General features: G+C 37.8%; 2 protein-coding genes and 1 non-coding gene across 53 annotated transcripts; 1 reads left to right on the plus strand and 2 right to left on the minus strand.

The window, feature by feature from the left end:
* Positions 1–2,386: 2,386 nt before the first annotated feature.
* On the minus strand, positions 2,387–26,644 carry THAP9 (THAP domain containing 9). 2 transcript variants are annotated; one of them, XM_014865213.3, is made up of 5 exons: positions 26,507–26,639; positions 22,181–22,376; positions 20,448–20,751; positions 19,120–19,270; positions 2,387–6,184 (listed from the first exon to the last, which is right to left on the minus strand). In XM_014865213.3, the coding sequence occupies exons 1-5, from the start codon at positions 26,584–26,586 to the stop codon at positions 4,207–4,209; spliced, it is 2,709 nt and encodes a 902-aa protein (XP_014720699.1). In that variant the 5' UTR covers positions 26,587–26,639; the 3' UTR covers positions 2,387–4,206. The 2 variants fall into 2 exon arrangements, with proteins under 2 accessions (XP_014720699.1, XP_044622164.1); XM_044766229.2 differs by lacking the exon at positions 22,181–22,376 and having other exon boundaries at positions 2,393–6,184; positions 26,507–26,644.
* SEC31A (SEC31 homolog A, COPII coat complex component) lies at positions 26,520–114,737 on the plus strand. 50 transcript variants are annotated; one of them, XM_070505476.1, is made up of 33 exons: positions 26,520–26,659; positions 27,175–27,334; positions 27,668–27,764; positions 31,057–31,096; positions 31,465–31,547; positions 46,748–46,830; positions 47,786–47,909; positions 49,240–49,438; positions 50,563–50,658; positions 51,576–51,716; positions 53,229–53,371; positions 63,520–63,619; positions 65,167–65,328; positions 65,512–65,664; positions 70,947–71,183; positions 72,100–72,174; positions 73,886–73,924; positions 74,413–74,490; positions 77,743–77,818; positions 78,239–78,417; positions 79,555–79,681; positions 80,928–81,073; positions 82,327–82,500; positions 90,628–90,801; positions 93,362–93,454; positions 94,145–94,271; positions 95,954–96,295; positions 103,942–103,980; positions 105,759–105,817; positions 107,027–107,290; positions 109,932–110,051; positions 112,744–112,815; positions 114,148–114,737. In XM_070505476.1, the coding sequence occupies exons 6-33, from the start codon at positions 46,752–46,754 to the stop codon at positions 114,325–114,327; spliced, it is 3,798 nt and encodes a 1,265-aa protein (XP_070361577.1). In that variant the 5' UTR covers positions 26,520–26,659; positions 27,175–27,334; positions 27,668–27,764; positions 31,057–31,096; positions 31,465–31,547; positions 46,748–46,751; the 3' UTR covers positions 114,328–114,737. The 50 variants fall into 50 exon arrangements, with proteins under 50 accessions (XP_070361577.1, XP_070361579.1, XP_014720686.2 ...); XM_070505478.1 differs by lacking the exon at positions 26,520–26,659 and adding an exon at positions 26,828–27,019; XM_070505477.1 differs by lacking the exon at positions 26,520–26,659 and adding an exon at positions 26,842–27,045.
* On the minus strand, positions 31,990–32,121 carry LOC123284891 (small nucleolar RNA SNORA31). The gene has a single exon (XR_006526331.1). It is a non-coding gene; the product is annotated as a small nucleolar RNA SNORA31 (small nucleolar RNA).
* Positions 114,738–127,767: the final 13,030 nt, after the last annotated feature.

Raw genomic sequence — 127,767 nt, forward strand, 5'->3', positions numbered from 1 at the left:
GGATTGGAACATTCGATATTAAGATGTCATTTCTCCCTGAATTGATCCACAGGTTCAACATCACTCCAGTCAAATCCCAGCAGGAATAGTTGTCAAAGGCAACAGGCCGATTATACAATTTGTAAGGAAAGGTACAACTAGAATCGCCAAACATTTTTGAAAAAAGTTGGAGGACTCCCACTTGACTTCAAGACATACAAAGCTGATGAAGATAAGGTGGTACTGGTGAAAGACCCATGGATCAATGGAACAGAATAGAGAGCTCAGAAATAGACTCAGATATATGTGGTCAATTTTTTTTACAAAGGTTCAAAGGTGAAGTGTCACTGGAGAAAGAATAGTCTTTTTAACAAACAGTGCTGGGATATCCATATGTAAAAATATCAACCTCAACTTATACCACACAGGAACATTAAGTGAAAATGGGTCATAACCTAAATGCAAAACCCAAAACTACAAACTACCTGTAAGAAAACATAAGAAGAAAAATCCCTGTAGCCTTGGGTTAGGTAAAGATTTCTTAGATAGGAAAATAGGTATGATCCCGAAAAGAGAAAAATTGATAAATTGGACTTATTAAAATTAATAATGTCTGCTCTTCAAAACACAAGAAAATGAAAAGCCACAGCCTAGGAGAAAATATTTGCAAAACACATCTGATAATGCACTTATATCCAGAACATATAACTAACGCTCAATCTTAAAACAACCAATCTTCCAAAATGTGGGCAAAAGACTTGAACAGACATTTCACCAAAGAGGATTATGTGGATGGCAAATAAGCCTACGAAAATGCTCAGCATCATAGCCATTAAGAAAATGGAAATAAAAGCTACAGTGAAATATCACTGCATACCTATCAGAATGGCTAATTCAAAACAAATACCAAGGACCTGGAAGGAAGCAGAGCAACTGGAACTTTCTTACATTTCTGGTTGGAACACAGAGTGATAAGAGTCACTTCCCAAAAAGTCCTGGCTGTTTGTTACAAAGTAAAACACTTACTATACAACCCATTGTATGGATACAGCACATTATTTATTTATACATTCATCAGTTGGACATTTAGGCTTTTTCACTTTTTAGCTATTAGAATGCTGCTATGAAATTTGTGTACAAGTTTTTACATGGTCATGTTTTCATTTCTCTTGGGCATACATGTCTGTCAGTGGAACTGCTGGGTCATTTGGTAACTCTACGTTTAATCTTTTGAAGAACTGCCACTGTTTTTTCCCAAAGCATCTGCATCCCCACCCAACAGGGTATGAGGGCTTCAATTTCTCCACGTTCTTGCCGACACTTGTTATTATCTACCTTTTTTATTATAGCCATCCTAGTGGGTGTGAAGTGATACCTCATTGTGATTTTGATTTGCATTTCCCGGATGGCTAATGATGTTGAGCATATTTTCATGTTTATAGGCCATTTGTATATCTTCTTTGAAGAATGTATATTCATATTCTTTACTTATTTTTAAAATTGGGTTATTTGTCCTTTATTACTGACTTAAAGGAATTCTTTGTATATTCTAAATACAAGTCCTTATCAGATCTATGATTTGCAAAAATTTTCTCATCCTGTGGGTTGTCTTTTCACTTTCTTGATAGTGTCCTTTGAAGCACAAATTTTTAATTTTGGTGAAGTCCAATTTATTTTTCATTGCTTGTGCTTTTGGTGTTATAACTAAGAAACTATCACCTAATCCAAGTCTCAAAGATTTACTCTATTTTCTTCTCAGAGTTTTATAGTTTTATTTCTTACATTTAGGTCTTTCATCTACTTAGAGTTAATACTTTTGCATGTGGATATCCAGTTGTTCCAGTAATATTTGTTGAAAAGTAGGAAGGATAAATTTCTGAAGGTAATGTTTGTTTTCTCCGAAGAAAAAAAGGACAAAGGTGTTGAGTAGAAATTATAAACTAAACTACCCTAATCAAATAAGGTGAGTATTTAAAAAATTTCACTGTAGGGGCTGGCCCGGTGGTGCAGCAGTTAAGTGCGCATGTTCTGCTTTGGTGGCCTGGGGTTCACTGGTTCAGATCCTGGGTGTGGACACGGCACCACTTGTCAAGCCATGCTGTGGCAGGTGTCCCACATAGAAAGTAGAGGAAGATGGGCATGAATGTTAGCTCAGGGCCAGTCTTCCTCAGCAAAAAGAGGAGGATTGGCAGCAGATGTTAGCTCAGGGCTAATCTTCCTCAAACAAAACAAAACACAAAACATTTCACTGTAAAGCATATATCAAGTAAATCTGATATCAGACTTGGAACCCTTTGACTAGGGCAAGAGCAATTAACTGTCCTAAAGGTAGCAACAGAAATTTTCTTATCTTCAATGTTTGTCCAATTTATCCAGTACTTAAAATAACGCAAAACACTAATTTCTTACCATACAGAATATATTAGTACATTAGTCAAATGTAACAGTAAAGAGCGTAAGATACTACAGATAGGAACCCAGTTCTAAATAAAATCAGGCACAAAACTTGGATTTATATAAGCAAAAGTTAAAGGTGGTGATTCACAAAGAGGCTTCCTTTAAATAAGATTTATCTTGGTGCATCTAAACTCATTCTATTGCAAACAAAACTAAACCCCCAATATTCAGACTTCTCAGCAAAAGCTCTTGTATAAACTGTAGTACAATTCTGGTTACATTTCAAAACTTAAGCCTTTGTTTGAGGTAGAACAAACAAATACATCAAAATATACTATTTAGGGCAATTTCAATTAATCAAACTCAACTTTTACCTAGTCATTAAACTCTTGCAATTTTAAGTTTTCACATTAACTGTACTTTGTGAACACTCACTCAATGACAAAAAGAGATGTTGCACATACACAGGTGATAATGTACCTGTTGCTTCTTTATCCAGTAATATACTCCTATTTGTGAAAATACATATACCTATATGTTTTTCTGTTTATCTTTTCAAATCTTGGTGTGAGAGAATGGGGAAAACTGTCCTTAGTATGTTTCCATCTTCAGAATATTTAAGCTTCTCCTAAATTCCTGAAACAATTCATAATTAAGACAAACACTTTCATACCCGTTGTCTCAATCGACCATCTTTTTCCAATTTATTATGTGCTATGAAATTCCATTATTCATTCAACACTGAAAATGTTTCATTATTTTAGCCTTAAACACAAGTAGACTTCAGAAGTTGAAATAAAGGCTTCTCATTCTCTGATGAGCATTGGGCTCTTCCAATAAGAATCAAGTAAACATCCACTCTATTATTCAAAAGTAATATTTTGAAGTCCAGGGACAATGGATTGTGAAAATGATACCACCGACATACTTGCCAGATTACATTCCCCAGCTTGGTTGCTGCACAAGGAACCATCTCATGGCTCATGTGTTTACCTTCTGCCTGCTAAAGCCTAAGTATTAGCATTTTAGGGTACCTGGGTAAAGGGATTTTTGTGGTATGTGATCTTTTATTTTAACCTAATTTTCAAACCCATCTTAATTTTCATATGTAAGCAAAAACTATATTCAAGGTTTTTTAGGTGTTCTGTCAACATTTTTTTTTAGGAAGATTAGCTCTGAGATAACATCTGCTGCCAATCTTCCTCTTTTTTCTTTTTGCTGAGGAAGACTGGCCCCAAGCTAACATCCATGCCCATCCTCCTCTATTTTATATGTGGGACGCCTCCCACAGCACGGCTCGACAAGCAGTAAGTAGGTCCGTGCCTGGGAATTGAACCAGTAAAACCTTTGCCACTCAAGTGGAGTGTGTGAACTCAACTGCTGCGCCACCGGGCAGGCCCTGTCAACATTCTCATGAGCTGTAAACCAAAGCTCTTTTAGGGAATGTAGTCTGTTTATAAAAGGAGTCAAGGTTTTGATGACTCTTAGTTGTCTTTATTCTCTCGTTTTTAAAGCAGACTGAACAATTAAAAGTTCTGTCGGGTCACATTACTCAGTCTTACAGTACTAAATTCAAAGGCAGCACCTGTTGGCTAGTCTGCTCCTACTGACTTATTGCTTTCTCCATTTTGGGTAACTCTGAAATGCTGCAGGGCACACCAGAGTATGAGCAGATTTTATAAAATGCATTATTAGAAATTCTTGTAAGTCAGAACTGCACACTTGTCCACTGTGCAGAATAGTCAATTTATAAAATATGGTAAGTTGAACTTTAAAATAAATGTTGACCAATTATTAATAAAATAAAAATTTTAATATATTTTAGGTCCCTCATTTGAATGGATAGCCGTCATTACTTAGCAAATGCCTGAATTTACTGATATTAGCAAAACGTGAAATTCTGTAATCCTGTAAAGATGACCAGTGTTTTCTTAAAAAAGTTTTCATTTCAGTTCTTTCTGAATGGTGTTTCAAAGGATACTGAGCTACATCTTTAGCTCTGATCTTTAAGAAACAGACTATTATATCCTTTAGTAACTTGATAAAGTGATTGATGGCACACACTTCGCCATCAAAGAGATGCTCATCTAAATCTACAAAAAGATAAATATGCCCAGAAAGCTCACAGAATATTTTCTGTTGAAGATACAATTCCTTCTGTTTAGGAAGTAATTCACAAACTGACATTCTTGAGTGGGTTCTTACAACTCGCTCACAAATATTTATGACTCGACATAGACTTTCTGAAGGGAAATGCAAACCATTCTTCTTTTTAATACACAAGAGTGACCCAATTTTAGAAGCTCGGAGATCCGACGCATACAGGGCACTGATGCAGTCCTCGCAGGTTAAAAGAGCCGATAACTTATTTGCAACATAACCAGCACAACAGGTGAGATTTCGCCTATGCTCTGACAGGTCTACGAGTGCCTCACTTAGTGAACAATCAGACCAGTCTTGGCAAATATCCTCTTTGTGAAAAGGAGTCTTTGTAACGCTGACACCATACTGATGCTGAATGGTCCAAAGGGCCAAATCTGTCCTTTGAGCAAGTGAAATGTCAAGGATGCTTACTTCACTTAGAAAAACTTCATCTTGCGATCTGTATCTGGTTTCCAAATTATGGTAAGCTTTCTGGAATGCCATGCAGGTAGGGTGAGAACTGGTCACTAATAGCTTTCTGAGCATCTTTAGAAATAACTCCAAATGATCTTGACTGAATTTGTAAGTCAGAAGATATGGAAAAGGCATGACCTTTGGGAAAACATAATTTTGGTAGAGCCATTGTAAGCTCTCAGCGTTAAGCAAAAATCCCAGGAATCCTAGTTTCCGCTTACCTTTAATTATTTGATTATTGCTAGTGTCAGACAATGTAACAAAAATAGTCTTGGCTTCAATTAACACATGATTAATTTTACTATAAGTTTCAGGCCAAAGAGGACCTTTAAGTCCCTTTCCATAACAGTTCCTACTATTAAAAATGTCAAACAGATTGTTAACTAAGCGTACAAAATGGATGGTACCAATACAGTTTTGAAAACGAGGCAGGCCTAACGACAGCAGGCATTCTAACGCACTGGCCACACTCTCACTGAAGAGCTGGGCGGCACAATTCATTTTCAGTACATGGTTTTTCAAATTTGCAAGTTTTCCTGGGATTCTTTCCATATTTGATAATTCCTGTTCTTCTAGTGCTACTAACTCCACAAGGTGCTGCCAATGTGCCGTGCCATTAATAAACTGAATGCTTTGAAAATTCTGAAAGGCATTTCTTATTAATCTGAGCAAGTGGCAAGAATCAAAGAAGTATGCAATCTGTTGACTAGAAGATGAAGGATGCTGAAACGTACACTTCATGTTGTCTCCATCAATAAGTATCCCCAATGCTTTTGCCATCTGAACACTATGGGCTGTAACATCAGACGTAACAGCCAGAACTGTGATCCCTATGTCACTCAGTTTGCCAATAGTCAGACGAAGCAGCTGAGCTTGCAAATATCCAGAGGCCTTGTTTACAAAAAAATAACCAAGAGGTGTTCTCCAATGACCAGAAATACCCACTGCCATTAACAAAATGGTTTCTGAGGCGAGTGGCGTTTCATCAGCATCAAGTTTGCCGAGACCAAAGTCCATAAACCCTTGCAAATGGTGACTGCTGGGGTCCCACTGAAGTTGTTGTTTGAGAGATATACCTTTTATTATCAGCGAACAATATTGATAGAGCTGGTCTCCATTCTCTACTCTTTGTTGAAGAAAAGAAAAAACGTTGCTGTTGAAACCTGGACTGGGTTTGCATTTGGATAACCATCTAAAAAATATAAAAAATGAAATATATAAAATTCAAAAGACAAAATAAAAAAGAGAAAATGCCTTCAATGGTACTAAAGTAGTGTCAAATCCCCATAGAAATAAAGCCCAAATATAAGTAGCTAAATTCTACATTTTCAAGCATGTATTCACATAGTAACCATAAAATAGTAAGACAATAGAGAGACTTAGAAACACATAGTATATTAAGGTATGAACATACCACAAAATAATTTTTAATTTCTCATTTACTTCTTTAAAAAGTATACAAATCAATTACCCAGTCTCGTCTAGTTGCTGTGTTTATAATTTAGATCATAAACCAGTCTTACCTGTAAATTCAATGAAAGGAGAAAACTGTTGAAGGGCAAGGAAACTTTGAGAAGATCTGGTACATCCACCTCATTTTATAGATTAGGAAACTGGGAGAGAGGGAGAAGTTAACCACTTTGCCCTTATTGTGCTGCTAGTTATGCAGAAATGTGAAACCCAGCACCCCCGCTGTCCTGGTAGGTGCCTTCCTCACTGCCCCTTGCGGCCTCAAAATCCTGCCCTAGGGTCAATTCATGCGTCTGCGTCTGTTTGCCCCTATACACAGTGCCTACACTCCTACCTTAGGTGCTCCCTCATAGTACCCCTGCCCTTCCCGGACTGCTGACTGTTCTTTCCTATTACTGTTAGTGTCTCTCTGCAGAATCCTCTTCACTCAGTTCTAACTCTAATTGTTGTAGATCAGGAAAGGAAACAGCCAAGTTTAATAATTGTCTAAAACAAGACTGAATTTAGGATTTTGAGGTAGAGACTGAGGTGTTCATCATAACTGAAGTTTACTTTTGTAACTCAAATGACTTTTTAGGGGTTAAAATTCTGATTTAGGGGCTATATTCTACACTGCCAAGGTTTCTTCCTGGACAAGTGACCTATTTAATTAAGATTTTTAATGTACTTCCCTAAGTATTTCAGGACAGGGCTATCCAAATATTTTGCTGCACCTAGAAGTTTCATAAACAGAATTTACCCTTAATACATGCCACACACTTTTATATGTACACACACACACACACACACACGTATGTGTATATACAGTCATGTATCCGCTGATGGGGATACATTCTGAGAAACACATCATTAGGCAATTTCGTCATCATGCAAACATCACAGAGTTTACTTACACAAACCCAGATGGTACAAGCCTACTACACACTTAGGCTATATGGTACCAACCTTATGGGACCACTGTCATACATGCAGTCCATCCTTGACCAAAACGTCGTTATGCAGTGCATTACCATATATAATTTAATGCCAACTATCACCCACTAAATTGATTTCAAGATTCACTAATGGGTTTGCAATTACAGCATGCAAAAGACAAATTGTGACTATAAGTAGCTTATAATCTATTTAGGAGACAAAAGTATTAATCAGTTTATATTTTAAAATAGGACAAAATAGTAAGAAAATGAGAAAACAGTATAGTGGCTCTCCACCAGGGTGCTACGGCCTACGAGTATGTTGAAAATTCTTTGCAAATGTGTTACCAAATTTTAATTAATTGTTTAAAATTTATTCTTTTACATTAGGATTCTCAAGTGAACACCAAAGATGCTAACTGTATTGCACATGCATTAAGCATGCAATGAAGTTACTTAACACCTCTAAGATGTAAAAATTTTATTATAAATAGGTTAGAAAAACTTATGTTCTGGTGAGCTTGATTTTTAAATGGAAATCTAAATCGTATCTTAATGTCCAGAGCTACTAGAATGATGTCTTGAACATCAGGGAGAAAAATATGTAGACTTGTTGGTTTATTTTTTTAAGTTTTTGTAACTGACAATAGAAATACCCAAACCAAGTCTGTGAGTTAGAACTGTAGGGAAGTGATTGATTTCTGTCTTAAACCTTTTACCACTTCAAAATGAAAAAAATTTTTTTCTGATTGTAAAAAAACAACACATTCTTTTTTTTTAAGTGAAACAATACAGAAAAGTTCAAAAAAGGAAGTAAAAATCACTGTGAATATCTCAGGGACATTCTTCCAGATATCTTTATGTATATATACCTAGATATAATTTTCAAAAATTATACTGAATCTGGTTTTTTTACTTAATAGTAATGTTAAAGACATATTTTTACACGTCCCTAACTATTGACCTACAAATATTTTGTGTGTGTGTGTGAGAAAGATTGGCCCTGAGCTAACATCTTGCTAATCTTCCTTTTTTCACTTGAGGAAGATTGTTGCTGAGCTAAATCTGTGCCAATCATCCTCAATTTTATGTGGGATGCCACCGCAGCATGGCTTGATGAGTGGTGGGTAGGTCTGCGCCTGGGATCCAAACCTGTGAACCCTGGGCCACCAAAGCAGAGCACATGAACTTAACCACTACACCAACAGGCCAGCTGGAGACCTACAACATTTTAAATACATAGTATACCACAGTATCATTAAACCATAAATAATTTAACCAATCTGAATTGAAAGACATTTGGGGCATTTCCATTTTTTAGACAATATAAACAGCACCACGACATAGGTCCATATACATATTTATGTCATTTATGCAATTCCTAGGAGTAGGATGCAGAGAAGAATTTATGTATGCATGTATTGGAATAAATGGACTCAACATTCATAAGAAATTAATTATATAATATACATTCTCATCAACATGATATTTTAAATTAAAGAACAGCTTAGTTAAGGGAATGATTATATGGAGTCAGCTGGGTGGCTTGAAACTGCCTGGGAAGAATACAGCGCTTAAGAGCCATCATGCCGATGGCTCTGTCATTGTCTGTGTCCCTCCATCATCCTGGAGAGAAAAAAAAAATATTCACATTTTCTCCTTTCTCCCCAAACTGCTAATGACTCTCCTTCCCTACCTCTCAGCCCTTAACTTTATATCACTGAGAAAACAGAAGCAATCACATAAAAACTCATTTTCCTATCCCCAAATCTGTTAACCTATGGAATCTGTATCTCTGCCTTTCTTCCTGTTTCAATGAATGAACTGTCCCTGCTCTTAATTAAGGCCAGACCTCTCTCCACAGCGGTGCTAGATGATAACCTCCTGCAATTATCCTTTCTCTTGTGCATCAGCAATTTTCTGCTCTCTACTACATCATTCCCATGAGCATGCAAACATGCTGGGACATCTGCCATCGCAACAAACACTGCCCCCTCCATCTATGTTCCCGTCTACATTCACACCTATTTTTCTGCTCTCTTCAGAGCAAAACTCCTTGAACGAGTCCATAATCACTGTCTCTACTTCCTTGCCTTCCAGTCTCTCTTAATCCCACTTCAGCCAGGCTTACTTCTCCACTACTGCACTGCAACTGCTTCTGTCAAGTTTGTCAATGACCTCCATCTTGCAAAAGTCCAATGTCCTCATCTTTCTTGATCTCCCAGCAGCATCTGACATAGTGAACTAATATCTCCTTGAAATACTTTCTACACTTGGCTTCCAAGCCTCATAGTCTCCCGGTTTTCCTCCTGCCTCACTGGCTACTCCTGATCAATAAATATTTATTGAATAAGTGAATATTAAATATAATAATGTAGAGATCCAAACTTAAGCAGAGATGTACTAAAAATAAATATAACATTTTAAATGGGAAAATTAATGGAAATGTAATCAAATACAAATATCTTTGACGGTTAGGACTTTTTAGGATAAAATCCAGGTACTTACAATATATTGGAATAACAGATGGCCATTAAAACAAAATTTTGTTGATAAATAGATTTTTTTTTAAAGTCTGGGAGAATAGATATCTAACTGCTAACAGTGGTTATTTTGTGAGATTAGGGGAACCGAAGTATAAATATTTCTCACTTTCGGTATTTATATACTTACATATTGTTTGAATGTTTTATAACAAGCATGCATTACTATCACAGTAAATAGGTACCTTAGTTTCAGATGAAGTACCCAAAGAAACAACTTTTTGAGTACTAAGATTGTATATCTAAATAGATAATGTCATAGCAAAGGTTACAAGATGCAAAATGACACAAAGAGAGAAAAGATCAGTGTGAGCTGGAAGTGTCAGGGACGATTTAATCCAGGAGTTGATGCAGAACTATAGGAAATGAAGAAAACCATGAAAAAAAAGAAACAGATGAGAAGTCATATGAAATGTCTCATAAACCACAGTGTAAAACAAGTAAGTAATGCTTTAAAACCAGTGCAGAGGAGAAAACTTGACTAAAACAGGTGTAGGAGGAAATAACTGTCTACAAAAATGTCTCTTAGCAGAAAGTAGACATTTATAACTAAGTATAATATCTAGTCTAAATGGTTAAGTCACATCAGAGCAAATAAGCCTATAGACAAATGTTCCTCTCAATATATGAAATAGCAGTTACAACTAAAAATAGAAACAATAGAAATGTCTAATAGTTGGAGAATGTCCAAGTGAAGTAGGGTATGACTACCTGATATTATCCAGCTAGTAAAGATCATGACTATGTAAAAAACTAGTAAATCTAAGCACAGAAAAAAGACTGGAAGGAAATTCCATAAATATTAATAAAAATTATTTACACATAACGTAGAGGAACAATTAATGAATTTTCCTTCCTTTTCTCTCATTTCTAAATTTTTCATTAGTAGTATTATTTTAATAGCGTGTGTGGAGGAAAATTCTCATTCATTTTTTTAAAAAGGGGATGTAATGTGCAGTACAGTGACTATACTTAACAATACCATATTGCATATTTGAAAGTTGCAAGAGAGTTGATCTTAAAAGTTCTAATCACAAGAAAAAGGGAATTATAACTGTGTGTGTGATGGATGTTAACTAGATTTATTGTGGTGATCATACTGCAATATATACAAAAAAAAATTTTGTTGCACACCTGAAACTAATATAATGTTATATGTCAACTACATCTCAATTTAAACAAAAAAAAGATGTTTCCCACAAAATGGAAAAAAACAATGTCATGATAATTGAGGTCCTTCCTCCCACCAGGCCTCAATTTCACTTTTTTTAAATGAGGGAGTTGGAGTACTTGATCTCTAAGAGTTTCTTCAGCTTAGCGAGCCCCTATGAGTCTATTTTAAAGTTGAGGCAATAAGAAACCAAGAGTCACCCTCTAGGAGAGAAGGCTCCTGCCATTCCTGGCTCGTCTCTGCCCCATCCACAGTGAATTAAATGGAGTGCTGCTCTTTCTACAGCGACTTGAGGTCCACCACTCAGGCATTCTCTCATTCACAAATATTTATCAAGGGACCACTGTGTTCCAGGCACCACAGCAGGGGGTGGTGCTATAACAAAGAAGTAGATGCAGACCTCATGTTGGGCAGCTCACAGTTCAGTGGGGAAGACACTGTTAAGTATACTAAGATTCAGTTCTGTATTGTGTGTCTGAAAGGGGCACCTAATCCAGAACTGGTGGAAGAACAGCAGGCCAGGCTTCTGAAACAACGTGCTACTAATTTGAGCCTGAAGAGTGAGGACTAATCACCAGGACTGACAGACAGACAGGGAGAACGGGCATTTCAGACAGAAGGGATAGTAAGTCCCTAAGGTGAGAAGAAGCAAGGAATGCCTTACAACTGGAGCAGGGAATACAAGAGGGCAGGGAAGGAGGCAAGGGATGAGCTGGAGAGCCCAGCAGAAGCCACATCACAGGAAGCGCAGTAAGCCACAGAGAGGAGTTGGCCTTTAGTGTGATGGTAACTGGGAGGCTTATGCAGCAGGAAAGTGACTTGTATGGGTTTAATTTTGTCCATCAAAAAAGATACATTACAGTCCTAATCCTCAATACCACCGAATGTGACCTTATTTGGAGATAGGGCTTTACAGAGGTAATCAAGTTAAAACGAGGTCATTAGGGTGAATCCTAATCCTCCATGACTGTGGTCATAAAAAGAGGAAATTTGGACACAGAAACACACATGCATAATGGAAGATGATGTAAAGAGACACTGGAAGGAGAACCACCATTTACAAGCCAAGGAGTGAGGCATGGAACAGACCATTTCCTCAGAACCCTCAAAGGAACTAACCTTGATTTTGGACTTCCAGCCTCCAGAACTGTGACACAATAAATTTCTGTTGTTTAAGCAAATAAATAAATAAAAACGAAAAGCAGTATGTAAAACCAGAGATAAAAAACAGTAAAACTGCCAAGCTGTGATGTCAACATCATGGAGGAATGAGTTGTTCCTTAGTCTCTCCTTGCTAAGTTACAACCAAACGGACATGTGTTAACCAACAGAAGATTCCTTACAAAGCACAACAGCACATCTGAAAGATCCACACAGCCATACATCTCAAGGTGGGGGTATGGATCCCTGGGAAGCAGTGGAAGAAGGTGAGTGGATCCCCTCCCCCTCCCCAGTGGCAGTGATCTAGGTCACAGGTCTTCACAGAGTAGCTGCACATGACTTTAAAAGGAGGTGTGGGGCTGGCAGGACTGTGCACAAATGCTTTTGGAGTTGCAGCCAGAGTGCAGGAATGCTCCACACTGAGTGGCTTGGCTTAGCCACCAGGTGGGTGCCTCCACCAAGCAGAGCAGCCCAGATAACTGCCATGTACACAAAGCGGGCCTGTACATGAAAAAGAAAGCGCCCCTCCCTTCCTGCCTACTGCACCAGATCAGCTGTTGCCTGGCCTAGGCAGTGGTTCCACAGCAGAGCACCTGCATGTGTGTGTGTGACATGCCAAGCAGCTGCAGCCAGCAGGCAAAAGTAGACGAGCGCTACTGAGACAACTTCCACCAGACGTGGCAGGCTCAGAAAACACAGCTCTTGCCCACCCTCCAAGAGGCAGCGACCTGATACTACTACCACGACCTGGCAAAGGATCAGTTCATCAAACACCATGAAAAATGACAGTAACACTTCAGAGCAGGAGGAAAATGACAAGTCTCCAGAAACCAACCTGGAAGTCACAGAAATTTACAATCTAAATGACAGAGAATTCAAAATAGTTGTCATAAAGAAACTCAACAAGTTACAAGAAAACTCAGAAAGACAGTTCAATGAGCTCAGAAATAAAATTAATGAGCATAAGGACTACTTCACCAAAGAGACTGAAACTCTAAAAAAAACAAAAACAACAATAAATTCTGAAGATAAAGAACACATGAATGAGATAAAAAACAATTTAGAAATGAAAAGAAAAACAGAGCTGATATTATGGAGGACAGAGTTAGTGATTTAGAGGACAGAAATATAGAAATATTTCAGATAGAGTAGGAGAGAAAACTAGGACTTAAAAAAAAATGAAGAAATTCTATGAGAAATAATCAACTCAACTGGGAAATGCAACATAAGGATTATATTTATCCCAGAGGGAGAAAGGAGCAGAGAGTTTGTTCAAAGAAATAACAGCTGAGAACTTCCCAAAGTTGGTGAAGGAACTGGACTTAAAAGTATATGACGCTAATAAAACTTCTAATTACACCAATGCAAAAATACCTTCTCCAAGGCATATAATAATAAAACTGGCAAAAATCAATGACAAAGAAAAAATACTAAGGGCAGCAAGGCAGAAGAGAGTAATCTACAAGGGAACCCCTATCAGGCTTTCAGCAGAGTTCTCAGAGGAGACCTTACAGGCTAGGAGAGATTGGAAAGATATATTCAAAATACTGAAAGACAGAAACTTTCAGCCAAGAATATTCTATCCAGCAAAATTATCCTTCAAATACAATGGAGAAATAAAAGCTTTCTCAGATAAAAAAAGCTGAGAGAGTTCATCATCACTAGACCTCCCTTACAAGAAATGATTAAGGATGCCCTCATACCTGAAACAAAAAGGCAAAGGTTTGCCAAGCCTTCAGCAAGGAGATAAATAGACAAAATCAGAAAATGGCAGCTCTCTATCAGAACAGGTTAGCAAACACTTAATTATAACATAAAAGATAAATGGAAGGAAAGCATCAAAAATAACTATAAACACTTCAATCTAGTCACAACCTCACAACACAAAACAGAATAATTTGTGACAATAATAACTAACTTAGAATGGGAGGAGGAAAGGGAAAGAACCTGCTTAGGCTAATAGAGATAAGAGGCTATCAGAAAACAGACTCTCATCCACAAGATCTTTTTCTTTTTGCTGAGGTTACTTGTGAGCTAACATCTGTTGCCAATCTCCTCTACTGCCTTGAGGAAGATTAGCCCTAAGCTAACATATGCGCCAATCTTCCTATATTTTATATGTGGGATGCCACCACAGCATGGCTTGATGAGTGGTGTGTAGGTCTGTGCTGGGATCCGAACCCAGGAACCCCAGGCTGCCGAAGCAGAGGGCACAAACTTACCCACTATGCCACTAGGCTGGCCCCCTTCCTCCACATTTTATATGTGGGTCACTGCCACAGCATGGCTAATGAGTGGTATAGGTCCACGCCAAGGATCCAAATCCATTAACCTGGGCCACCAAAGAAGAGCATACCAATCTTAACCATTATGCCATGGGCCAGTCCCAATGCTAGACCTCTTATGCAAACCTCATGGTAACCACTAAACAAAAGATCAGAGCAGAGACACATTTCATAAATAAAGAAAAAAACATTACAGAAAACCACCAAACTGAAATGGCAGTCAGAAATACAACGGAAAAGAAACATTGGAAATACAGAACAACCAGAAAACAAGTGATAAATCGGTAGTATTAAGCCCTCATATATCAATAATCACTCTAAATGTAAATGGATTGAATTCTCCAATCAAAAGACACAGAGTGGCAGGATGGATTAAAAATCAAGACGCAACACTATGCTGTCTCCAGGAAACACATCCCAGCTCTAAAGACAAACACAGGCTCAGAGTGAAAGGATGGAACATGATACTCCAAGCTAATGGCAAACAAAAGAAAGCAGGTGTTGCTAGACTTAGCGCAGACAAAAAAGGCAATGAGACACAAAGAGGGGAAGTACATAATGATAAAAGGGACATTCCACTAAGGGACATAACACTTATGAAAATATATGCACCTAGGGGCTGGCCCGGTGGCGCAGCAGTTAAGTGCGCATGTTCCGCTTCTCGGCAGTCTGGGGTTCGCCGGTTCAGATCCTGGGTGCAGACATGGCACCACTTGGCACGCCATGCTGTGGTAGGCGTCCTACATATAAAGTAGAGGAAGATGGGCACGGATGTCAGCTCAGGGCCAGTCTTCCTCGGCAAAAAGAGGAGGACTGGCAGTAGTTAGCTCAGGGCTAATCTTCCTCAAAAAAAAAAAAAAGAAAAGAAAATATATGCACCTAACACAGGAGCACCAAAGTATATAAAACAATTATTAACAGACCTAAAAGGAGAAATTAACAGCAACAGAATAATCGTGGAGGACCTCAACACCCCACTTACATTAATGGACAGATCACCCAGACAGAAAATCAATATGGAAATAGTGGACTTAAATGAAAAACAAGACCAGATGGACTTAACAGATATGTATAGAACACTCCATCTAAAAAGAGCAGAATATGCTTTCTTTTCAAGTGCACATGGAACATTCTCAAGGATAGACCATATGCTGGGAAACAAGGCAAGCCTCAATAAATTTAAGAAGATTGCAATTGTATCAAGCAGCTTTTGTGAGCACAATGTTATGAAACTAGAAATCAACTACAAGAAAAAAGCTAGAAAAGTCACAAATATGTGGAGAGTAAACAACCACTGGATTACTGAAGAACAAATAATAAAAGAGGAGAAATTACAATGGATAGCACAAAAATACTCAGGATTATAAGAGAATACTATGAAAAACTATATTCCAACAAATTGGATAACCTAGAAGAAAGAGATCAATTCTCAGACTCATACATCCTCCCAAAAGTGAATAATCAAAAAGAAATAGAGAACCTGAATAGATCAATCACAAGAGACTGAAAGAGTAAGCAAAAACATCCCCAAAAGAAAAGTCCAGGACCAGATGGCTTCTCTGGAGAATTCTACTACACATTCAAAGAAGATTTAATACCTACCTATCCTTCTCAAACTATTCCAAAAAATTGAAGAAGACAGAATGCTTTCTAACTCATTCTATGAGGCCAATGTCATTCTGATGCCAAAACCAGACAAGGACACCAGGAAGAAGGAAAATTATAGGCCAATATTGCTGGTGAGCATAGAGGCAAAAATTCTCAACAAAATATTGGCAAACCAAATACAGCAACACATTAAAAGGATCATACACTATGACCAAGTGGGAATTATATCAGGGAGGCAGGGTTGGTTCAACATCTGCAAATCAATCAATGTGTTACACTACACTAACAAAATGAAGAATAAAAATCACATAATCATCTGGATAGATGCAGAGAAAGCATTTGACAAGATCCAAATCCATTTATGATAAAAACTCTCAATAAAATGGGTATAGAAGGAAAGTACTTCAACATAATAAAGGCCATATATGACAAATCCAAAGCCAACATCATATTCAACAGTGAAAAACTGAGAGCCATCCCTCTGAGAAAAGGAATAAGACAAGGGTGCCCACTCTCACCACTCCTATTCAACATAGTACTGGAGGTTTTGGCCAGAGTAATTAGGCAAGAAAAAGAAATAAAAGGTATCCAAATTGGAAAGGAAGAAGTAAAACTTGCTGTTTGCAGATGACACGATCCTATACATAGAAAACCCTAAAAAAATCCATTGGAAAACTATTAGAAATAACCAACAACTACAGCAAAGTTGCAGGGTACAAAATAAACATACAAAGTACAGTTGCATTTCTGTTCTCTCATTTTGAACTAACAGAAAGAGAACTCAAGAATACAATCCCATTTAGACTCGCAACAGAAAGAATAAAATATCTAGGAATAAATTTAACCAAGGAGGTGAAAGACCTATACAATGAAAACTATAAAACATTGTTGAAAGAAATCAAAAATGACATAAAGAAATGGAAAGATATTCCATCCTCACGGATTGGAAGAATAAACATAGTTAAAATGTCTATACTACCCAAAGCAATCTCCAGATTCAAAGCAATCCCAATCTCAATGACATTCTTCATGGAAATAGAACAAAGAAGCCTAAAATTTATATGAAACAACAAAAGACCCTAAATAGCTAACGCACTCCTGAGAAAAAAGAACAAAGCTGGAGCCATCACAATCCTTGACTTCAAAATATACTACAAAGCTATAGTAATCAAAACAGAATGGTACTCACACAAAAACAGGCACACAGATCAATGGAACAGAATTGAAAGCAAGAAATAAAACCACAAATGTACAAATTGCTAATCTTCGCCAAAGGAGCTAAGAACACATGATGTAAAAAGGAAAGTCTTTTCAATAAATGGTGTTGGGAAAACTGGACAGTCATATGCCAAAGAATGAAAGTAGACCGTTATCTTACACCATACACAAAAATTAACTCAAAATGAATTAAAGACTTGAAGGTAAGACCTGAAACCATAAAAGTCCTAGAAGAAAATATAGGCAGTACACTCTTTGACATGAGTCTTGCAAGCATCTTTTCAAATACCATCTTTACTCAGGCATGGGAAACAAAAGAAAAAATAAACAAATGAGACTACATCAGACTAAAGAGCTTCTGCAAGGCAAAGGAAACCATGAACAAAACGAAAATACAACCAACTTGGAGAAAATATTTGCATACCACATATCCGAGAAGGTGTTAATCTCCAAAATATATAAAGAACTCATGCATCTCAACAAGAACAAAACAAACAACCTGATCAAAAAATGGGTAGAGGATATGAACTGCCATTTCTCCAAAGAAGATATACAGATGGCCAATAGGCACATGAAAAGATGTTCAACATCACTAATTATCTGGGAAATGCAAATCAAAGCTACAATAAGATATCATCTTACATCCATCAGAATGGCTATAATTACCAAGACAAAAAACAACAAATGTTGGAGAGGATGTAGAGAAAAGGAAAGCTTTATGCACTGCTGGAGGGAGTGCAAACTGGTGCAGCCATTATGGAAAACAGTATGGAAATTTCTCAAAAAATTAAAAATAGAAATATGACATGATCCAGCTATCCCACTACTGGGTATTTATCCAAAGAACTCGAAATCAACAATTCAAAGAGACTTACGCACCCCCATGTTCACTGCAGCACTATTCACAATAGCTAAGATGTGGAAGCAACCCAAGTGCCCACTGACTGATGAGTGGATAAAGAAGATGTGATGTGTGTATATATGTACAATGAAATACTACTCGGCCATAAAAAAGACAAAATCGTCCCACTTGCAATAACATGGATGGCCCTTAAGGGTATTATGTTAAGTGAAATAAGCCAGACAGAGAAAGACAAACACTGCATGATTTCACTCATATGTGGAAGATAAACAGACACATGGATAAAGAGAAGAGATTAGTGGTTAAAGAGGGGAAGGGGTTAGGCAGTGGGTGAAAGGGTCACATATAAATGGTGATGGATAAAAATTACACTATTGGTAGACAGCACGATGCAGTCTATACAGAAACTGATAAATAATATTTGCCTGAAAGTACATGTTATAAACCATTATGACCTCAACAAAATAAGTGAAAAAGAAAACTGGTCCCTGAACAACCTGCATTGGCATCAACTACAGTGCTTCCGGAACACGCAGATTTTTGTGCTTTGCCTCAACCCAATGGTATCAATCTATAACTCTTCTAGATTTTCTAGGATAGTCAGATACTAAAACTAATGAAGTGTACTAGAAATTCAAATATTTCAAGATTTTAATTTCATCATCCAGAGTGTCTCCACCATCTAGAAGATGAAAAAAATTTATCAGACTATACATCTTCATTTTTTTTGGTGAAAATATCACTGTTGTGATAATATGCAAATACAAGGTAGAAGTTTTTAAAAAAGAGAAAATGGACAATTAAATAAGATGAATACTAATGGCCTTAATGTATAAAATGCAATAAAAGAACAAAATATTTGTTTTATTTAACCTCTAAAAAGTAACTCACTTACGTTCTGAGGATGGAAGAATGAGGGAGCTTAAGAATCTTCCTTACATAATCATAGACTTTGCTACTGCACAAGTAGAGTGTACACGCAAATTGTTTCATTTCTGTGGAGTACTCAGCTGTTTCTCTCCAGTTATACAACTCCCACTTAAAATCTGTGAAAACAAATTTATTTATTCTCTGTGATGAAGAATGTGTACAGTAATATTTTCAGGTACAGATTATAGCATTCGGATATAAAATTCACTGGGCATCAAAATTCAAATATAAATACAATCACATTTTAACTGAGTTTGCTCAGAGGTCAATATCCAATCTTAGGGCCTCTTGACCAATTTATCTTGTTCACCTTGAATCATTTCATCAGAAAGAGGGAAGAAGAAAGTTTCTACTTGAACCACTATTTACTGGCAGCCTGAGTGGAGATTTTTAGAGACATAGGAAAGAAAATGAAATAACTGGACAAAATTAAGTCTCTGGATTATGAGGACATTCATTTGTTTTATTTTGTTCCCTGGTTACCATTTATCTGAGGATGACAATTAGACACAAGCAACATTTCTGGGAATAGGGTGTTATTCAGATTGAACAGACTGCCTACCATTGAGAGAAAAAAATATCCTCTGTTCCTGGTGGGGACTCCTATTTACCACCTCTATGCCCGTCGTGGAAAAACAAAATATTCTCCTCCTTTGGAGATACCTACTCTTTTCTAGAAACAGGACCTAATTCTTTTCACCAGAATGTAAATCCAAAATCTCTGCTCCTTTCATCAAAGAGTAAGTTGGCAATTCTTATTTTGCCCCTCTTCAAATATCCTGGTTCACAAGGAAGACTAAGTAGTCTTTCAATGAAATATATATATATACCCTATAGAATATTTTAGAAAAAGATTTGGAGACCCAATTTTCAAGCTCAAAGGGATTTTGCAAATTATCTAATTCAACTCCACTGCGAAAAGACTTTAGTGATCAATTATGTAGCAGTTACAATTGTTTATAAAGAATTTGCAGTAAAATGGGTGCTATTATAAAAAACAAAAAGTACAGTACATGGTATATACCACATGATCTTATCTCTGGGTAGTAGGATTATGTGTTATTTTCATCATTTATATATTTCTTTGCTTTTTCTATAATGAATATATTACTTTTAAAATTATAAAATCATAAAAGGATTTTGGCAATTACTTTTCATTCTTCTTGCTGACACTGAGACTTTTCACTTGTCAGCTAAAAGCACATTTTCATAGGCAATAGCAGAGTAAATACTTAGAAATATTCAGAAAAATTGAGCTATTTTGTAACTATTACAGGTCATTGGGGAACAAACCTGAAAACTGTGCTCGTAGCAGACATTCTGTTTCTTCAGAAAGTAGTTTCTCTTCTACAAGGGCATCAATTAATCGTAAACCCTTTCTCTTCTTGATCATCCTGTAGTTTTTTACAGAAACAAGTCTTTTTTTGGACATCTGTAGCATCTGTTGCACCTCAGCCAGTTTCTCTGCACCCACTGTCAAAGGCCTCTTTAAACTGTAGTTGTGGTCCTCAGTAGCAACCTCTTGAGAATTATCAGGAAGTGGCTGTTTTAGGATTTTCTGTCTTGCTTTACCTTTAAGGTGTACCCCTTGAAGAACCTATGATAGAAATATAAAACTAGGGTTATTTTAGAAATTATCACACAGAAACTTATCTATAAAAATACCACTGAAAGCAAAGCACTCACCTGGTTGATGTGGAGAGTTAGTTATAAAAAAAAAAGGTCATAACCTTTGAGCTTTTTCAAATGTATAGTCCACAAGACAATGTAAACAGGATTTTTTTTGCATCTCTACAGAAATCGTAACATGATGCTAAAAATTTCTGAAATTAACTAGAGAAAGGTGGTAATTGGCGAAGGCTTTATGGAAGTGAGTTTTGAGTAGTTCTTTGAAACAGCAGCAACGTGGTTTAATGGAGGGGACAGGGAAGTTATTCATGCAAAAAGGAAGGCATAGTGGACAGAGCATGGGCTTTGGAATTAAGACTGACCAGGGTTCGAATCCCGGCTCCCTCACTTGTTAGCTGTCACTTAACCTCTACAATCCGTCATCTCCTCATTTGTAAAATGTGGATAATAATACAGAGTTATTTTGAGGTACAATAAGTTAATTTATGTAAATCTCCTACTACAATGCCAGGACCATTGTAGGCCTCAATAAACAATAACTATTATTGATTTTACACAAAAACATGAGAGCAAGTCAATTTATCACATAAACAGTGGTTTTAAGTATATGTGGTTCAAAAAGAGAATTCAGAGCAGTTAGAAATGCACAAATCAATTAACGGAAAGCTCTTGGAATTCATGAATTTGGATTTGACACTAACATATTCTTCTCAATAAAGGGATGAGATAAAACAATACCAAGAGAGGGAGACTCCAATGAGTGAGGAAGGGTAGTGTCAGCATAGAACAGTTAGACGCCTATCACAGACTGCGCAGACAGCGATTAGCCATGTACAAGAGTGTGGCTAAGGCGGAAAAGGATAAAATAAAAACAATCAAAAGAAACATAAGAGTGTAACACCAATACTGGTGACTGACTCACAGAAAATTTTCTATTTTCTGTATATATGTCTTTCTACATCAATGCTAATGATTAGGTACATTTTTGGTCAAAGATCAGTAACATTGTTGGGAAGAGCCAAAAAAGGGTTGATAATTTCTCACTACATATTATGAAAACTGTCTCATACTTAAACAAAAATCTGAATTCTAAGGCTGTTTACATCCACAAGTTGATTTTTGTGATCAGTTTAGTAACCTTTATTTATGTCTAGACATGATTTGCATTTATACCCTTATTTTTAAAAAAGCTCCAAAGCAGAATTACTATTATTACATATAGATTTTAAAAAGACAAAAACTAATTTTCTAAGCACTTAAAATCCATTATTGGATTTATTTTAGTCCTAAGGTTGTTGTTCTTTTTTTTAAATCTCTGTAAATTCTAGCCATGTGAGCTATCTTGATTTTTAAAGGCTTGGTAAAATTTAGTTTTGTTTACACCTGGATTTAAGTACCTTGTATAGAGAAACAGAAGGCACAGCTCCTTTTTTCAGCTTTCTTCTTATGCCATATGACTCAAAGTCACTTTCTTGAAAATGTTTGGAACATAGTATAGCACCTGGTCCTGGGATCCAAATCTTTTTGCTTCTGGGGTCCACACGATTAACAGCCCTGATCCATTTTGAGCGCTGTATGGTATCAGTTGGAAATCTATAGCAATCATATTAAAGTTCCATTAACATGAAAATATTTTATTAATACTACAGTAGTATTTATTACATGAATCCATTTATTATTTAACTGCTTCATATAAACATTAAGTCCAGTTAAAGTTTAATTTACTTAATGTGATTTTATTTCTCAGAGTTCTTTGATCTTTTTGAATCCAAAAGTTCAGTTTCTAAGTGATTTTGTTCTTTGCAATTTGTATGGTGGCAATTCTCATATTAAATATCCCACATTTTGTCTTCACTGCCTACGCTTAACAGAATCTGGTCAAATTTAAAAGGTGTTTCTTTTCCTTCCCTGTGACAATTTTAAACTATGCCCACAAATTCTTTGGTACTTCTCATTTCAAGGTGTGGAACCTAATTTCCTTCCACTTGAGTGTGGGCTGGAGTTAGTGATTTGCCTGCAGAATATAAACAAAGCAGAAGTGACAGTGGGCAATGAAACTAGATCATAAAAGGCACTGAGGCTTCCTCCTTGCTCTCTCTCAGGAGTGATTTTTCTCTGGGGGAAGTTAGCTGCCTGTCATAAGCAGCCCTATGGAGACGTCCACCTGGCAAGAAACTGAGGCCTCCAGCCAAAGGCCATGTGAGCCTTTTTGAAAGTAGATTTTTCAGCCTCAGTCAAGCCTTCAGATGACCACAGTCTTGGCTAACATTTTGACTGCATTCTTACGAAACATCCTGTAACACCCTGCTACTCCACCCTTGAATTCCTGACCCTTAGAAATTACATGAGATAATAAATGTTTTCACCCAATTTTGAGGAAACTTGTTACTCAGCAGCAGAAAACAAGTACACTTCCTATACTCCATTTTCCTATTTTGCTTTGAAAGGCACCACTTTTTCCTAGCCTTGAATGTATGTTGTATACGGGGTCTGTCATTGACTGAAACATTCTTGCACAGTGCATGACTGTACACAATGGAGAACTGGTTTATGCTGTAATACAGAATTCATTTTCTTTCTCCTGTTGACTATGCCTTTTTACACTACCGACAGAAATTTACCTTTGGCTCCCTGAATATAAAATACTTTCCATAGAATTAGCTAACAAAACCCCTTCGTCAGTGGTTACCTGAAGAAAAGGGACAGAAAGGACTGAAGGGTAAGGCTTTAACTATACCTATAACTTAATTCTCTTCTAAAGAAAACAAAAATCTGAAACAAGGCAAAATGTTAACATCTGCTTAATCCTAGTGATAGGTACACAGGTGTTTGTTATATGTATAATTTTTTGCCTGCTAGTGTGTTTGAAATGTTTCATAATTAAAAGTTTAAAAATAGAAAATATTACAACAATTCGGGCAAAAACTCTTCCAAATTATCATACATATATTTCTTTGGTTATGAAATAAACTGTTTCTTACTCCCCTTACACCAACAAAAAGAGAACGCATCAAGGGGTCACTTTAATTTTTCTTGCCAGTCCCACTTCGAATTTAGCCATTTATGTGTTTGACAGAGCACCAATATTCTTGTAATAAAAGTTTCCACAATTTTGAGTCATTTTGACTCAGGCTTTTCAGTTAGAGCCCCTTGCCTGTGTCCTTACAACTTCTTCCACAGCTCTGGTGATGGTGCTGGGGGATGTTGAGGAGGCCTTCAGAGGAGATAATATCGGAGCTCAAGTTGAAGAGTTTGCCACGCAGACAGTGGCCCCTCCAAACAGATACAAAAACACAGAGATATAAAATAACTAGTGGGATCTTAGCGGCTGATAAAGCATTGAAAAATAAGTTAATTTCAGAGCTTGAGAGGGTTGAGAGCGGAGTGATTACAGAGGGGCTGGAGAGGTAGCTAGATGCCAGATCACAGAGTCTTGTATGCTAGTAAGTTTTGGATCCATTCTTTAGGTTAGCGGCCAGCACAGGAGTCTGTACTCATTTATTGAGATCTGACGAAAATACTAGAATTTATTCTTATAATTTTTTTGCTCCATCCTTTAATTTTTGTATTTGATAATAAGTACTAGTGCATCACTTCATATATGTAATCTATACATCACTATGCATATTTCAGGGGCACGTACTCAACTTTTTTACGGACAGAGCTCCATGATTAAAAAGTTTGAAGATGGCAGCTTTATACAATGGCAAACTGACGAATTCTCTCCTTCCCACATTACCTTTTTGCTGAGCCGTTACTTCAGATGGATACTACCTTGTTGCTAGGACTAACACCATGGTATTCTAACTCCTTTTCCTGTCTCTATTCTCTCCTGCTTTTCTTACAACTCTCTACATGCCAGGAAGACAAAAATGATTCCTTCCCATTCATACATAGATATGTGTTTGTTTAATTCAGCACACATGTACAATAATAGAAATACAGAGGGAACGGAATTCAGGTGGAAGACAGGTGGATGACGAAAGGCTTCACAGCGGAGCTTGGCATTAAGAGCCCAAGGGATCAAAATCCTGCCTGCAGGGAACCAGCATGACAACATTTGCATTTTTAGAAAAACAATTTCCCAGAATCTGGAAAATGGAATGAAGGAGGAAGAAATCAGGCTGGAAGAATCACAGGAGACTACTGTAATAACTGCATCACTTTTTTTTTCTTTTAAATTAAGCAAGTCTTACTTTGGTCCTCAATATATAAAACAAAAGCAACAAATAAGTTCTTTCCTATTTAAGAAAACTAGGAAGAAAACACAGGAAAAGCAGGGCAGCAAAAAACTGCGGAAGAAATTAGAGAAAAGGGAGAGAACTAGTGAGAGAATGTGTCCATAAAGCCAAGGGAGGTGAGAGTTTCGAGGAGTGGTTAATATGATTAAAAGTTAAAAACAGGTGAAGAGGACTTCGAAGTGCTCATTTAGATTTGGCAAGATTACTGGTGACCCTTGCTCATGCTTTTTTTTGAGCAGTGGTGACAGGTATCCGGCTACAGCAGATTGAGAAGTCAACGCGGATTTAGGGAAGTAGGTGTATGCTCCCGGTTTGAGGAGCCTGGTTACGGAGGGAAGGAGAGTAGTAGTGTAGCGGTGCACAGAGGCTCGAGTTTTTGCGTGTGTTTAAAAATGGAAGTAATATGAGCATGCTCACTGAATTTAGGGAAGTAATCAGTAGAGACAGCAATTCAAAACAACAAGAACAGGAACTAATTGCCAGGAAAAAATCCCCGAGGAGAAAGAAAGGATACAATGATAACAGCTTAGGTGGAGGAACCAGCCCTATTTAAAAAACAAAACGCCTACCAGACATAGATCAAATTCCTTAACCTGACATTTTTTAAAATAATTTGTCTCTAAGCTGCTTTTCCCACTCCTCTACATTATACCTGCACTTTCCATCCCTTTACGTTTTCCCATGCTATCCTCCTCCCACCTGCTTTCCACAATCTAGGTGAGGTTCAAGGCCCAATTCAAATACCACCTGTCCCACAAGGCTGTTTTTGATCTCATAAAAGGGCTTTGTCAGTGGGTTAAATCTACGTCTCATATTACCTTAATGGGCTATGTCTTTCTGACGTACATTTCTTTTAGTCTGTGAGGGTCTGTTTTACCCACTTTTCTACTTCCCATTGTGCCTTGGACATTAATTTGAATGACCTATTTACCAGTCTAGATCATAGACGTGAGTTCAAATTAGATTAGTTTGAAAATCTGCCTCACTCTTGAGCCAAATGAAACTTCCTTGCCATGACCAGATCCAGCCAGAATCGGACTGGCCTTGCAGGGCACGGCTAACACCACTGAACAACTTGCAATGACAGGCAGTACTCGTGAAAACTGATCTGTACCCATGCTCACAAGCCACAGACCCTAATGGAAATGCACGCCGTCCGCAGTTCTCCTGAACTGCCCTCCCTTGCCGTCTCCTCACGCTAAATAATAAAAAGGCCCAAAGGAAGCAGGACTCCTTCCGAGTAACTCGCTAAAAGCCATTAGGCAAGCGGGACGCCAGGAGAAACAACCAGCAACTTGGAGCTAAACACTGATCAGGAACAGCATTGACTCTCAAACTTCCCCGGTCCCCTTCCCCCGCCCACGCTACGCACGTCACGCCACGTCACGTCGACGGCACGACGCCCGACCCCGCCCGGCCCTGGCCTACTGCCCGCCTGGCCGTGCTGGGAGTTAAGAGAGCTCGGAGGCTGCTCTCACGCACTGGTGGAAGGAGAGGCCGCGCTCCCGGCTCAGCACGGTGTCCCGGGTGCTGCAGCCCACTGCCGAGCAACTTCGGGTCATCTTCTTGCTACGTGGGGCTCCACTTTCGGTGTCCCCGCGACAGCATGAATCACGATAAATTTAGCTCCGCCCGGTGAGTCGTCGGCGGCGACCTTTATTTGTCGGGAAAGGCGGGCTCTTAAAGCGCGGAGCGCCCACCCTTCCTCTCCGTGGGCGCTGCGCCTGACGCCGTGACCAATCACAGGCCACGTCGTGTCGCAGCAGCCAATCGTAAAGGCCGGGGGCCTTAAGACGAGCACTTGACCGCCCCTCCCTCTCTCTTCGAGGGTGGTTGGTAGATTTTGCTGTCTTGGGTTCCCATTCCTTCTGTTTTCGCCCGACCTGGTTAAATCCGGTGCCATCGCGCTTCGTGCGAGGCCGAGCCTGAGAATGCGAAACGGAGAGGCAGGATCACAGTTGAGGCGAATCCAGGGGTTTGCCGATAGGTCTCCTGGTGTGAGCTGTGAAAGTGACTGGAGGGTGTGACGCGAGGAAGGGATAGGAGGGAGAGGGATAAACGCGGTGCCTTAGAAAAATAGGAGACAAAATTGGGCCAAAAATAAATTATTTGCTGAGAGGCATGTCATTTCCTTGCGTTTTATTTGCTAGTTCCCTGACGTGGAGATAATGTAGGAGCTGTTATGGTTGGCGGTTAACGTGTGTGACCGCAGAGGAGCTTGAATGAGTCTAATATGAGGATACGTCGATTTTTAATTCAACGAACCGTTTTCTGCAAGACTTTTTGCCACAATGGGGAAATTAAAATAAGGTAAGGCCCTTGGGGCTGTTGGGGCAGCTCGCGGTCTAGTGGAGACTCGTCATTGGGAGTGCTAGGAGGGGCAGTGGAATTGTTTTGGTTGCGATGTGGGGCATCATGGATAGCTTTCAGGAATGAGATGGTATTGGAAGCTGTTTGTGTTTGCGATATGAAATTTCAGTTTTCAAAGAAGAAAGAAAATGGGGCCAACGTAGCGCACAGTTTCTATTTTGTATCTTTTGAAGAAATCCTTACCATGATAATTAGTTTCTTTCCGTCCTGCTTAACGTTGGAGGCCCATTGTAGAAAACAGAAATGTTTGTAACTTTTCATTTCCTTCTCTAGCTCGCAAGAATGATTCCGACATTTCCAAACAAGATTGCCTCTTTTACCCCTTTTTGTTTACTTTGTCCGGATTCCAGCCAAAAAGACTCATCTCAAGGTATTACTTATTCACACCTACTTTCCATTGTAATATGTTTATATCTTATTTGAATGAAATTAACAGAGCTTTGCTTATGTCGTTTTCTTAAAAGTCACATGGCTTAAGGGTAGTCCATGAATTTGAGGAAAATCACTCCTTGGGGTATGTGCTTGCTTGGTTGTAAGATGTGCAAAGGGTGGGACCTGAATTTAAATCACCGTCAGTTGGTTAGACTTTTAGAAACTTTTCTAGTACTCAACCAATTAAGACCTGCATGAGGCTAAATAGAAATAAATTACAATTTTCAGTTTTCTTTAAGGAAAACATTGGTTGCCTTATTTTTTTGGTAACAGTTTTATTGAGATGTAACTCATATACCATACAATTAAACCATGTAAAGTGTACAAGACAGTGGTTTTTAGTACATTCATGAGTTGTGCAACTATCACCACGATCAATTTTAGAACATTTTCATCACCCACTGCCCTCCCCCCAAAAAACCCATTCTCATTAGCACTTAGACCTTATATCTTACCCCCAGCCCCTGGAAACCACTAATCTTTTTGTCTGTGTGGATTTGCCTACTCTGGATACTTCATATAAATGGAATCAGAAAATAATATATGGCCTTTTGTGACTGGCTTCTTTCACTTAGGATGTTTTTAAGGTTCGTCCATGTTGTAACATGTATCAGTACTTCATTTCTTTTTGTTGCCAAGATATATTCCATTGTATGGATATACCACATTTTATTTATCCATTCATTAGTTGGTGGACATTTGGGTTGTTTGCATTTGGGGGGGCTGTTATGAATAATGCTGCTGTGAACATAAGTTGACAAATTTGTGTGTGGACGTATGGTTTCACTTCTGTTGAGTATATGTAGACTTGCTGGGTCGTATATTTTTATGTTTAACCTCTTGAGGAAATGCCAGACACTTTTCCAAGGTGGTCAAATTCCCACTAGCAATGGCTGAGGGTTCCAATTTCTCCACATTCTCATGGGTAAGAAGTGATATCTCATTGTGGTGGTTGCCCTATTTTTAAGGATTTAAAGTTTGTAAGGAGCCTGCCAGAGGATGCTCCTTGAGTGCAGGGACAATGTCTAAAGTGAATTTGTGTTTTGAGTCCCTAGCACACGAATAGATCCATGTGTTTCTGCTATAATGCCATATGTGTTCCTGAAAAAAACTTAATGTTTAGCAAAATTGTGCATTGGAAAGAAGCAGGGCGGGGCTTATGGGAAAAATAGGGTTAGGGTTGACTACTCAAAACATGCAATTTTATAATCTCTAAAATAATCAGCAGTTAGTGCCTGGGAAGTATTCTTGTGCCCTCCCACCCCATTAAAGGTAACTTGAAATGGAGATTGCTATAGGGTTCTTAAAAGAGCAAGGCTGAGGGGTGCTAGACATCACAGATGGAAGTGAAGCTCTGGGCTAACAGGCTGCTGTCAAAATGGGTTCAGAGGTTGTGTAACCTGCTGAGAGCCTGCAGAGGGGTGGGTGCTGTTGGGGAGGGAACCCCAGGTGCAGCACTCATTTTTCATTTTCTTTTCAAAGATTGGCCCTGAGCTAACTAACATCTGTTGCCAATTTTCCTCTTTTTGCTTGAGGAAGATTTGCTCTGAGCTAACATGTGTGCCAATCTTCCTCTATTTTGTATGTAGGGTGCTGCCACAGCATGGCTAGATGAGCAGTGTATAGGTCCATGCCCAGGATCCAAACTCACGAACCTGGGCTGCCTAAGCTCCCACCACTAGGCCGGCCCCATTCATTTTCTTCAGATAGAGATGAAAGTATTCCTGCCAGTCCAGCATCAGAGTACAGAGAAAAAGAGGGCTTTTTTCTTTTCTGCTTTATTGGCTTCCAGATACTGTGGCTGTCCTAGGAAAGATGAAACAGTGTGGCTCTCACATTATTTTGACAGCATTCTTCTAATTATTAATTATAAATGAGTTGCTGAAAATTGCTGCTCTGCAGAACAGATTTACTGAAATGTTGTAGACTGGTTAAATGAAAATAACCAACTCACTTTACAGAAGCCACAAGGCTTACTGTCCTAGGCATTCTTAGTGTACTTCTGGATAGGGAAGTATGCAATCCCTTATAAATGGAATCTTTCTTTTCTTTTTTAAGTTGTGTTTATGTATCTTTACGTTGTTTGTAACTTTTACATGCTTTTTTGTTATTTTTACTGTTTTGCTTGTGACATTAAGGTTCTCAATTTGATTATGTCTTTGCTTCCTCCAATAACTTCATATCCAATGATTAAACCTTTTCACTGCTGTTCACATAATGAACTGTTGTGATTATTAAGTCTGTAAATGAGGATATGTGAGCTATCTTAAAGATGTTATTTGCAAAAGGCATGGACCATTACAGAAAGTAATTTAAAAGAAAATGTCTTTTCAGGAATTACATTCTTGGAAATGTCAGAAAAAGATTCCTGGGTCTTAGAAGATAATTACTTGAAATATACAAGAGAGGTAGTATATCTTTCTTTTTAAATGTATTAAGTGTTCCTGGAACAACAGCAGTGAGTTGGAAATGGAGTATTGTCCAACTAAAAAACAGGTTTCCAAAGGTTTTCGTGAAATCTAATTGCCTGTTTTATGGCATAGAAACTCATTAATTGGTCACTTCGGAAAAAATAATAACAGCTAATGCTTATTGAACGGTTACATGCCAGGCAGGGATTGTGCTAAGCAGTTTATATATATATATACACAACACACACGCACAGTTTTTTTTTAAACAATGTTTGTTTCTCACAACAACCCTATGAAAGCAAATATACTTTTTGCTTTTTATGACTGGTTATCTTCCTTGTTGAATACATACCCTTTTGTCAGATTCTTAGCTAATTCTACTGGAACCATTATTTGTTGCTGTGATGTAATGAAATATATTTTCTAGTAACTGACATTTTCATGCTGAATTTTTCAGCCTTTTAGTTCTATGGGTTTTTTTTACTTCAGAAAGCCTTAGAGTTTTCAAATATTTGTGACCAAATACGGTTCTGAATTTGATCCTTTCCCAAGAATTTCAGACCTTTTCAGCTCCTTCATAAGTTGTACATTTTACTTTTTGGACATGGATTGTGACCCCCTGTATTAGTTATTTATTGCTATGTAACAAATTAGCCAAAACTTAGTGGTTTAAAACAACAAACACTTATCTTATGGTGAGGGGAAAGAGAGAGACATCAGCTTCCAGACTCTCTCACTTGGCAAGCCTCAGTTCCTTGATGGCTGTTGGCATAGCCAGTTTGGTAATGTATTAACGTTTGGTTGTCCTTTCCATTTCAGGCTTGATGTTGAGAAGAAGACACCTCCAAGCTAGCATAAGGTAATCTGTGCAAAGTTGATAACTGATATACTTGAAATTATCTTTGTTATGAGTTTTTTCCTAATTGTAGTAAGATTGGAGGTCGTATCTGTTCTATATGAGAGAATTGGAATGTGTAGAAATGTGCATTTATTATGTATTTTTAAAAAAGGACTAAGCAATGAAAACCTTATAACTAGAGCATAAGTTGAAAATAAGAAGAAAGTATAAATGTCCAATGATTAAACTTTTTCCACTGCTGTTCACATCATGATTTGTTGTGATTAATGTATGTGGATGAGGACATAATGGAAAAAGAAAAGCATGAGGCTTACAGATATGATGTAGCTTTTGTACATTGATTTGCCTATAAATGTTTTTCCTTTCAGGAATAAAACGGAAGGGTGTTTTTCTTAGAGGACATCATTTGTTGGATTTATCTGGTCAAGAATTAACAGATTTATATAATAAGGTAAGAGCTTTATAAATTTACTAGTTTTGACAAAAGAACACAGAAAACGTTAGATTTGAGAATGATGTGGATATTGTAATCACAGTTCTTTCCTATTCTTTCAGCTTTCAGAGATAGCATACATACGATTGCAAAAATAATATAATTTTCCGAATCAGTAGATTAATTCAGGATAGGCATTTGGGTGGGTGGGGGCAGGACTTTTAACCTTGGTAGTCATCTTTTCTTTTCTTTTTTTTTTATAAGAATCACTGGCTTTCCTTTCATTAGTTTTAACCTTTAATCTTTTAAAGTTGTAATCAATCAGAAGACAAGGGTGTAAGGGAATGATTTTCCAACACTTCCCTTATAAACTCAGATTTTAGATTCTTCCTTGTAGTAAAACAGGCTCTTCACTCTTTACAGTTATTTCTGAGTTGCAAAAATTCTCCCCATGTTTTTTCCCTGTATTCCCCCATTCAATCTTGGCTGCCACAATCAGACAGACAGAAAGTACAAGGATACTTTCTTCTTGGATCTGTAGTGGAAAGCTGAGCAGCAGACAGTAACTGCTCCAGGTCTGTCAGGTAGTCATCTTTTCGTAAAAATAATGACGTAATCCTTTCAGCCCCTGAAATTCTTAGAGAGCATATGTTGTGGGGTTTAAATTTGCTGACCCTATTGTATATTCTGTAAATGACTCTTTGAAATGCCAGTGGGTGACCATCCTATAACTTAAGCTTTGTTCAAGAACAGTAGACAGGCAGGTGGTTGGAAGCCAGGAATCTCAAATCTAATAGAGATTAATCTGTCATTAACTAGGCATGTTATCTTGAGGTGTTTCTCAAACTTGAGGAATATAAAGGGGAAAAATTCTTGTGAATTCTCAAGGTTGATTTAATTTCCTATTTCTTAAATTTCTACAAACATAAAAGTTGATATAAACTTTGTTTATGGCCCTTAATGAAAAGATTTACAAAATAAATGCATTCAAAACCAAAACTAAAAAATCACTTGGGTGGATGCTCCTGTTTTGCAGCAGTAAAGATGGTACTGGCTGCTGTGGCATAAGTTAGAAACACGTAGTCTTGTGCCTTGTGATGATTGTAGTTTTACAATCGGCACAACAGTAGAGTTGTCTGGACATTTACTCTTTTGCAGACCTCAAGATGATTGAAATGAGGGGAGGGGGCCTAAATTTTTAAAAGGATGTCTCTGGACTGTCTGCAAATCCTAATTTGAATAATTCTGTATTGCATTACCTCCAAACTTTCTTCTAACTCCAGTGAGTAATTCAGAGTCTTGGAACTAGCATTCCTTTGAGAAAAGCTTCAGTTCTTATTTGGTCTAGGATTAGGCTTGGCTAATAATTAACTAAATTGGATTAAAAGTTGACTATTTTTTGAACTAATACAAGTTTTTCCTTTCAGATACAGGTGGTTCTTTGCACCATTCCAACATGCATGATTATCACTTTTCAGACGTTAGTTAAATAACACCAGTCCCCCAACAACACAGTTGAAATTTCAGTTACCACAGTATTAACTGTGAATTGTTGCATAAACTTTGCTGCTAGCTCTTTATTCCACAAGTCATTGTGCAAATAAAAGACGTGCATCAAGTTCCGTAACCAGTTGCATCATTTCTTCCAAAGTCTTGCTGATTGGTCACTGAACATCTGTCAGTTCACATACCGACAGTAAAGCATGTGGTTTTGTTGCCTCTTTGTCTCCCAGCGATAAACTCGTGATGTTTTACAAAAATGGATAATCAAAAGAGAGGATTGGTCAACAAAGATGAGAGGCAGCAAAGAAATGAAAAGTGGTAACACTGAAAGTGAAATTGGACATGCTCAGATTTGAAAATGGTGACAGCAAAGCAAAGATAGGACGAGATGCTGCTTATGGTTGAAATGGAGCATTTACTTCTCCTTTGGATCGTGGACTGTAATCAAAAACAATTCCCACTAGGTTTGGCTAGCATTCAGGCCAAAGCGTTGAAGTTAGTTGCTGCATTGAAGGAAAATGGTAATTACAAAGAGACTGAAAAAGAACATTTTTATTGCCAGGCAAGGCTGGTTTCATCGTTTCAGAAGTTGATCTGAACTGATTAATGTTACCTGGTGAAGCTGCAAGCTCAGATAAGGATGGTACTGTGAAATTTGCACCCAGGTCCAAGAATTACAGGCAGGAATGTAATTCTTAGGTGGAATGTAAATGGAGTTACAGAAGATAGAAATGACCATGGGAATGTTGACACTGCCTGCCACTCAAGGATCACTTGTAGATATGCAGCGAGAGGAACTTAGTGAAGGCGAGCGAACATACAGATATAAATGAGGAAAGCTGTTGTGTCATAAAGGACGAACTCGTCTCATAGGAAGTGATGCCAGTGGAAAAGCTTCACGATAGTTTTTTTGTAAAGAAATAAAACTTTAATTTTCAGTGTTTCTAATGTTTTAAATATTCGTTTTACTATTTTTTTTTACATTTATAACTAACATCAAGACGGTTTTTAATGTTTGGACCAATTTTAAGGTCACAATTTGGATTTTTAATCCCATAGGTTAAAATTGCTTTGCACAGTTTTAGCTTACATAGTCAAAGTGAGAACTGCCTGCATTTAAAACAAGCTAGGGAGTCTTTACGTTTTACCACATATAAATACCTAGAAACAGTTATCGTTTATTTTTAGCCTTAGGACAACTAGTCATAAATTATACTTGACATTTTTCATGATGCCTTTGTGTGCTACTATATCAAGGCTTGGAAATAAAAATTTATAATATTGAATGTCTTGTATTTAGACTTTGAATATTAATCAATTTGTGGGCAAAATCCTGTCTAGCAATAGGAGTTAGTAAAGTTTCCCTGTAAACGGGCATATAGTAAACATTTTAGGCTTTGCGGTCCATATGGTCTCCGTAGCAACCACTCAGCTTTGTCCTTGTAGCACTAAAATAGCCATAGACGATGCATAAACCATTGAGCCATAGCTGTGTTTCAATAAAACTATGGACACTGAGATTTGAATTTCATGTAATTTTCTCCTGTCATGAAATATTTTTCTTTTCCCATTCTTAGTTCACAGAGCCTACAAAAGCAGGTGAGGGACAGGGAGGTTTGTAGTTTGACTTATGCAGTAGGAACGTGTAGTTGTACTGTATGATTGTATTAAATGATACCAAGGGATGTAACCACTGCTCGACTTGTTCTAAGGAAGCGTTTTCCATAGCAGTGCCCACTTCTACATAGTTGGGGGTCTTTGGGGAACAGGGCAGTAGGGAGTTCAGTGTTTTCTGTTGGCTAAAGTGATGATCCCACTTACAAGTTTAGGGATTTTTAAGATTTTATTTTTCCTTTTTCTCCCCAAAGCCCCACGGTACCCAGCTGTGTATATTTTAGTTGTGGGTCCTCTAGTTGTGGCATGTGGGATGCCGCCTCAGCATGGCCTGATGAGCGGTGCCGTGTCCGCGCCCAGGATCCAAACCAGCGAAACCCTGGCCCGCAGAAGCGGAGCGCACAACCGCTGCCCCACCAGCAGACCCTAAGTTACGGACTTTTATTGGCACTTCTTTAGATCAACTAGTCCTTACAGCTATAAATAAAAATGAAAGGCTTTTTAGAACACTAGAAATCAGCTACTGTAGCCTAAGTAATCCACTTGAGCTGGTCTAGTTCAGCCCAGAAATGAACTTGCTTTTTAAATTGAACAAGTACAAGACACATACCTAGGGTACTGACTGGAAAACCTTATCCGCTATGCCTCTTTGGAATAACGACTATGTCCACAACACCGTTTGAGCATGACCAGATCGTTTGGCTTTAAAGCAGTTCTCAAAACGCAATACTGAAGAACCAAGTGAGCAATTTTGAACCCAGTCACAAATTAGAGTTCCTGCGCTCAGGCCCCTGCAGCCGGATCTTCACGTGGCTCGTGTGGTGTTGGCAGCAGCGCGGGGCTGCTGACGTCTCAGGGCTAGCGCTACGTGGCGTTCCTGCGGGCCGCGGCCGGCCCTCCTCCCGACAGCTACACGCGGGAAGACTTCCACCTTTCCCATAGGCCTGGCCGCCGCGTCCGCGCCCTGCGCGCGCCCCCCTTCAGAACGGGTCCCTGGCCTCACAGGCGCGCGCGAAGCGAAAGAGCGAGTCCCCAGGCGGCCGCGCCGCGCGCTCCGCCCCGGGCCTGCCACGGCTCCCGGAAGTGCCCTGGCGGGTCGCGCGCCGGGGTGGGCGGGGCGAGGCGTCGCTCCCGGAAGCGTCGGCCGGCCGGCTGGCTGGGCGGGGCTGCGGCTGCCACGTTGGAGCGGAACGTGGAGGTGGCCTGGGCGGGGAGGAGGGGCGGTGGCGAACGCTGGGAGAGTCTGACGGGCGCGGTGCTAACGCAGGAACCGGTCGCCGAGGGTCCCCGCCAGGTGCGTCCGCGTATTCCCTCCTGTCCTCTTCGCCGGCCCGCGGGCCGTGAGGTAGAGCCCAGGCCAAAGCTGGGACCCCGGCCTCGGTCTCCGCTGGTCCCCGCCAGCCTGCGGCCCGGTCTCTGGTGGCAGCGCGCCCCTGGTATTCGTTTCGGGCCCGGCGGGGCGTCGCCTGGCGTCAAGGCTGCTCGGGCATCGGGACGGCCCGCATCGGCGACGTTCCTCTGAGGCTGGCGACAGGGTGTCGTGCGGGGCCGGTAGTTGGGTCTGAGGTTAGGAGACCTTCAGACCCTTGTGCACAAAGAGGTGCGCCCCAAGGGCGAGGGAAGGAAACGAACCTCAGGATTACTTTGGTTGACTTTAGTTTGGTTGGGATTTTTTGTTTATGTTTCAACTGATGCCAGATTTAAAGGTTCTTAAATTTTAACTGAAAGCTATTGTGATTTAACCTGGACTGGGTTATTTTAAGGGCAGTAGTCGCCGATCGCAGCCTGTACCTCGAAGGAAGTCTCATTAGGTGTTGTATGTTTTTGCTAATAAGTTACTATAATAAGAGGTTAAATTACAGGGCAGATGTAAAATAAATGAAAATATTGCCTAAGCTTGTGGGCATTATAAATTTTTTCTGTGAGTTCAAGGAACTAATTTGACGTAGGTCTTTCTGAAGTTGCGGTGATGGTCTGTGACAAGTCCTTTCTCCTAAACTGCCTTTTCTAACTACGGAAAACTGAAATTTGCTTGTCTTTGTCGGCAGATGTAACTGTATTTAATCGATAGTTAGAGCCTCGTCCTTGTATCATGCTGTCCTACGTTTTCTGTACATATCGATTCTTTTAGTGTTGGCTAAATGTACTCACCTTTTCTTAGTGGTTCTGTGCTCCTTGATTCTCATTGTCCCCCTTACAGCTCTGGGAGCGATTTGTAGACTGTAAGAACTTTCAGATAACTTGAAGTGTTTTTGTAGTCGTGAATTTATGTTACACACATCTAAGGTTATTTGGGAAATGTGAGATTTGGAATGCATTTAGAATTATACTGCTTAATTTTATATAAGCAAGTTCTTTTCTGAAACTAACAGCATAAGAATAGAAATTTGTAAACTGTAGAGAACAGTGATTCTTAACCTTTTGGAATTTCACTCCCTTTTGAGGATCTGATGAAAGCATTGGATCATTTTCCTAGAAAAATGCACTTAGACGAATAGAATTTTCTATATAATTTCATGAGGTTTACGAGTCTCAAGTTAAAAATTCTTGTAAGGTAATATTATTGAGTTGATTTTTACATTGTTTTTAGAAATGTCATTCTTAAGTTAATTTCAGCTCAAAAAGTTTTATTAGATTGCAGGTAAGTATGACAACATTTAGTTCAGTAACCAATGCACAGTTGATTCTTTGATTTGCTTGGGTGAGATGAGCCTAGAACATTGATAACACTGAATAAATCCCCTAGAACAAATGTGCCCATCCATAATGAGATATTTTGCCCACTTAAGATGGGTTTTTACTAAAGGCAGTGTCAGCTAGGGATTGTGTTCCTGGTTTGGGAGTCAAAATTTCCAATTCTGTTACCTCTTTCACTTTTTACTTTCTGAGGTATAGGTCAGCTCTCTATATGTGAGTGTAAGGTTGGTATTTTTTAGAGAATAGTACTGTTGGGTTTTAGTATTGCTTCACAAAATTAGCATTTAGAAAATCAGAAAAAAAGTTTCCACTTAACTGCATACAATGATTGTGGAGAAAAACTTGGATGAAAAAATAAAAGTTCTAGTTTGGAACAAAAATTTTCTTCGCTAGATATGTTCTTGAACACTTATTGGGATAAACATTTTAAATTGTGACTTTTGTGACAGCTGACATTTACAAACACTTATTTACTATGTGTCAGGCACTGTTCTAAGCACTCTACAAATTCTTACAACAGATTTGTGGTACGGATCCTTTTATTATACAAATCTGCCTCAACTTCTGATGGGGTTACGTCCTGATAAACCCATTGTAAGTTGAAAATATATAAATGGAAAATGCATTTAATACACCTAACCTAGCTTAGCCCAGTCTATATTAAATGTGCTTGGAACACTTACATTAGCCTACAGTTGGACAAATCATCTAACACAAAGCCTATTTTATAATAAAGTGTTGAGTATCTCATGTAACTTATTGAACACTGTTACTGAAAGTGAAAAACAGAACGGTTGTATAGGTACAGAATGGTTGTGAGTGTATCGGTTGTTTACCCGTGTGATCGAGTGGCTGACTGGGAGCTGTCACTCACTGCCGCTGCCCAGCATCACAAGTATCATCCCGCATAGTGCCAGCCCAGGAAAAGATCAAAATTTGAAGTACGATTTCTACTGAATGCATATTGCTTTCACACCATTGTAAAGTTAAAAAATTGTAAGTGGAGCTGTTGTAAGTCAGGGGCCGCCTGTACTTATTTCACCAAGTGGGTAGCCAAGACACACATAGGTAAACTTACATACCTGAAGTCCGAGCCGGACGCAGTAGAGCTCAGGTTTAACCTGAGGCTGTCGGCTCCGGACTCCGGACTCTTAGCTGCTGTGCTATAGGTATTGTTTTATAGATGACATATGTGAACATACCACTGTCCTCACAGTTTTCTTTTAATATTTTCAGAATTATTATGTTCTGTGGAAAGTTGTCTTGAATGAAACAAATCTGCATAGTGTGAATTCTAATCACATATAATGTTGAAAAAAATTACACAAAGCGTTTAAAGCAAGTCTCACTTGGGAAGTACATGGTTGAATCTAAGCCTTCTTCCTTCATATTTTCCAGAAAATTAGCTACAACGAAATGAATGACCATTTCTAATAGAAGGAAATACACGTGCATCCACATGAGGCTGTCTTTCCATAGCATCCTTAGTAGTTTTGAGAATGGTTGCAATAGATAGATTATGGTACTCTTGTTTAATTAAATTTAGACCACATAATGTAGTTCCAGGCAATTGTGGTAGTATAGTGATTTTTTTTTTAATCAGATGGTATTGAAGCCTTGTGTTCAGTTTAATAAGTGGACTCGCTTCTGGTGGAACATTGAGTACTAAGGCCAAGAAATAGATTTTTATAAATGCTTTGAATTCCCACTTAACCATTTTCTGTTCTTGTGAATTTGTCTTTCTTTCAGTAAATGTTACACATTAACTAAGTGTTCACCAATTAGGTAACCCTTGTTGTACCTTTGCTCTTAGACTGTAATTCTATTCAGTTGGGGTTTTCACTTTTAGAAATTATTCTAAAGGCATTTTATAAAACCTCTTTTTCCGTAACAATACTTACCCCTATTTTTAAATAAGAAAAGATCCGTTAAACAGTTAAGAATTTAAAAGTTAAATATTTTACCTGAAATTGGTCTTTCTAGCTCATTAGTCTATTTGTATTCCTCTAAATATAAACATTCAAAATCAGTCAAGCAATACTTTGTGTACCCCACCCCATGCTAAGCAATTTTGAGTCCAAAAGGGGTAAAAGTTGTAAGACTTAATTGAAAAAAGGATATTATTTATCCAGTTAGTGAGACAAGATGACATATAAAAAACACTTGGCAAAAAAGGCAATGGGAAAGTATGTAAACAATATGTACCAATAGAATGTTATAAAATTTTGTTAAGATACACTAAGACACTTTAGAATTACAAGATGCTTAGAGTGTGGTACAGACAGATATAAGTGGTTAAGAGATTATTTAGATCACTGTGGATTGGATCATTAGGGCGGTTTTCATGAAGGAGCTGGGATTTGAAATAAAGACGGTTGGCTGAGAGGAAGAAGAGGGCATTTCGTATAAAGAAGGAGGGCCTCTTTTTCACTTCTTATAAAATTGAGGTTTTCATTTTTTTAGAATAATCTTAGGAAACTAGATGTGTAGTTTTCTTGATTAATCTCGAATAGTAATAATTTTTAAAAGTAGTTAGCATGTTGAAGCACTTATTAACCTGTGTGCTAGACACTGTGTTTGGCCCTCTATAAAATATATTATCTAATTTAAACCCCACAATAGCCTATGAGGTAGTCACTCTTATCCTCATTTTACAAATGTAGAAACTGAGGCTCAGAGAAATTAAATAATGTGTGTAAGGTATTGTAAGTAGCAAAGCCAGTATTTATTTGTTATTATTTGTTTATTTTTTGCTGAGAAAGATTAGTCCTGAGCTAACATCTCTTTCCAGTCTTCTTCTTTTTTTTGCTTGAGGAAGGTTAGCCCTGAGCTAACATCTCTGCCAGTCTTCCTCCACTTTATATGTGGGTCACTGCCACAGCATGGCTGATGAGAGGTGTAGGTCTGTGCCTGGAATCCAAACTCGTGAACCTGGGCCGCCAAGCCACTGAAGCAGAGGGCACCGAACTTAACCACTATGCCACGGGGCTGGCCTGCAGAGCCAATATTTAAATTGAGGATTGACTACAGAGGCCTTGCTTTTGACTATGTGATTCAACCCTCCTAATCCACTTTTGCCTATCCTGGCAGTTTCTGAAATACATTTTTTTGTTCTTCATTTCATTGTGCATTCCTTTGCCATTAATTATTTCTTCTAAATGTTAATATTTCTTCTATAATTAAAATTGAATACCTGAACTTAGGAAAGTAATGGGTAAGAGCTTGGACTCTGGAGCTAAACTTCTAAGTTCAGATATTGGCTCTGCCTCTTACTGGCATGTACAGATTATTTAATCTTTCTGTGCCTTAATCTCTAAAATGTTCTTCAAGTATAAATAATTTGAACATATAAGACTATCGGGGGCTGGCTCCAGTGGCCTAGTGATTGAGTTCAGCATGCTCCTCCACTTCAGCGGCTTGGGGTTCAGTTCCCAGGCATGGAGCTACACCACTGTGTTAGTGGCCATGCTGTGCTGGCAGCCCACAAACTAAAAAATAGAGGAAGATGGGCACAGGTGTTAGCTCAGAGCAAATCTTCCTTAGACAAAAAAAAAAAAAAAAAAATCACAGCATGTTGTTAATCTAAGACCTTTTAAAGAAACTATTAGAGGATAAACATCCTCTAGAGATGACTAAGAAAACTAGCAAGAGTACTGTTGGAGAGCATAAAGTTTATTTAACTATAGACCTGAGACTAAAGCAAAAGTGAGGATGAGGAAGAACATAAAATATACATGTTAAATATCTGATAATATAGGAATTGGTTATAAAACAAAAAAATTAAGTGAACTGGAAAGTAGGAAGAAAATTGGAAGGAGAATAAGTGTGTGGATTGCCTCATCTGTCATGGCTGGGAGTCAAAGGACTTCATTTAATGCTGACAAATCAGTTAGCAGGAGAATAAGCATATTTCACAGTACAAAGGTAAACATTGAGAAAGATAATGCTATTGACCATAACTGTAGTGCATGAGGGGCGGTAAGATTATACAAGCTAGTGTTCGTAGTAGTTATTGTGTAAGGAAATAGAGGATTAATGGTATTAAATACAACTATTTAAAATTATACTTATAAAGATAGAACCAGAAATACATATTAGAACAAAAATATAAATCATCCTAAGTATCAGAAAAATTAAAAATACACAAAAAGAAAGCAGACAACAGTGAAAGACTTGTTTTAAAATTATAAAAACAAACACAGCAAAATATGTTAGAAATTAGAGCAACCATATCTGTCATATCAGTAAATTTTAAATGACCTTATTAGCTAAGATTTTGAAATGATTTTCAGTTGGATCACTGAGCAAAATCTGATTTTTGTTTTTTGATGTGTTTAATGTGGCCAGTGAAAACAAAAAGGTTCAAAAGTTGGAAAGGGCGAAAGAATACATATAAAGGCAAATAAAAAGAAAGCTAGGATATAGATCTTAATATGAGACAAAGTAGAATTCAGGCCAAAAGGCATTATTTAAGATGAAGAAGAATACTTTTAACAGTGAAGGTTTAAGATTCTAAATATCTCTCTACCAAATAACTACATATTAGATAACAAAGTAACTTTCGTGAAGCAAGTTTCTGGAGATACCAGGGAAAATGGGCACAAATGCATTAGTAGTAGGAGACTTTTAATTCACTGTCCTCGGTCCAGAACAGATCAAGTGGGGAAAAAATATGGGTATAGAAGACCTAAACAATTAAGTCAGTAGGGTAGATTTGATTAATATATATTGAACTCAACCCTGAAACAGAACACCTCTTCTTTTTAGGTCTCATGGAATGTTCACAAAAACTCTTATATAGGCCCCAAAGAAAACTTGAGTAAATTTCATAAAGGAGAAATAGTACAGGAAAATCACAAGGCAGTAAAAATAAAGGCCCTTCTGCTTAAATATTAAATTCAAACAACTCTTGAATCAATGGAGAATACAAATGGAAATTGTAGGATGTATAGATGATCATAGTAATGAAAACATTAGGACTGTGTGGGATCTAGCTGACACAGTGCTCAGAGAAAATTTGAAGCCTTAAATACATTAGCAACAAAGAAATAATAAAAATGAGTCAGTTAAACATTTAACTCAAAAAGTTAGTAAAAGAACTAAGTAAAACAACAGAAAATAGAGAAAGGAATTAATAAAAATAAAAGCAGAAATTAATTAAAAAACAAAAAGAGTGGAATTAATAAATGCAAATGTTGGCTCTTTGAAAGTACTCAGTAAACAGACCAAGTAACTTGCTAAGCTGATCAATTTTTTCTTCTTTCTTTTTTTTGAGGAAGATTAGCCCTGAGCTAACATCTACTGCCAATCCTCCTCTTTTTGCTGAGGAAGACTGGCCCTGAGCTAACATCCATTCCCATCTTCCACTACTTTATATGTGGGACGCCTGTCACAGCATGGCATGCCAAGTGGTGCATAGTTCTGCACCCAGGATCCAAACCGGCGAACCCGGGGCCACCGAAGCAGAACATGCAAACTTAACCACTGCACCACCAGGCCAGCCCCTAAGCTGATCAGTTTTTAAAAGGAGAGTATGGGGCAATAACACAAATATACCTAATAAATAAGGACTAATAAGTAAACATAAACAGCAAAAATTGAAAGAATCATAAGTCTGTTATTCAAGTCTAAGGAAATAAATTAGAAAATCTGTAAAATAAATAAATAAAGGGTTATCATAGGAAAATACAATTTCCCAAATATGACCTTGAATAAAGAAAATTCAAGTAGATCAGTTTCCCTAGAAGAAAAAGAGAAAATTGCCAAAGGGACAACTCCCGCAAAAAAGCATCAGGCCCAGATGTTTCACAGGAGACTTCTACTAAATCCTTAAAGAACCAGTAACTCCAGTGCTGCTATGAAAACTGTTCCAGAGCATGAAAAAGAAGGAAAGCTCCCACATTTTTTATAAGGCAAGGATAACATTGATATCAAAATCTGACAAAGACTGCACAGAAGCAAACTATAGACTCAATCTCACTTATGGCTCTAGAAGCAAAACTCTTTTAAACAAATGGAATCCAACAGCATATTAGTAGAATAATACATCATGATCAAGAGAAGTTCATTCAAGATATGAAAAGATGGTTAACTATTACAAAATCTATTAATATATTTTTTTATATTGATAGACCTAAGGAGAAAAATCATATGGTCATCTCCAGTTACCTAATGAAAAGCATTTGACAAAATTCAATACCCAATCTTTATAGGTACTATTTAATAAAACGGTGATCAATGGCCATTTCCTTAGATTATATACATTTATATCTATATGGATATATGTATATATATCTCAAATCCCAAAATCATGCTCAATAATGATACAGTAGGCTTTCCCATTGAGAAAGGAGCTACTGTTTACAATGGTACTATAAATACTAGCCCACTTGGACAAGAGAAAGAAATTGGACAAATATCAATTTGAAGCAAGGAAGTAGCTGTCACTTTTGGCACATGATATGAATGTGTGTGTGGAAAACCCAACACAGTTTACTGGAAAACTACTCCAAAAAGAGAACTCAATGAGAGCGCAGGATACAAAATTAATAGAAATCATTAGCTTTTATGTAACAATAGCAAGAAGATAGACAATATATACATATAATGGAAGGAAAAAAAAAGCCACATTTAGAAACAAACCAAAAGATTAAAAGCTTAGGAATAAGCAAATGCAATATGTCAAAAGATTTAAAACAATACCTAAAGATAAAAAAGAAGCCGTATGGGCCAGTCTCAGTGACCTAGTGGTTAAGTTCAACATGCTTCGCTTCGATGGCCCGTGTTTTTTCCCAGATGCAGACCTATACCACTTGTCTGTCAGTGGCCATGCTGTCACAGTGGCTCACATACAAAACTAGGAAGATTGGCAATAGATGTTAGCTCAGGGTGAATCTTCCTCAGCCCCCCCCCCGCAAAAAAAAGCCATAAGTCAAGACAACATGTTCTCCATAGGAGGACTCAACATTGTGTCAATTCTCCATAAATTAATTTATTAATTTGATACAGATTCAATAAAAACACTAACATTCTCTTTTTTCTAAAATTAGACAAAAAGTATTCTAAAGTTTGTATAGTAAAATAAACAGTAAAAGCAAGGAAAATGGAGGGAATGGGAAGCAATGCATAGGGGTTATTGAAATCATACTCATATAAAGGCTCAGTATTTAAAACAATGGAGTACCTAGCTTGTAAATAAACAAAGCGGACATAAGGAATGGAAATCCAGAAATACACCTAAATATATACAGGAGTGTAAATCCTAACCTACATTCTAATAGATAACAGGAATATAAAAATCTAAATAGTAAATCCAGAAATAAAACTAAATACAGGAAGTTAGTACATGATAAAGATGGTATCTGAAGTTAGTAGGAAAAAGACTTTTCAATAAATGGTTTTGGAGTAATAAGAAAAAATAAACCTTGAACATACATTATATACCAGGATATACTCCGGGTCAGTCAAAATTTAAATGTAAAGAATAAACCATAAATGAATTTGCTAGAAGAAAAATATGGATGAGTTTCTTCATAACCTTGGCGTGCAGAAGGTCTTTCTAACTAAATAAAATTAAGAAAGCATTTTTTAAAAAGTGGTAAATTTGGATATAAAATAATAGAAATCATGACACAGCCATACAATGGACTGTTTTTCAGCCTTAGAAAGAAATGAGCTATCAAGTTATAAAAAGATGTGGAGGAACCTTAAATGCCTATTACTAAGTGAAAAAAGCTAGTCTGAAAAGGCTACATACTGTATGATTATAAGTAAATGGCACTTTGGAAAAAGCAGAACTATGGAGAGAGTAAAACTGTCAGTGGCTGCCAGAAGGGAGGGAGGGGGGACAGAGGAGGAGAGAGATGAATAGGTGGAGCACAGAAAAGTTTCAGGACAGGGAAACTTCTGGGTGAGACTATGATGGTGGATACATGTTATTAAACATTGTCAAAACCCAGAGAATGTACACCACCAAGAGGGAACCCTAATGTAAACTATGGACTTGGGTTGCTAATGGTGTGTCAGTGTGGGTTCATCACTTGTAACAAATGTACCACCACTGCCATGCAGGATTTGAGCAGCTGTGGGGTGAGGTATGTGGAAACCCTCTATATTTTTCACTCCATTTTTTTGTGAAACTAAAACTGCTCTAGTAAATAAAATCTATTTTAAAAAAATCAAAATCTTGTGAAAGGTAAAAAATATATCATAAGCAAAATCAACAAAGTCTGACAACCTAATAGAAAAATGGGCAAATGATATAGACAAGAATAAACAGAAAAGGGATAGAAAAGGAAATATGGATAACTCATAACCATATGCAAGAGATACTCGACATTGTTTATAGTATGAGAAATACAAATTATAACTATACAGAACTAACATTTTTCACTTAGGTTGGTAAAAATCTTAAAGTGTTACAGAAACAAAGTATTAACTCTGCTAAGACTCTAGGGCAGAAGCTACTCATATATTACTCTTGAGAGTGTAAAAGGTACAGTGGCCGTGGAGGGCAACTTGGCAATATCAGTCAAAATTAAAATTGCATTTATCCTTTGACCTAACAGTTTTACTTCTGGAAATTTATAGCTAATCTTGCCCATGAATGAAATAACAGGTCCATATGGCCATTTATTTCAGCTTTGTCTGTGAAAATGGCAAAAGATTAGAAACTACTCAGTGTTCATCAGTAACAGACTGAGTAATTAAATTATGGTACATGTTACAGTGTAATACTGTGCCATGTGAATGCATTGATGTAAAATAAGAGATTTTTTAAAGGTATAGCACATACCTCCTGAGTTTTTCTACTAAAGTAACTTTAACGGAAAGAATATATAAACTAGTGGTATATGGCGTTGCAGCTTGGAATGACCACTTTTTTAAACGTTTCTGTTTTATCTTTAAAATCTGTGGGCTTACAGTAGGGTTCTCTGTAGTTAGTCTGTTTTAATTTAAAATTAGTTTTTACAACTGCTCTTATCATTGAGTAATCCTGCACTTTGTTTATTATGTGCCTTCTGTTACCCCGATACACTGCCACCCATCCTTGTCTGAGAAGCATATTGTGTAGCAGAGTTAATTCCTCAGATACTACCCTGTATTGTTTTTGCAAATTTTTTCCAAATTGACTTTTCAGCTAAAGGACTGTAATCTGTAAACAATTAGAATAGCCCTATATCTACCTCAAAATAATTTAACAAGTTTCTCTTCTTTCTCATATTGAGTATTCCCAACAAATGATATCTAAAGCGATTTGATTTGTTGGCATTCTGCATTATTAATGATGTAGTAGTTTGTCCAGTATATTTCTATGTAAAAAAGTGTTTCTATGTTACATGTTCAAAATATTTCTATGTAGAAATACATGTTTAAAATATTTCTATGTAAAATATTCTCTTTAGCAGGATGAAGTTAAAGGAAGTAGATCGTACAGCCATGCAGGCATGGAGCCCTGCCCAGAATCATCCCATTTACCTAGCTACAGGTAAGTTCAACAGAGACAAGATGGAAGGAATCATCTAATTTCTTCTCTTCCACATCTGACTTATTCGTACTTGTCCTTTAAGATTCAGTTCAAGCTTCATCTCCTCTAGAATGCCTCTTCTTTCCTGTCAGTGTACCTCTATCCTCCCTATAAGCTGAGTTCAATGACCTTCCTGTGTTCCCATAGCACCTTGCACATCATAACAGTATTCATGATATATTACATTTGTAGTGTCTTCCCCACTTCATAAGAATTGTGTTATATCTTTATTCTTCCAGTTTTAATCACCATAGATAACATGTAAAAAAGTTAGTAAATGTCACTTTGAATGAACGAAGAACAATTTTGATGCTAGCATTTGTATGTAAAAGGAGTTAGAGTTATATCATTTGTGACTATAAGTGGATAACAGTAAATCACAGGACTGTTTATACAGAGAGCTTTTGAAATATCTACAGGCTTAAAAATTTAAAATTTTGGGGGCCAGCCTGGTGGTGCAGCAGTTAAGTTCGCACGTTCTGCTTTGGTGGCCCGGAGTTTGCCGGTTCGGATCCCGGGTGCAGACCTACGCACTGTGTGTCAAGCCATGCTGTGGCAGGCGTCCCACATATAAAGTAGAGGATGATGGGCACAGATGGTAGCTCAGAGCCAGTCTTCCTCAGCAAAAAGAGGAGGATTGGCAGCAAATGTTAGCTCAGGGCTAATCTTCAAAGTAATAAAAAATTAAAATTATCTAGCCATTCTAGCAAACATCATCTGCAAGCCTTGTGTCAGAATCGCATTTCTATAGTAATTTAAGCATCAACTCAGTGGCATATGTGCTGAGATTTCAGCCACTAATGCAGCATTCGTGAGTGAGATAATTGAAAAACATACATTTAATTTCTATTTTGTATGGTTTTCTCTGAGTCTTTTATTTTTGCGTGTGTGGTTACCATAAATGTATTTTCTACAGGAACATCTGCTCAGCAGTTGGATGCAACATTTAGTACCAATGCTTCCCTTGAGATATTTGAATTAGACCTTTCTGATCCATCCTTGGATATGAAATCTTGTGCCACTTTCTCTTCTTCTCACAGGTATGAGATTCAACCTTAAATTTACATGATTATTCACCTATATGTTGTGGTTGATGCCTAGTTTGTCTATAAATATGCCATTATAAGAAACTGCAAGAAGTACATACCATCAGTGTCATGAAGTATTTTGTGAAAAAATCTTTGAGTGAATTACTATGGAAGTAAAAGAAGTGTCTATTCTGTTGACTTTTTTATTGCTGACTGTTCTGTGTAGGATAGGAAGGAGAAGCTCTAGTTTCTAGTATTTTATTTCCTTGTGGTATAGTAGAGTTACTTTCTTTTTTCTCCTTCCTCTTACCTGTTTACAAAAAAGGTAGGTATGCCTAGAAAAAGGGGTAGTTGGATGAATAGTAAGATGTTAATAGTGATTATCTCTGAATAGTAGGTTGTTTTTCTTTTTTTCCTTGGACTTATCTATATTTAAAAATATATTTCACAGAGAATTTTGTTGACGTAATATCTGATGCAGTATGTATTTGGATCACCTTTCCAAGTAGTTGCGCCCTATTGTAATGCAGAGAAAGGACACTTTTATTTGAGTGGTAAAATATGCTTTATTGCCTCAATAGTATGGCAGATTTTGGTGAAGAGATTATACCTCAGCTAACAGAATATGACTCAAATCATGGAGTGTCATGGACCTGTCATTCTTCGGAGCCCTCCCGCTGTGATGGGAACCCCAGACCCCTTTTGTCTAGCTGCACCATTTGTCTTGTCGTATACCTCCACACCACGTTCGTAGTTTATCTCCATGCCAACCCATAATCTTTTTTTCTCCACCAGTAGGGGTACTTGTCATGATAGACAGAATTTTGATGTCACTTTTCTACTGTCAGAATACATTGTTTTTCTTAGAAAATTTCAATGACTCCCTTAGCAACCTTTACTTTTTAATAGGCCACTGGTCATTGAGTACTTCTCTAGTCACGTAGAATCAAGTGACGTGGTTGATTAGCTCTATTTTACAGATGAACCAAAGGCAGTTTAGGGAGATTAAGTAACTTGCTAGGGTCTCACAGTTTCTAAATGTTAAAAACATTCTTATGCCCGTATCTTTTGACACACAAATCAAGTATACTTTGTCACACTATATCATCTCTACAAATGAGTTTTTTTTATTTAAGATTACAAAATCAAATATGCACATGTGAATGTAAATAAAAACTAAAATGCCATTTCATCGAGTCATGCACAGTTACCAGGAATAGAGGAGAAGCAATGTTTTTTGGAGTATTTATGAAAGCATAAAGAATTAAATGTATAATTTCAAATTCTTTTCTATATTTATTTGACTTCAAAAATGAGTTATTTTCTTCATTTTCTCTTGAAGGTACCACAAGTTGATTTGGGGGCCTCATAAGATGGATTCCAAAGGAAGTGTCTCGGGAGTTCTGATTGCAGGTGGTGAAAATGGAAATATTATTCTTTATGATCCTTCTAAAATTATAGCTGGAGACAAGGAAGTTGTGATTGCTCAGAATGACAAACATACTGGCCCAGTGAGAGCCTTGGATGTGAACATTTTCCAGGTTAGACTTTTGATGTTTATTCATAACTCTTGAGCTATGTGCTGGTTATTTGAAATAAGTGTATGAATCTACTATGCCTCACTCTTGGAACTGAAAGCTAAAAATGTGTGCCTGTACAGGTTGATGAATGAGTGTATTTGTTTGAAGAATGGATGGCTCAGAGTTGGGTTTAGAGCGAATAGTCCTGACTCCATGGAGGGGATCAGGCTGATGGGTTTACCTCTTGAAGTCTGGAGATGTCATGCCTTCTGATTGGAAATTTTTAAAAATGAGGAGCCCCAAAGGTTAGAATCCTTGCCTTTTAAAAGTTTGTGCGAGTTCAGCATGGGCTGGTGCTTGGTGTCTGGGCTAATCCACTGTTTTATTAATTGAGAAATTTTATCTTTATGACAAAGAGACTACTATATGAAATAATTAGAAATCTACACAAATAGGGGCTGACCCGGTGGCGCAGCGGTTAAGAGAAGAATTTATGAAAGTACACAGTAAAGGGCAAAGGTCAATATGTGAAACTCATTCTCTTCCTATACTTCATATCACAGTTTTAGGGTCTTTTGACCTAAAGTCTACGACAGAGATAACCCAGGAATATTACCACCTGAAACAAGATTGAGTGTAAACTAGAAATACGTGAGGATTTACAGGTGCCTTTACTAGCCCTATCTTGGTCTGGGTCCTGAAGCTGGCTTTGAGGTATCCCGGGATAGATGCCATTATTTTAGGATTCAGTTATTTGTCTGAAAGCAATAATTGGTGACCTATTTTTGTCTCCCATAATCAGATCCTCTTCCAAAGATGCAAAACCACAACTGATAATCCCCATCTGATTACATGATTGTTTAAGAATTTGTCCATGTAATTATTTTTTTAATGTCTTGTATTAAAATGTCAGTAGACATATTACCTTTTTAGTTAGAGTTTTATAGTATGTGTCTCTAAAAACCTACTTAAATTTCAAATTGTTCTGCATAGTATTTAGAAATTCTTGTGTTTTGCTTTTTTTATTAAATAGAAAAATTGTGTGCCCTAAAACTGATAGATCTTTCCAGCTCTGAACTGAATTATTCTGAGTTCTCTTAATTATTCATAAGTGCTATTTAGTTATTAATTATTTTCTATTGCAGACTAATTTGGTAGCCTCTGGTGCTAATGAATCTGAAATCTATATTTGGGATCTAAACAATTTTGCAACTCCAATGACACCAGGAGCCAAAACACAGGTATTACATTGCTTTCAAGGTAATCAAAAGAGCCAAAATCAGTTTTTCTACACTTCATTTTTTTCACATAAAATGTGTTGGTTTAAAATCAATGTTTAGATGTCATTGATTTTACTTCTGTGCAGTAAAGTATTAATAAATATGTCTCTTCAAAGTATCAGTGAATCCTTCAATAGCAAATATTTATTCAGTGCCTACCACCCGCCAGCCACTATTAAATGTACTAGACACACAGTAGTGAGTGAGATAGACAAGTCTACAATAATTTTTTTAGATATAGTGTTTTATATAGCATAGTATTTTATATCATATAATGTTTTAACAATATCCAACCTTAGAATAAAAATCATAGACTAGAAACGAAACATCTTTAAAAAAAGCCTTATCCCCTTTCCTATGTGTTTCTGGTAAGTTAAGGAAGAACAGTCCTCCTTTGAGTTTCTTTGTGTTATATAGACTACTCAGTTTGAGTAGCCATTATAATGGACCCTAACATTTTGGCAATCTGAGAGGTCGCATAATAACCGCATCTGATCTGCCATTTATAAAGATATTTTTCTAATGGTCTAGGCTGTAACTTTTGCTCTGCCTAATTGTTCATCATATTGACCAACATCTACTTTGTGGTCCGTTATCTGTCTTGTGGCAGTTGCAAAATAAAGAAATGTGCTTAATTTATAACAGGAGCTTAATAAATGCCTGGTGAATGAGACAGTATCAAACAAGGCAAAATACATGAATTGGCATACACTTGTGCTTTAAATTGTCTTGAATATACTGAGAATTTAGAAATATAAAGCAAACTCATGGAACGAATAGATCAGATTTTTAAGTAATCCATTTTTTAAAAGGTCAGATTTTGTAGTTAAATTTGATTATAAGTGAAAAAATGGTTTTTAATAGCTTATTTCTTATAGCCCCCAGAAGATATTAGCTGCATTGCATGGAACAGACAAGTTCAGCATATTTTAGCATCAGCCAGTCCCAGTGGCCGGGCCACTGTATGGGATCTTAGGAAAAATGAACCTATAATCAAAGTCAGTGATCATAGTAACAGGGTAAGTATATGATTGATTTGTGACAAATGTGTTGTTTTTCTGCTGTAGGTATTCCTATGTTGTTTGTCAGAGTTGGTAAAAAATCAAATTTCTAGAAAGTTAAATCCTGTCTTTTCATGGACCAGTCATGTGGGAATGAGAGCTTTTTTTCCTTGGAGAAAATAATAAAATTCTCAATAAACCATGTTTGATATTATTAATGAGGAAGAAAGGGATTGGTTAATCAACAAGCTTATTCCATGGTAAACTGGTTGTTTTGCTTTGCCAGCTGTTTCAAAGCATCACGGCAACTTCTTCTTTTTCTTTTTTAAAGATTTTATTTTTCCTTTTTCTCCCCAAAGACCCCCAGTACATAGTTGCATATTTTTAGTTGTGGGTCCTTCTAGTTGTGGCATGTGGGATGCCGCCTCAGCATGGCTTGATGAGCGCACCGAGGATCTGAACCGGCGAAACCCTGGGCCGCTGAAGCAGAGTGCGCAAACTTAACCACTCGGCCACGGGGGGGCCGGCACCACAGCAACTTCTTAATTCACGTTTAGCTTTCTCTAGAATGTACAAATTTTTCTGCTAGTAATTTTATGACTGAACTTGTAGTTTCCCAACTCCTGGCTTCATCTCTTCTGATTAGTTACTGCTAAAGTGAGCTAATCTTCTTCCCCTACTTGCCCAATAGACGCTGCTGTGTAACACTTTAAATTTTCCACCTTACAAATTCCTAATATTATGTCATCATAATATTATGTGCTGTAAAATAATTTAGGCACAATTTAGGGCCTTGTTTTATTAGTTGGTTTTTAATTACATTTTTTAGTTTGACATTTTCAGAAATGAGCTTGCCTAAATCAAAGAATATATACATAATTTTAAAACAACAACAATTACAAGAAAAAATTGTTTAGAAGAATATTTCTTCATGGTACTGTTTTTCAATGAATCAAGAGTTTTAAAACAAATCTTAATGGAATAAAGCATACAATAAGCATTTCAGTCATCTTCTAGAATACTTAATAGGATCTGAACTTGCAGATAATTCTCAATAATAATGTTAACTTATCACATGAGAAAATTTAAATGGTAGTTGTTGCTTTAGACATTTTATCTTGATTTTTCTGATAAAATAGAGGAAAGGTGTGGATTATTTTTGTAACTAAAATCTTTTATCTCTTTATTTTCATTTTTACGAAAGTAGTAAATTTTAAGTTTTTGTAAGACTTTTCCCTTGTTAAAATTTCGACTTTTAGAATTTTTGGTATAGAATTATTCTAGTCCAGAATGGTTTTGTGTATCAAATAGCTGGATGAATTAAAACATTTAAACTTTTTACTTTTAAGACTGCTGTTTAATACTCTTTAATAAAATTTGATAGTTTCAGGTTTTGTGTTTTTTTTAAATAAACTAAGCCTGAGCGCGTGCTTTCTACTGTTTGTTTCAACAAAGGCATATTCCTCAAGTTCATTTTGGCTTTTCATCAAGTAATATGATTGATAAAATGTGAGCCTTAACTATCTGCAGATGCATTGCTCTGGGTTGGCCTGGCATCCTGATGTTGCTACTCAGATGGTTCTTGCCTCTGAGGATGATAGGTTACCAGTGGTCCAGATGTGGGATCTTCGCTTCGCCACCTCTCCACTCCGTGTCCTCGAAAACCATGCCAGGTATGGTGCTCCTCTCCCAAGGAACTTAATTTATTTATTTTTAAAAACATGTTTACTTACTACTGTGAATTCTCAGATAATTTTTATTAAATTTGGCAATCTACTTTGTCTCTATCTTGTAAAAGTTAGTATGGATGTCTTTTGTTTTACGCAATAGTCATCTCCTTTTCTATACCAAAAAATGGTAGCCAAATAATTTCATAACAACACAAAAATGTGTCAAAGGATTTTCTACTACTTATTTCAAGTAATAATTAATAGATCAAAATTCCAGTGTATCACAACACTTTGGGACAACTCTTGGCATTATACACTTTGATCTTTATTAAGGACATCATACTATGAAGAGTCTTCTGTAACATTCAATTTCAAGCAACAATTGAAAAGTTTGTTTTATTTCTAAGTTTTTTAATTTAAAATCAAACATTTTTGAGAAATTAGGTGGTTCATTCTGCTTTCAGTAAATTTAATAAATGTATGGATGCTCTAAAAAGATACAAGAATTGTCTCATGTTAGTTTCAGTACCATTAAATTAATTAATAATTTGGCAAATTTCCTGTCATTGATATTCAGGTACCCAGGGAGTTTATGCATATTTGTTCAATGTTTTTAGACAAGAAAGAAATCTCTTTTAAAGATTTTATTTTTCCTTTTTCTCTCCAAAGCCCCCTGGTACACAGTTGTATATTTTTAGTTGTGGGTCCTTCTAGTTGTGGCATGTGAGACGCTACCTCAGCATGGCTTGATGAGCCGTGCCATGTCCACACCCAGGATCCAAACTGGCGAAACCGTGGGCTGCCGAAGCAGAGAGCACAAACTTAGCCCTTGGCTGTGGAGCTGGCCCCACAAATCTCTTTTAATGTTATAGTGTTTTCTAAGTACTTTTGGGCTTTTTTCTTCTTTCCTACTTAGGGATATATAGACTAAAGCTTTAAATCCCTTTTCCCCCCTGCATTTGCACACTAAGAAGCCTTAAAGTTTGTGACCTCTGTGAGCTTCTTACAAAGGATGAAAGAGTCCAGTCAAAATGTAATCCTATTTAGATGTTATACTTTAGTCAGCTTTTTGACTAAAGCTGGGATGATTCTGAGAAGCTTTAATATTTTCCTCATGTTAGATAAGGTTTTATTCATTCATTCATCACATACTTATTGAACATATATGTAGTCTGTGCCAAGCACTGTACTAGGGTTCAGTAATATAACAGACAAAAATCCCTTGCCCTCAGGGAGCTTACATTGTAGTGGGAGGATAACTAACACTTAGGTAACATGTAAAGTGCTTAAAGTGCACTTTAAATGTTAGGTTGATTAATCCTCATAGCAGACCTATGGTGTAGATGCTATTGTCCCATTTTACAGGTTGGAAATTGAAGCTCGGCAAGGTTAAACTTGGCCTGAGTCACAAAACTAGTCAGGTGCTGACTTGCAACCCAAACATTCAGATCCCAGAGTCCATGCTCTTAACACTACGTTCTACCGCCAATTTTAGGAGTGGTCATAATTTAGCAAGACAGAAAATCATGCTGGGTGGCAGGAGCAAATCAACCTCTCTAATACTCTATTTTCTCCCTCTAAGAAAAGCAAGAGTTGCATTATCTGATCATTAAGGCCCCTTTCAGCTCTACAATTCTGAGATTTTTTTTTTAATACTTAGAACCTAAATGTCTTTAAAATGTGATATTAAATATGAGACTAAAAATCCCCTATACTGCACTATCCAGATAAAAACAGAACTAACAGTTTGTCTTTTCTATATCCATGCCTTTGTTGTTTAGAGATAGAAGAAAGAAAGTTAACATTACCATACCATGGGGAAAAATACTAGAAACTAGAATTTAAATACTAGATACTAAGAAATACTAGAAATACTACTAGAAAATACCAGACACAAAAATATACTAAAAATTAGAATTATATTTGCATATTTCTTAAGATAAAAACATACAAATTAATATCCTTCAATCCTCCTGAAAACATTACAGTGTTCTAAAATGCATAGTTTTGAAAAAAATCCAAAATAAAGATAAGCCTCACTGTCAGTGTGTATATTTAGTGGTGGTGTTCTTTCCGCCAAAACTTGTTTTTTAATTTGATGATATTTCTTACAATCTAAGTCCTCTCATAATCAGGTAAATATAGTGTAGGGAAAGGACCCAAATTGTTTAAGAATGTATTTTGTTTCCAACCTTTTATTTTTAAAAAGAACTATAAAATTGTATCTTTGGTACTTAGATGTATAACACTTCTTTGTGAAATATATTTTAAATTTTTTCTTTTAATTAAAAAAACTTCATGTGATAGGAAAACTTCTCTGAAAGCAAAAGCTAGAAAATGTAAAGAAAAAGTGGAAAATTTGAAATATTTATGTTTCCAACCCATCCATAGGTAAAAAATTTTATTGTGCTTATCTTTATTTATTAATATAGACAAAACCTTATTTATGCACATAGTTAAACCTTCTTCATTAATTGTGGGCATTGTATTTTTTTTTTTCAAGACAGATTAGCTTTGAACTAACATACACTGCCAATCCTCTTCTTTTTGCTGAGGAAGACTGGCCCTGAACTAACATCTGTGCCATCTTCCTCTATTTTATATGTGGGGTGCCTGCTACAGCATGGCTTGATAAGCAATACGTAGGTCCATGCCCAGGATCCAGACTGGTGAGCCCTGGGCCACCAAAGCAGAGTGCACACACTTAACCTCTACACCACTGGGCCGACCCCTCTACAACAATTTTTAAGTGCACATTTTCACATTAAAAGATTATCTGTAATTTATTGTTACATGGTCCATGTTGGGCATTTGTTTTCGTTTTTTGCTATCGTATACTACAGGCTATATTGAATGTCTTAGTAATGAACAAAGAGCATACACCTTCCTAAATTGCTTCCCAGAAAGATGATATGGAATTATACTTCTGTTAGCAGTGTATGTCTCCAAAGCCTGGACATAAATAATTTGGAGATTTGGTTTTCTGAAGATTAAAAATTTCTTCATCTCTGTGGTTTTCTTTTTGTGTTTTTTTATTTTAATTTTATTGAGGCCATCATAGTTTCTAAAATTGTGAAACTTCAGTTGTACGTTATTATTTGTCAGTGACCATATAAATGTGCCCCTTTACTCCTTGTGCCCACCCCCCACCCCCCTTCCCCTCTGGTAACCATTAAACCGTTCTTTGTCCATGTGTTAGTTTACCTTCCACATGTGAGGGAAATCACATGGTGTTTGTCTTTCTCTGTCTGGCTTATTTTGCTTAACATAATACCCTCAAGGTCCATCCATGTGGTTGCAAAAGGGGTGACTTTGTCTTTTTCTTTATGGCTGAGTCGTATTCCATTCTGTGTGTGTGTGTATATATATATGTATATGTATATATATATATACTACATCTTCTTTATCCATTCATCAGTCAGTGGGCAGTTGGGTTGCATCCACTTCTTAGCTACTGTGAATAATGCTACAAGGAACATAGGGGTGCATAAGTCTATTTGAATTCTTGACTTCAAGTTTGGATAAATACCCAGTAATGGGAAAGCTGGGTTGTATGGTATTTCTATTTTTAATTTTTTGAGAAATCTCCATACTATTTTCCATAGTGGCTGCACCAGTTTGCATTCCCACAGCACTGTGTGAGGGTTCCCTTTTCTCCACGTCCTCCCCAACATTTATTATTTTTTGTCTTGGTGATTATAGCCATTCTAACGGGTCTAAGGTGATGTTTTAGTGTAGTTTTGATTTGCATTTCCCTGATGATTAGTGATGTTGAACATCTTTTCATGTGCTTATTGGCCATCTGTATATCTTCTTTGGAAAAATGTCTGTTCATATCCTCGGCCCATTTTTGACCAGGTTTGTTTTTTTGTTGTTGAGTTGTATGAGTTCTTTATAGATTTTGGAGATTAACCCCTTGTTGGGTTTATGATTTGAAAATATTTTCTCCCAGTTGGTGGGTTGTCTTTTCATTTAATTCATGGTTTCCTTTGCCGTGCAGAAGCTGTTTAGTCTGATGAAGTCTCACTTGTTTATTTCTTTTGATCCCCTTGTCCAAGTAGATATGGTATTTAAAAAGGTCCTTCTAAGACTGAAGTCAGAGAGTGTACTGCCTATATTTTCTTCTAGAACTTTTATGGTTTCAGGACTTACCTTCAAGTCTGATCCATTTTGAATTAATTTTTGTGTATAGTGAAAGATAATGATCTATTTTCATCCTTTTGCATGTGGCTGTCCAGTTTTCCTAACACCATTTGTTGAAGAGACTTTCCTTTCTCTATTGTATGTTCTTAATTCCTTTGGTGAAGATTAGCTGTCCATAGATGTGGGGTTTTGTTTCTGGGCTTTTAATTCTGTTCCATTGATCTGTGTGTCTGTTTTTGTACCAGTACCATGCTTTTTTGATTTCTGTAGCTTTGTAGTGTATATTGAAGTCATGGATCGTGGTGCTTCCAGCTTCATTGTTTTTTCTCAGGAGTGCTTTTGCTATTCAGGGTCTTTTTTTGCCCCATGTGAATTTTAGGATTTTTTGTTCTATTTCTCTGAAGAATGTCATTGGGATTCTGATTAGGATTGTGTTGAATCTGTAGATTGCTTTAGGTATAATGGACATTTTAACTGTGTTTGTTCTTCCAATCCATGTGCATGGCATATCTTTCCATTTCTTTTTGTCACCATTAATTTCTTTCAATAGTATCTTATAGTTTTCATTGTATAAGTTTTTCACCTCCTTGATTGAGTTTATTCCCAGATATTTTATTCTTTTGTTGCGATTATAAATGGGATTGTATTCTTGAGTTCTGTTTCTGCTATTTTGTTATTAGAATATAGAAATGCAACTGATATTTGTAAGTTGATTTTGTGCCCTGCAACTTTGGTGTAGTTGTTGATTATTTCTAATAGTTTTCTGTTGGATTCTTTAGGGTTTTCTACATGTAGAATAATGTCATCTGCAAACAACGAGAGTTTCACGACTTCATTGCCTATTTGGATTCCTTTTATTTCTTTTCCTTGTGTAATTGCTCTGGCCAAAATCTCCAGTACTATGTTGAGTAAGAGTGGCAAGAGTGGGCACACTTGTCTTGTTCCTGTTTTCCGAGGGATGGCTTTCAGTTTTCCCCTGTTGAGTATGATGTTGGCTGTGGGTTGGTCATATATGGCCTTTATTATGTTGAGGCACTTTCCTTCTATACCCATTTTATTGAGAGTTTTTATCATAAATGGCTGTTGGATCTTGTCAAATGCTTTCTCTGCATCTGTGGAGATGATCATGTGGTTTTTATTCCTCATTTTGTTAATGTGGTGTGTCACATGGTTTGATTTGCAGATGTTGAATCATCCCTGTGTCCCTGATCATGGTGTATGATCCTTTTAATGTATTGCTGTATTCGGCTTGCCGATATTTTGTTGAGGATTTTTGCATCTATGTTCATCAGCGATATTGGCCTGTGATTTTCCTTCTTTGTGTTGTCCTTGTCTGGCTTTAGGATCAGGGTGACGTTGGCTTCGTAAAATACGTTAGGAAGTATTCCATCTTCCTCGACTTTTTGGAATAGTTTGAGAAGGATAGTTATTAAATCTTCTTTAAATGTTTGGTAGAATTCTCCAGAGAAGCCATCTGGCCCTGGACTTTTATTTTTGGGGAGGTTTTTGCGTACTGTTTCAATCTCATAACTTGTGATTGGTCTATTCACATTCTCTGTTTCTTCTTGATTCAGTTCTGGGAAGTGGTATGAGTATTAAGAATTGATCCATTTCTTCTGTATTGTCCAATTTGTTAACATATTTTTCATAGTATTCCCTTATAGTCCTTTGTAGCTCTGTGGTATCTCTTGTCATTTCTCCTGTTTCATTTCTAATTTTATTTATTTGAGGCCTGTCTCTTTTTTTCTTAGTCTGGCTAAGGGTTTGTCAATTTTGTTTGTCTTCTCAAAGAACCAGCTCTTTGTTTCATTGATCCTTGATACTGTTTTTTTGTTTGTTTCAATTTCATTTATTTCTGCTCTCATTTTTATTATTTTCCTCCTTCTGCTGACCATGGGCTGTGTTTGTTCTTTTTCTAATTCTGTTAGCTGTAGTTTAGGCTGCTTATTTGAGCTTTTCTTGTTTGTTAAGATGGGCCTGTATTGCTATGAATTTCCCTCTTAGGACTGCTTTTCCTGCATCACATATGAATTGGAATGGTGTATTTTCATTTTCATTTGTCTACAGATTTTTTTTTTTTTTAGGAAGATTAGCCCTGAGCTAACTGCTGCCAATCCTCCTCTTTTTGCTGAGGAAGACTGGCCCTGAGCTAAATTCATGCTCATCTTCCTCTACTTTATATGTGGGACGCCTACCACAGCATGGCTTGCCAAGTGGTACCATGTCCGCACCCGGGATCCGAACCGGTGAACCCCGGGCCGCAGAAGCAGAACGTGCAAACTTAACTGCTGTGCCACTGGGCCGGCCCCTCCAGATATGTTTTTATTTCTCGTTTGATTTCTTCAGTGATCCGTTGGTTGTTCGTAGCATGTTCTTAGTGTCCACATGTTTGTCACTTTCCCAACTTTTTTCTTATAGTTGTTTTCTAGTTTCATAGCATTATGGTTAGAAAAGGTGCTTGTTATGATTTCAATCTTCTTAAATTTATTGAGGCTTGCCTTGTATCCCAACATACGATGTATCCTGTTTTTCTTTTTTCTTTGAGGATGGTTAGCCCTGAGCTAACATCTGCTTTCAATCCTCCTCTTTATGCTGAGGAAGATTGGCCCAGAGCTAACATCTGTGCCCATCTTCCTCCTGGAAGGACGCCTGTCACAGCATTGCTTGATAAGTGGTGTATAGGTCCATGCCTGGGATCCAAACCGGTGAACCCCTGGCCGTCTAAGTGGAGTGCACAAACTGGTACACTACACTACCAGGCCAGTCCCTGGTCTATCCTTGAGAATGTTCCATGTGCACTTTAGAAGAATATGTGTTTTGCTGTTTTTGCATGGGGTGTTCTATATGTATCTATTAAGTCCATCTGGTCTAGTTTTTCCTTTAAATCCATTGTTTCCGGGGCCGGCCCTGTGGCCAAGTGGTTGGGTTCACGTGCTCTGCTTTGGCAGCCCGGGGTTTCGCCGGTTCAAATCCTGGGCGTGGACATGGCACTGCTCATCAGGCCATGCTGAGGTGGCGTCCCACATGCCACTGCTGGAAGGACCCACAACTGAAAATACACAACTATGTACTGGGGGGCTTAGGGAGAAAAAGGAAAAATAAAATCTTTACCAAAAAAATCCATTATTTCCTTGTTGACTTTCTGTCTGGATGATCTATCCATTGATGTAAGTGGGGTGTTAAGGTCCCCTACTATTATTGTGTTGTTGTTAATATCTCCTTTTAGGTTTGTTAATAGTTGCTGTATGTACTTTGGTGCTCATGTGTTGGGTGCATATATATTTATGTTTTATGTTTTCTTGGTGGAATGTCCCTTTTATTGTTATATACTGCTCCTCTTTGTCTCTCATTGCCTGTTTTATCTTGAAGTCTACTTTTTCTGATATAAGTATGGCAACACCAGCTTTCTTTTGTTTGCTATTAGCATGGAGTATTGTCTTCCATCCCTTCACTCTGAGCCTGTCTTTGTCTTTAGAACTGAGATGTGTTGCCTTGAGACAGCATATTGTTGGGTATTGTTTTTTAATCCATCCTACCACTCTGTGTCTTTTGATTGGAGAATTCAATCCATTTACATTTAGAGTGATTATTTATACATGAGGGCTTAAAGCTGCCATTTTATCTCTTGTTTTCCATTTGTTCTGTATTTCACCTGTCTCTCGTCCCATCTATTTCAGACTTCCACTTCAGTTTGGTAGTTCTCTATGATGGTTTTTTCAGTTTTCTCTTTATTTATCATTTGTGTCTCTGTTCTGATTATTTGTTTAGTGGTTACCATGAGGATTATATAAAACATCTCGTAGATGAGATAGTCTGTTTTCTGATAGCCTCTTATTTCCTTAGTCTAAGTCAATTCCATCCCTTTCCCTTTCCCCTTCTAGGTTGTTGTTGTCACAACTTATTCCATCTTGTGTTGTGAATATGTGGTTACAATGACGAGATTATATTTATTTTTGATGTTTTCCTTCCCTTTATCTTTAATGTTATAATTGTTTGCTAACCTCCTCTAATGGAGAGCTGCAGTTTTCTGATTTTGTCTGCCTATTTATCTCGTTGCTCAAGGCTTTGGAAACCCTTTCTTATTTTTTTCAGGTATGACAGCCTTCTTGATCGTTTCTTGTATGGGGGATCTTGTGGTGATGAACTCCCTCAGCTTTTGTTTATCTGGGAAAGTTTTTATTTCTCCATCATATTTGAAGGATATTTTTGCAGGATAGAATATTCTTGGCTGAAAGGTTTTGTCTTTCAGAATTTTGAATACATCATTCCAATCTTTCCTAGCCTATAAGGTTTCTGCTGAGAAATCTGCTGAAAGCCTGCTATGAGTTCCTTTGTAAATTATTTTCTTCTGCCAATACTTTTTCCTTGTCACTGACTTTTGCCAGCTTTACTACTACCTGCCTTGGAGAAGGTCTTTTTACATTGATATGATTAGGAGTTGTATTAGCTTCTTTAACTTGTTTTTCCCTCCCTTTCACCAGGTTGGGGAAGTTCTCAGCTATGATTTCTTTGAGCAAGGTTTTTGCTCCATTCCTCCTCTCATCCGCCTCTGGAATATCTACAACCCTTATGTTGTATTTCATAATTGAGTCAGATATTTCTTGGAGAGTTTCTTCCTTTTAGCCTTAGTTCTCCCTCCTCCTCCATCTGACACGTTTCTATATTTGTCTTCTAGGCTGCTAATTCTGTCCTCTATACTATCAGCTGTTATTCAGGGAGTCCAGATTTTTCTTTATCTCGTTCATTGTGGTTTTCATCTCCAGCAGTTCTGATTGGTTCTTCTTTGTAGTTTCCATTTCTTTTGTGAAGAATTCCCTCTGTTCATTAATTCTGTTCCTGATTTCATTGAACTGTCTTTCTCTATTTTCTTGTAACTTGTTAGTTTATTTATGATAGCTGTTTTGAATTCTCTATAATTTAGATTATGTATTTCTGTACCTTCAGGATTGATTTCTGGGTGCTTCTCATTTTTCTTCTGGAGTATTAATATATTTCTTCATATTGTTTGATAGCATGGATTTGTGCTTTCACATAGTGATAGTATCTGGTTGCAGATACATCTTCCACCACTTTGGGGGGGTCAGGAGCTGTGCCTTCTGAGCCCAGCACAATCCATAGTGTCTGTGCCTGTTCTTAGAATCTGTGCTGATAGGGCCCATCTGCGATTTCCTGCTCACTCGCTTGCAGCTGCTGCTTTTCTAATATATACAGGGAGGTTCTGGCCAACCAGCTGAGCTGCTGGAGCGCCCGGGGTGGGAGGAGCACTTCCTTTCATTTGCGATCTCTGGGACGTTCTCACTCTGCCCTTGCTGTCTGCTCTCCTGGGGTGCTGGCTTGGTGGAGACACTCCTGCAATAGCTTAGCCACCTCTGTGTAGGGCTTTCCCATGGGCTTTGAGGGAATTTGGAGAGCAAATGTGTTCCCATGGAGAGCTGCCCCTCTCTGCTCTTTTCTCTGAGCCATGCATGGTCCCCTGCCTTGGGTCACTGCTGTTGAAGGAGGGATAGGAGATGCCCTTACCTCCTTCCACTTCCTCCCTGGAAGTGTAGCACCTCCACCTTCTGATGTATGGCTGCGTAGGTTTCTCAAATATCTGTTGTGTTATGTGAATGTCCTCTGTTGGTTTATGAATGTCCCTTTCATTTTATCTTGTTGGGGAGAGCCTAAGGGAAGAGCGCACTCTGCCGTGATGCTGATGTCACTGTCCATCTCTTTGTGGTGGTTTTTTTTTAAGAATCTTTTTTTTTTTTTTTGGTGAGGAAGATTGGCCCTGAGCTAACATCTGTTGCCAATCTTTCTCTTTTGTTTTCCTCCAAAGCCCCAGTACATAGTTGATATCCTAGTCATAGATCATCCTAGTTCTTCTATGTGGGATCCGCCACAGCATGGTTTGACAGGCAGTGTATAGGTCTGTGCCCAAGATCCACGCCCTGGACCGTTGAAGTGAAGTGCACAAACTTAACCATTTGTCTATGGAGCTGGCCTCCATCTCTCCATGTTTTTTACAGGGGAATTTTGGCAATTGCTTGGAGCATGGCAGATCCTGAATTGTTGCTGAGCTGTGGAAAAGATGCTAAGATTCTCTGCTCCAACCCAAATACAGGAGAGGTATGGAGAGGAAATGTTTCTCAAACTTACAGCTGTCGTAATATTTTATCTCTAGCTGAATAAGAAGTTTTCCATATGGATTCTTTAGTGCATTATGATAGTTAAGGATGTGAAAGTAGATAGAGGTGTGTGTGAAATGTTAATCTAGCAGAGATTTTATCAGAAATATTGTGTAATAATAGATACGGAATTGTTTCTGTCTGTTTCAGTATTGGGCAAGAGACAATAGATTTAAATTACAGCTTTTAAACTTTTACCTTTTGTAAATTAAGAAACATTACTGAAAGTGCTTTGCTAGTTACCCCAATGCAATGCTAGTAAAAATAAGAGTATCTTCAATAGATTTTAGTCTATAATATTTAAGTAAAAGCAAGCACATTTGTTACTTGGTTTGTGGCTTAAAGTTTTCAGATGCAGTGATGTCTGTAAGACTACAGAAATGTTAAAGTTAGGGGAGACAATAGAAAAAATTAAAATAATAATAAGTTTTGCCTCATGATATGTAGACCAAATAATAAAAATCTTCCATTTTATGCTGTGCCTTCCCAATGAGCTAAAAATTCTTGGAAATTAGTGTTCTAATTTTTCAGTTATGTAATTTGATAAAATGAATTTTTGCACATGATTAGTTGTGTGTGTGCTGGAACTTCGAAGGAATAAAGTTTTAGTGCATGCTGCAACTGAAAGAAATTGAGTGGATTTTTTATTCAAATGAAGGTTAGGAATAGACAAGTGATTTAAATATCATGAAGCTATGAGTCTTATCAACCAATTTAAGCATCAGAAACAAGCGGGCTAAATACCTTTTCACTTAATTCTGTTTTCTTGTAAAATAAAACATTATTTTAAATGTCACAGGAAGCCAAAGTTAAGCTAACTTGACATATTTCTTAAAGCCCTAAACCTCTGCTTCTATGAGCATCAGTTACCATCACACTAACTTTGAGTTAGCAACAGTTATTACATTGTAAAGGTTTTATATCATCCACTTTTTATATTTTTCCATTTTCTTTTCCTTTTAAAGAAAACCGTGTATGCCAAATTCTTTTCCGGTTCTCTGGTAGTAAGAATGATGTGTATGTGTTTTTTCACTTGATGAAAAGCCAAATTTCTCAGTGAATTCTTCCTTCTCAAGATTATGTTTTAAATTTGATCTCCAAATAACCTAAATATGATTGTTTGGATCTTGGCAGGCGGAAACAGTTGGCAGGACACCATTGACCTTTTAGAGTTTAACAAGTTGATTCTAATAGAGTGTTCTGGTCTTTCACATGTATCCACTGCTACCATTTCAATAAAAACAGAAAAACTTTGGTTTTTAAGATGTACTTATTCCAAATGTGGTCAAAATTTTGAGTAGCATTCGTTTTTATCATAACAGGCCATCATAATAGATTTTTCTTACTTTAAAGAAATTCTTAGAATTGTTTTTCCTGGCTAAAGACACTTTGTGAAAGAAAATATTTAATTAAGCTGTACTTGTTGATCATATTAATCAGGTGTTTTGGCTATAACCATTTTCTGATGTTTTTCTGTTTTTGGCTTAGGTGTTATATGAACTTCCCACCAACACTCAGTGGTGCTTTGATATTCAGTGGTGTCCCAGAAATCCTGCTGTCTTATCAGCTGCTTCCTTTGATGGACGTATCAGTGTTTATTCTATCATGGGAGGGAGTGCAGATGGTTTAAGGCAGAAACAGGTTGACAAGGTAATAGGAAGTGTTAAGGTTTTTGATTGTAACGTCTGAAAAAAAATCATCTTATTGTGTACTTATTTTGAAAATGACTTTACTGATTAATTGGACATTTGTGATAAAAAGAATTTCTTGGATGACTTGAAAACATGTAATATATTCTTGTATAAGTTACAAATTCTGATGTTTATTTTTTAGCTTTCATCATCTTTTGGAAATCTTGATCCCTTTGGCACAGGACAGCCCCTTCCTCCATTACAAATTCCTCAGCAGACTGCTCAGCATAATATAGTGTTGCCTCTGAAGAAGCCACCCAAGTGGATCCGAAGGCCTGTTGGGGCTTCTTTTTCAGTAGGTGGATTTGTTTTTATGGTCCATAAGCATAAAGGACTTACCATATTAAAGTGTTATTATAGGATCACTCAGATGGAAGAAGATTGAGTTGAGATGTGTTTCTGGGTTTTTCATCAATCGAAATAGTTTCTCAGGAACAATGGGACCTACTCCCTTTTTTTCTTTTATTTTTTGAATTGTGGTAAATATATATAACATAAAATTTATCATTTTAAAATGTACAGTGACATTAAGTACATGCACATTATTGTGCAACCTTCACACCATCCATCTCCTTCACCTTATTAAACTTGTCTTTCTTATCTATCTCACCTTCCTTCATTCTTTGTTTTCTTTGGAGGAGGACGTATCCTCCTTTCTTCTCTTCTTCCCTTCCTGCTAGCTTTTTTTTAATTGTCAATTTCATTTATTTATTTATTTTGTTTTATTTATTTTGGTGAGGAAGAGCAGCTTTGAGCTAACATCTGTTGCCAATCTTCCTCTTTTTGCTTGAGGAAAATTGTTACTGAGCTAACATCTGTGCCAGTTTTCCTCTATTTTGTGTGTGGGACACTGTCATAGTCTGGCTTGATGAGCAATGTGTAAGTCTGCACCTGGGATCTGAACCTGCAAACTGCAGGCTGCTGAAGAGGAGTGCACAAACCTCACCACGCCACTGGGTCAGTCCCAGTTTGTTTTATTTTTTATGGTAAAAAACACGTAACATAAAATTTACCATCTTAACTATTTTTAAGTGTATAGTACAGTATGTTAACTATATGCATATTGTTGTGCAACAGATCTCTAGAACTTTTTCATCTTGCAAAACTGAAACTCTATCCTTATTAAACCACAACTGCCCATTTTCCCCTCCCCTAACCACTGGTCATCACATTCTACTTTCTGTTTCTATGAGTTTGACTACTTTAGATACTTCATATAGGTGGAATCATGCAGTATTTGTCTTTTTGTGTTTGGCTCATTTCACTTAGCATAATGTCCTCCAGGTTCATCCATGTTGTGGTGTATGACAGGATTTCGTTCTTTTAAAAGGCTGACTAATATTCCATTGTATGTATATATATATATATATATACACACACCACATTTTCTTTATCCATTTATTTATCAGTGGACATTTAGGTTGCTTCCACCTCTTGGCTGTTGTGAATAATGCTGCTATGAACATTTGTGTGCAAATCTCTCTTCAACATCCTATTTTCAATTCTTTTGGATACATACCCAGAAGTAGGATTGCTGGATCTATTTTTAATTTTTGAGGAACCTCCATACTGTTTTCCCATAGTGGCTGTACCATTTTACATTCCAATCAACAGAGCATAACGGTTCCAATTTCTCCATATCCTCATTAACTTGTATTATTTACTAATTTTTAGATAGCCATCCTAATCCATATGAGGTAATACCTCATTGTGGTTTTGATTTGCATTTCCCTAATAAATACTGATGTGGAGCATCTTTTCATGTCTCTGTTGGCCATTTGTATGTCATCTTTGGAGAAATGTCTATTCAAGTCCTTTGCCCATTTTTTTAATCAGATTGTTTTTTATTGTTGTTAAGTTGTAGGAATTCTTTATATATTCTGGATATTAACTCCTTATCAGATAAATGATTTGCAAATATTTTCTCCCGTTCTTTAGTTTGCCTTTTTACCCTGTTAATTGTTTCCTTTGCCATGCAGAAGCCTCGTTTGTCTGTTTTTACTTTTGTTGCCTTTGCTTTTGGTATCATATCTAAGAAATCATTGCCAAGTTAATGTCCTCAAGCTTCAGTTTTGAAAACTCTGGCCATTCCTATAGACCAGAAAGAAGAAATAAAGTCTTTTCCTAAATATTCTTATTTCACTTCTGTTTTTAAAGATCTTGTATGGAATAGTCCATTTGTCTGATGTTGGGTTACTTTCTTCCTACAAGTACAATAAAACCTCCTTAATAATAATATTAATAGCTAAAATTTATTTCTTTCTTATTATGTGCCAGGCACTGTTCTAAGCATTTTGCATATAGTAACTCATTTAATTCTCACAACTACCTTATAAAATAGCTACCACTGTAACCTCCATTTTGCAGATGAAGAGCAAATTAAATAGCTTGTCTAATATTAGAGTTATAAAGCTTATAGCTTTTCTACTGGCAGTCTAATCAAATGCCTGCTATACATAATGATAAAGGGAGTCTCTTAGTAATAATGCCTAAAAGTTATGATATTAAACTTGGTATTTTGTTCAACTGCCCCATCCCGTTTTGTATCATCATAACAGAATTTTATACGTCGTAGAATTCTATATCTTCACCTTTCCCAAAACTGAGTGAATCATCTTCAGTGCAATTACTGTTGCATTCTTGCTATCATTTTTCTATTAACTAGGCCCATGTGTTCATTTCTTATGTCCGAGTATTGATCTCTTTATAAATCTCCTGGATTTATTTCTTCCTTTTAAATTGCTATTGCTCTACCTAATTCTTTTCACACTGAACTGTTAGATGACTGCATGTCCTATTGCTTGTCTTTTCCCCTCCAGTCCATATTACGTATTCTAGATTAGTCTTCCTAAAATAAACCTTTGATGATGTCACTCATAAATCCACTCTGTGGATTAATTAATCTTCTCATCCCTTCTGTCTGGTCTTCTCTACTGTCTGCATTCCTGCCTTTGAATCTTTGCTTTTGTTTGTAACTTTCCACCTTACCTGTTGAATCCTAACTATCCATCTAGTTAGTTCATTCCTTCTTTAAGTAGTTAACATTTATTGCTACAAAATTATATATGTACAAAGTTTAAAAGAAAATCAAACTGTACAAAAAGCTCCTCCCTTACCCCCAAATATAAGCTACTGGAGGACAGAAACTGTCTAGTTCACAGGTATATTTTCAGTGCCTGACAAATAGAAGATGTTCACTATATATCTATCTTTGACATGAAAAGTGAACATCTTTCTCTCCCCATATTCCCACCTCCACTCACTAGTATTAGAGTATTAGAAAGACAATAAATAACACTCATTTCTTTCCCATGTGAGTTTGGAACCAAATGAGAGAGAGAATCAAAATATCAGCTTTGGTGCAGCCATGAGCTAGATTGGAGGCTATGGTGTAGACGTGCAGCCATATGGACCTTGTAACAAGCTAGAACATAGGCTCCATGAGAACTGGGCCTTAGTCTTTTTCTGTTTGCCTCCATAGCCCCAGTATGTGATTCAATAAACAGTTTTTTAGCTTCACCCCTGTATTAGGCAGCCTTACCAGCCTAGTTACGGGGAGATCTAGGTACTGTAGGACTTTCCTTGAAGGTGTAGGCAACTTATCTACATGTACTATCGCTATATGCAGGAAGACATACAAAAGGAAGCCCTGAAGAGCTGATGCAAGCATGCTGCATTTCTTCCCTGTAAAACGATGTTGCTCAGTCCTGTCCCGGGAGAGTGCGAAGGACAATGGAAGTGTCCTTCCTCTGCTCTCCCATCTTATAGAGTGCAGTGAAAATTCCCTCTCTGTGGACATGAGGGGTAGAACATCAATGTCCCCTTCAAATATCTTTAGGTTACCATTATCGAAGTTTTAGAATTTTGGTTATTTTTATGATTATCTTTATAAATGTAAATAATTTACCTAAACGTCCATGTCTTGACATATCAACTTTATATAGTATTAATTGAAACTCTTCTTTGCAGTATTAAATTAATGCATTTATACTTTCTTCCAATTTTTTTCTTTCCAAATTTTTGTATTTCTTCCAATTTTTGTAAATTACGTTATTATTTTTACATTGCTAAGATTTTAAAAATATTTTTACTGTGTTCAGTTTGTTTTCCATATTTGTTTTAGTTGATTTAAAAAACTGATGACTAAAAGCATTTACGTTATTATAATTATGTAATATAATATTAATATTAGATAGAACCAAGTAAATGAATAAACCTAATCAACTTATGAAACCCAATTTAGATCTTGTCTCTGAGTCCAGTTTTCCCCAACTTCCCTAGAATTTGGGGAAACCCAGTGGTTTTGGCCTTTTGTGAAGTTCCATATTATGTGTACCTCATTCAGCACTTATATGTGCCTGTTGTATCCAGTTCTGTTTCCATGTTAAGTTCCTTAAGGATAGTAGTTTGTGTTTTCGTATGTCTTTGTATTTCCTACAATGCCTGACGTTACAAACACTTTGAAAATATTAGTCATTTCATAGGATAAATTTGTATAAAGACCATAATCCTTGTACAGAGTTACTGAGTATAAAGAAGCAAATTTGGTCCTGTGCTTCCTTCTTTACCTACATTTATTTTTTATGAATATAATAATCAGGTATTAGCTATCTACTTGCTACATACAAGGCAGATATGGAGTACTGTAGGAGATACAAGAATAAAGTAGACACAGAGCCTTCCTTGTAGGTGTAAGGGAGGCGCAACTTTGCATCTGCTCTCCTAGGGTTTTCCACTGGGCCTGAGAATTAAATTGACGTAAGACATTAACAGAAGAAAAGCATACAGATTTTCACATGTGCACACACACAGGAGCCCCCATAGGGAGAGGAAGACCCAAACAAATGGCAAAACCTAAGTGTTTATATACTAGGTTGAACAAAGAATGGCAATTGTGGAAAAGTAACTAAAATATGTAGGGAGACTAAAGGGAAATAATTATTTAAGATGGTCTGTTTGTACATAGTTCTCTCGGCATCTCTGGTAATAAGAATGTTTCTCTCCTCCTGGGATAGGGGGACCAGCTCTCACATGGGAGTTTCATCTCCTGCTTTCAGGAAGAAAAGAGGAAGTCACAGTGCCTTTCTTGCTCCTGCTGTTTGTCAAGTAGTCTTTAGCTCAACATAATTCTTATGGCAAATGGCATATTTTGGACTGGCATGTTCTGTCACCCTGTAAAGTTTAGAACCTAGAACAGAAGGTTAGGCAAATACAGATAGCTAATAGATGAGTCAAAAGAGATATAATATACTGAGGGCATCTGGGATGGAAGAGGTGACATTTGCTTGGGCCTTGAGAAGTAGCATCGAGTATGTGGAAATTAGTAAAAACAAGTAGGTGAGAAATAGTGGGGTGCAGTAAATAGTACATTTTATCTAGAAGGTGGGTAGTATGAGGAGGAATGATAATTGAAGGCTGGGGTCATATTGTGGAGTACGGGAGAGTGTATCAGCTGATTTTATCCAAAATGATAGATATTTAGACCACGGTTCTTTCCATTAGCAGATTTACGACAAGCATGGTTTTTGGCCACATCTTTGTGGTTCAGACTGATTTTGTTCATTTGTTCTTTTACAGTTTGGTGGCAAACTGGTCACCTTTGAGAACATCAGGATGCAGTCTCAGCAGGGAGCTGAGCAGCAGCAGCAGCAGCACCACGTGTTCATTAGTCAGGTTGTAACGGAAAAGGAGTTCCTCAGCCGATCGGACCAGCTTCAGCAGGTCGTGCAGTCACAAGGATTTGTCAGTTATTGTCAGAAAAAAATTGATGCTTCTCAGACTGAGTTTGAAAAAAATGTGTGGTCCTTTTTGAAGGTAAGGTTGGTATTAAAACAATTTTATTTCATTATCTGCAAATTTAACTATTCCTATTATATTCTAAATCTTTCTTCCTATTAAAGAAACAGTTGGAAGAATGTGATTTCAGGAATTCATTATGAAATTAAAGAAACCTTATGAAGAGCACACGACCTAAATTTTTATGTCAAGAGTTCTTCCTTCTCTGCTTTGAAAAGCCTGTTATAAAGTACTTTTTTATAAGTAAAAAAATGATATGATAGATGTATTTAAATGAGAGAGACATAACATTCAGCAGACCTATTTTAAAATTGGAACATAGAGCTTAGTATAATAAACATAAAATATTTAATTTCTGTACTAGATCCAGTGAAGGAAAACGGGAAAAGAGGGAAGAGCTATAGGGGAGAGAGGTTGGAGGAATTTCTCATCCCTTTACTCAGTTCCATTTATGGCAGTAGAATAACAAATGGAATTTTCTGGTTGGTCATTTTGCCTCCATGGGAATGTCTATTTCTTGATACTAAATTTTCCAAAGAAAGGAGATCTCAAATACAATACAGTTGAATTCTAAAATTATGGAATTTATTTTTATATTTTTTAATTAAATAATAATTTTGGGGAAAAGTTTTAAGACATTGAATGTTCCACATAGTGTGAGTTTTGCATTCATATAACCTTTGGACATGAGTTAGTTTGTATTTATAAAAATTATAGTTTAAAAGTAAGCTTTATTCAACTGGGATAATTAATTACTAGTATACTTACTATTAAAAAAGATAACTATCCTTTGGATTCTTTTTTTCAGTGAACATTCTAGTTGATATAGTAGACTTTAGATATTTTTAATCATTCTACATGGGCTTTTTTTAATTAATTAAAAGTTAGGCCTTTAAATGCAAGTCTTTGTTTTAAGAATATGTGTTTTTTTAAGGTAAACTTTGAGAATGATTCTCGTGGAAAATACCTTGAACTTCTAGGATACAGAAAAGAAGACCTAGGAAAGAAGGTAAACTTTTGGGAAAGGTAAAAGGCTGTGTTTCTACAAGTAAAACATTTATGTAGCATAGGTGGTTTTTTAATAAAGTTGTACACAGATTATCTCAAATCATTCAGTAAACATTTAATAAGAATTTGTGTTCAGTTGCCAAAGTTTTGAATACATACTATTAAATGTGAAGCTCCACATTATATCTGGATTTAGAAGCTGCCGGGACCACCCTTAATTCAAACTTGATTTAAAGAGCTATGTTAGGGTGAATTGGGCTGGAAAGATGAGAGACTGTGAACCTCAAACACTGGAAATCACACTTCAGTTTTAAGAGGTTCTGTAACTAGTGGCCCTGGGGGACAAGAGAGAGGGCAGCTGTTAGGGATCACTCTGTGTTGACTGCAGCTCAAGTGATGGAAAAGAAGTTCCTATTTCAGGCCGTCACGATTGTCCACCCTAGCTGCTTATTCCTTTAGCCTGCAATTCCCAAACTGTGTATTGAGTTGGTCTAGCTAACAAGTAGCTAGTAAATATTTTGGAGCATGGGTGATTTATTGTACTGAACCTGAATAAACAAAAAGTCCAAATGATTTGCTTCATATTTTAACTTAAAAAAAAAAACAAGATTCCCGGGACCAGTCCTGTGGCCAAGTGGTTGAATTTCTGCACTCCACTTCAGTGGCCCAGGGATTGACCAGTTTGGATCCTGGGCACAGACCTGGCACTGCTCATGGGCCATGTTGAGGCGGTCTCCCACATAGCACAATCAGAGGGACCTGCATCTGGAATATACAACTATGTACTGGGGCGCTTTGGGGAGAAGAACAAAAGAAAACAAGATGGGCAACAGATGTTAGCTCAGGTGCCAATCTTAAAACAAAAAAAAAGGTTCCCTTGTAAAAACAGGAAGTCAGATTTCAGTTTTATAGTTTTCTTCTCAGAGAGAGACTTGATTATTATTCCACAATGTTGACACGAACAGAAGTGAGAACACTGACTTTGGAAACCTTGAAGGAAATAGATTCTTTGACAGTGTAATTTGTATTAGCCGTTTGTCATTCTTTGAAAGTGACTAGTTTTCTGTAAAGCATTGCATGGTTGCCGCATCCATACTGCAGGCTGGATACAGTGCACTGTAGGCAATGCCCAGCACACTGGAGATGAGTACTGTTCTGGTGCCACACAGAACCGGGGTCACAGCACAGCCCCACTGCTTACTAGCTTTGTGTCTTTGCTTACTCCTTTAGATTTTTGCATATTTAACTTTATTGTTAGTCTGGACTTGATGCTGTAAGTTTTTTAGATTTGCAAGAGATTAATATGAAAGTTTACTGCATACCTGATAGCAAAAAATGAGGAAATAGAATCTGATTGTCAAAGTACTTCTAATAGCAGTTCTTTCCATAGTGAATACCCGAAGAAATATTTTATTAAGTTAACTATAGTTATCTTATTTAAAACAAAGTAGGAGAAAACATGCTTGTTTTGAGGTTAGTTTTGTGATTGAATAGCAGAGTGAGATGACATGTGAGCAATAGAACTCCACGTGATTGAAACTAGAACCACTGAGAATCAGTTCTACGCAAGTTTTATTCTTTTTTTAAATATACTATCCCTGATCTGAACTTCTGTGGTGTTTTCCCAATGAAAATGGAGTAAGAGGTGAACATTTGCTACATGCATTGAAATAGAATTCCATTTAGTAGGTGAGTTGTTATTTTTATTTCAGATTGCTTTGGCCTTGAACAAAGTGGATGGAACCGATGTGGTAAGAGAGCCTTTAAAAATAGCTACCTTCTAAAATTTTGGTTTAGATCATAACAAAGAAGGAAATGTAACTTAAGAATTTATCTGTTTTATAGCTTTATCATATAACAATAAATGCTGATTGTAGATATTTTAATAAATGAAGAATTCTCATTTTAAAATAGTGTCAGTTTAGTTAGTAAAGCATTCCTTTCTCTTGATGGTATTTGAATTTTTGCAAAGAGAGAAAGACAAAATCAACGACTGCTCAGATACTTAAGATCTTTGTTGCTGAGGAACGTTTGGTAGGGAAGAAAGGGACGGTCTTAGCAGTGGTGGCTCTTTGCTTGTCCTCTAATGGGGTTTCTCAAATAAATTCACTTAGTGTTGCTTCTTATCATTAAACGAGCTCTGAATGTTGTTGGTTGGGTCTTTTGTCTTCCTTGTTCACTAATAACCCTTTAGTGCTACATTCTTCAACCTTCTCTGTAATTGTTTTGTGTACCAAAGGCTCTTAAAGACTCTGACCAACTAGCACAGAGTGATGGGGAGGAGAGCCCTGCTGCTGAAGAGCAGCTCTTGGGAGAGGTATTTATTTTTTCATTTTTAATTACATTAGAAAAATATGTGATATTTATCTATCTCACGTTGAAATATGGAAAATTTTCTTGACTACTTGTTCCAAAGTAAAGCTGGAGTATATTGTTTTCTTAGAGATGTTTAGGGTAAGAGTCTATTTACTAGTTTGACGGAAGTATCATCTCTGAAATCTTTAGTTCGCTGACCTACTTCTGGATTATATGGTTTAAAATTAACAGTTGAGGGACTGGCCCTGTGGCCAAGTAGTTAAGTTCACGTGCTCTGCTTCGGCAGCCCAGGATTTCACTGGTTCGGATCCTGGGTGTGGACCTAGCACCGCTCATCAGGCCTTGCTGAGGCTGCATCCCACATGGCACAACCAGAAGGACCTACAACTAGAATATACAACTATGTACTGGGGGGCTTGGGGAGAAGAAAAAGAAGAAACAAAAGATTGGCAACAGATGTTAGCTCATATGCCAATCTTTAAAAACAAAAAAAAATTAACATTTGATTTGAGATTAGTCAGATGGATATCAGGATGTCAAACTGGAAAGAGATTTTATTCAGAAATCCACCTTGCATTGCATGTAAAGTTAATGTTTTTCTTGGCACGTTAATGTGTAGGGCCCATTATCAGTGGCATAGGCTTCTGAATTCATCTTGAATTTTGATTACAAGTAAAGAATACTTCACTAAATAAACTGATTGTAATGATTTACTATAAACATGTCCTGAGTTGTAGTTGACAATTTTTGTAAATACTTAAAAAGAGTCCTTGGGGGCTGGCCCCGTGGCCGAGTGGTTAAGTTCACGCGCTCCGCTGCAGGCGGCCCAGTGTTTCGTTGGTTCGAATCCTGGGCGCGGACATGGCACTGCTCGTCAGACCACGCTGAGGCAGCGTCCCACATGCCACAACTAGAAGAACCCACAACGAAGAATATACAACTATGTACCGGGGGGCTTTGGGGAGAAAAAGGAAATAATAAAATCTTTAAAAAAAAAAAAAAAAAAAAAGAGTCCTTGAACACAGAGTTGTATCATTAATTTTTTTCCTTTTAATTTTCTGGGGTTTTTTAACCACTAACAATTCTGTAATTTACTTTTCTTGCTTTCTGATTATATTTCATCTTGGAAAATTAATCGAGTTCTTATTTCTCATCTCATCTTTGACTTTTTCATTGTTCATTGTGATATGGGGATATCCTAACTATGAAATGTTTCTTACGATCATCAGTAAATTTGGACTAGCCCTGGTGATCTAGTGGTTAAGATTTGACGCTCTCCCTGGCCCAGCCCAGGTTTGTTTCTCCATCAGGGAACCACAACCACAACCATCTGTCAGTTGTCATACTATGATGGCTGCATGTTGCTGTGATGCTGAAAGCTATGCCACTGGTATTTCAAATACCAGTAGGGTCACCCATGGTAGACAGCTTTCAGCAGAGCTTCCAGACTAAGACAGACTAGGAAGATGGACCTGGCCATCCCACCTTGTGAACAGCAGTGGAGCCTTATCTGATAGAGTGCCAGAAGGTGAGAGGATGGCGCAAAAAGAAAAGACTAGGAAGCGTTCTCCTCTGCTGTACACAGGATTGGTAGGAGTTGGAATTGACTTGTTGGCACTTATAACAAAAATTTAGACTATTACAAGATGATTGTAAGAAACATTTTCCTTAAAAGCGGGTCTTCAAGCATTTACTTAACCTGAGAATAAAGGATATGGGTAAAATCTTACTAAAGATTTGAACTAATTTTGGGAATCCCTAGACAGAACTGTAGGATACGTTAAAAAATGTACTTCCATTTATGTACAAATAGGTTAGCTATGTATTATCAATAGAGGACCATTTGGAAATATACTCGTGAATTAATAGGTAAGAATAATATGTATTTAACAAAACAGTAGTTATCGATGTATGTACTTTCAGAGTATTTGAAAAAATTTTGTTTAAGGAGGTAAAATCTTCCCCTTTATCTTGATGATGCTATTTGTTTATCAAACATAGTAGCTTACACATTGAAGATACTCAACACATAATAAATGGTCCATTTTTTTACCTTATGTATATTTCAAGTGTCTGTAAATAGAGGTTTATTAACTATTTTTAGAGAGCAAACTTGAAAAATTGTGAGTTAAAAGAAAAGGTTTTTTTAAAGTTTGTTATTAGTAAATATAGTCAGATCAGTGTCTGATTTATTCCTTAATGTGAATAGCTTAAGTTCTAAAATTTTTTTGTTTTTAAATTCTAAAATGCTTCTCTTTAATTGAGGAAATAATTAAGGTTATATTTACTCTCCTGTAGTAGTCTATATTAACTAGTTAAGCATTGTTTACAGATGATGCTCTGCACTGCTCTGCACTAAAAGCCCAATCCAAAAATGACCCTGGCTCTGAATGTGAGGCGCTGACTTTCAGACGTGTAGGTCACACAATTGTGGAAGATAGGTGTTTTATCTCATGCAAGACAGCTATGTTTTTCTTTAAAAATTTCTTTGTAATCTCTTTGATATATTTTTGTTTCTTTTGAATTTTTATGCATAGAAAACATTTAAAGTGTTTGCCAGCAATATGCCTCCATTATATTTCTTTTCTTCTAAAGAAAGAAAATACTGAATTTGTTTTCACTCAGTCTTACAAGTTGTCTCAGAAACTTGTCGCAAAACTATTTGTTTTTAACAAACTAACTTCCTGTTCCAGGTATGACTAATTTAAGAGAATACAAAATCTCTAATTGAATTTGAGTATATTCATAAACAGTCTGTTTGTGTTGCATTTATATAAGAACACCAAGTGATTTTTTTTCCACAACTAATTCAATTAAAACAAAAAGACCCTGTCACTAAACCTAGTGGACAGAAGCTTTTAAATGTGTGAAAACAAGGTTGTTTTAAAATCTAAATATAGTATAATTAAAAACATGTATACTCTGCATGTTTCGAGCTACTTTTTGATGAGATATTTAAGAAAACAAGGATTCTTCAGCTTCAGTAACTTCTGAGCTACCAATAATAGATAGGCACACTTAAGTTTGTTTAACATTATTTCTCATGACCTTGGATTTTATATGTGATTGTATAGCGGGAGTTAATACTTAGGGAAGTCGTAGATCTTCATGTAAACTTGGATCTGAGAACTTTTCTGGGATAACTTGGCATGTCATCTAGTCAATAGGTGAATAATCGTATATAAATTTTTTTGCCACTAAATTGTTTCACAGTTTCATTCTGGGTAAATTGCTACCCTTTCCATCTCTTTAGCATATTAAAGAGGAAAAAGAGGAATCTGAATTTTTACCCTCAGCTGGGAAAACATTTAACATCTCCATCAGTGGGGGTAAGTACCTGTTGGTTTTGATTTCTATTTTTTTTTAACCATTTGAAAGTAAATAGTCCCTAAGTTTAAGTTAGAAGTGTTTTGTCACAGGTGGTAGAGAGTTGAAAAGAAGAACTCAGTTATCATTTAGTATATGTAATCAGTGCCTTGGAAATGGTAGTATGTTCTGACGCCTGTGTGATAGAAACTGTATAATGATCTTTATTATTCCAGTTTAAGCAATCTGGAAAATGTGTTGTTTTACCTGATTTTACTTACATGCATCTCAGTATACTTCCTTAGATCTCAACAGCTTGTGTGAGAAATTAGTGCCCCAGTAATATTCATAAATTAGTATTGAGTTCTCCATTGATAGGTATGGTATTTTTTCTTGTAACAAAAAATTTTGTTTAACTTGAATGTATTATTTATTTATTGCAGATATTGATGGTTTAATTACTCAGGCTTTGCTGACGGGTAACTTTGAGAGTGCTGTTGACCTTTGTTTACATGATAACCGCATGGCTGATGCCATTATATTGGCCATAGCAGGTGGACAAGAACTCTTGGCTCAAACCCAGAAAAAATATTTTGCAAAATCCCAAAGCAAAATTACCAGGGTATGTTATAAAAATAGATAAACAATGACATTTATCTGATTATAAGAGCAATACACTATTATTATTGATAATTGAAATGCAGGAAATAGTAAAGAACAAAAAAACCTACCTATAATTTCTTGACCCAGAAATAGTTATTGTTAATAGTTTGGCATGATTATTCCAATTTGTATTGCATGTATAATTTTTAAAATGTAAAAAACTTTTCATATTTTTATCGTATAAAAGTTATCATGTGGAAAATTTTAAAGATAAAAATTTTAACACCCCCTAATTCTTCCATCAGATTGGTACATATCTTTTTTTACCTCTTTCTATTATGTATTGGTAGAATTTTTAAAACAGAATCAGGTTCATATATGTATATATACGTGCTGTTTTGTTTATAGATATTGTCACATTGTGAACATTTTCCCATAGCATTAAAGAGTCTTACAAACATTTTTAATTGCTATCTAATAGTCTATAGTAAAGGTACATTATTTCCCTTATTTGGGGGTGTTCCAGTAGTTTCGAATATTTTCCTAATGTAGATAAGATGGTGACCAACATTCTTGTTGTGCCTAAAGATTTATACAGATTTCTGATTGTCTGGTGAGGCTGTAGGCCTAGGAAAGGAGAGTTGTCCCAGTGTCAGGCCCATCAGCACTGGTGGTTGTCTCCCCAGCCTTCCTTGTGTTACTCCCTCCTCTGCTCGCTTTAAGCCACAGCGGCTGGCTTTCAGTTCCTCACACAATCCCTGTGCCTTTCTCCCTTGTGACTTTGCACCCAGTGTTCCCTTGGCCTGTGATGTTTTTTCTTCTCGATGAAGTTAATTCTGACTTTATATCTCAAATGTCTGTATGCTCAGAAAGTTTTCTTGATCCATCAGACCAGGTCATATCTTCCTGTTAAATGTTTTGATAACACCCTATACTTCTCAGCATTTTATAACTATCTGCGATTTTTTTTTTTTTGAGGAAACATAACACCATCTTTTATTTCAGTTGGTTCAAGGATATACTTCACTTTGCTGCCGCCTTATTCTGCATGAAGTACTGTGAATAGTAGTTTTAAAAGATATTATTGATTAGCCAGAGTTAATTTTTATTAACATACCAAAGGCTTTTAATTCTCCCTTTGTTTTCCTTTCCCAAGCTAATTACTGCAGTGGTGATGAAGAACTGGAGAGAGATTGTTGAGTCTTGTGACCTTAGAAATTGGAGAGAGGCTTTAGCTGCAGTCTTGACTTATGCTAAACCAGATGAGTTTTCAGCCCTTTGTGGTAAGAAAATGAACTTTATGTTTATATTATGTATATGGCATGGTATATTGTAAATAAAATTAGATGAATTTTATTAGAAATTTTTGTAAACCTACTAATCACAAATATGAAAAAGTTCTCATTTGAATGCTTTTCTTGGAATTATTAACTTCATTACTTCTCCATGCCTAGTCATTTTTTTTTTTAATGAAGTTTCTTTCTTTTTTTTTATTTTTATTTTTTGGTGGGGAACATTGGCCCTGGGCTAACATCTGTTGCCACTGTTCCTCCTTTTTAACTTTTTTCTCCCCAAAGCCCCAGTACATAGTTGTATATCCTAGTTGTAAGTCATTCTAGTTCTTCTATGTGGGACGCCACCACAGCATGGCTTGATGAGTGGTGCTAGGTCCACGCCCAGGATCCGAACCTGCAAACCCTGGGCCGCCTAAGCAGAGCACATGAACTTAACCACTCAGCCATGGGGCCAGCCCCTCATTATTATTAATAATACTGTTTAATGATTTTAGTTTCAGACAGACCAGACATGGGATCTTGCCTCTAGGAGTTACTAGCTGTATGACCTAGGAAAAATTACTTTCTAATCCTTAGTCTATTCATATGTAAAAGAGCTCATAATCAGCTCTCACTTAATAAATCTTAGCTTGATAAAATTAATAATTATAACATTTGAGTAGAAATTACCATTAAAGACCGTGACTAAACTAGTGGCTAAGGAATAATATTCATCATTTGCAAAACAGAAGCTTCAGGCTGCTAGTATAAGAACAAACAACTGTGTGCTACTTTGAGAGTATTATGAGAATTCAAAAATTATAAGATACTAACTTTATTGTCATATAATTTATAGCAGTCCTAGCTACTATTCATGTTTATTTTAGATGTGCCATATTTTAGACCACTGCTTACAAAAGTATCTGATGTGATGAAATGGAGTTAAATGTTCATTAGGATTTTTCTGTTCAAATATTATTCCCATTTATTATTTTTTCTAATATGAGTAATGGGAGTCCATTCTATAGCTAGGTATAGAATCTTGTGAAATCATTTGTTATGTACAATTTGTCACAACTCTTCCATTCAACAAATAAATATTTAGTGAGCATTTACTTGACAGGGTGATTTTGTCTCTTCCTGCTACTCATTGGTTGTGAAGTTGATACTTCTGAAAATATTATTGGGCTGCTCATGACCTCGTATACAGATTGCCTTGGGTGTAATCTTATTTCGTTTTCCTCTTGATCTGTAGATCTTTTGGGAACCAGGCTTGAAAGTGAAGGTGATAGCCTCCTGCAAACGCAGGCCTGTCTCTGCTATATCTGTGCAGGGAATGTTGAGAAACTAGTTGCATGTTGGACTAAAGCTCAAGATGGAAGCAACCCTTTGTCCCTTCAGGTAATATCTTTGAAATGAAAGGTGCTTCCCTTTTAGTGTTGTCTTTCACCCCTCTTATATTCTAGGAATTGATTTATTCCAGAAGTTCATCACTTTTTTCCTACTTATTTATGCATTAGAAGTTTTTGTGCTGGGTAATTATGCATATTTATTGCTATATTTGAGGGGACAGAGTTTGAGATAATGGGACCGTAAAATGGGGTTGCAACTGTTTGTGAGATCATGGTTGTGATTTGGTAGTTTATTGGGGCAGTAGGTGGAAAGAGCATGAAAACAGCCCTCAGGTTTACTCTTTTTCCTCATGCTCCCCTCTCTGCCTCTGCTGACCCTGTCTGCCTTAGGCAAAGAAAGAAGCAATGTGGGGTAAGGAGTGGGGGGCATCCCAGTGCCAATGGAGAATCTTCATGGTTAAGGGAAAATGAAAGTAAGGGGTAAATGGAATCCCATGTAGCACCTGTACACGGACAAGAGGGGAAGTAAAAGATGTGGGGACTACTCTCGGGCACTGAGTAAATGTATATTAAGATTTTTTTCTAAGCATTTAATCAGTAGAGTCTCATGATGTTTCAGTCTAATATTTATCTCTGGAAAGAAATTTTGTCAGTAGGGTGGTTGTTTTAAAGATCACTCTATTAAAACTGAAAATCTGGTAGGAAATCAAGGTTTTCCTTCTAAGTGTTTCTAAGAAAAAATACACTTGTTTCTCACTTCTGGACTTGTGTACCTACGAAGGGCAAGATATTCTTGTGCTTTATACCTGAAGCATAGCTCCCCATTTTTGAAAGAATTGGTCTTGAAGAACAACATGAGAAACTTTAGATTGAAATGGTGAGCCCATTTCGATGTCACCTTGTAGTAGTAATATTTTTATAGTACGTATAGATAGTATGATGTTGATGTTTTACTCATGGTTCCAGCAGCTATGCTGGAACCCAGTTTCTGCCTTTGCACATCTGCCTATCACTTTCACTTTGGATATTTGCCTATTTGAGTTCACAAGACAAGCAAGCATCTGGCAGTTTAACGATGTTTAGGAGAAGGTGGTAACCTTTGCCCTATCCATGAGTACTTCTTACTTTTTCAGTTCCCTAAATGGTGGTCAACTATTGCAGACCTTTCTAAGAGAGATGGTAATAGGTACTGTACTTTTCGTAGGTTTTGGAAATCTTAGTAACTCAGTATCTTTTCCAGCTTCCTCTCATACCCATCTTGGTATCTTTGTTTCTCTTTCACTCCTTCTTTTTCTCACTTAGGATCTGATTGAGAAAGTTGTCATCCTGCGAAAAGCTGTACAACTCACCCAAGCCGTGGACACTAATACTGTAGGAGTTCTCTTGGCTGAGAAGATGAGTCAGTACGCCAATTTGTTGGCAGCCCAGGGCAGTATTGCTGCAGCCTTGGCTTTTCTTCCAGAAAACACCAACCAGGTAATTAAAATTGACCATTTTTCATCTTTTAATGTCTGAGTAAGGTGAGTCCAGCAGATAGTACTCAATATTAAACATAAGCATACTAGTAGGTGGAATGTTTTGGAGCAGTTGAATTTCTATTACCTAAGTCTAGGTGAATGTTATTGACGATTCTTCAAGGATCATTTACCCAGGCTGTGTCAGAGAGACAGGATGCTCTTGTAGTGTGATAGATCCCCTTGTACTGAGGGGCATAGTATTTGAGGAAAATAAATGGGAAAAGAACCAACTTTTTGTTTCTTAATCCGAATGCTGATTCTGTGTATAGGGTTCTTTGTAGGAATCTTCTATGTTGAAAAGCTATAAATGTTGATACTTACTTGAACAAATGGGGTTCTAATTTTAAAATTCCCTGACAAGTGCCACCCCAGATATTAGCAAAGAACTTCATTCTATATGCCATTTCAGTCTGATACCATCTGTGGGTGAGTATATATTAATTTTTTATTTGAGTTCGTAACAGTTTACATCATTGTAAAATTTCAGTTGTACATTACTTCATGCCTGTCGCTACATAGGTGCTCGTCTTCACCCCCGGTGCCCACCTCCCCCCTTCCCCTGGTAACCACTGAACTGTTTTCTTTGTCCATGTGTTTGTTTATATTCCACAAATGAGTGAAATTATCTGGTGTTTGTCTTTCTCAGGCTGGCTTATTTCACTTAGCATAATTCCCTCCAGGACCTTCCATGTTGTTGCAAATGGGATGATTTTGTCTGTCTTTTTTTCTGGCTAGGTAGTATTCATTGTATATATATTCACCACATCTTCTTTATCCAATCATCAGTCAATGGACACTTGGATAGTTTCCATGTCTTGGCTATTGTGAATAGTGCTGCAGTGAACATAGGAGTACATATATTACTTTGGATTGTTGATTTCAAGTCATTTGGGTAGATAGCCAGTAGTGGGATAGCTGGGTCATATGGTGGTTCTATTTTTAGTTTTTTGAGGAATCTCCATGCTGTTTTCCGTAGTGGCTGCACCAGTTTGCATTCCCACCAGCAGTGTATGAGGGTTCCCTTTTCTCCACAACCTCTCCAACATTTCTTATTTTTAGTCTTAGTGATTATAGCCATTTTAACAGGCATAAGGTGGTATCTTAGTGTACTTTTGATTTGCATTTCCCTGATGATTAGTGATGTTGAACATCTTTTCATGTGTTTATTGGCCATCTGTATATCTTCTTTGGAAAAATGTCTGTTCATATCCTGTGCCCATTTTTAGATTGGGCTATTTGTTTTTTTGTTGTTCAGTTGTGTGAGTTCCTTGTATATTATGGAGATTAACCCCCTTATCAGATACATGATTTGCAAATATTTTTTCCCAATTGATGGGTTCTCTCTTGGTTTTGATCCTAGTTTCTTTTGCCTTGCAGAAGCTCTTTAGTCTGATGAAGTCCCACGTGTTTATTTTTTCTTTTGTTTCCCTTGTCTGAGAAGACGTGGTATTCAAAAAGATCCTTTTAAGTTCAGTATCAGAGTGTACTATCTGTGTTATCTTCCAGGAGTTTTATAATTTCAGGACTTATCTTCAAGTCTTTGATACATTTTAATTTTATTTTTGTGTATGGCGTGAGATAATGGTCTACTTTCATTCTTTTGCATGTGGCTGTTCAGTTTTCCCAACACCATTTATTGAAGAAACTGTCTTTTTTCCATTGTATGTTCTTGACACCTTTGTTGAAAGTTAGCTGTCTGTAGATGTGCAGTTTTATTTCTGGGCTTTCATTTCTGTTCCACAGATCTGTGTGTCTCTTTTTGTACCAGTACCATGCTGTTTTGATCACTATGGCTTTGTAGTACATTTTGAAATCAGGGATTGTGGTCGCTCCAGCTTTGTTCTTTTTTCTCAGTATTGCTTTAGCAATTTGGGGTCTTTGGTTGCCCCATATGAATTTTAGGATTCTTTGTTCTATTTTCATGAAGAATGTCATTGGGATTCTGATTGGGATTGCATTGAATCTGTAGATTGCTTTAGGTAGTATGGACATTTTAACTATGTTTATCCTTCAAATCCATGTGCATGGAATCTCTTTCCATCTCTTTATGTCATTATCTATTTCTTTCAATAATGTCTTATAGTTTTCATTGTATAAGTCCTTCACCTCCTTAGTTAAATTTATTCCTAGATACTTTATTCTTTTTGTTGTGGTTGTAAATGGAATTGTGTTCTTGAGTTCTCTTTCTGTAAGTTCGTTATTAGAGTAGAGAAATGCAACTGATTTTTGTACGTTGATTTTGTACCCTGCCACTTTGCTGTAGTTATTAATTATTTCTAATAGTTTTCCAATGGATCCTTTAGGGTTCTCTCTATATAAGATCATGTTGTCTGCAAACAGTGAGAGTTTCACTTCTTCACTCTCTATTTGGATTCCTTTTATTCCTTTCTCTTGACTAATTGTTCTGGTCCAAATCTCCAGTACTATGTTGAATGAGTGGTGATAGTGGGCATCCTTGTCTTGTTCCTGTTCTCAGAGGGATGGTGTTCAGTTTTTGCCCATTGAGTATGATGTTGGCTGTGGGTTTGTCATATATGGCCTTTATTATATTAAGGTAATTTCCTTCTATCCCCATTTTGTTAAGAGTTTTTATCATAAATGGCTGTTGGATCTTGTCAAATGCTTTCTCTGCATCTGTTGAGATGATCATATTGTTTTTATTCCTCATTTTGTTAATGTTGTGTATCACATTGATTGATTTGCAGATGCTCAACCATCCCTGTGTCCCTGGTATAAATCCCACTTGATCATGATGTATGCTCTTTTTGATATATTGCTGTATTTGGGTTGCCAATAGGATTTTTGCATCTATGTTCATCAGTGATATTGGCCTGTAGTTCTCCTTTTTTGTATTGTCCTTGTCAGACTTTGGTATCAGAGTGAGGTTGGCCTCATAGAATGTGTTAGGAAGTGTTCCATCTTCCGTAACTTTTTTGGAATAGCTTGAGAAGGATAGGTATTAAATTATTAAATAGGTATTAAATCCTCTCTGAAAGTTTGGTAGAATTCCCAAGGGAAGCCATCTGGTCCTGGGCTTTCATCCTTTGGGATGTTTTTGACTACTGTTTCAATCTCTTCACTTGTGATTGATCTATTCAGATTCTCTGTTTCTTCTTGATTCAGCTTTGGGAGGTTGTAAGAGTCGAAGAATTTAGCCATTTCCTCTAGATTGTCCATTTTGTTGGCATATATAGTTTTTCATAGTATTCTTTTATAATCCATTGTATTTCTGTGGTACCCATTGTTATTTCTCCTCTTTCATTTCTAATTTATTTATCTGAGCTTGCTCTCTTTTTTGCTTTGTAAGTCTGGCTAGGGGTTTGTCAATTTTATTTATCTTCTCGAAGAACCAGCTCTTTGTTTCATTGATCCTTTCTACTGCCTTTTTTGTTTTAATAGCATTTATTTCAGCTCTGATTTTTATTATTTCTTTTCTGCTGCTGACTTTGGGCTTTGTTCTTCTAATTCAGTTAGATGTAGTTTGAGTTTGTTTATTTGGGATTTTTCGTGTTTGTTAAGGTAAGCCTGTATTGCGATGAATTTCCTTCTTAATCGATTTTTGCTGCATCCCATATGAGTTGGTGTGGTATGTTTTCATTTTCATTTGTCTCCAGATATTTTTTTATTTCTCCTTTTATTTCTTCAGTGATCCATTGCTTGTTCAATAGTGGGTTGTTTAGTCTCCACATCTTTGACCCTTTCTCAGCTTTTTTCTTGTAATTAATGTCTAGGTTTATGGCATTGTGATCAGAAAAGATGCTTGTTTCTTAAATTTATTGAGTCTTGCCTTGTTTCCCAACATATGGTCTATCCTTGAGAATGTTCCGTGTGCACTTGAGAAGAATGTGTATTCTGCTGTTTTTGGATGGAGTGTTCTATATATGTCTATTAAGTCCAGCTGGTCTAGCTTTTCATTTAATTCCACTGTTTCCTTGTTGATTTTTTGTCTGGATGTGAGAGGAGTGTTGAGGTCCCCTACTATTATTGTGTTATTATTAATGTCTTCTTTTAGGTTTGTTAATAGTTTCTTTATGTACCGTGGTGCTCCTATGTTGGGGGCATAGATGTTTATAAGTGTTGTTTCTTCTTGATGGAATGTCCCTTTGATCATTATATACTGCCTCTCTTTGTCTCTCTTTACCTGCCTTATCTTGAAGTCTACTTTGTCCAATATAAGTATTAAAACACCTGCTTTCTTCTGTTTGCCATTAGCTTGGGCTATCATCTTCCATCCCTTTACTCTGAGCCTGTGTTTGTCATTGGAGCTGAGATGTGTTTCCTGGAGGCAGCATAGTGTTGGGTCTTGTTCTTTCATCCATCTTGCCACTCTGTGTCTTTTTATTGGAGAATTCAATCTGTTTACATTTAGGGTGATGATCAATATATGAGGGCTTACTGCTGCCATTTTATCACTAGTTTTCTGGTTCTCCTGCTTTTCCTTTGTTTCTCATCCTGTTTATTTTGGTCTACCAATCGAGTTGTGTGGTTTTTTATGTTGTGTTTCTTTGTTTTCTCCTTATCTATTATTTGTGTCTCTGTTCTGCTTTTTTGTTTAGTGGTTACCGTGAGGTTTGTATTCAAAATTTCATGGATATGATAGTCCCTTTTCTGATGGCCTTTTATTTCCTTAGACTAAACTGATTCAGTCCCTTTCCTCTTCCCCTCCTAAGTTGTTTTTATCACATCTTATTCCATCTTGTGTTACGAGTTTGTGGTTAAAATGACAAGGTTATCTTTGGTTCTGGTGTTTTCCTCCCCTTTGTCTTTAATGGTATACTTGAGTATTTGCTGTTCTTCTCTGATTCTGTCTACCTATTTATCTCCTTACTCCATGCTTTGTAACCCCTTTCTCCCTTTTTTGTTCTTCAGGTATGAGGGCCTTCTTGAGGATTTCTTGGGGGGATGGGGGAGTCTCATGGCTATGAACTCCCTTAACTTATGTTTGTCTGGGAAAGTTTTTATTTCTCCATCATATCTGAAGGATATTTTCACTGGATAGAGTATTCTTGACTGAAAGTTTTTGTCCTTCAAAGATTTGAATATGTCATTCCAGTCTCTCCTACCCTGTAAGGCTTCTGCGGAGAAATCCACTGAAAGCCTGATAGGGGTTCCTTTGTAGGTTATTTTCTTCTACATTGCTGCTGTTAGTATTCTTTCTTTGTCATTCACTTTTGCCAGTTTCACTACTATATGCCTTGCAGTAGGTCTCTTTACATTGACATGTTTAGGAAATCTGGTAGCCTCTCCCACATGGATTTCCATCTCCTTGCCTAGGTTTGCGAAGTTCTCTACTGTTATTTCTTTGAACAAGCTTTGTGCTCCATTCTCCTCTTCTGCTTGTTGAATATCTATAATTCTTATGTTGCATTTCCTAATTGAGTCAGATATTTCTCGGAGACTTTCTTCATTTCTTCTTAGTCTCAATTCTCCCTCCTCCTCTGTCTGGAGCTTTTCAACATGTCTATCTTCAATTATGCAGATACACTCCTCTATGATGTCCACTCCAGCATTCAGGGAATCCATATTTTGTTTTATTTCTTCCGTTGTGTCTTTCATGTCTAATATTTCTGATTGATTCTTCTTTATAGTGTCAATCTCTTTTGTGAAGTAGCTCCTGAACTCATTGAATTGTTCCTCTACATTCTCTTTTAACTTGAGTTTTTTGATGATAGCTATTTTGAATTAACTGTCATCTAGATTACATATTTCTGTGTTGTCAGGATTGATTTCTGGGTACTTGTCATTTTTCTCTGATCTGTAGATCTAATATAATGTTTGATATTGATAGAGGGAGTGGCTCTGTTTTTTTTACATCCTGGTGTTATTTGGTCACAGTCACCGCCTGTCACCACCGGGTGGGGGTCAAGAGCCATGTATTCTGAGCCCTCTGCCTTCCACAAGATCCCAGACACTAGAGCTGGGCTGGGCAGGTGGGGGGAGGAGCTTTCTTCTGCAGGCTCTCAGGGATTTCTCACTCTCCTCTCGCTATCTGCTCTCCTGAGTGTTGGCTTGATAAGGTCACCCCCTGTGAAAGCTTTTGCCCCAGTACAGTGCTTCCTTCTAGGCTGTAAGGGCCCACTGGGGATCCTTGATGTTCCTGCAGTAAACATCCCCTCCCCTGTCCTTTTTCTCTCGGAGACCTCCCGTGGTCCTGGATCGCAGTCTTTAGGGGAGGGAATGAAATTTCCGTTTACCCTATTCCACCTCCTCTGAGTTGGGCTCCAGCCTCTCCGCCCTCCATCATATGGCTGCATGGGTCCTCTGACATTTTTCTGTTATATTTGGATGTTCTCTGTTGGAGTATGAATGTCCTTTTCGTTGTATGTTGGAGGGGTTACTGGGGAAGCTCACTCTGCCATGATGCTGACATCACTCTTTGGGTGAGTATGTTTCTAAAGTATTTTAAGGCAGAGGGAAATACATTACATTCATAATTTAGTGTCCTCATTTGGTGTGCAATAAAACAGGATTTTTCATCATTTTTTTTCAATTCAATTCAGTAAGTAACTGAGTATATAGTGATGAACCAGATTGTCAAGATCTTTTCCCTAAGGGAGTTTCCAAACTCAAAATGACTATGGATGAGTAAACGTGGGATTCAAAAGTGATATGTGATATGATGGAGGTAGTAGTGCTGTGGGAGCACAGAAGAGGGAAGCCTAAATCCACTAATTGAGCATGAGTGGAAGTTGGGGTGGGGTCTGAGGAAAGTTTTCACAAGTAGGATGTTTATATCTGTATTGTGTGTCTGACACAGCTTAATTTTGAGCCTTGCAGGTATTTTCTTGTTTCTATACTTTTTATTGTAAACTTCTTTCTGTTTTTGATGGATGTTTTTAGTTTTCAGTATTTTGTCTGTTCTAGGGAATTATCAATAAATTTCATTGAGTAAAAATACTTAGATCTGTGTTCGAGGACTATGGAGATATGACTTGCTAGTTGGTTTTGTATATACTTACATATAGGATCTAGCTCATATCTTTCTAAATTGTTAATGAGAGGATTAGATAGAATAGAAACATAGTCTTAACTTTATGATGACTTTGACATAATAGTTTTATATGACTTTTTACTTAATAAGGTCTCATTATTTTGTTGAGATATAAGACACTTTAAGAGTAACTTAATCTAAGACCTTTAGATTGTCTAGCCTCAGAATTAAATTATTTTCAATACCATTTATAACCACATACATTTTCCGTACATTAGTCTTCATGCTTTTCTTTGGACTTTTAAAGGACATTCTTTGTGCAAAAATCGTAATTTTGATGTTACCTCCTCCTATGTATCACAGTAGACACTTGGTATTTTCTGGTGAATATGTCCTGAGACTTTGTGTTATCATTATAGTTAATAATTCTCCTCTATCAAAGGCAATAAAGTATACCAAAAAAGTTTAAATGACATCGTGAAACCTTTAATGAATTTATGGAAATTTATAATTTTTAAAGATATTAAAATAAATTCTTGCTAAAACATTTTAACATTGCTTTTTTGTTCTTATTATCTAGAAAATGTATATGGTCAACTCATACTTATTGTAGATCTGTATAATTGTAGATGTGTATAAGCTACCCTAAGTTTGACACCTTACTCTTTTAATTGATTTCAAACATCTCTTTTTTTAAATTAATTTTTATCTCTTTCTTAGATCACCATTTTCTTCCATTACCATGTTTAGCAGTTGATTCTCATTGGGGGCCTTTTTTCCCTACAAAGAAGCACAGTTGTATTTTTTTTAACTACTTCTGTGATTTGCGAGAATTGCTCAACTACAAGAAAACAGCAAAAGAACAGTATTGATAAGTGGCATTGATCTTACATACTACCATGTGGCAGGCATAATTCGAATCCCTGCCTGAGTTAAATTACAAGTTACACTGTATATCATGGACCTTTGGTGTCAGTCTTGAGCGTTAGAAAACATGATGTCAAAACCTGATATACCGGGGTCTGTTGTATAGTACACAGCATATGGACAAAAATCATATGCATGATCAAGCTTATTGAAGAAAATCAACATGCTGTCATATAGTTGGGTGAACTCTTAACAGTTTGCTTTGTTTTCTTCCATTGCTTCTTGTAGCCAAATATTGTGCAGCTTCGTGATAGACTTTGTAGAGCACAAGGAGAGCCCACACTAGGGCAGGAATCACCTAAAATTCCTTACGAGAGGCAGCAGCTGCCCAAGGGCAGGCCTGGACCGGTCGCTGGCCACACACAGATGCCAAGAGTTCCGACTCAACAATATTATCCCCATGTGAGTGATATGCCGTTCAAATTGGTGGTTTTAGTTTGTTGGGTTAGAGACCTTACCTGTTGTGATAAAGCTAGACAACATATTGATTTAATAATTATACTTTTATATTCTTGAAAGTGGTTTTTTTTTTTTTCTTAAAGATTTTATTTCTTTCCTTTTTCTCCCCAAAGCCCCCCTAGTACATAGTTGTATATTCTTCGTTGTGGGTCCTTCTAGTTGTGGCATGTGGGACGCTGCCTCAGCGTGGTTTGATGAGCAGTGCCATGTCTGCACCCAGGATTCGAACCAATGAAACACTGGGCCGCCTGCAGCGGAGCACGTGAACTTAACCGCTCGGCCACGGGGGCCAGCCCCTTGAAAGTGGTTTTTATGATTTTTTTTTTTGATCATTCCTCTAATCTAGTCAGACAGATTATATTTTAGATGTAAATTAAGCTCTCTAGGGAGATTTCTTCTTGTTTTTCCATCACTCAGACTTCCTTTACACATGTACCTGTGTTCTTGAAACTTCAATAGTTTGATTCATCTAGCAAACTGTAAGTAAAGTAGCAGGAACAATTTTGTGGTGATTTGGTTAATTTTATAAAATATTTTTTGAAAGTAGTCTTTTATTGAGTATTCTTTTCTGATTCATTAGTATAGGTTTCCTTTGTCTTCTGTATCAGCACAATAAAGAACATCCAGAATGCAAACTTTTTTTGAACAACTTGGGTCTTAGCAAAAAGTGAATGACCGAAGGTTTATGAAGCTGTAGGTCATGGGGAATGTGAAGATGATTAGATCATTCTTATTGATTAATTAATTTAATTAAAATTATCAAACATTTAGTGGCATAAAATGTGTCCTCTTATTGTCTTTTACTATTTCATATGGAAAATTATATTTCAGACCAGCAGATAAACTTTATGTTCTTAATTGAGAAGTATATTTTCATAAGTAATAAATGGTCTTGATTGATAAAATTCATAGGTACTCTGGCCACTTTAAAATAGAATAAATTGCTGATAGAATTGACAGGCTCTTTTTTACATTTCACTGTAGCAGAAGTAAATATGAAATCATGAAAAACTAAAAAAAAACAATTAATGCTCTTTTGTTTATTGTACTTTGATTAGTTCTTAATCAGAATAGATTACATTTGAATATAATTGTAACTATCTAGAGAACTTTCTGTTTTGTTTTTTCATTCATTTGACAATTTATTGAGAGCCTACCATGAGTGCCTATCTTTATTCTACCTGTTGAGGGTATATTGGTAAACAAAACAGAGTACATTCCCCACTCTTGTGGAGATTGCAGCAGGCTTAGATAGTCTATGACATAAGTAGAGCAAATCATGTGATGGCTGGGAGAACTGAGAGGTGGAGAGTTCAAGCAAACATCCCAGAGTTTTAAGATACCTCGAAGTTTGAATTTCTCAGCATTGCGTGGCTGGTTAATGTCCAGCTTGGAATTGGAACTCCCAGGTGCCTTGAGTTCTGCCACACTGTCTCTCAGGGTACTGAAGTAAGGCATTCTCTACCTTGGAAGAAGAGAATATTTTACTCTATATGTCCTTCAGTTTATCTCTTTCTGGGAAAATGTAAAAGTATTGAAAGACTTTTGTTATACTTTGACTTAGGAGTTTCATGCTTTAAGAAAAACAAATTCAATCATAAACAGTGATTTTCTTGATTAAAGTTTGTGATAAGCTGAGTAAGGATAGTAGCTTGTGGTTTTAAAGGACTGTTTATAGGCAGAAGTAAAGGGATAAAAGGGAGGTCAGATTAGGAGGAGTGCCACTCCCATTTCGAACAGCACATCTTTTCTATTAATTGTTTATAAATTGGAGTTTCTACAAAGATTTACTTGACGAAAAAGGTTTTGGTAGCTTAAAAAAAATGTTTGAAAACTTCTGGACTCCAGGGTAAGCAATATGGCATAGTGTGGCAGACACTGGCTTGGAATCAATCCTAGCTTCATCACCAATGCGTTGTGTGGACCTCAGCACACTCCTTCATTTCTCTGGGCCTTGGTTTTCTCAATGGTGAAGGAGGGGGATTAGACTGGATGATCTTTAATATTCTCTGATTGTATGATTCTAAGCCTCATATGGGACTAATATGATTTTTGTGGCTCTAATGAAATCCAAAAAAGGGAGCCTACCGCAATATGTTTACAGATCATATAGTAGCATGAATACTATTAATGCTTCAAAATCACTTTTTTACTCAATTATCTTCTTTTTTTCGGAATGTCTTCTTTCTCTTCCTACTTACAGGACCTAGCTCTTCCCCCTTATTCTTGACACTTGAATGGCATTGTTCTTTGTGCTTTGATTTGGGTTTTTATATTGATTTTTCTACTGCCTGCTTCCCCATGTTTTGTTGTGAATGTGTATTTTTCTTTTGGAATCCCAGCTACCTTGGAAGCAATTGCCTGACTAACGTATGCCATCTTTCTGCTCATATTTTTTGCTTTGCATCTGGCTATTAATGCCATTTGGGTTTTTTCTTCTTCTTCTTCTTTTAACATTTCCATTTTTTATTTTCTGTGATTAGTATTTCTTTGTTCAATTCAGGTTAGAATTGCCCCTACTGTCACTACCTGGAGTAACAAAACTCCTACCGCACTTCCCAGCCATCCACCTGCAGCCTCTCCCTCTGACACACAGGTATATCTTCGTTATTCCTCTTTGAGCAGAATTCTGCTCACCTAAATATATATATAGTTATATGATCTTTACCCCCCCTTTCTCAAGTTCCTCTCCCCCCGTCTGTCTGCCTGCTTGCATTTTAATACTTTTGGGATGCAAGAAGCAATTTTTAGCACAATTTATTTTCTTATCCTTCTCTCCTTCTTTTGCAGTTCTAAATTGACTTGAGCTAGAATAACATCAACCAAGGTTCTAACAATGGTTTAAATCTAATTTCATTGAAGATATTTCCTTTTTCTTTTCTTTTTTCTTTTTTGTGAGTATTGCAGAAATTGAAGAGAAGCAAAAGTTCCCTTGTGGCTTTTATACTTAATATTTCCAAAGTGAGGAGTAGAAGCTGGAATTTAGTAGATATGGACAATCCTGGTGACACATTATAAATATCATTGACACTATGTTATGAGGCTATTAGCATCTGTTGCCATTCATTGCAATTACTACTTTGGACCTGTCTGATCTTTAAATCACTCACAATGTGTTGCTCAGAAAATGTGTTCTGAAGAAGATAGAATGTATAACATGCAATGTTTCTTACACAATAAAGTTTAAAAAAAAAAAAACAGTTCCATTTCAGAGATTATAAATCTATCTGGTAAGATTCTTGGTTCTAAATGTAATCCTCCTCTTTACCATATTCTCATTTCCTAGGGAGAAAATCCTCCACCTCCAGGTTTCATAATGCATGGAAATGTTAATCCAAATGCTGCCGTGGCACCACTTCCCACCTCTCCAGGTCATATGCACACCCAGATACCACCTTATCCACAGCCACAGCGTAAGTAGCCTGGCCGCAAGTCCTTTCACACAGGCATGTCTTATCTAAAGTAGTAAGCATTTACTTTGAAGCTCCAAAGCCATGATCAAATCAATTTTCACAAGTAGAGAAGGAACCATTCTGTGTCAGACTGAAGTCCTTGCTATAGAGAAACATGGTTTCCCTAGGAAGCATCCTGAATCAACAGGCTAGGGAACAGCTCCTATGTCAGTCCGTTCAGAACAGCTGGCTCCTCTTCCTGCGCCTTTACTAAGACCTGTTAAAGAGGGTCAGTTTTCCCATGATTTTGGTATAAAAAAATAGAATTTTAGAAATTATTTCGTACATATTCTTTTCCTTCAAGCAAGATGAGACAAATCATTTTTGGAGAAATGGTTCCCAGGGACATTTGTTGTTGTTTTCCATTTATTTTATTTTTTTAAGAAATAGACTTTATTTTTTAGAGCAGTTTTAAGTTCACAGCAAAATTGAGTGGAAAGCACAGAAAGTTTCAGTATCCCACCTGCCCCCATGCACTACCTCCCCCTCTATCGACATCCTGCACCACAGTGGTAAAATCATTTGTTACAGCCGGTAAGCCTACACTGACACATCATTATCACCCCAAATCTATAGTTTACCTTAGGGTTCACTTTTGGTGTTGTACATTCTATAAATTTTGACACATGTATAATAATGATGTGTATCAACCATTGGCTTTTGTTTTTTTAGAAAATGTTTACACTTAGAAAGTAAAATATCACCATTATTTAAAAAATTAAATGAAGAGCAAAAAAATAAAATCTCAAAGGGGAAAATTATATGACTAAATAACTATTACAAAAACAAGAGGCCATTACCTAGTAAGAACTAATCTTAATGAGCATCATGCTAACATGGATGTTCTTACTTAATGTGAATACAAATTTGATACAACTTTTCACTCAGGTGCTCAACATTGAAAGTGCAGTCTTCAGAGTAGAACCAGTACAGTTCTACTAGGTGCATTCTGTAGAGGTTCATCCCTATTCCTGGTCATGCAGAATGTGATGGCATTCAGATCTCCAATCTGGATTCAAGTCTTTGCAGTAACACCTTAGTTGGCTGCCTCATTGCTTACTTACCAACTATGTATAGTATGTGAAATATTACATAGGAATGGTTTTGTCAGGTGTCCTAGAGACTATTAATCTGGAATGGTGCTCAAACTCAGAATTTGAGTAGCTGATGATTTTACTAGATGTTGGTGAAGATATTTGATTCATAACAACAATATTCACCCTACAGTTCTTACAATGGGGGTGATCTTGAGCTGCCACCAAACTCCTTCTAACCTTTACTGTGAAGGAGAGTCCACATTGTTCCATCTGGTGGCTGGTAGGTGTCACTGCAGTCTTTTCACAGGAAGAGGAAGTCTCAGAAAAGGGTCAGTCTTGCAGTATTGGGTCTGATGAGCCAGATTTTCATAGCCAGCAGCAATCTGGAGATGGCAGCGTTCAAATATTGGATCCAGTGACTATTAGTACATTTAGGACATCTGAGCTATCAAAAGTGTAACTTAAGTGTTAATGTTTGGTTGTAACTTATTGTTATAAGAAGAATGATGAAAATAATTTTCATAGAATGAGATAATTTTGGTTTTCTGTTGCTATCTGAATAAACTTGTGACTAATTAAAATTTCTGTTTCTTCTCCTTGGTGTAGCTTATCAACCAGCCCAGCAGTATTCCTTCGGAACAGGGGGGTCAGCAATGTATCAACCTCAGCAGCCTGTTGCTCCTTCTGCCTCAAACGCTTACCCTAACACCCCTTACATATCTTCTGCTTCTTCCTATTCTGGGCAGTCTCAGCTGTACGCAGCACAGCACCAGGTCTCTCCACCTACCTCCAGCCCTACTGCTTCTTTCCCTCCTCCCTCTTCCTCTGGAGCATCCTTCCAGCATGGCGGACCAGGAGCTCCACCATCATCTTCAGCTTATGCACTGCCTCCTGGAACAACAGGTACACTGCCTGCTGCCAGTGAGCTGCCTGCGTCCCAAAGAACAGGTCTGCGCTTGAAAGAGTTTTGGTTTGGCTCCCTCCTTAATTTTTTCATGAACACATGGGTGGATGGAGGGGAATTATTTCCAGCTGTTTGTAAACTGAGTAATGTGAGGTGTTGATTGAGCTTCAATAACAAATTCTAAAACTATTTCTAAAAGTGTGATTCTCCCATAATGAACTTTAGTTGCTAAATGAGGAAAGCTTTAGAGCCTGAGAAGGGTAAGAGTGTATAATCTGCCATTGAACTTAAAGTAAGTGGTAAGAAATTAATTGGCAAGATAAGTGTGTTTGGAACCAGATTTAATTGACACTTTCTTTACTAGAGCTAACCTATGCTCTGTGTTCTTACTGAGAAGTTTTCAGTTTTTACAATTGTACCTTAAACTCATTCATGGAGATTATTCAGTACAGGGTCTTAATGAGGTGGTACAGATTTTTTTATTATGTTTATTTGTCAAGGTGAGGAGGGATCTTAATATGCTTATCTAAAGGAAAAAAGTGAGAGAATACAGCTCGGACAGACTCTCTAAGAGAGCAGCCAGCCAGTGTACAGCAGTGCAGTGATTCTCCATTAGCCTAATCACCACCCTCTCAAACATTTTGGAAATTTCTAGTTTTTTATTTGTTTTTTGTCTAATAGTGTAGTTACGCCTGAAATTTCCTAACTAAAATCCTAATTTTAAATTATTTTTATAGTGAAATACATGTTTTGTAAATTATTTTTATCTCTCCTGTTAGACAGTTAGAGTGTTGTATTAATTTTTTATGGGTAGGTTATATTATCTGATTTTCATTTTAGGATCATAAAGGGGCATCAAAAGCATGTGTTATAAAAAGGGATCAGTGAATCAGACTTAAGAACCACTAACGTAGTGGTTAGGAAGACAGGCTTTGGAATTAGACTTCTTGGGTTTGTATCCCAGCTTCACTACTTTCTGTTTACGTGACCTTGAGTAAGTTGCTTAACATCTTTAAGCCTCAGTTTCCTCAGAATAATAATAGTACCTACCCATAAGCTTATAAAGAAGATTAAACACATTAATACAGTAAAAGCATTTAAGGACAATGTTAGCTGTGATCACATAAAACCTCACGTAAAATTAGAGCTCTGTGCATTTAGGTGTTTGAAAATAGTTTCCCTTTCATATTATAACTGGTGGTTTTGAACTAAAGGGGAAAAAGATGAGTGAGTCTTGCTTTGCTCCTAATACTCAAGTTGCTTCTGGGAATTCCAGTATATATTTTTCTCCTTTTATGTGCTAAGCTGTAGCTTTAATTACTGAAAACACTTGCCATAAAATAGGATATATTGAGGAAGTGTTCTTTTCTAATAAAGTCTTATGGATCCAGAATTATACATATATCTCCTCCTTTCTTTGATATATAATATTAAAGTCCAGAGTATCAAAAATCACACACATGCACAATATGTATCACCCTTTACTGCATAAATAAAATTTCTATAATTTTCAATACATGTAGTTCAATAGGTTGATATTTTTAGAGAGGAGTGATAATTCAGTTCTTCAAACAAAGAGTTCAAAAAATTACCTTTTATGGAGCTGGGGTCCCCATGGCCTAGTGGTTAAGTTCAGCACTCTCTGCTTTGGCAGCTGGGGTTCAGTTCCTGGGCATGGACCTACACCACTCATTGGTGGCCATGCTGGGGTGGTGACCCACATCCAAAATAGAGGAAGATTGACACAGATGTTAGCTCAGGGGTGAATCTTCCTCAGCCAAAAGAGGAAGACTGGCAACAGATGTTAGCTCAGGGGCAAATCTCCCTCAGCAAAAAAGGAAAAAAAAGGCCTTAAGGAAACTTGAGTTTTCTAGGAGTTTTGCTTTTTTTTTTTTTAAAGATTAACACCTGAGCTAACAGCCATTGCCAATCTTTTTTTTTTTTTTTCCTGCTTTTTCTCCCCAAGTCCTCCCAGTACATAGTTATATATTCTAGTTGTAGGTCCTTCTGGTTCTGGTCTGTGGGACGCTGCCTCAGCGTGGCCTGACAAGCGGTGCCGTGTCTGCACCCAGGATCCAAACCAGCGAAACCCTGGGCTGCCGAAGGGGAGTGTGTGAACTTAACCACTTGGCCATGGGGCCGGCCCCCTCTAGGAGTTTTATATTGTTCTCCTGATTGTGGGGTGATAGCCTCCAAGTTGAGATACAAACCCAAGTCTCTGAGTCTACAAAGCCCATGTTCATTCTTTACTGGATAGTTTAGTCCTGATGTGATAGAAATAGCTATCAGTGTTGGAATTACAAAAATCATTTAGCAACACTTTTAGGCATTTGTTACTTCATCATTTAAGTTAAATATTTGCATGGGTATTTTTTTCTCCTTAAGCAAAAGTGCATTTGGCCATGTGATAACATCTTTGCTTATATACAGAGTAACAGACTGTTCTAATCTGGCTGAGAAACAGTCACTAATAGGAAGAAGCAGCCAAACGATTTTTCAGTGTTCGGCATGCACTAAGCTGGCTGCTTTGTTACCTCTTGCATGTTAATAGTACCCTGTATTTCAATTAACAGTTACAGCTTTACATATTGTATTTTTTGACTTCCTAAAAATTTTGCTAAGGTCATACAAATAATTATCACTGGAAATTTTATCTTTGTTCTAATGTGTCTTAGATCATATCTTGGTTCTCTGTAGGAGTTGCAAATTCCACTTGTCCGGTGACTAATTCTTGACAGACACTGGGATTTTCAAGCCCTCTAACCATTAGTGAACCAGAAAATTGTATGCCCATGGCTCAGAAAAACTAATGTTGCAATGATCAAAACGTTCAGTAAATTGTTACTGTTCAGTCTGTATCAGAATTTTTCAAGGCAGAAGTAGGGAGGCAAAAAGGACAGTACATTTCTAGTGAACAGCACATAGCTTTGCTGTAAGTTGGCACATGAAATTGGCATTTGGGCCAAATTTTGGAAAGCCTTAACTACTAGGGTAAGAAATTTATACTTCACACAGTAAGAAAAGAAAGGTCCTCGTGCAGGGGTTTGAACTGCTGAGAGGCGTGGCCACAGTGGCACCTGAGGGAGGTTAGTTGGGAGGGCCTACAGAATAGATTGTGGGCAGCGTGGCAGGAGCAGAGGCGAGGGAAGCAGGCCCTCTCCCGGTTTTCACTGTAAAATGGGAACAGCCTGAGTTAGGATAGTGCAAGGTTGTTTCAGTGGTGGCAGCACAGAAAGCAGGACGTTTTCCCTGTTTTACTGTCTAGTATAAGTAGGATATTGCCTGTCACTTTTTTTTTTGGTCCCTCATTTAATATGTGCTTATTGCTAGGGGAGAGCACTTTCAAATATGTAGGCCGTAGAATTTTACTCAAAAAAATTGTTTTCTGATAAAATGACCTTCAAGGTATCATGAAGCTGTCTTTGAGTAAACATTGGTTTTCTTAAATAATGGCAAATTTAATTTAGGTATATAGTCTTAGGCTTCTTCACATAGAGTAGTCTTGAAGGGGCATGATATTGCATATTTTCATGAAAGAGTATTCTGAAAAAGTTTTTTTTTAATTTTCATAAACATTCCTTAGTCAAATTATAAGTATCTGGTTTTAACATTTTAAGTAAAGGAGAGGAGCATGATAGCCCTCCTTACTTTTCTTTGGAAAATTCTGTTTTATCTCGTGTCATTGGAAAATGACCTTAAGGATTCATGTCTTTCTAAATTTTAATTTTTAATTTTGTAACCCTTTTATTTTCTGTTGTGACATGCTAGGCCTGTGAGGGAAAAGGAGAGGTATGTGGTTGACAAAGATGCTCTATTCTCTCCATCTCAAATTATCTTCTAGCCAAAAGTCTCCACACCATTGGCACTAATATTTTCTGTGAATCCACTGAAAAGTATCTTAGCCAGTGCATACATCCTATCATTATGCTCCTGCAAGAATACCTATGAAGGTTCCCAGTGAGAAGTGGGATTCAAGTAAGGACGGTACGCAGCCCCACTCCTGCGTTTGAGACCAGGCAGTTCTCTCTTCTTCCCCAGAGACCCTGTGGAGAACTAATCCCGACACTAAGGTGGATAAGTGTCTCTAGTATCCAGTGATGTCCCATATTCACTTTTTAAATTAATTTTCCTTTGATTTTTATTAATTTTTCACTGTAGGATTTTGAAAGACTCCAAATAGTATAAAGAATAAAATTAAAATGATCTGTAATTCTAACACCCAAATATAACCACTAATAATTTAGGTTTATTTATTCACTTCATACACATATATACATACATATATGTATGCTTGTATGTTCACATGTATTAAAAAAACTTTTTAATGTGGTAAAATATACGTAACATAAAATTTACCATTTTAACCATTTTTAAGTGTATAGTTGGGTAACATTAAGTACATTCACAATGTTGTACAACCATCACCACCACCTATCTCCAGAACTTTTTCATCTTCCCCAACCGAAACTATGTACCCATTAAATCACTCCCCATTCCTCCCAGTCTTGTAACCACTGTTCTACCTTCTGTCTCTATATATTTGACTACTCTAGGTACCTCATATAAGTAGAATCATGCAATATTTGTCCTTTTGTGGCTGGCTTATTTCACTGTCTTCAAGATTCATCCATGATGTAGCATGTGTCAGAATTTCTTTCCCTTTTAAGGCTGAATATTATTCCTCTGCATGTATGTACCACATTTTGTTTATCCATTCATCTGCACCTGGACATTTTGGCTATTGTGTATAATGCTGCTGTGAACATGGGTGTACAAATATCTGTTCGAGTCCCTGCTTTCAGTTCTTTCGGGCATATACCTAGAAGTGGAATTGCTGGATGAAATAGTAATTCAATGTTTAATTTTTTGAAGAACCACCATACTGTTTTCCACAGTGGCTGTACCATTTTGCACTCCCACCAGCAGTGCACAAGGGTTCCAATTTCTCCACATCCACACCAACACTTGCTTTCTGTTTTTTTGATTCCACCTATTCTAATTGGTGTGAAGTAGTGTATCATTGTATGCATGCTTTTTTTTTTTTTTTTTTAAGATCCTATTTTTCTTTTTTCCCCACAAAGCCCCCTGGTACACAGTTGTATATTTTTACTTGTGGGTCCTTCTAGTTGTGGCATGTGGGATGCATGGCCTGATGAGTGGTGCCATGTCCGCCCCCAGGATCTGAACCGGTGAAACCCTGGGCCACTGAAGCAGAGCAGAGCTCACGAACTTAACCACTCGGCCACGGGGCCGGCCCCCAATGTGTGCATGCATTTTTAAAGAATTGAAATCATAACACACACACATAATTTTACATCTTACTTTTTTCTTAATATTGTACCATGAGCCATTTTTCCATGCCCTTTTAAAGTCACATCATGTTTTAAAAAGAGTAAGAGTTTTATCCCCATTTTATAGTTTTTGAAAGAGTAAAAAAGATTATCTCCTCTTTACAGTTTTATGAAATAATTATGCCTGAGATGAGACTATGCTGTGCTGAATTTTTTTAAATGTTGACCAAGAGTATCCTTTTGCACATCTCTAATGAACCTCCATAATACTGTCTCCTGTGTATCTCTATAAAGTGGAGGTCAATTTAATTGTGTTTTTAAAAAGTCTATTTCAACAGTCAATTTAAAGACGAATGCAAAAAGATTGGAAGGGGTTTGAATTACAGCTGAAATAAAGCTGCATTAAATTGAGAAGAGATTTGACCAAGGATTATCTGGGCGGAAATGAAATAAATGGCTAAACGTGGTTTGAGGTTAGGAGGAGTCAGTTAGAGTGTGCTTTGAGGGTAACTTTGATTATTGTACAACTGTTACTTTGTATTCAACAGACACCCCATCCTCAAGTTGTGCAGGCTAGCCAACTGGCTGGTTGTTCCTGTTGAGAATCTTTTTGTTTCTGATTTGATTCAGTTTCACTCTTCAGCTTTGAATTTGGTTTGATTTCCTTATAACTTTGGTGTCATTTTACCAAAAGCTCATATGAAATTGCCCCACAAAATTTTTTGTGCTGCTAATAGATTGTAAAATCAGGATACCGTCTGAGGTTTTAATACCCAGGTCTTAAGTCCTGCCATGAGGTTAGAGGAAAAACTGCTCTCATCTTTTGCTCATGCCTCTCATGGGGCAGGAGAGGAGGGCGTGTTCTTGAGACTGCTCCCTGAAAAAAAGGGTCAAGGCCAAGGTATTTCCACTACTTTTAGGTTTGTAATATATCGGCCCCCTCAGCCCAGAAGCTGAAGTCTGGTGCTGGAGAATTCATCAGTAGTTGCAAATCAGGTCAGTCGTCTGTCGTAATGCGCACACAGTGACTCCCAGGGATTTATTAACTGTAGTCCTGTGAGGTCATATCTTACATGGGAAGTTAGGTTGTAAAGTCATCGTTTAAGGCAAAAATAGGAAATCACTTATAGTCAGTTATCCTTCATCACTCCTTTCTTCAGTTAAGCCCTCGATGAACAACTTGGCTTATGTTGAGGAGCCATATTGTATGAAAAACGTCTATCCATAAACCACACAGTGAGATTTCAAGATATGGGGTTACCTCTCCCACCTCACAATTTCTCTGGGGCATGTGCTTCTTGAAAAGAACTCAAACTGAATTGAACTCACTAATTAATTGCTGTATTCTTTTGGTTTGTCTGTCCCCAAATGAAGATAGTTGGATTTCCATAAGTTATATGTACATATGATGTACCTCCACTGCATGCTTTTGATTGGAGGCCAGGCCAGGCCTGACCCTGAATATCTGACAGTTTTGGATTTGCTGTGTTAGTTTTCAGCCGCCTTTCCTCTTGTCCACTGCCAGAAACTTAAGAGAAATAGTGATTTCTGGAAGACTTGTGCTAAACAGTCTACAAATCCATATATTCTTACAGAAAAGACTATATTAGATGGTTACATATTTACTGGGCCTGTTCTCATTTGTGCTGATATTCATGGTGTGACCCCAGAAATTATAGTTTCTCCAGAATACGGACCCTTGGCGCCTCCCAAATCTAGCGGTCAAGTGGCACCACCTTGTTAAGATTGTCTGACATGCTTATCTTTAACAAGTACAGTGCCGAAGTCTGCAGGACAGTGTAGAAATCTCTCGTTTCTCTTTAAATCCCTCCTTCTGAAAGAGGGTATTGACCAGCAGCATTGGCATGACATGGGAGCTAGCCAGAACAATAGAATTTCGGGCCCTACGCTATGCCTGGTGAATTAAAATCTGCATTTTATTAAGATCCTTAGGTGATTTGGATTCACAGCTTTATAATACTAAAATGGACACAGTAGTTATGTTAGGAAGTGCTCTCCCTTCAGTGATACTGCTGAGCTTCATTGATCAAATAGTAGAGAAGAATCCATGCAAACAATTACGGAAATGTTATTTTAAATAGGAAGAAATAAAATTTTCTCTTAAAGAAGACAGTAGCTCAGTAAGAGAAAAAAAAGTGATATTTAAGAGTTTGTTGTGTCTGACACGACTTAATTTGCTTTCCCCAAAAAGTGGTTGCTTTCTTAATTAGATAGAAGGCATTTCATGTGACTTGATTAAAAAGTACACTTTGTTCCCTTATAAAATTAGTTTATTCTTTCTGGGGGTTGATGGAGGAAGAACCAATTGCAAAATGCACAGAGTTTAGAATGTCTTTATTGATAATACTGTTTAAGTGACTTTTACATTTTGTCTACAGAAAATCAGACTATGCAAGACCAGCCACCTATATTGGAAGGTGAATTGGTTATAAAATGTATACCTTTAGAAATCTTTGAATCATTGAATACAATTAATGAATGGACATTCATAATAATGCATGTGAACTTCAAAGCTGATAATAATCCTAAATCTGATCATTATCATTTTTTAATTTAACTTCTTTTTTGAATCAAATCTTAGAAATGATTGGGAGTGGGAGGAAGGGCGAAATAGGTGAAGGGGATAAGAGGTATGAACTTCCAGTCGTGAAGTAAATAAGTCATGGGATGCAGTGCACAGAATAGGGAATGCAGTCAACAATGTTATAAAAGTCCTCTGATGACAGATGGTAACTAGTCTTATTTATAAGGGTGATTATTTTCTAATATAAATAAATGTCAAGTCACTGTGATACACTTGAAACTAATACACCTGAAACTGCAATTTAAAAAAAAAAAGTCTTAGAACTGATTGAATTAACATGGTGACACAAATAGCTTTAAATCATGAAAGTCATCTGTTTTATACAGCATCAAGACAACGACTATATCAAGATTGTCTGAGATATGAGTAAGATTAGAAGGTGATGGGAGAGATTTGAATGATTCATCTATGTATGACCAGAACTTTAAAAATTTGTTAAGCAGATAGCAGCCTGTCGTTTAAGATTTTGTGATTAGCTCTTGAGTGTTTTGAGGCTTATTTCACATTCTATCTCCTAGTAGACTTGTAGAAAACTAATTCTATTTTTAAAATCAAGGCAAATGATTATACGCTGATTAAGAGAAGTTGTTTTTTAAAAAATTTCTACAACATTAGTATGAGTCACAACTTCTTTGGTTTGCTAAGCAATTTTGTTGTGGTATAATATTGTGGAGATCAATAAAACAAATAAAAGGTAAAATACTGAAAGAATGGTTAAGTTGTTGAAAGAAGAGTAATTTTTTGTCTTTACATATACACATACCCCAAACTCAGTGAAAAGTCAAATTATTATATTGTGATTGAGAAATTATCCTATCTTATTTCCGGTATGTTTTATTCCTTTTTTCTTTAAAGATACTGACATTAAAGTATTTAATTAGTTCTGCTACTTATGTCCATTTCTCACTTTGAGATGACAAAGTTTTTTTGTTTTTTGTTTTTTAGAAGAAATTTCCTAAAGTTGACTAGTTTAATCTTATATTGACTGGCAACCTAGAATTTTTTTTATGGCATTGAAAAAAATGCTTATCAGATATTTGAATGCCCTTTTCTGCCTTATAAGTAATTCCTAAGGCAAAGATGATAAATATTGTTGATGTCGTGTATTTAAGGTATGTTCTTTTAACAATATTGCTGTCATTTGAATAATTTGCTTACGCTGACTTGCTTATGTTGAATTGCTCTCTTGGGAAATAGGAGGTTGCTACTTTTATTCTTTTTTGTATGTTGAATATATCAGAAGCCTTTTTTTAGCAGACTCAAGTGATTTATTTTTTTCTTTATTAGGAGAGAACTGTTAACTGATCTTTGATCGTTATACACCAGTATAGACATAAAGACTTCACTGTCCTTAAATATAGCACAGCTCTTTCACTTTAAATGGAAATAATGTCAAGGTGTCTTGCCTACTTAACCAAGGTCTTGTGATTATTAGAGATAATGAGTTTGAGAATCCAGGGCTACAGAGTGGTCCCCCACAGCTCAGCTGGTAAAACTTTTGTGATAGTTATCTCAGGGTTCTGGCAGAATTTGAAGGTATTATATGATAAATACAATTAGTTTTCTTCTTTTAAGGATTCTAAGCAAACTGTCCTCTATTATCTTTTTTAGGTCCTCAGAATGGTTGGAATGATCCTCCAGCTTTGAACAGAATACCCAAGAAGAAGAAGGTACTGGAAAAAGATGTCCATCCAGTTGTAGCCACCTGATGTGCACCACACTTCACTGACCCTTTTAAAGGCAAAACTTACTGACTGATGTATTTAAAGTGTATTTCAACTTGCATCTTCTAATCCGTGAAGGGACGGAAAAAAAGTAGAAAACAGTATGGTGGTATGAATTAAACCCCTTTTAGAAGGCAGGATGTAAATTCTCAACAGGTCTCTTTCAAAGAGTAGGAAACAAAATTTCAGGCTTCTCAAATGATTTATTGTTGGCAGTTACTTTGGTCTTTTGGCTCCAGGAGTAATCATGAATTTGGTAATTATGTTTTGGACTGTTTTTGTCTATCACATATAATATGAATGAAGAAATAGCCTTGTAGCTGAGCACTGTTGAGAGCTATTAGCACACAAAATAAGATTCTTCTTTCCTTCTTTCTCCCCAAGTCATTTTATTTTCTACCTTTTTTTTTTAAACTCCTGGTGATCTCCTTCCCCCAAGTATAGTGAGAGGCTATAACATAAAGGCACTAAGTGAGCAAGAAAACCTAAAATTTAGGTTAGTAATAATCAGAAACAATCTTCTACAGTCATGCACTACATAATGACATTTCGGCCAACGATGGACTACATATACGACAGTGGTCCCATAAAATTAGTACCATATAGCATAGGTCTGTAGTAGACTATACCATCTAGGTTTGTGTAAGTACACTCTATGATGTTCACATAATGACGAAAATCGCCATTTCTCAGAACATATGCCCGTTGTTAAGTAGCGTAGGACTGTACTTTTAGTGTGATTGAATTGATAGGTAATACATACCTAGTGATCTAGGAAAAGAGTATTACATGCTGATCACGTTGAACACACATTTGGTTATCTGATTCCAGAGTTTGTAGATATAATTCCTCATGCTTTGACATCCTCTTTCAAAAACACATGGTTTTGGCTCCCCATTATGAGAGTAAGTGTGGAAGGCAAAGGGGAAACTGAGAGGTCCAGGTTTATGCTCCCCACCCCTTTTAGTCAGATAAGCTCTACTTTTATATTTTACTCTAGAATTCTGCATAAAATTTCATTTGAAAAAAGTATTCTACTACTATTTAAAAAATTTTTTAACCATGAAATAGTCTAATTCCCTTATTTAAAGCTGAGGAAATGTTGCTATTGGTTTTTTCTTACTCTTGGTGTCTTTTATTTCCATCTTCTGAAAGATGCCTGAAAACTTTATGCCTCCTGTTCCCATCACATCACCAATCATGAACCCCTTGGGTGACCCTCAGTCACAGATGCTGCAGCAACAGCCTTCAGCTCCAGTACCACTGTCAAGCCAAGCTTCATTCCCACAGCCACATCTTCCAGGTGGCCAGCCCTTCCATGGCATACAGCAACCTCTTGGTCAACCAGGCATGCCACCATCTTTCTCAAAGCCCAATATTGAAGGCGCCCCAGGGGCTCCTATTGGAAATACCATCCAGGTAACAGTAAATCTGTGGAAGTGGAATGGGGAGATAGCTCTATTTCAGTACATTTTTTTAATGTGTTAACTTTTATAGTTATACTTTTATTAACAAACATCTAAATTTAGTTTCAATTTAGACAACCTAAATAAAAAATAGTACTCTTTTTTAAGATTAATCATGTATGTATATTATTTTTCAATGAAATGACCACATACAAACTTTCTAGAAGAGGCTTATATATTTGCCAGTCTGTGTTTACTATAACCTGGCAATTGCGGCGTTTCACTTGACCTAATCAGTAGCCACAATTTCAGGTCAGTTGAATCATATGCATATCCACAGTTGCAAAGCAGAACCTGTTTCCAAAGATCTTTCCCTTTAAAATATAAAAATGTAGTTGTTATATCTTTTCTTGTGTATGTGTAAGAGCTGACAACTTGTAGGCTTATCTTTGGATGGAGATAGAAATTCGTACTTGCTTTTCACATACAAACAGCTAGTTGGCAGGGTTCTAGACCGTGAAAAGTGTATCACGTTTGTATATAACTGACTTAGACATACAAAGATGAACATTTTGATCTATTCATGAAAAGTAAAGAGCTTGGGTCAAAGTTCAACATAAGACAATGAAACAGAAACAGATTCCTGCCCGAGTATAAAACTAGTTCTTCTGTTTTTGACTCATTGAAGTCAAATTTGAAAAGATTGTATCTCTATCACAAGAGTATACTTTGCTGTTAAGAGTGAGTTCTGCTAAGAAGCTTCTGAATATTAAAAGTTACATTATAAAAACCAGTGTTTTGATGGAAGTGGGAGGACTTGCTTCTTTCCACAAGAATATCGATTGTAAAGACGCGTGTTAATTCTGTTCATGATTACAAGTCTGTGTTGGTTTGGGAAGCTACTTAGCCGTTCACTTTTGTTTAGACCTGGGTGCTCATGCCGTGCTCATCTAGACCGGAAGCTCAGTTACCATCGAAAGGGAGAGCTGCACAGCTGTGTGTGTTCAGCCAGGCCGTAATATCCAGCTACCTACCTACATGGATGTCTCCAAGGCGCCTCACACTCAGCATGTCCAAAACCAAATTCATAGTCTTCTTCCCAAACCTAGTCTTCTTTTAGTGTTTCCTGTTTCAGTGAACAGCACCATAATCCTTTCTGTTTAATCCAGCCAAAAACCTGGGGATCATCTTTATACTCTTTTTGCCTTTAATCTCTCTTTCAAATCTGTCCACAAATCTTGTTGATGTTACTTTCGAGTCTCTCTCGAATCCCTTCTTCTCTCTGATTGCAGTCTGGCCATGATAGCTTCATCTCTAATCCTCAGCAATGCAGGAGCCTCTGATTGGTCTGCCCGCATCTGCTTTGATCAGTCTCTAAACTGGTCTTGTCTCCTCTCTGCTTAAAACATTACAGCTCCCCCTTCTTCTCAGGATAAAGACCACAATATTTCACATTGTGTGGAAGCCTTCAGCTCATTGTCCTCCTTGCTCTCTCTCTGCTCCAGCCACAATGGCCTTCTTTTAGTCTCCTTGTGTCACGATCCTTGCTTTGCACATGTTCATCTTCTGTCCTGAATGCTTGTCCTTCCCTATTTAACTGGTTAGCTCCTACTCATCCTTCCGATAGAACTTCCTGAAGAGAGCCTTCCCCTCAGGTAAATCCCAGTTATAGTTTTTGTTGGTTCCACTCACTACCACAGTTACTATTTTACATGCATTTATGACTTTTTAAACTTTCTTTCTCTTCCATTAGCCTGTAAACTCCCTGAGGGCTGAGATCATTTCTGTATTGGCTCACCAGTACATAGCCAGTGCCTGGCACAATATTACCTAATATTTTTTGAATGAATGAACTAATAAGTCAAAACTTTAAAAACGTTAACATTCTTTCTTTGTTTTTCCATTTATCCACTCAGTAAACATCACGGTCTCATCTATCCTAACCTTGGGCTTAATCTTGCAGTTTGATAATAGCCCAGTTAACAACCTTAAAGAGTAAAGAATAGAAGGGGCCAGGTCGGTGGTGTGGTGATTAAGTTCACGCACTCCACTTCAGCAGCCCGGGGTTCATAGGTTTGGATCCCGGGCGTGAACCCAGCACCACTCTGCAAGCCGTGCTGTAGCGGCATCCCACATAAAATAGAGGAAGATTGGCACAGATGTTAGCTCAGCGATCTTCCTCAAGCAAAAAGAGGAAGATTGGCAACAGATGTTAGCTCAGGGCCGATCTTCTGCACAAAAAAAAATAGAGGAATGCCAGGATAAACAAAAATGAGCCAACAAGCAGAGCAAGCAGCTGCTCTAACCAGCCAATTTTGTAAATGCTTTGTTCTTTTTATTTCCTTCTGGCACAGGTCTACTTCGCATCAGTTACATACAATAGTGATGAACATATATCCCATAATTAATCAAACACCTTATATCCAATCCTGTTTTTGAAACTTGAAGCAGTAAGAAGAGTGCCTCTACCTTCTGCTGGATATCTTATTTTCATTTTTGCTTATCCCGGTTGATTTCACATGTTAATTTTTCATTTGATTTTGAATAGCCTGTCTATAAGGTAGTTGGTTTCCCTTGATCACAGAGTTGCAGGATATTGTGTGTAAGTAGCTTCTGGTCATTTCGTGGTCATTTTATGGTATTCTTTCTTCCAGCATGTGCAGTCTTTGCCAACGGAAAAAATTACCAAGAAACCTATTCCAGATGAGCACCTCATTCTAAAGACCACATTTGAGGACCTTATTCAGCGCTGCCTCTCTTCAGCCACAGATCCTGTATGTGTTTTTTTCATGTTTTGCTTGATTAAAATAATCCTTTATGGAGCTCTTCTATAGTTATTGCTTGAAGTCCTACAAGATGTATTTTAAAAGTTTGCACAAAAGTCATAAAGCTAGCGCTTACGTAGTTTGCTTTACATGTAAAAATGTATTTAGTTGCTTTTTATATTTATAGATCTATTTAATCCTCACAACAACCCCATGGTAGTTAGATTTGTCATCTTTATTTTGCAGATGAAGAAATTAAGGCAAAAAGCTGTTACGTAATACCAAAAGTCAGACCAGCATTCAAACCAGGTCTGGCTCCAGGCCTCATGCTCTCAGCCACTGTGCTGCCCTGCCTCTTCTCATCCACAGACCTCCTGTTTGGCACATAAATAGAACAGAACAGTGATGTGCAAGAAATTCAGATTTGGGGTTTCTTTCTGAGCTTACAATCAAAGCTTTTAAAAGTAGATAGATAATCTTTGCAAAGATCTTAAAAATAGTTAAGTGTTTTAGATATTGGAGTCAATTAGTAGTTAAAGCAACTGATTTTGCTTAGTTTACTTAGAGAAGGCCTGTGTATTGGCAATAACAAAAATTCCAGAAAGCCAGTCTTGTTTTATAAGATGAAATTTCAATTTCTGCCAACAAACATTGAATATATTTATTTAGCCACTGGCCACTTGTCTGCTTGAAAAACAGGTTCTGGAATGTGTTGTTTCATCAAACGTTGAGTATTAATGTGTGCAGCCTTCTGGTCTTTTGGAAAGCAATTCCCTCTACTGAAAGTGTCAGGAAAGCAGAGGTAGGGATAGGTTAACATAAACTATGCGCCTGGCATTCTGGGAGTGATGGAAAGACAGAGCTGAGAACAGAGAGCAGATGAAGCTGACAGCCAGGTATACACTATCCCCTATGCACACCTCTAAATAGGCAGGCCACAGTCATTCAGATTAGAGCAGTCTGAATAAAAATGCAGGAAAACTCCAGTCCTTCTTCAGGCTGAGTCAGGATGGAGAGGTTGGGAGGACACAGTACACAGCCCAGCTTAGTAAATTCTGTTGAGTTTGACCTTCTTTAGTTACCATTCCATCTTCCTTTTGGGTCTGCAGGAGCCCTGGGCAAAAGAGAACTGCAAAGGACAAACTGTTCCTGTAATTCCTGTATCTAGTTGGGAAAGAAGTTCTAACATCCTGTGCTGCCCAGCTGCCCCCACCCCCTCAGGGTAGGGCTCCTGCTGGTGGCTAAGTGAGATTAGCTCTGAAAAGGGACTGTAAGGGTTCCCCTCTACACGAGTCCGTTTTAATCACTAGTTGGAATCATTTTTATAGGCTGCTTTCTTCCTGTTTTCACTTTAATTATGTCCAAAAACCACAAAGTAATTTTGCAGCACAACTTAGTCTGTAATGTTATTCTTGATGGCCTCATCTCTTCCTCCCTCCTCTTCTGGCACATTGACATTCCTTACTCAAACACACCAAGAGTGCACCAGCCTCAGGGACTTTGTACTTGCTGCTCCTTCTGCCTGGAACTCCTCCCCCCCGTAACTGCGTGGCTCACCCCTCACTTGTTCCGGGCGTCTGCTCACACGTTCCGTCAGCCATCAGGCCTTCCTTTACCACCCCGACACCCAACACTTCTAGCCTCCTAGCCCTGTTCACTTTTCTTCATGTCACTCATACAACATATTGTTTATTTAGTACTTTTTCCCCACCCAGTAGAATATGAGCTCCGTGAGACGCAAGGCTGTCTCAGCATGGCACATAGCAGGCCCTCGAGAAATACTGAAAAACAGTGTCACTTCGAAGGCTGTTGCATAGTATAGATCATTAAGTTAATCACATTGTAATTTTAAACCTTTAATTTGAGCTTGAGAATAGTTTTCTCTCACTAATAGTACTAGGATTGGGGGGGGAGCTCCGTAATTTAAGAACTCATTTTACTATTTTTCTTAGTAATCTTAAGTCACCAGAAGATAATTTCCTTTTTTTCTTGGTCTTTTGAAGGCTCAGAAAGAGGCAGGATTAAACATGTCAAATGTGACTAAGTGTATAAGTCATATTTTTGAAAACTTAAAACAAGATTCCAGGGCTGGCCCCGTGGCCTAGTAGTTAACCCTGGCACGCTCCACTTCAGTGGCCCAGGTTCAGTTCCTGGGTGCAGACCTATACCACTTGTCAGCAGCCATGCTGGTGGCGACCCATATACAAAATAGAGGAATACTGGCACAGATGTTAGCTCAGGGCGAATCTTCCTCAGGAAAAAAACCCACAAGATTCCAGTTCACCTATATGTCTGCCTTCTAGCACCCATAATGTATAGTCCCTGCACTTAGACCTTCCTTTCTCTAGTACCCGGCCCCATTGCTGCCTCCAGATGGCCCTTCCTGTTGCTTGTGGATATAGTACAGGTGTACGTGCAGACACCTTGTCAAGTGAGTCTACAGTCCACGTGAAGTCCAACCAGTCCTCCATTTGCACACCGGAAGGAAGAGGCTCGGCCTCTCGCTCTCCTCCCCCCATTAATAGAATACTGATCTCTGTCCTATGTAATCTGTTCAAGTTTCTTGATCATTGTTGTTTCCGTTTCTTTATAAAATGAAGCTGTTTAACATGAGTGTAAGGTTTAGTGAAATGAGATAGGGCAAGTTCTTGGATAAAAGTTAATGTTCAAATATAACATATCTGTTTTTCCTCTTCTGCAGCAAACCAAGAGGAAGCTAGATGACGCCAGCAAACGCTTGGAGTTTCTATATGATAAACTTAGGGAACAGACAGTAAGTTTATGGGGAAAAGAGAGATTTATGATAATCATTTATTCCTGGCTGCTAGGAGAATGCGTGTCCTGTCAGCGCTCACATAGAGTATGCTTGTGGGCAAAGTTGTCTTTATAGAACGGGCTTTGCTCTAACTGAATCTTAAATCTTGTTCAGTGGGAATGAGGGGATAAGGCAGAGTGTTGTGTGAGAGAGAAATTGTAACCTTTCTTATGACAGAAAGTAGAAATACAAACTGGCTGTATTGGCCCTAACGTAACTGGTCTTCTATTCATTTTATATGTGCCTTGAATCAAGAAATCAGAGACCACATCTGTACCCTGTCATAGTCTAAGACTTCTGGTCCTTTTCTTCTGGAACAGCTGTGACATAAAGGCAGAGCCAGATGTAGCCGCCAGATGAGCAGATTATTGTGCTGTCACTATGAGGACAGCCAGCAGTATGAGGAAATGCACTGTGTCTTCTGTTCCTTTGTCCTCACCTCTCCATTCCTTTCTGGAATATTTTCGTTTTATTAATGAAAGCACTAGAATAGGAGAGCAAAAAAGAACTGGGACTTTTCTTATATTTTTGCATTTCAGCATTCCTCTTCCCCATTCCCCACACCAATCCCATCAAATAAAAATAACCAATTATCTCATGAGAACCAAGCTGAAGATAGTTGATACAACAATGGAAGTGGTGTGGTCCTTGAACTGATCTAAAATAAAGTCTTCCCTCAAAAGTATGGGCATGTAAGCCAAGTAATGACATGGAAGAAAACTAGAGGTTTGATGGTTTTAAGAGCTGACAGGATTGTAAACAGCAGTTAGTTGGTAAATTGAGTCCGTGAAGAGGCTGTTGCTGTGCTAATAGAAGTAGAGCACAAGCTCAGGACCTCTGCTGTAGGCAGTACTTTAGAATACGCGGGGTTCTTTGAGATAGCATGACTGAGAACCTTTAAACTCCTTCATGTGCATGGGAAAAGTCTGAAAAGGTGTGAGGCTGTGTCTGAAATAATTGAAGAATTGAAGCTCTTACGTGGAGAGACATGTTAGCATTTCAGCGTGGGGAGGGAATCTGGCTGCTTTTCCGTAAGAAAATACCTGGCTTATCATACATGTATAATCATAAATAATTTCTTTACATAAATAATTTTGTCATGATTCGCTTTTGTAACTTAAGTGTTGCTTGGTCCAAGAAACTATTTCCAGAAATGCTAAACGGTTTATATCTTTTTTGTAATGTCTGTTTCAAGTTCCTTTTAAATATCAAGGTTTAATGTTTGTAGAGGGTCTCATTGGAAATTCTCCCTTAACTTAATTCTTTCTCTTGGTTCCACCTTTATTTCAGCTTTCACCAACAATCATCAGTGGTTTACACAGCATTGCAAGGAGCATTGAAACGAGAAACTACTCAGAAGGGCTGACCATCCACACGCACGTCGTGAGCACCAGCAACTTCAGCGAGACCTCCGCCTTCATGCCAGTTCTCAAGGTCGTTCTCACCCAGGCTCATAAGCTGGGTGTCTGAAAGGACAGCGTCGCTCCCGGCTGATATTGCCATTTTTCCAAAGAAACATGTTTTAAGAAATGATATGATATGGACCAGTCCTCATTCGCATGTTTCCATAGCAGCCAGTCACAAGCCTTTCTTTACACTGTTTCTGCGGATGTACTCACCTTAGAAGCGCTCGAACCCTGGTGCTTTCTTTTGTTTTACTCTTTTGTTGCCCACGATGATTTTCCTGTTCTGCAGAGTGTATTCCCTGTGTTACACAAAGGATGTTTTCCTGAAGTATTCTGATGAAATATGGTTTTTGAACCCTCGTATACTTTTTGGAAAAGGAGCATCTGGTTATGCATAAAGCAGAGCTAAAACTAAATTTCTTTCATGTCCTCCCTGCTTCCTCCGTGTCAATCAGATTAAAGTGTGTAATCTTATTTTTATGTGTATGTAGTCTTTTTTTAAACAATTGCTCACAGTTTAGTTTAATTCCTAGTTTTTGTGTCTTTGGCTTTACTCTGGTCCTGAACAAATAACTAAATTTAAAGCTGCTACATAGATTTTAGCAAATACCAGTGAAAAGTGGGATCACTAGCTTTAAGTATCTATAGGAAAAGACTGAGCATTTTCATTCTGTAGAATGCATTGAACTTTTTTCTGTTAATAAATATTTTCAATATTCTATTGGAGTTTTAAGATTGATTTTATATATTGAACTTATGTTTAAGTTCAGAAAGAAAACTTTAATTTCTGTCAGCTTCCTGAATCAAAGCCAGACATTTTTTGGCCAGTTGTTTTTGTCAAGTGATTTTATTATAATCTGTCTTCAGAACAGAGTGGTGGAGGCCGGCCCCATGGCCGAGTGGTTAAGTTTGTGCACTCCGCTTTGGCAGCCCAGGGTTTCGCCAGCTAGAATCCTGGGTGTGGACTTGGCACCACTCAAGCCATGCTGAGGCGGCACCCCACATGCTACAACTAGAAGGACCCACAACTAAAAATACACAACCAGGTACCGGGGGGCTTTCGGGAGAAAAAGAAAAAGTAAAATCTTTAAAAAAGAACAAAAAAACAGTATGGTAAACCAAAGATAATGGTCTGTATAGAATTTTGAGAATTAAATGCTAATAATTTTTCATTGTTTATGCAAGTTTACCTAAGTAAACTAGAAAATAAACACTGCTCCTGCCATGGAGGTAGAGGGGCTGTTTCAAGGAGTCAGAGGAGTTCATCAGGGTTCTGCAGCCTGAGTGAGAGTTTCCAAGAACCTCTCAATTTCCTCTGTCAGGGATTCCCTACTCACCAAATAAAACTCCTGTTTTAAAAATCAGCCAACTCTGGGGCTGGCCTGGTGGTGTAGTGGTTGGGTTTGCCCCCTCCGCTTTGGCAGCCCAGGGTTTGCAGGTTCAGATCCCAGGTTCAGACCTATACACTGCTCATCAGGCCATGCTGTGGTGGCGTCCAACATAAAAAATAGAGAAAGATTGGCACAGATGTTAGCTCAAGGGCAATCTTCCTCACCAGAAAAAAAAAAACCCAACTCAATTTATAGCTCAGAATGCTTTCATAACTAAAAAAAGGAGGACTTTGATAGGCTGTGTGAGCATTGGAGCCCCAGGAATGGGGTGATATTTGGCACCCTGCTCTTCAGTCTCCTGGGAGTCTGAATCAGTTCTATGATTCATTGAAATGGCAACTTGACCTTCTGGACCTGGCCCTCGACTGGGGTGCCAGCCCAAAACCCCCTCTGAGCAGCAGGCTGGCCTGTATTAATTCTCTCCATTTATTGCCCTTACAGTGAGGATTTGTGTTATGGCTCCAAGTTTACCCACCACGACAATGGCATAATTGGTAGCATTTTACAAGAAAACAAATTCCTAAAAGATGAGAAACAAGAGTAGGTGGCAGTGGAGCCCTGGCCAACCCCAAAGGTTTTACAAGTAGGAATGTAAAAACTATTTGCCCCTGACATCTGAGCAGTCATTACGTCTCCTTTTTCAATATAGCATTGTGATGTTTTTCCCCTCTGTGGAGACATTTCTCCACATGGCTTAGAACTGGAGAATTTTCACATGACTGGATGGAGATAAGAAGAGCTGAACCCCAAATAGTGTTTTGTCTCTAAAGTATGAAGATAATAGGAGATTATGGAAAGAGATTAGTTGTTTTCCTGAAGAAAAGAAAACAACTTTCAAAAAGTGTTCTTTTTTTAAAAGTAGATAAAAAATTTCAACTTGATTTTGTGAATGAGTCTGTTTTTAATGTTTTCATCTCTGAAGACATGACAGTGCAGGCCTGCACAGTTCAGGCACCTCTGTGAGGCTATTCTTAATTTTTTTTTTTTTTTTGAGGAAGATTAGCCCTGAGCTAACTGCTGCCAATCCTCCTCTTTTTGCTGAGGAAACCTGGCCCTGAGCTAACATCCATGCCCATCTTCCTCTGCTTTATGTGTGGGACGCCTACTACAGCATGGCTTGCCAAGCGGTGCCATGTCCACACCCGGGATCCGAACTGGCGAACCCCGGGCCACTGAGAAGCAGAACGCTCGAACTTAACCACTGCGCCACCCGGCCGGCCCCAAGGGTATTCTTGTATAAAGACCTGGTGTGTGATACAACCACAGCTGGTTCTGTCTTGGAAGATTATAGCTGTACCCTTGCCATTACTTCATATATGGTGACCAGTCATTCTTTCTGAACCCCAAGCCTGTTCAGTTTTGCTGCTTATGTTTTGTGCCTTTTATTTTTTTTAACCTACTTAATTTTAAAACAAGGAAAGGGGTCTGAGGGAAAGTGATAGGTGGGGCTGAGTGTTGGCCAGGAGATGTGTCAAAGCTCTGGGGTGGTGCTTTCGTATTGCACCTGCTTCTCGCCTCCGTTCTTCATGCAGCCTTTGGGCTGTGTGGACGCACCCTTAGGCCCCATTTGAGAATGCGTGCATGTAATGGGATACAGAGCTGCTGGAGGTAGTTGTTCAATTGAACAGTGTGGCAGCAGGAAAAATTGGGAACAGCCGCTCTACACCTGACTGTTGAGCATCCAGTGAACCTGTATATTCCTTTGGATTCAGAAAATTCCCACGCGTCCTGGAGGACAGAAAGGCAGTGGGATTCCTGGCAACCGGATGTACCCTCATTATCCAACACCTGCCTGAAAGATTAAAGGGAGGGATAGTGACAATGCCTTTCTGACAATCACCTGTCTCCTGAGGCAGATTTGGCTTCACCTAAGAATGACTCCAAGGCCATCTGCTGACTCCTGCCATGGCGGGGCTTCATATGAACTGTCATGAAGATTTGGCAAATAAGTGTGTGCACATCTGTGTATGTATGCACACATCCATATGCACACATGCTCTCCTCTTTATTGTGTCCTTCCACTGCCATGGTGGCAGCATTCCCAAACACAACCCCTGACAAATCTATAGGCATGTTCATCAAATGCTGGAGATGTCACATATATTATCTCAGACCATTCAATGAATAGAGGGACTGTCTATGCACAGAAAATCTTAACTGTTTAATCAAACGCCCCAAATCTTTCAACCAAACTAGATTACAAAAAAAAATCAATCAAATTAGCTTTATAGTTCCACTTTTCCTGGTGCACGATTTGTTTTATTGACACTTCTGTGGCATTGGTTCTGCTCCATGCTTTGGTAACCATACTTGGTAACCATACCAGTCGCTGAGGCTCAGGTTGCCTCATGTGCATATAAGCCCGATTGGGGTCAAACTGTACCATTCTTCAAATTCCAGCTGTTTATCTTTTTTGCCCCTCTGGGAGGTATGGGATGCGTGGGTTTTAAGGTGGTTGGAGTAGATGTTGAAAAATCTAATAAAATCAAACAAAAGGAAATAGATTGTGATTTAGCGGTGGTGCATGTTTTTTGTACTCTGGATTAATGTTTCCAGAGACCTGCTAAAGTATTTATTTAGCAAACAGTGTTAATGTTGTTACTACTGAAACACTTACAATGACTTTGTACAAACATCATTACTCAGTAATATCTGAGCTCTTTATTCTAATGGAGCTGCTCTCCCTGTTGCATTTGAATTCGATTTTGGCTGACAATCCATAGGCCTAGAAGCCTATTGTTCATCAGGTGGGCCTGTCTCTTCTTTTATTGCTGATGCTTGTAATTTCCCAAACCCTGACCTTTCTAAAACCACCTTTCGTGTATCAGCGGGCTCACACTACGCAAATGGAGGGGGCAGGACGTCAGCAGCGTTGTGAAATAGAGAAAACCTTCCTATTTCGAAAAGATGCAAGAGCTTGTTGGGTTTTTAGTTCTTATAAGTGAAGTTAAACCTAATGAAACTTGTGTCCACCACATCTCCCATCATGTCTTTTGTACCTTTACAGGCTATTCCGTTTCCCTGCATCTGAGAGTAGCATCCTCGCATTGTTGTTAACTTGGTTTCTTTACTTCAGTAAATATTTATGAATATGTTTTATGCACTTCAGTACAGACTTCATGTCCAAACAGGTGTGTTTCCAGGTAGGCAATCTAAAATGAATTGGTAGAGACTATCGCAGGCACAGAATGCATTCAAATTCAATTAGAAAAGGCAAGTTCCAGACCTTTTTTTCTGAATAGTAAGAAGGTAGTGAGCATATTATATATTTTAAGGGAGCCATTAAGGATGACCTCAGTAAGTATGATTTGGTTAATGATGAAAAAGTACAAGATGAAATGAAATGAAAGTCATTTCATCTTGTACTTTTCCTATAAAGGAACCGCCCACTCTAGGACTAGAATGTGCGGTGAAATTGAATATAAAATCAGAGTTCGGCAGTAAAGAAGGAAAGCAAGCATCTCCTAAAAGTGACCTAAAGTAATTTCCTTTCCTTCTGGATGTATCTCCAAATAACAGATGACCTTTTCTGACCACCATTTCTGCATTAAGGAGTCTCTGGGAGAGAACAAATCAATTCAAGCTGAAGGCAAGTCCACAGAGTGCCCTCCCAGGAGGGACCACTTAGACACACTGATTGAAGGGATCCAACTTTCAGCTGACAGGGCACAGGGCTGGGCACTTCAGTCCTCACAGCAGCCCGGGGAGCTCAGCTACTGATGTCAGGGATCTGGTGCAGCTGGTAAGCAGAGGGATCTGGATTCAAACCCAGGTCTCTGCCTAGTCAGCACATCTTTTTTTCACAAAACCACATTTTTCCCAAAGTAAGGATAACTGCTAGTACAACAAAAACCTGGGTTTTGGTTTCTGATTTTGTTTATTTTCCTCCTCCTAGCCTGCAAAGACTGGCATTTCCCACAAAAGAGGAATGTGTAAATAAATGGGTAAATTTATTGAGCAATGTGTGTTGTCTTCTTTTCAGGCAGGTTCTCCTTAGTGGTAGGAAAGATAGCCCCGGGCAGCCTTGCGATGTACAAAGGGAAGAGGAAACCTCTCACAAACTCCAGACCGCTCACAAAGACAATGCCAGTTGCCTCTCTCTGGGTCTCGTGCCCACTACCTGATCAAGTCCTGCCCAGGGAACCGGGGTACCACAATTGGCCGGCCCAGGTAGTGTACCCACCCAGTGGGAGCACTGCGACTTTAAGCCCCACCAGAACCACATGGACTGGTTCCCCAAAGGAAAGGGTGCAGTTTGGAGAAGAAGGGGAGAAGAGTAGGCCAAAACAACCCAATACCTCCAGCAGATGGCAACAGGGAAGTCACAGCACCAGGGTTCTGGATGAGGGATGCCCGGGTGCTAACAGTTCAAGCTCCTGGGGAGCCCACTCTCTCCCAATTACTACAAATGGTGTCTTCATGATGGACAGTGCAAGAGAGCACCTGAGAGTCAAGGAACTGGGTCTTAGTGTCTTCTCTGCCACTTCCTGTTATGCAAATCATGTGACCTCTTCCTGCCTCCATTTCCCCATCTGTAAAATGAAGGGTAGGACTAGAGATCTCTAATTTCACTTCTGGCTCTGGAAGTCTATGTTCCATTTACCTTTCCCACAGAGTCTTTGTATATTACCCACAAGTCTTCAGAAGAGATCGAAGCAAATTTGGATAAGCACCAAAGCTTTGAAGAAAGATTACAGAAACAACTCAGACCTATTTATATTTGGATACCTTTGGTCCTCTTGTAGAGTTCATTTCTAATCTGAAGAAAAACTAATGCAGTCCTTTCCTTGGTTGGAAATGAGTAGATAGGCATTAAAGAAACTGCTTGCAATTTGAGGACTTGGGACAAATATACTCACTTGGCCTTGAGGTCCTTAAGCAGTGAGTCCCTCTCAGTAATGAAATGTATTTCCGTGAAATTAACCTTTCTGCACACCTGTTCCCACGTCAAGAATAGGCTACGTTTCATTACATGGGATACTCACAACGAACTAGTTCTTCCTCCGGTGCTGGAAATCTGGGTCACCCTTTTGACATTCCTGAACTCTGTTTACAAATGCCCCCTCCCTGCTAGAGAACAACAGGGGTCTTTGCTTTTTAAGAGCAGCCTGTGGTAATTGACACAGCAGGAAGCAAAAGAGGTCACTGAAACAGAAACAATAACAGCAGCTAATGCTGAGAAGTAAAAAAGAGCCTCTCTACCTTTATCTGCCCTTGGAAACCAAAATAACTATCCTACAAGAAGACGGGGTGGGTGTTGCGGGGGAGGGGCGGGGGAGAACTGGCAGAGATGTGGGTGAAAACCCTGTCAATAACTGTCTTTCTTCTGTCACAACAATAGGGATTGTTCATTTATTTCAGAGAGCTGGGATTTGGGAGCAGGGGGAGAGACAGAGTGGGGAAGAGTTTGGTTTGGTTTGTGGACCTTGTTTCTAGACAGATGTTGGTCAAAGAGCTATGTGGTGTAGGTATTCACAGATGTTAATGTGCCAAGACTGGATCTTAAAAGGGATGATTAGATTTCCTCCATAGCATTTGTTAGAGTTTGTGGCATACACTTCTTGTACTGATTATTTGATTACTACCTGCCTGCCTCCTGGACCATGAGTTCCAGGAGCACAGCCATGTACTCCTCTGTCCGTGGAGCTGACCTCAGGGCTGGGCTTCTGGAGGAAGCTCAATAAATAGATACTGAATGAAAGAATGTTAATTAATTCAAACTGAAGATAGCTTGGAAAGATGCAAGGGGCAGCATATCACTGACAGGAGAGACAAGTTTGGGTTGGTTTCATTAAGTAGACCCTCTTATCTGTGAAGTAGGAAGTAAGGTCCTCCAAATCCAGCCATGTCCAACACCCAGTTTCCCGCTGCCAAACTGCAGCCCCCCATTAGGAGTGGTCAGGAAATGTGGGAAGGGTCTTAGGCAAGACGGCTGGGGTTTGTGTCAAAAGAAAACCTCCTCGCTCTCTTCACATCCAAAGCAATGGAAGCATTCATTTTAGAGGAACGGGCCTCCCCTTGTCCACTGCTATAAAATCTCAGGGGACATTTTCCCAATCCACTTAGTACAGAAAGGGGAAGCCACCCTCCTGTGACTGGAGGAAGCCGAGAAGACTAATTCTCTACTAAGCCATGGCGTTGCTGTATCTCAAAACCAACTTCCAACTTGATGCTGCCCCAATCATTCCAATCTAAAGCCTATGAATGGTCTTCTCACCCTGGGGGCACAAAGATTGTTTACAGTGGAAACCGATGTCCACGCACCCCATCCAAGAGGCAACCTCTCCTTCCTGCCCCATTAACTCCACTGCGGAGCTCAAGTCTTCCTTGTGCCAGAGGAGCGGCCTTAGATGATCACCTCCGATAAAGCAGAGCAGGCGACTTTATTTCCCAGTTCCCTTCAGAGCGTGTGAATCCTGGTGCTGCTAGAATTCACGCCTCCAAGGTCGGAATCCCGCCAGCCCACTCAGATGTGCTTCTCTTTCCAGTCTGGGGCCCCCAGAAGCATCCTGGCTTCCAGGCGAGGCAGGCTTCAGAACTGCATGGAGTCCGTCTCTCTAGGAGGATTAAAAACAATAAAATACCCACATTATTCAGCACTTACTGGGTATCAAACACTGTCCTGAGCTCTATCCCTGTGAAGTAGGTGGTGTCTCCATTTAGCGCATGAGAAAACGGAAGTTAGATTCTTAGGTAAATTGCACAGAGTACCCTCAGCATGGCGCTGTCTTAATTCTTATAGTACATAGGATGAAACTCACGATCTAAGAGATTGTCATTGTCCCCAGATCACAGACTGCTCACACTTGCTAATTCAGGGTGGTGGGGCCACACCTAAACCCAGGTTTTCAGATGCCAAACCTGGGTCATTTTCATAGCACTCTAGGTCCTATAGCCAAAATCTAAACTTCCTTAAGAAAAGCATAGACAAGAGAATCGTTGTAAATCTCTAACTTCAAGAATGAATCTTTTCTCTTTACTTCCTTCCTAGAGCCCGCAATTTCTCCACAAATATTTTTGACACAATTATTTTTAAATCTTGGTATTCACCCTTCAAAGGAATACAACCTCAGCTAGATACCTTGCCAGGCTCACCCCCATCTCTGAGCCTTTTCTTATCCAATGATCCAACTGGGAGTCTCTGCCAAGTCCTTCTATCTTTCAGGGCCTTGTGCTGCCACCTCCTCTGTGAAGCCCTCCTGACCATGCCAGACCACATGCCTCATCAAGAATCTCTCACATGGCTTTTGTAGGTAGTGATACCGTCTAACACTTTATCTTCTGTCTTCTTTCTATCCCCTCCACCTGAAGTGACTTCTACTCCAAGGAACATACTGCCGGGCAGAATCCAGGCATTCCGGCCCTGAGGGTTTTGTCTCAGTGCAGCTCAGAGCTGCTCTTCGGTAGTTTGTATTTATAATCTTGTAACTTTCATTGACATTTGAGAGCTGGGACTTGTCCTTGTTATGGAAGACTCCCCCAACCCTTGGGCACCTGGTTTACAATCTTCAGCTAAATCTGGATGCCACCCTGTGTGATTCCACACTCCTGTGGAGGTCCTGTGCAGATCCCTCAGCCTCCTCAGCTCCAGGGACTGCTCCCTCCACTATAATCCTGTGGCCTCACCTTGGAGGTTATCACTGGGAACTCTCCCACCACTATAGGTGTTAAATCCCAAATCCCACTCTTGGAGCACAAATGGCTATTACTTCCTTTATTCTCTTCCCTAACAGACAGAAATCAGCCCAGCAGCTTCTTCAAGGCCTCATAGTGCCTCTGATTCCTCCACTATTGGTGACTTCTTGGCTTCCTTCTGATCACATTTCCTTTCCCGTTCTCCAGCCTGGACTCCACACAAACTTCTCTCTCACCAGCACTTCAATTACCTAGCTCTCTTGTCCTTCTATGTCCCAATCCCTACTTCAATCTGGATATTCCATCAGACCGCTGAGTGAGGCTGCGTCACCGTAACTGTGCAGACTGACGTCATTCTAAGTTCGTGGCGTCCATTCTTAGCTGGGCCCTTAATTTGGCTCAACAACTTTTTAAGTGCTCTTGGTCAGCTTCCTCTCTCATTCTGCTGGACAGCTGTTGGAAGGCTTCATCACTTTTCTCCAGCTCTCTACCAAATTCCCTCCCTGCTTTACCCTGAAGATGATCTCACCCTCTCATCAGAGCTAACAGGCCATCATGGCACCCTCCTTCACTTTACTGACTCACTTTATAAGCTATATCTGCCCTCATGCTCATTTCCTTCCAGTCTCCAAGGAAAAGTTATCCCTCTGCGTAAAGTTAAACCAACCACCTGATCACCTGATCTCATCCTGTCTAACCTTCCCCCCAATGCTAGGAAATTAGCTCCGTCAAGCATCCCCTTTCTCAAATTGTTGACCTTTGACCTTTCATTATTTGTCTCTAGCCAATAAATGTGTTCAAATTCCTCCCATCTAAACACTCACACAGATACATAGTCACCTTTGCCTCTCCATCCTTCTCCTCTTCCCTGCCAAGCTTCTTGACAATGTGAGGTCTGTTCCCATCACTCACTGAAAAGGCCTCAGCAAAGGTCAGTGACGAGCGTTGTATGCAGTGGGCTCTCCATTCTCCCTCTTTCCTAGCCTTTCTGTAGCATTCAGTATTGCTCTTCCACGCTCTGCTGATTCTCCTACCTCTCTCATCTTTCCTTCTCAGTCTGCACCACTGGTTTCTCTTTCTTTGCCTTTCTCATAAACAGTAGTTCTCTAGAATTCTATCCTGAGTCCTTTTCTTACCACCCCTGGGCAACTGCTTCCACTACCATGGATTTTACTATATCGAACTATGACTAAATTGTCATCTCCAGCCTAGACCTCGGCTGGGCACCAGGCCTATATAGTCAACAACCTACTCAACAGCTTCACGTGGACATCGAAAACAAGACTTCTTTTTCTTAACTTGCTCCTACTTCTTCAGTCCCAGTCCCAACAATGATGATTATAATGATTATGTGATGATGATGATGATGATTAATATTTGTATTAATAATACATGCCAGACACTGTTCTAAACCTTAGTTGCCACAAGAATACTATAAGGTAAGTATTATTATCCCCATTTTACAAAAAGGGTAATAAACACAGAGAGATTTAATCTCTCAGTAAGTGACATTGTCTTTCACTTGAATATTCCAGAGACCCAAAAAGAAACCTGTATTTTTTCTCCTCCTTCATGTTCAATCAAGCATCAAATCGTGTTGGTTCTTCCACCTCAGTTTCTCTGGCTTTATCCTCTCCCCTCCATTACCTCTTCTCCAGAATCTGTGCCTTTGCCTTACTGCTGACTCTCATCATCGCTTGAACAGAATCTTAAAATAGTGCCCTGACTGGTCTTCTTGCCTTCAGTCTTAGCTCTCTCTACCTCCAATCCAACCATTCTCCACACCTCTTCTAGAGCGGTCCTTCTGAAATGCAAACAATCACGTTATTATGCTGCATAAAGCCGCTCAGCGGCTCCCCTCACCTACCACATTGCTCTTTCTGCACGGCAGGCACTCAAGACACCCACCTCCCCTCATTGGCTGCCCACTGCATGACATTTCAACTTCATCTCCTACTGTTTTCCTACTTTCACTTCAGACATTCCAGACACCTCCCTAAATGCCAAATGCAAAAGCTTTTGCTCACACTGTTTTCTCTGCCTGGAATGCCCTCTGTCATTTCTTTGTCGAGTAAACTACTCATCCTTCAAAAGTGTGCTCTTGGGGCCAGCCCAGTGACATAGTGGGTAAGTTCAGCATGTTCTGCTTTAGCAGCCCAGGATTAAGGGGTGCAAATCTGGACCTACACCACTCATCAAGCCATGCTGTGGCAGCAACCCACATACAAAATAGAGGGAGACTGTCACAGATGTTAGCTCAAGGCCAATCTTCCTCACCAGAAAAAATGTTTAAAAAGGTGTGTTCTCTAATATGGCAGCCAGTAGCCACTTGAGGCTAATCTGAATTAAGATGTACTGTGCAAAAAATCTAAACACTGGATTTCAAAGACATAGTGTGGACAAAAGCGTAAAAGTCTCAATAATTTTATAATGATTACACATTGAAAAGATAGTATTTTGGATATATTGGGTTAAGTAAAATATATTATTAAACTTTATTGTTTATTTTTACTTTTTAAATGTGCCTACTAGAAAATTTACAGATGAGGCTTGAATTTGTGGCATGCATTGTATTTTTATTAGACAGCACTCCTTCAAAATCCTCATCTGGTAAACTTAACTGAAGGAGCAAAACTGAAAACTACAAAATGTTCTTGAGAGAAATTAAAGAAGACACAAATAAATGGAAAGACATCTCCTGTTCATGGATTGGAGACTTAATATTGTTAAGATGTCAATACTACCAAAGTGATCTCCAGATTTAATGCAATCTCTATCAAAATCTTAGCAGGACTTTTTGTAGAAATAGGAAAATCCATCCTAAAATTCATATGGAATCTCAATGGATCTCAAGTGGCTGAAACAATCTTGAAAAATAAGAACAAAGTTGGAGTTCTCATACTTCTTGATTTCAATACTTATTACAAAGCTACAGTAATCAAAACAACGTGGTACTGGCATAAAGGCAGACATATAGACCAATGGAATAGAACAGAAAGTTCACAGATAAACTCTTGAGTATACAGTCAAATGATCTTCAACTAGGGTGCCAAAACCACCCAATGGGGAAAGGAGAGGCTTTTCAACAAATGGTGTTTGGAAAACTGGATATCCACATGCAAAAGAATGAAGCTGGACCCTTACCTTACACCAAATACAAATATTAACTCAAAATGGATCAAAGACTTAAACATAAGAGCTAAAACTATAAAACTCAGAAGAAAACATAGAGGAAAAGCTTCATGACATTGGATTTGGTGATGATTTCTTGGCTATGACACCAAAAGCACAGGCAACAAAAGTGAAAACAGATAAACTAGACTACATTGAAATTGAAAACTTCTATGCATCAAAGAACACAATCGACACTGAAAAGACAACCTATGGAATGGGAGAAAATATTTGCAAAGCATTTATCTAACAAGGGATTAATATCCAGAGTACATAAAGAACTCCTACAACTCAACAGCAGAAAAATCCAAACAATCCAATTAAAAAATGGGCAAAGACTAGAATAGACATTTCTCCAAAGATGATGTAAAAATGGCCAACAAACACATGAAAAGATGGTCGACATCACTAATCATTAGGGAAATGCAAATCAAAACCACAATAAGATATCACCTCATACCCATTAGGAAGGCTGTAATTTAAAAAACAGAAAATAACATGTTAGTGAGGATGTGGAGAAATTGGAACCCTTGTGCACTGTTGGTAGGAATGTAAAATGGCGTAGCTGCAATGGGAAATGGTATGGAAGTCCCACAAAATATTAAAAATAGGATTACCATAAAATCCAGCAATACCACTTCTGGGTACATATTCAAGAGAACTGAAAGCAGGATCTTGAAGAGATATTTGCACACCCATGTCCATAGCAGCAAAAGGTGGAAGCAATCCAAGTGTCCACTGGCAGATAAATGGATAAACAAAATGTGATATATACATACAGGGGAATATTATTTGGCCTTAAAAAGGAAGGAAATTCTGACACATGCTACAACACAGATGAACCTTGAAGACATTGTGTTAAGTGAAATAAGCCAGACATAAAAAGACAAATATTGTACGATTTCACTTACATGAGTTATCTAAAGTGGTCAAACTCATGGAAACAGAAAGAAGAATGGTGGTTGCAGGTGATTACAGGGGGTAGGGAGAGAGAGAAATGAGGAATTCTTGTTGAATGTGTATAGAATTTCATTTTTGCAAGATGAAAAAGTTCTGGAGATTGGTTACACAGCAATGTAATCACAATATGAATTTATTTAACACTACTGAACTGAGCACCTAAAGATGGTTAAAACGGTACATTTTACATTATGTGTATTTTACCACAATTAAACATTTTTAAAAAATCAAGTTCCAAAAAAAATCCTTACCCAGATATCAACTCCCTTCCCCTGCCTTGGGTGAATTAACCACTCCCTCCTTTGTGCCTCCACCATACCTTGCACATATCACTTTTAGGGCTCATC

The sequence above is a fragment of the Equus asinus genome, chromosome 3 (assembly GCF_041296235.1).
Source record: "Equus asinus isolate D_3611 breed Donkey chromosome 3, EquAss-T2T_v2, whole genome shotgun sequence".
Classification (NCBI taxonomy): domain Eukaryota; kingdom Metazoa; phylum Chordata; class Mammalia; order Perissodactyla; family Equidae; genus Equus; species Equus asinus.

Coding starts and splice junctions, on each gene's coding strand:
- THAP9 (XM_014865213.3), bottom strand. CDS start 26,586: ATGACCCGAAGTTGCTCGGCAGTGGGCTGCAGCACCCGGGACACCGTG. Junction 22,377..26,506: donor CGCGGCCTCTCCTTCCACCA/GTGCGTGAGAGC, acceptor TGATTGCTATAG/ATTTCCAACTGATACCATAC. Junction 19,271..20,447: donor GCTACGAGCACAGTTTTCAG/GTTTGTTCCCCA, acceptor TTGTTTTCACAG/ATTTTAAGTGGGAGTTGTAT.
- SEC31A (XM_070505476.1), top strand. CDS start 46,752: ATGAAGTTAAAGGAAGTAGATCGTACAGCCATGCAGGCATGGAGCCCT. Junction 53,372..63,519: donor GTCCTCGAAAACCATGCCAG/GTATGGTGCTCC, acceptor TGTTTTTTACAG/GGGAATTTTGGCAATTGCTT. Junction 77,819..78,238: donor TAACATCTCCATCAGTGGGG/GTAAGTACCTGT, acceptor TATTTATTGCAG/ATATTGATGGTTTAATTACT.